Below are 144,179 nucleotides of genomic sequence, written 5' to 3'. Positions count from 1 at the left end.
AATGTATGCATTGTGTGAAGCTATGACAATCAGAACTGATACACATATAAACTCAAACATGATTAAGGTGACTGATAGCACTGTGGACTCCCAAGCATTTTCTGAGTCTTCCAAGCATGTATTGAACAGGTACCATGCAAGTTTACATATGGCATGTTTGTTTCAGAACACAAGTGTCTGGAAATATCTCTGATGATTGTACCAGTACAATATTGATGTAAACAACAAAATAGGCATATGCAAGACTGTGAGGGGCAGCTGTTAGTGTGCCAGTATCCATTCCCCAAATAAGGAGGAGTGCAATGTTCTAAACATTTGAACAGAGAATATGACATTACTCACCAAAAACAATAGATGCTGTCTGATTACTTCTCTTAGAATTTGTATCCATTCACAATCACAGTGTCAGGAACTGCGTTGAATAGTGTATTGAGTAGCTGATGTCATTCCGCTGCCAGTCATGGGGATACACATAGTCACACATGTTAATCAATACTGAATGCACACCCAAAGGCATTTGTCTAACGTGACCAGTGCAGATATCATGACAACCAGACAGTCAATCATCATGGACACCATATTGTAGGAAACTAACATGATTTATTAATACTAAAAATGACTACCTTTCAAAAATCAAAAAACTACACACTAAACACAACCTAACCTATACTAACTAATCTTGACTTATCCCTACAGCTAATTATCCTTATCTAAACTTATCTTATACATGTAAAGCCACACACTAAACATTGGCTGCCCCACCCCATTAAGAGACAATAGATGAGAAGGACAACATGAACTAAAGCTAAACATAGACTAAGTAAAACTATTGCCTACAAAATAATATATTTATTTGCTTTAAAAAATTATTAACGTATAGCCCTGTACATAATCCCCCACCCAACACACCCCAAAAACAAAAAATATATCTAAATCCCAATCCTCACAACTATATCAACTATGTACGAAAACTAACCCACTCTATGCTAGCTTTCCAATGCCTATCAATCTAAAACCCAATACAACTATTTACAATTAAAACTAGGAGAATGGAAGTACTGGGAAGAGGAAAGGGTCTAGAGTCAATGGCTCTTCATCTTCTTTTTGATGTACTTTAATAGTTTATAATTCCTCTCATTTGCCTCCTCCAATTTGGCCAACCTCAACTTTACCTCAACCATGTCCTTGCACATTTTGTCCTCAAATTTGAAGGCAGTGGAAGCTGGTCCTGGCTGTGGCTAGGATGCTGTTGTAGTAGGGGCCGTTGATGTTGAGGGGCAGAACCTGCAGACCCACCCCTGACCTTCTGTTTTGAGTTTCCAGTAGTGTGTGTGCCAGTAGAAGGCTGTTTGCCTGGTCCTTCATGAGGAAAAGCCTGCCATGACCCTGATGTTTTCTCTTGTCTGCATCGCCTGGCCATCCTGCAGTACCCCCTCTAAACCTCACAGATATAACGGAACCTCCCGCCATTTTCAGAAAGGCACACTTCTGTGCTGGAGTCATTGAGGCTACTAAAACATGAGAGGAGCAGGTCATCGAAAACTGCGTTGGGCAGAGGAAGTAAAAACATACAAAGGAAACAGCATCTTCAGATGACACATGTTGTCCACCAGACTTCATAAAACAACGTCAAGCTCAAAGTCTATACTAATCTGCCTCCCAAGCATCTACGATATATTGTTCATGGTACAGGGATAACAGCTATTCAGTGTTGCACACTGTCTGTGCACAAGCTCGTAACATTCCTAAGTGGTAGGTGAACACTCAGCATGCACATCATATATACACAATCATGACAGGTAGATCATATAGACATATATCACAATATCAGAACAAGAGCTGACATCTCAATGTGTACTCAACTAATTGTTGGCCTTCTCAAAAAGCTCCTTGCGGGGCCAGTGTATCACTTCATTTCTGAAGAGTAGTGAAGCACCGGTGCTGCAAGTGTCTCATTGATAAGCCTCTTGGAGACCTCTACACATGGACTTAAATTGTACCATGTCCAGAGTAACTTTGTGCTACCTGTGACACACAGTGCAGTAACGTGCTGTGACAAATATGTTGACAAATATGTTGCCAACCTGCATACATTTCTGAAACCCAGCACTCACACATATCCTGACTGACATCACTGTATTTCTGCACATATTTACCAATTCAAAAGACTTGCAAATCAATTGAAGCACAAATTGGCACCTGTGCATCATTTTGTTGTTTTCCATAACATTAGACATACAGTCAATACCCAAAGCTAGATTGTGATGTCTTCATTGACACACATGCCATTTTTTACATGCCATTGCACACATCATGCTTCCTCACATACAACCCATGATCTACACATTTTACATACAAGCTAACACTTACTGGCTGCATAGGGGTCTTCAAACTGTGAAACCTTACCAATGGTGTAGAATGAAGGTCCACCTGCAAGACATGACAGGAATACATATCTTTGTCCACTTAATAAGCTGATTGACCAACTGGCATCTATAACGTGTCAATTAGAGACATTGGCCCTCATTACAACCCTGGCAGTCTGTGATAAAGTGGCAGTAATACCGCCAACAGGCTGGTGGTAACTACCGCCAAATTATGACCATGGCGGTGAGAACTCAGATAGACAGCCACTTTATCACACTGACCGCCAGGGCGGAAACAACAGCCACCACGGCGGTAGCCACCTACAGTCAGGCAGAAGTCAATGTTCCGCCCACCATATAATGACCCCTGAAACCGCCACCTTTTCCGGGGCAGTACCAACAACATCAAAAGCCTGGCGGAAACAGACCTCAGAAGGGAAAGGACTCACCTTTGGAGATACAGGGAAGAACCACGATGCCATGGGGCCCGAGCTGCAAATATTTCCCGTGATATTTTACATCCTGCTCCACCACGAACACCAACGATGGCGAAGGCGACCACAGTGAGTACAACCACCTAGCACACAGGGGAGAGGGGGAGGAAAAAGAGAGTGACACACACACGCACAACACACACCACCACCCCCAACACCATACACACAATCAGATGCAGTAAGACAACATATTTACCCCGTACCCCCCAGGAATAATGCAAGGACAACAGGAATAGATGAAAGTGAGTGTAAAAATGTAAATACAGTAAAACTACGAACATTCAATCCAAAAGTATATACATATGTACATTACAAGGGACACTGCCCAGTCCTCAATATGCGTGGGCCACAGGGCCACATGACAAAGTCCAAGGCCCCACCTGTCTCCTGCACCAACATGGAGAGAACACTGCAGGGGCATCAGTTGGAAAATAGGCAGGCACCTCAGGGGGACAGGGAATTCGGGGCGCCTCAGCCAGCAGATGGAACAAATCCACTGGTTCTGGAGGGGGCAACATGCCCTGTGTTTGGTACTGGGGAGTGCAAGGTCACAGTCTCTGAAGTGGGTGACTTGCCCACACACATGCTGTGGAGGGGGCAACATGCCCTCTGCTTGGTCCTGGGGAGTGCAAGGCCACAGTCTCTCAAGTGGGTGACTTGCCTACATGCTCTGGCGGGGGCAACATGCCCTGTGCTTGGTCCTGGGGAGTGCAAGGCCACAGTCTCTCAAGTGGGTGACTTGCCCACTGGCTTTGGAGGGAGCATTGTGCCCTGTGCTTCTGATCCTGGGGAGGATGGGGTGAGTGGGTGGCATACCCACTGGTTCTGGAGGGGGCATCGTGCCCTGTGTTTCTGATCCTGGGGAAGATGGGGTGAACAGGTGGCATACCCACTGGTTCTGGAGGGGGCATCATGCCCTGTACTTCTGATCCTGGGGAGTGCAAGGTCACAGTCTCTCAGCTGGGTGTCATGCCCACAGGCTTTGCAGGGGGCAGGCCGCACAACAGTACATGGAGGCAGGACTACAGACCGTCCGCTGGGGGTGATGGCTGCTCAGTAGTGGTAGTGGTGCTGCTGCAGCCACTGGTGGGGGGAAGCTCCAGCCCATCCCCTACAGCCTCAGATGGCTTCCCACTGGTGGTGGTGGTGTTGCTGCTCGTGAGGTGAGGCTCCAGCCCATCCCCTGCAGCTTTGCATGGCTGCCCACTGTTGGTGGTGCTGCTGGTGATGGCGGTTGTGGGAGGAAGCTATAGCCCATCCCCTGCAGCCTTGGACGGCGAGGGCTCTGACTGAGTCCCAGCACCAGACCCCTTGTCCTTCCTGCCTGCTGGTGCAGGCCCCTTGCCCTTCCTGGCAGCAGCAGGGGATTGATCCTTGCCCTTCCCGTCAGCAGCTGGGGATGGCACCTTGCTCTTTCTGGCAGCGCTTGGGGCATGCTCCTTGCCCCTCCTGGCAGCAGCTGGGGATGGCACCTTGCTCTTCCTGGCACAGCTGGGGCAGGCTCCTTGCCCTTCCTGTCAGCAGCTGGGGATGGCACCTTACCCTTCTTTGCAGCACTTGGGGCAGGCTCCTTGCCCTGCCGGGCAACACTTGAGAATGGCACCCCTTCCTTGAGGCTGCCAGGTGCCCTTGATCCTTTACCACCACAAGTGGGTGTGGACACTACTGTGCCCGTGGACTGGGTAGCTGAGGTGCTTGCCTGGGTTTTTGCCACCCTTGCCAGACGTGAAGGACCGGGGGAGGGGTAGGGGAGAGGTTAATGGTGGAGAGGAAATGCTTCTTAGGGACTCTGGGGCGGGAAGGGGGAGAAGGTTTGGGAGTGGAGGAAGAGGGAGTGGTTGTGGGAGGTGTCTGTCTGCTGTGTTTGAGTGCGGGTGCATGGGCTAGATGCTGTTGTGAAGTGGATGGCTGTTGGGTGTCTGAGTGCTTGCATTTGTGTACCTTAGGGAGGGGGGGACAGACACAGTGGGAGAGGACACAGGGGACATGTGCATGGCTGTTGTAGTGGTGTCTGCAAGTGAGGTGTGTGTTATGCTAGGTGCAGTGGTGATGCTGGTAGTGGATGATGGTGTAGTGCATGCAGGTGTGAGTGTAGACGCAACTGGGTGGGAGGTGAAGGAGGAGGAGCAGGAGGAGGGGGACACAGTGGAGGCAATGGATGTTGGTATGTCTGCATCTGGATGGTGTTTGTGTGAGTGGCTATGGGATGATGTGTGGTGCTTGTGTTTGCCATGTCCACTCTTCTGTGTTGTCCTGTGTGCATGCTCGTCTGCCTGTGTGCTTGGGATAGGTTGGGGTTGAGGGGAATGGTATTGGGAAGAGGAAGTTGGAGGGGGGAGGGTGGAAACAGGGACAATGGCTGCCATCAGAGAGGAGGCCATGTCCTGGATTGAACTCTGTTGGGCCGCCAAGCCAGTGTGAATGCCCTCCAGGAATGCATTTGTCTGTTACATTTGGGCCACCAGCCCCTGGATGTCATTCACAATGGTTGACTGCCCTACAGAGATGGATCGCAGGAGGTCAATAGCCTCCTCACTCAGGGCACCAGAACTAACTGGGGCAGTGTCAACACCAGGGCAGTGCGTGCTCTATTGGCGACTAGAATGCAAAAACCCAGCACTCTCAAAACAACGTAATTTATGCATTGTGCTGATATGTTGTTGTTTAACCTTTTGCATTGCAGAGTTCAATCCTGAAGACTTATTTTTAATGTGCTTACAAATGCTGTTCATTTGCAATGTATTGCTGCAGGATTTCAGAGTGTGTTAGGGTGTGGTCCCTTTCCAGGGCCTTCTAGAGACTTTCCCTGCAACATGCCTGGGTGTGGTTGTGGGCTGGGCCAAGACTCTATAAAAAGGAGCCAGCCCAGCTCCAAGTGCTCACTATTCAGAGGTCCTGGTGCAGAGCAGCAGCTACTTCCTGAGCTCCTGTCTCGGTGGCCTATTTGATCTTCCAGACATCTGACTTTCATTCTTCATTTGGAAATCCTTGTGCGGTAAGACGGTGGTTGGGCTGGCCTCCCGACGCCGTTATCGAGAACTCTTATGTTCTTGGGCCTAATTCTTTTATGATTTGACAGAGTACTTTGCGCGTGTGAAATATGCACTTGAGTGTTTGTGACATTTGCAGGGTGACTTGCGAATCGGCAAGACGCGCGATTCGTTTCATGATAATTTAATCTTGTTAATCATTGCACGAAACCATTTCTTGACATTTGCATCGTGGCTTAAGGATCGGCAAGACGCGCAGTTCGTTTTATGGTGTTTTAACTTTGTTGTCCATTGCGCGCTACCATTTCTTGACATTTACATGGGGACTTAAGAATCAGCAAAAGACGCGTGATTCATTTAATTGTATTTTGATCTTGTTATTCATTGTGAGCTGTTATTTCTTGGCATTTACATCGTGGTTTACGAATCGGCAAGACGTGCGATTCGTTTAATGATGATTTTACTTTGATATTCATTGCGTACTACCATTTCTTGGCATTTTACATGGTGACACTCGAATCGGCAAGACGCACGATTCTCTCCCCGAGTTTAATTCATGTTGTTTATTGTATGCCACTATTCTAAGATATTTATCATGTAATATTCGAGTTGACAAGTTATGTGATTTATTTTCCTGAATCCATATTGTGTTATTCATGGTGCACAATCCTTTTATGGTGTTTACTATATATATATATATATATATATAAATCTACAATATGCGCAATTTGTGTTGAAACATTTTAAGAGTACACAGAAGATCAGAGTTTCTAGATGCAATATTGTATGGTCCTAGTATGCATTCTCAAAAAACGGATTAATATGACTGGTTTAAAATTTAGTCAGAATGTTTTTCTGATTCTCATGTAAAGCAAAGTACTTGAATAAGAAAGTTTTCATTTAATCCATCTTGATTCCCTTACAGGTATCCGGCCATCTTGAAACTTAGTCATTTTAAACTTAATTCTTAGATTGTTCATGTTTTCAGAATGACTATGCTTAGAATCATAGTCTAGTATTGATTTCAGGAGATATAATTTTCATATTGTGTGTTCTAACCTTTTTCTTACTACAGGTCTCCTTCCCAGCTGTTTCCCTTCCTAATCCCCTCTTCCCCTCTTGAACTCTCTTAGCTTCTGTGATTTATCTATCAGAGTCCTGGAGCTGTTCAGTGGTGGACGTGTTGGGAACGTGCGCAGACCCCGAGGATCTGGTGACTCTGACAGGCAGGGCCTGAGGTGCCTGGGGTGAAGGAGATGCCCATGCTCCTGGGTGAGCGAGCACGGGCAACTCGATGAGGGGCTGCTGGGAGGGTGTTCTGCTTTCCCACTTATCTCCTATCGGAGCTTACAGAACCTCTCTGGAATGCACTTCTGAGTTTAAAGAAGACATTTATTGTTATTAATTCCCCACCACAAGTTTCTGAGAGACGAAATTAGTAGATTGAAAGCACACGTTTAAAAGTAGTTGCAGCAATGAAAGCAAAATATATCCAAGTACTTCTCAGTTGCAATGTACACAGCAAATAGATGTGATTATATTATAATATAACTGCAAAGCAAAGCAAAGCATAAAAGTCAAATTCATCACAGTATGGGCAAGGCGGTAGGGCCTAAACTCAGCTTCATCTTTCTGGGGTCTGCAAGTTGATGACTCCGGTCAACTGCGAGTAAGAGATTCTCTACCCAAACGGGAGACTGGCAACTGACGTCTAGCTCCAGCCTGAAGTCAAGCAGATTCAAATCTAACTCACTGTAGCCCAGAGTCATCCTTAAAAGCAAACTCAGTGTGAGAGCCGAATAACCTTGGAGAGGGGCCAGTTCTCCTGAGCAAATTCGCTCTCAGACTGGATTGCGAGGTAAACACAAAATCTACGTGCTCCTATCAGCTAAGGTCTGGTGTGAAGAAAACAGCTTGGTCCATCTTGTGGAAAAACACAGCTTGGAAAAACACAGACATCTGTAATGTCTCAACTGCAATGTCTAACCCTACGTCAAAGCCAATAGGCAGCTAACCTAAATATCAAATGTAATGTCTAATGTCATGTCAAAGCCAATAGGCAGCTGAACTGAATACAGAATGTAATGTCTAATGCCATGTCAAAGCCAATAGGCAGCTGAGCTGAATACAAAATGTAATGGCTAATGCCATGTCAAAGCCAATAGGCAGCTGAACTAAATACAAAATGTAATGGCTAATGCCATGTCAAAGCCAATAGGTGGCTAAGCTGAATACAGAATGTAATGGCTAACTCCATGTTAAAGCCAATAGGCAGCTAAACTGAACAAAACATATAGGGGGTCATTACGACCTCGGCGGTCTTGCAAAAAGACCGCCGAGGCCGCGGGAGACAGAATACCGCCATTGCCGGCGGTATTCCTGGCTCCCTATTATGACATTTCCGCTGGGCCAGCAGACGGTAACAGTGTTACCGTCCGCTGGCCCAGCGGAAATGTCACATCAACATTGCTGCCGGCTCGTAATAGAGCCGGGGGCAATGCTGATGTGCAGCGGGTGCAGTAGCACCCGTCGCACATTTCACTGCACGAAATTCGGGCAGTGAAATGCGTGAAGGGGCTATGCCTGGGGGCCCCTGCACTGCCCATGCCAAGTGCATGGGCAGTGCAGGGGCCCCCAGGGGCACCCCAAGTCCCCTTACCGCCAGACTTTCAATGGCGTTGTTTACCGCCGAACAGGCTGGCGGTCGGGGACTCATAATCCCCAGGGCAGCGGTGCTTGCACCGCTGCCCTGGGGATTATGACCGCCAGGCGGAATCCTGGCGGGATATTGGAGGGGCCAGCGGTATGGCGTGGCAATTCCCCACGGTCATAATTGCTGGCAGAACACCGCCAGCCTGTTGGCGGTGTTACCGCCACCTTACCGCCGGCCGCCAGGGTCGTAATGACCCCCATAATGTGCTACTGGTGGACATTGAGCAACTAATATGCGCAGTGGTGAAACACAAAGTCATTGGTCAAACACAATTAATAGCATCACATTCCACCCTATGACCAATGATTTTTTGTTTCACATACTTCTTATTTCAAACAAAAACAAAAAAACATCAACACAAAAAACATTATAAGCAAATCAGATCTGAGTGATAAAAGCAATCACTGTAAAGCAATGGAAGTGGATTAACATATTGATCTCATAACCTTTCACATCAGATACATCTACACAGAAAAGTGTCTCTAAAACAGCAATTTGATGTAGCATGAGTTCTACTCATGTAACGGTGCACAGTCCACCTGAAAGGTTTGCTGGAAGGTAAGTGAAAGTCAGAGCTCCACACGAAAAAAACACAGACAGTTAATTGTTAAGGTTGCTTAGTTCCAGTGGAAGAATGTAATCAAACAAGTTGAACTTGAACTGAAGGCGCCATTTGCGCAAAATGGATCCATGGTGGTTGTACTTTACTCAGTCAGGTTCAGGTTGGGGGTTCGGTCCCTTCCCCGACCCCACACGCACACACCCGAAGGGAGACCACACAGCACACTCAGGGTCATTGGCGAAACGTGGTAGGATCTGCAAAAGAAAAAAGTATGACTTTTCTTGCAAATAACATTTGTCATCTGAAATGTGCCCTTCCTCTTCCTTTCCTTGTTTTATAATCAGCAGGATGTCTTTAGGGCCCTTTGTTATAACTTCTGCAGGTTCTGGAGGGTCACTTGGGGCTTCAACCCACACCTCAGCACTGAGGTTTTTATCTGCTGCACCACAGCTTCCCTTTTCTTGCACTGTCAGAAGGGCTGGGGCAGACTCCTTCTTTATCAAACCTCCATTCACTGCACTTTTGACAAATTGGGCCATTCTGTCTCCAATTTGTATGAAGGAATCAAATTGCTTTCCAGTTTTCAGCATAATTTTAATTTCTCCTTGGTAATCTGCAGCAATCACTCCCCCTAAAACCTGATCAATTTGCCATATCTGTCCTGGTAACTTTCCTCTCCCCAAATGCTCTGTGACTGTTTGTGGGACAGACTTCTCTTGTGCGTGCTGCACAGTTTTTATCAAACCTAGGGGAATGTGCATCTCTCTAATCTCTGCCCACCTGTACGTGGCTTTTTCTCCCAGCTGTCCACATTTCTGGTGCACCCACTTAGCCATCCCCACTAAGTCAGAATTCTGGGTGGACACTTCAGACTCTGAATTTTTCTCTTTAACATCTGCAAGGGAATTGAACCAGTTATGTACAAGCCATGTGGAAAACCAAACGGCTAAACCATTGGCAGTGAACCACGAATCAGTGTAAAAATGACACATCTCAAGCAGCTCTTGCTTTAAAGTCTGACACACATTGTACAACACTGTTCCTTCTCCTGTGCTAGAAAACAACATTTCAGTCAATGAATCATTAGTCAAACAAACATGCTTTTTATCCTCAGGGGACACAAATTCAAATGGTGCACTCAATTTCACTGGTGACTCTTTTACCTGTGGTACTCCCTGCACCCTCTCCACATCCTGAAAAGGAGCTTGTGGCACCTGTTCTTGTAGGGCTGCAGTGACTCTAGCCCTGTCTTGCAGGGGCACTCTTTTCTTCCCCTGTTTCTGATTTACATGTAAATCAGTGTTTCCCTCTTGCACTGCGCAGAAACCTAAAGTCTGAATTATTTCATTTGCCAAATCACAAGCGCGCAGCTGCTTATATTTTGTCCTAGTGACTTTATACCAAAGTGTTAAGATTTCACTCAGATGAGGGCTATACTGTTTCCAAAAATCAAACAAGCAAATGAAACTTGGTGTCTCTTGCTTAGTGCAAACAATAAGAAACTCTAAAATCTTTCGTTTTACTTGTGCATCTGCCATGTAATTAATTTTTCTTTGCAGAAGCGGTCCGTAAATAACATTCTGAGCTCTGTTCTCTGTGTTTTCAGTTAAGGAATGCACTTCAACTGCCAAAAACTGAGGGGTGTTTTGTTTTATGCCTGGTACACACGGAGGCTCAGACTGGCTCACAGCTGTCTTAACCACCTCATTACTGAAATGGGAAAAGACAGATTCTTCTAAAACAGCAGTTTTATAGATTTCAGCATTATCTTGTATTAATGTGTTCTGGCTAATTTGCTCACGTAAATTCTTCTTTTCATGTTCTAACTGCCTACATCTCTCCTGCATTTTTCTGTAAGCAGATAAAAGTATCCAAATCCTTCTGTCAAAAACAAAAGGAACATCATTGCTTTCAAAAGGCCCTTTTTCTAAATATGCTTTATCACAGCAAGAAAACATGTTTCTCACAGCACCATCAGGCAGTTTAACTTCACATGCATTTTCAAACATGGTCTGCCGTGCTTCTGTAATTCTCTAAACAACAAAAAACAATTGCACTTTTAAATTGTGCACTTAGAAATCTACCAATTTGACTCCCAAAACTGACGACTAAGCCATAATGTTCTGCTTTCCCACTTATCTCCTATTGGAGCTTACAGAACCTCTCTGGAATGCACTTCTGAGTTTAAAGAAGACATTTATTGTTATTAATTCCCCACCCACAAGTTCCTGAGAGATGAAATTAGTAGATTGGAAGCACACGTTTAAAAGTAGTCGCAGTAATGAAAGCAAAATATATCCAAGTACTTCTCAGTTGCAATGTACACAGCAAATAGATGTGATTATATTATAATATAACTGCAAAGCAAAGCAAAGCATAAAAGTCACATTCATCACCGTATGGGCAAGGCGGTAGGGCCTAAACTCAGCTTCATCTTTCTGCAGTCTGCAAGATGATGACTCCAGTCAACTGCGCGAAAGAGATTCCCTACCCAAACGGGAGACTGGCAACTGACGTCTAGCTCCAGCCTGAAGTCAAGCAGATTCAAATCTAACTCACTGTAGCCCAGAGTCATCCTTAAAAGCAAACTCAGTGTGAGAGCCGAATAACCTTGGAGATGGGCCAGTTCTCCTGAGCAAATTTGCTCTCAGACTGGATTGCGAGGTAAACACAAAATCTACGTGCTCTTATCAGCTAAGGTCTGGTGTGAAGAAAACAGCTTGGTCCATCTTGTGGAAAACCACAGCTTGGAAAAACACAGACATCTATAATGTCTCAACTACAATTTTTAACCCTACGTTAAAGCCAATAGGCAGCTAACCTAAATATCAAATGTAATGTCTAATGTCATGTCAAAGCCAATAGGCAGCTGAACTGAATACAGAATGTAATGTCTAATGCCATGTTAAAGCCAATAGGCAGCTGAGCTGAATACAAAATGTAATGGCTAATGCCATGTCAAAGCCAATAGGCAGCTAAACTGAACAAAACATATAGGGGGTCATTACAACATTGGCGATAAAAGCCGCTTACCGCCGTGCAGAAGACCGCCAACACACTGCCGTGGCCGTGGAAATCTGCCACAGCTATTATGACACACATCCCAAAATCCGCCAAAATTCAGACACCCACACAAGTCCGCCACACCAAAGGTCAGTGATAAACTGGCGATAACAAAACCTTCACCATCACGCCAACAGAAATACGCCCATGCTATCACGACCCACGAATCCACGCGGCGGTCTTTCAACCGTGGTATTCCATTGGCGGTACACACCGCCGCACTCAAAATACACACACATCTCCAAAACACCACCACATTGGACAATTCGAAATACACACACTTGATACACATACACACACCACTCCCACACAATCAATACTATATAAAACACACACCGACATCACCCACAAACCCCCTACGACCAAAAATTCTGAAAGAAGGCCAGAGAGAGACACCACCATCCACAAACTAGCAGCCACAGGCACTCAACACCATCACCCACACTACTTCCACGCACAAAATACCACACACCACTACATATCACCACACTTATCACCACATACACCACCCCACACATCACCTACACCACCCCATGGCACGGCAAAGACACCCCAGGTTCTCGGAGGAGGAGCTCAGGGTCATGGTGGAGGAAATCGTACGGGTAGAGCCACATCTATTTGGATCACAGGTGCAGCACACCTCCATAGCTAGGAAGATGGAGCTATGGCGAAAAATAGTTGACAGGGTCAACACAGTGGGACAGCACCCAAGAAATCGGTACGACATCAGGAAGAGGTGGAACGACCTACGGGGGAAGGTGCGTTCCGTGGTCTCCAGACACAACATCGCGGTACAGCGGACTGGCGGTGGACCCCCACCTCCTCCCCCACAACTAACAACATGGGAGGAGCAGGTCTTGACTATTATGCATCCTGAGGGTCTCGCAGGAGTCGGTGGTGGAATGGACACTGGTAAGTCAAATCTTAACTATCATATCCCCCACCCTACCTGCATGCTATCACATACCCCCACCTTCTCCCCTCCCCTATCACTCCAACTCCTCACATATGTACTACTAACACAAACCACCCATCCCAACACCAAGCCCTGCATGACACAACAATGCATGGACACCCATCACTAAAGCATGCCCACTGCAAATACCCATAACACCCCCCTCAACCATCATCACACAAGCCCCCACACAGGAATGCTAGCACTGGGGTACACGGTCACCCACCCATTGCACACCATGACACACACAGATGCAATAATCATGCTTTTCCACTCCTGCAGGACCACTACCCAACGTCACCAGACAGGAGGGTCCAGATATCTCTACCCCACCCACAGAAGAGGCCCACAGTGATGACAGCAGCTCTGTCCAACTGGATCTAGATGACCAGCCCGGACCATCATGGGCCTCGGGACAGTCGGTTCCCCACACCCAGTCACAGGCCACCACAGACCTTCCACCCTCTGGTAACACCAGCACAGCACTCACCGAGCGGGCCCATACCTCCGTACCCAGGACACGTCAATCAGCTGTGTGTCCACCACTACAGGGAGCCCAGGATAACCCACCACCCCAACAACAACAGGGACCTGGGGGCAGTGGCAGTGGGCACACGGTCCAGGGGACGGAGGCCCAGGAACACTGGGGAACTGGGAGGGCTGCTGTGCGACAGGGGGCGGACAGGCCTAGGGAACCCACTCTCCACGAGGCCCTCTCCTCCATCATGGGAGCATACCACCACTCCCAGGAGACGATGGCAACGGTCCTGGCCAAGTTTCGGGAGACCCAGCGGCTGCAGGAGGAACAGTATTTGGGGTTCAGGGAGGAACTCAGAATCATCAGCACCGCCCTGGGCACCATCGTAGGGGTGCTGAAGGAGATACTTAACACCAGGAGGGACACTGTGGCACTACAAGGGGCCCCTGACACTAGCATGGATGAAAAACTGCCCACCACCTCCGCCGATGCTAGTGGACAGGACGCCCCACCACAGGACCACCACACCAGCACCCCACCCCCTGCGGACGGAGAACCACCCCGCAAACGGTCCCTGAGATCCAGGAACAAGACAGAGCACGATGCCAAGACCCCCGCCAAGAAATGAGACCACCCTGATTGTCATCCTACTGTCCCACTTTGTAACCCTGTCCATATTGGAACTGCCCCAGCTCCACTTCCTATGCCCATATGGGCAGTGCACCTGTGAGACTAATAGACTGGACTCTGCCATGGACATTCCTCCACCATCACCCCTCACCATTTTACAACCCCCTTCCAATGTTTAGCACTTCAATAAACACCCTTGAAGCACAAAACAATCTGGAGTCAGTCTGTGATTTTGAAAATGTGTATTAGCAATGACAGTGACAAACTCCGTTCTCAAATGTAATGTCAACATACCTATGTCACACATCTCAAGTCCATGAGGAATGTAAGCAGATGACACACGTTGGTAACCACACCTGTGAAACCGTAATGGAAATGTACAACTCAGTTACCATATACTGGTTGAAATCGACAGACAGAATAGAGGTAGAAGTGTGAAAGTACTTGTAGTAGGCAGGAATGTGTTCTCACCTGTGTGTCACTGGAAATATTGCTGGATAACTGAGTCCCTGTTGTCAATGTCTTCTTCCTCTGCTTCCTCCTCATCACTGTCCACAGGCTCCACAGCTGCCACAACACCGTCATCTGGACCATCCTCCTGCAGAAAAGGCACCTGTCGTCGCAAAGCCAGATTGTGAAGCATACAGCAGGCCTGGATGATCTGGCACACCTTCCTTGGTGAGTAGAATAGGGAACCACCTGTCATATGGAGGCACCTGAACCTGGCCTTCAGGAGGCCGAAGGTGCATTCGATCACCCTCCTAGTCCGCCCATGGGCCTCATTGTAGCGTTCCTCTGCCCTGGTCCTGGGATTCCTCACTGGGGTCAGTAGCCATGACAGGTTGGGGTAACCAGAGTCCCCTAATAGCCACACCCGGTGCCTCTGGAGTTGACCCATCACATAACGGATGCTGCTATTCCGCAGGGTGTAGGCGTCATGCACAGAGCCAGGGAACATGGCATTTACCTGGGAGATGCACTGGTCTGCCAAACATACCATCTGTACATTCATGGAATGATAACTCTTCCAGTTCCTGTACACCTGTTCACTCCTGTGGGGGGGGGACCAGAGCTACATGGGTCCCATCAATGGCACCTATGATGTTGGGGATATGTCCAAGGGCATAGAAGTCACCTTTAACTGTAGGCAAATCCTCCACCTGAGGGAAAACGATGTAGCTCCGCATGTGTTTCAGAAGGGCAGACAACACTCTGGACAACACGTTGGAAAACATAGGCTGGTACATCCCTGATGCCATGGCCACTGTTGTTTGAAATGACCACCTGCAAGGAAATGGAGCACTGATAGCACCTGCACTTGAGGGGGGATCCCTGTGGGATGGTGGGTTTCTGACATCAGGTCTGGCTCCAACTGGGTACACAATTCCTGGATTGTGGCACGGTCAAACCTGTAGGTGATGATCAAATGTCGCTCCTCCATTGTCAACAGGTCCACCAGCGGTCGGTACACCGGAGGATTCCACCATCTCCTCACATATCCCAGCGGACGGTGCCTAGGAAGGACAACAGCGACCACAGAGTCAAACAACTCAGAGGTATGTACCCACAGTCTACTGTACATAGAACACCATTCATACACAGAATCTGGCCTGTATTTGTGTTGTGCGACAAGGCCTAGGTCTGTGTGACGCAGTTGTGAATCAGGCCATGTGGGCCCCTGAAATGGCAGCTGCCTGACCTCTAAAGTGGGACAATGGGATGTGAGGTAACTGCGCTGGCATTGTACACCGTCACGGTAGGCGGTCGGAGACCGCGGCGCAATGCTGCATTGGTTAACATTGGACCCTATGGGTCCCAGGAGCCAATGACGATGTACGCCGGCGGTGATGGTACGCACCGCCGCGGACGTGACCGCCGCGGACGTGCCCGCCATTTTCTATCTGTTCAATCACTCGATACCTGATTTTCAACAGGAGAGGATCTACACTGCAAGTGCTGCTATGACCTTGGTCTGGAAGAGACAATGGCTCGTGCGTCTGGAGAAAGGGACCCTGCCTTCACTGCAGAGGAGTTGGAGAAGCTCGTGGACGGGGTCCTCCCCCAGTACACTCTACTCTACGGTCCTCCAGACCAACAGGTAAGTACACAGGGAGCACGTTGTATGGGCTATGCCTGTGTGGAGAGGGCTGGTTGTAAGAAGGAAGGGGGTACAGTTCTGCGTGCATGAAGGACTGTGAATGCATGTGCCACATGGCACGGCTAAGGATGTGGGCCACTCACTTTGACGGTGCAGTTGGTAATGACTTCTCTTCTTCCCCTGTACATTTCATGTAGGTCAGCGCCCACCAGATGAAGGATATTTGGCGTGCCATCGCCAAGGACGTCTGGACCCTGGGGGTCCACCACAGACGGAGCACCCACTGCTGGAAAAGATGGGAGGACATTCGCCGCTGGAGCAAGAAGACGGCGGAGGCTCAGCTGGGGATGGCCTCCCAACGTGGGGGGGTGCCCGTCGAACCATGACCCCCCTGATGTTCCGGATCCTGGCGGTGGCCTACCCTGAGTTTGATGGGCGCTTGAGGGCATCACAGCAGACACAGGGGGGTGAGTACAACAACACTCAGCGGACTTTGCGCGCAGTGAAGGTGTCTGGGTGGGGGAGGAGGGCTGTGGGTTTCCCTAGACCAGGGCGAGTTCCGCAGGCTAGGCCCCTCCGTAATGCAGGCCATATGGCACCCCACCCCACCTCTGTAGAGTGCCAAGTACAGGTATACATGCCCCTGTGTCATCTATGTGTCAACTATAGCCATGTAGGATATATCCCAGGAATTGCATCTGTAGAGCCCAACAGCGCGGCGTAGTGCAGGGGGCTTCTGTGTCTGTATTGTCCGCCAACGGTAGCGGTAAGCCATGCACTCAACCTGTCTTTCTTCTGTCGTCCCCCCCCTTTTTGTGGTCTCCCTGTTCTTGTGTGCATCAGCATCATCAGGCGGAGGTACAGTGGCACCAGAGCACGAGGGAGCTGCATCCCACATGGCCATGGAGGGCCACACCATGGACTCGGAATACACCATTGGGACGGAGTGCGAGGAGAGATTCACGGCGGTCACAGGATCAGCAACCAGCGACACGGACTCGTCCTCCGATTGGAGCTCCCTTGTGGTGGCGGCAAAATCTGTGCCCCCCACTTCTACAGGTACAGCCGCCATCCCCCTTACCAGCACCGCCTTCCCAGCAGCCCCTCAGCCTTCGCCCCGTGCCCGCTCACCCAGGAAGGTGGGCATCACCTTCGCCCCAGGCACCTCAGCCCCTGCCCCTGTCACCTCTGCTGCCCTCAGTGAGGAGGCCAATGACCTCCTAGGTCACTCACTGTTGGGCAGTCTACCATTTTGAATGCCAATCAGGGTGTAGAAAGGGAATTGCAACACACAAATGCATTCCTGGAGGGCATTCATTCTGGTCAGGCTGCCCTTCATCGAACCCTGCAAACTCTGGCCTCAGCACTGATGGCAGCCATTGTCCCTGTGTCTAGCCTCCCCCCTCCAACTTCCTCCACCCAGACCCAATCCCCTGTACCCCAGCCTATCCCAAGCACACCATCAGACCAGCATGCACACACGTCAACACACAAGGAAAGCTCAGGCAAACATAAGCACCACACATCCCACAGGCATTCACGCAAGCATCACACACATACAGACACAGCAACATCCACTGCCTCCACTGAGTCCCCCTCCTCGTCGTCTACCTCCTCTGTCCCAGTGTCGTCTACACTCTCACCTGCATGCACTACCACTACAGCCACTACGTCCCGCACCAGCACACCCACCACCACACCACGCTCACGTGCACTCACCACCACCACTACCATTTACACGTCCCCTGTGTCCTCTCCCAGTGTGTCTGTGACGCCCCCTCCCAAGATACACAAACGCAGGCACACACCCACCCATTAGCCATCCACCCCACGACAGCCTCCAGCGCATGCACCTTCATCCAAAGTCACCAAACGTACACCTCCTACAATCACTACCTCTTCCTCCACTCCCAAATCCCCTCCAGCTACCCGTCCCAGTGTTCCTAAGAAACTTTTCCTGACCAAGCTTGACCTCTTTCCCACCCCCCCCTCCAAATCATAGGTCCCGTACTAGCACCTCAGCCAAAACATCTCCGGGACCAGTGGTGCCTGTTGTTACAGGTATGTGGAGTGCACCGGCCACCAGGCCAGCCAGTATGACATGGAGCCACAGCACAGCCAGTCCCCCCCCCTGTGAAGCACCAGAAGTTGGACAGTGCCCGGCGGGAGAGGGTGAAGACTCCAGCCAGCAAAGCCGCTCACAAGGATCCCGGGGGGAGTGTCGACTCAGCTGTGACTCCTCCCAAGGTGGGGAAGGGGCAGAAGAAATCTCCAAAGTCTGGGAGGAGCAGCACGGCGGAAAAGACCACCATCATCCCCGCTGCCCAGGAGGCCACCGCCAGCCCAATCGTCACTGGCCAGGAGGCCACCGCCAGAGTCAGTGCCCAGAAGGGCAGCCCGATCGTCACTGGCCAGGAGGCCACAGCCAGAGTCTGTGCCCAGGAGGGCAGCCCGATCGTCACTGGCCAGGAGGCCACCGCCAGAGTCAGTGCCCAGGAGGGCAGCCCGATCGTCACTGGCCAGGAGGCCACCGCCAGAGTCAGTGCCCAGGAGGGCAGCCCGATCGTCACTGGTCAGGAGGCCACCGCCAGAGTCTGTGCCCAGGAGGGCAGCCCGATCGTCACTGGCCAGGAGGCCACCGCCAGAGTCAGTGCCCAGGAGGTCACTGCCAGCCATAGCCCAGCTGCCCAGGAGTGCCCCGGCAGCCACAGCCCAGCTGCCCAATGAAGGACCGCCAGACCCAGCCCAGCTGGGCAATGAAGGACCGCCATGGCAAGCTCCACTGAACAGGGCAAGCACCGCTGAACAGGTCAGAAACTGCAAACTCAAGCACCGCAGAACAGGGCAAAGACCGCCATGGCAAGCACCGCTGAACAGGGCAAGCACCGCTGAACAGGGCAAAGACCGCCATGGCAAGCTCCGCTGAACAGGGCAAGCACCGCTGAACAGGTCAGAAACTGCAAACTCAAGCACCGCTGAACAGGGCAAAGACCGCCATGGCAAGCACCGCTGAACAGGGCAAGCACCGCTGAACAGGGCAAAGACCGCCAACGCAAACACCGCTAGCCCATGGGCGGCAGGGGCAGTTACGCAACTGGGACCGTTAGGGGGTGAGTGATGCACTCTGGGCACCAGTCCCCCTCCAGAACCAGTGGAGACATGCATCCACTCCATCTGTCCTTCACAGGATGAAGCACTCTGGGCACCAGTCCCCCTCCAGAACCAGTGGAGACATGCATCCACTCCATCTGTCCTTCACAGGATGAAGCACTCTGGGCACCATTCCCCTCCAGAACCTGGGGAGACTGTTATCCACTTGAGAGACTGTGGCTTTGCACTCCCCAGGATGGTACAGTGGGCAAACCACCCACTGTAGAGACTTGAGAGACTATGGCTTTGCACTCCCCAGGATACATCAATGGGCATGGAGCCCCCTCGTGGATCTGGCGTGGTGCCCTCATTCGGCTGAGGTGCCCCCCCCTTCCCTTCCCCCTGAGGTGCCTGTTGTATTTCTATCTGATGCCCCCGCAGTGTTCTTTCCGTTTTGATGAGGTATCTGGTGTGGGCCTCTCCCATGCATTTTGGGCCCAGTGGTCCACGGACAATGAATGGTGCATTACCTGCACTACTAATTGTGATGTATATTTTGTTGAATGTGTATATATATATATATCTGTATATATTTGGTTACTGTATTTTGATATATTACAATGGTTCCACTCATTTCCTTTTGTCTTTGCATTCTTCCGGGGGGGCTGGGGGTTGTTATTGTAATGTTTGGATATGCATTGTTGTGTTTGTTGTAGTGGGTGAGAGTCGGGGTGGGGGGTGTTTCGTGTGTGTGTCCCTGTCTTTTGCCTCCCCCTCCCCTATGTCGTAGGTGCAGTACTCACCGTTGTCTTCGCCGCCGGCGTTGATGATCGTCGTATAGGAGCAGGAAGACTAGTGCAGGAAGAATATGGAGTTCCGGCTCCATGGTGCCCTCCTTCCTTGTGGAGTGTGTAGAGGTGAGCGTTTTCGCTTTGAAATGGCTGTTTCCGTCGTGTTTTTATCCGCGGTGAATCCGCCCCGGAAAAGGTGGCGGATTGGTAGGTTGTGATACTGTGGGCGGTACATTGTCTCCCGCCTGTCTGTTGGCGGGGACCGCCAAGCTGTTTGACTGTACCGCTGTGGCAGTCGGAGTGTTAAAGTGGCTGTCTTTGTTGGCGGTTTCTGCCACGGTCATAATTGCAATTTTTTTACCGCCGGCCTGTTGGCGGTCTTACCGCCACTTTAACACCGTCCGCCAGGGTTGTAATGACCACCATAATGTGCTACTGGTGGACATTGAGCAACTAATATGCGCAGTGGTGAAACACAAAGTCATTGGTCAAACACAATTAATAGCATCACAGAGGGCAATGCTGGTACAGTGGTGGTGGATGTACCTGTAGCTGGGGTGGTCACAGAAGTGTCCGCCACCACCAGGGAGCTTTCATCGGAGGAGGTGTCTGTCTCCTGTTTCCGCCGTGGTTCTCCCATCGCCCTCTGTCCTACTGGTGCCCTCACCATCGGTGGACTCTGCCTCCCGGGTCCTGTGGGATGCAGCTCGCTCCATTGCCGGTCTCTCTGCTCCTCCGGCAGATGATGCTAATGCATATAAGGACAGGATGACAAAACAAAAAGAGGGGGAGAGACAAAGGATGCACATGGTCAATGGCTGCACCAACACTACCGTTGGCGTACATACCACACTCACACACAGGGAACAGGCCTACGCTCTATGCAATTCACTAACAGTACCTATGCTAGCCTCCAGGGCATGGGGAGGGACACATCCCGTCAACTGCAGCAAACCTGGGACCCACACAGCTCTGTCCAGTAGAGGATACCTACAATCTAATTAGGTGAAATGTCACTTCAAAACTCTGCCCAACATGGGACCTACTCTGTAATGTCAGGTCTGGCCTAGGGGCACCCACTGACACACATCCTCCACCCAGATATAACCCTACCAGGCATAAGTTTTAATGACTGGCACTGTACTCACCCTCTTGTGGCTGCTGTGATGCCCTCAAGCGCTCATCCACCTCAGGATAGCCACCGCCAGCATGCGGGCTATCGGGGGGTCAGGGTTCGATGGGCACCCCTTCCTCGTTGGGAGGCCATCCTCTTCTGTGCCCAGCGTCTCAGGTCCTCCCACCGATTCTGACAGTGGGTGCTCTGCCTGCCGTAGACCCCCAGGGTCCGCACGTCCTTGGTGACGGCATGCCATATACCCTTCTTTTGATGGGCGCTGACCTGCAGAGAAATACACCCAGGGAAAGCCATTAGTTGGACCGTCCTGGCTGTTACCCTTTCTGCCCACCATACCACTTTACATCGCCATTTCCACACATAGGGCCCAGCCCACAATCTGTATGCAGCCCAGGGGACATCCACCAACCCCCCCACACGAGCCCTTCACACACACCACTCCAGTGCGTTCATGCCCCATGCATCGTTCTCAGCAGTGTACTCACCTATTGGTCGGGAGGCGCATGCAGCAGTCCGTACTGGGGTGGGACCCCATCCACCATTCACTCCAACTCCTCTGAGGTGAAGGCAGGGGCCCTTTCCCCAGTCACACACACCATGTTATGTCCCAGACACAGGTCACAGCAGCACATGCAGGGTAGGTCCTCTCCTGTTGAAGGTCAGGTAGCAAGTGAAAGAACAGATAGAAAATGGCAGTGACGTTCGTGGCGGTGCATACCGTCACCGCCGGTGTACATTACCATTGGCCACTGTACCCCATGAGGCCCAATGTTATCCAATAAGGAGTTGCACTGCGGTTCTCGACTGCCTCCCCCAACGGTGCACAACGTCAGGGGAATTACCTCAATTCCACCTGTCCCTCCACACACAACAGGCTGACGCCATTTCAGAATGGGACGGGGGCAGGCCCTGGATTAGAACTGCGTCATAGTTCATAATTGGACATACAAGACAAATGCCACTTATACATTTAATTTTGACATCATGCATTGTACTGTTGTGGCTCCAATGTTCAGTTTGTGACCTGCTCCTCACTCCTTTGTCCCTTAGACTGCAACCGGTGCGGATGAATAGGAGCTGGAGACATACCCCCGTGTACAGACCCCTGGTGGACTTGGCAACAATGGAGGACAGGCACATTATCCCCATCTACAGACTTGACAGGGCCACTATAACGGATCTGTGTGCCCAACTGGAGCCTGACCTGATATCTGCTATCCGTCACCCCACTGGGATTCCCCCTCTTGTGCAAGTTCAATCTGTGCTCCATTTCTTGGCATCTGGCTCTTTCGATGTGACAGTGGGCTTGGCAGCAAGAATGTGACAGCCAATGTTCTCAATAGTGCTGACCATAGTGTTGTCTGCCTGATTAAACACATGTGCAGCTACATTGTTTTTCCACAAGTGGATGATTTGTCCACAGTGAAGGCTGACTTCTATGCAATAGGTACATATCCCCAACATAATTGAGGCAATTGATGGAACACATATTGCATTTGTCCCCTCCCCGACAAAATGAACAGGTATTCCGAAATCGAAAAAGCTATCATTCCATGAATGATCAGATGGTGTGCCTGGTGGCCTAGTACATCTACCATGTCAATGCTAAGTATTCTGGGTTGGTGCATGATGCCTTTATCCTGAGGAATAGCAGCATCCCTAATGTGATGGCCCAACTACAGAGGCACAGAGTGTGGCTAATAGGTGAGCCCTGGTTCCAACCCAGTAGATGTTGGTGTATGGGTATGGTGTAGGCCATATGGGATGGTGTGTGGCTAAATGTTGTCCCTCCATATATGAGGGTGACTCAGGTTACCCCAACCTACCATGGCTACTGACCCCTGTGAGGAATCCCAGGACAAGGGCAGAAGAACATTACAATGAGGCACAGGGGCATACAAGAGGGATTATAGAACGTACCTTTGGCCTCCTGAAGGCCGGGTTTCGGTGCCTCCATCTAACAGGTGGATCCCTGTCTTGCCTTGAGACGCCATGTGCCTTTTCTACAGGAGGAGGAGGCTGGAGATGGGTGTGTGGCAGCAGAGGACTCTGTGGACAGTGAGGATGAGGAGGCAGAGGATGAAGATGAGGACAACAGAACTGCAGTGATCAGTCAATACTTCCAATGCCACACAGGTAGAACAGTGCTACTTCACATATCATTGTCATTATTTTGATTATCTCTGTCACTGGCATGCTGTTATTTCTGACTTCAATGCCCACTCACTGTACCCTTTGGTAACTCATTTTGCATATGTTGGTGCCCCACTATCACTCCTGGTGTGATCACTGCAGCCAACAACAGGTCTTTACAATGTGAACATTACTGTACATTTGTAATGCAATGTTTGTATCTGGTTACACAAATACATACTGAAATCATTTGACATACTCCATACTTGTATTTTTTCAAAGGGTGTTTATTTAAGTGCTAAGGAGTAGTGGGGCAAGTGCATTGGGCTGGGGTGATGATGGAGGAAAGTCCAGGGTATAGTTCCAGTCTATTTGTCGCACAGGTGCATTGTCCTAGGGGGCATAGGAAGGGGAGCAATGGCAGTTCAAGGTAGACAGGATGACAGAGTGGGACACAAGGGTGACATTCAGGAGAGTCTCATTTCCTGGTGGGGGTCTTGGCAATAGTCTCTGGCTTCTGCCTGGATCGCAGGGATGGTTCTCCTTCTGCAGGGGGAAGGGTGCTGGTGGCCTGTTGGTCCTGTGGCGGGGCCTCCTGTCCACTAGCGGCAGCGGAGGTGGAAGGCAGTTCAGATGTCTGGCTAGTGGCAGGGGCCCGCTGTTGTGAGGCTGCCACTCTCATAATGTTGGCCATGTCTGCCAGTATCCCTGGAGTGGAGAACAGGGTGGTGTTGATGGCCTGCAAGTCCTCCCTGATCCCCTGGTACTGTCCCTCCTGCAGCCGCCTGTTCTCCTGCACATTGTCCACGATCTGGCCCAGCGTATCCTGGGAATGTTGGTATGCTCCCAGAATCTCGGTGAGTGCCTCCTGGAGAGTCGGTTCCCTGGGCCTGTCCTCCCACTGGTGCACAGCACTCCTCCCAGTTTCCCTGTTGTCCTGTGGCTTTGTCCCCTGAACTGTGTGCCCACTGCCACTGACCCCAGGTCCCTGATTGTCTTGGGGGCAAGGTATGCCCTGGGGTCCCTGAAGAGGTGTACACACTGCTGATTGACGTGTCCTGGGGACAGAGGTGTGGGTACGCTTGGTGGGTGCTGTGGTGGTGTTTCCTGATGGGGGAAGCTCTTCTCCGGTGAGATTGGCTCGGGTACGTGTGGGGATTTGAATGCAGTGTTATTGTTTCTGTGTGTGACATATTGTGCATCAGTGGGTTGCCCTGTTTGATTGTATTTGCCCTGGCAGCTTTTACTTGTGTAAGTTGGTATGTGGTGGGCTGGCTGATTCTCTCTAGTGTGCATGCTTTGGTGATAGGTGTCCATGCAGGTCTCTGAGTGGTTTCCATGCATTTGTATGGCATGCAGGGCTTGGCATTGAGATGAGTGAGATGTGATGGGGGGTGTGGGAAGTGGTGGAGTGATGGGAGTGAGGGTGAGGGTGGGGGTATGTGATGGCATGCAGGTAGGGGGTGATAGTAGTATAGAGTTGATTTACCAGAGTCCAGTCCTCCTGCTACTCCTGCCAGGGCTTAGGATGCATGATTGCCAAGACTTGCTCCTCCCATGTTGTTAGTTGTGGGGGAGGAATTGGGGATCCACCGCCAGTCTTCTGTACAGCGAGTTGGAGTCTTGCTGCAATGGAACGTACCTTCCCGCGTAGGTTGTTCCAGCTCTTCCTAATGTCACCCCTGGTTCTGGGGTGCTGTCCCACGGCGATGAGCCTGTTCACAATCCTTCGCCATAGCTCCATCTTCCTAGCAATGGATATCTGCTGGACCTGCGCTCCAAATAGCTGTGACTCTACCCTTATGATTTCCTCCACCATGACCCTTAGCTTCTCCTCTAAGAATCGGGGGTGTCTTCGAGGTGCCATGGTTGTTTTGTAAGTAGTGTGGGTGAGGGTGTGTAGGGTGATGTTTTGGGGTGTGTGATGTAAGGTGCGTGGGTGGTGTATAGGCGATGGTAGTGTGTGGGTCTAGTCTTGTCTGTAGCGTGATGTCAGTCTGTTGGCAATAGTTTGTATTCGTAAGGGGTTGTGGGTAGTGTGGGTGTGTGTTTTATAGTGGTGTGGGTGTGTGGGTATGGTGTGTGTATGGGTGTCAGATGTATGTAGTTCGAATTGTCCAATGTGGTGTTGTTTTGTATGTGTGTGTTAGAAATGGAGTCTTTGGTTGACAGTCAGGTTACCCCCTGTTCAAGCAAGGACCCTCACTCTAGTCAGGGTAAAAGAGAATCACCCCCAGCTAACCCCTGCTTACCCTGTTGGTAGTTTGGCAGCGGGGTAGGCTTAACTTCAGAGTGCTAGGTGTAAAGTATTTATACCAACACACACAGTAAATCAATGAAAACACTACAAAATGACACAACACAGGTTTAGAAAAATAGGAAATATTTATCTAAACAAAACAAGACCAAAACAACAAAAATTCACAATACACAAGTCAAGTTATCAATTAAAAAGCAAAAAGAGTATTTAAGTAGTTTTAAACACACACTAACACTGTTAGCGTGAAAATTTACCTTGGGTGCGTCAAAAAATAACCCTGCCTGGGTGAGTGTGCGTCAAAAAGGGCTTGCGATGCGTTGATTTCACTTATGAGCGAGACCTTGCGTTGTTTCTACTTTCGTCGGGTCGGGCACGTCGTTTCTTCTCTCCGCAGGAGAGCGATGCATCAATCCGGTCAGCGGTACTTGTGTTGGAAATCCAGCCGCACGATGATTAAACAACCACGCAGCACGGGTTTCGATCTCAGAATGTCCATCAGCGATGCTGCGTGTTGTTTCTCCAGCTCCGTGCGTTGATTCTTCAGTCGCTTTTCCGGCAAGCGTCAATTTTCAACCACAGAGCCGGCGGTGCGTCGTTTCTTCAGCCGTAGATTGGAGTTGTGTCGATCTTTTCCCGCACGGCGCTCTCGCGTGGATTTGTCACTCTTGGGCTGCCAGCTTCTCCTTTCAGGGGCCCAGGAACTGGATAGGCACCATAGGGCAGAGTAGGAGTCCCTCCAGAGACTCCAGGTGCTGGCAGAGAGAAGTCTTTGCTGTCCCTGAGACTTCAAACAACAGGAAGCAAGCTCTAAATCAAGCCCTTGAAGAGTTCTTCTCAAGATGGAAGGCACACAAAGTACAGTCTTTGCCCTGCTACTCTGGCAGAGGCAGCAACTGAAGGATAGCTCCACAAAGCACAGTCACAGGCAGGGCAGCTCTTCTTCCTCAGCTCTTCAGCTCTTCTACCGGCAGAGGTTCCTCTTGTTTACAGAAGTGTTCTGAAGTCTGTGGTTTTGGGTGCCCTTCTTATACCCAATTTCTCCTTTGAAGTAGGCCTACTTCAAAGCAAAGTCTCTCTTGAATGTGAAATCCTGCCTTGCCCAGGCCAGGCCCCAGACGCTCACCAAGGGTTTGGAGACTGCATTGTGTGAGGACAGGCACATCACTTTCAGGTGTAAGTGACCACTCCTCCGCTCTCTCTTAGCAGATGGCTCATCAGAAAATGCAGACTACACCCCAGCTCCCTTTGTGTCACTGTCTAGTGTGAGGTGCGACCAGCCCAACTGTCAAACTGACCCAGACAGGGAATCCACAAACAGGCAGAGTCACAGAAACGGTATAGGCAAGAAAATGCTCACTTTCTAAAAGTGGCATTTTCAAACACACAATCTCAAAATCAACTTTTCTAAAAGATGTATTTTTAAAATGTGAGCTCAGAGACCCCAAACTCTACATGTCCATCCGCTCCCAAAGGGAATCTACACTTTAATCAGATTTGAAGGTAGCCCCCATGTTAACCTATGAGAGGGACAGGCCTTGCAACAGTGAAAAACGAATTTAGCAATATTTCACTGTCAGGACATATAAAACACATTACTATATGTCCTACCTTAACCATACACTGTGCCCTGCCCTTGGGGCTACCTAGGGCCTACCTTAGGGGTGTCTGACATGTAAGAAAAGGGAAGGTTTAGGCCTGGCAAGTGGGTACACTTGCCAAGTCGAATTTACAGTTAAAACTGCACACACAGACACTGCAATGGCAGGTCTGAGACATGATAACAGAGCTGCGTATGTGGGTGGCACAACCAGTGCTGCAGGCCCACTAGTAGCATTTGATTTACAGGCCCTGGCACCTCTAGTGCACTTTACTAGGGACTTACTAGTAAATCAAATATGCCAATCATGGATAAGCCAATTACATACACATTTTGTAAAGGAGCACTTGCACTTTAGCACTGATTAACAGTGGTAAAGTGCCCAGAGTAACAAAAACAGCTAAATCAGAGTCCAGCACACATCAACAACCTGGGGAACAGAGGCAAAGAGTTAAGGGAGACCACGCCAAGGATGAAAAGTCTAACAGTGTGTGTGTATTTTGAGCACAGCGGTGTGTACCGCCTATGATTTACCGCTGTTGAATGTCCGCGTGGTGATTCGTGGGTCATAATGTGATGGGCGTTGTTCTGTTGGCATAACGGTGTGGGCTAGGATACCACCAGTTTATCACTGACCTTCGGTGTGGCGGACTTGTGTCTGTGGCTGAATAGTGACGGATTGGTGTGTGTCTGTCATAATATGGTGAACGGATATCTGCAGCAGCGGCTGTATGTTGGCAGCAGTCAGCATGGCGGTTAGTGGGATTTACCGCCAATGTCATACTGAGGGCCATATTGTTAGCTCACAAAAACACATCCAGATACAGAATTCACCCAGACGTACATGTCTCAAATACATACATAACAATTTCTAGGGGACAAGAGACTGTCAATTGTCAGAAGCTTAAGACGATGTTAAAAATCTATGTGAAAATGGAGCATCAACTCAGATGTTCCACATTTTGCTTCAGTCCCCAACCACCACCTAACTCCACTATGTGTGTGCCGTATTTGACACACAGTGCACCATGGCATATGTTAGGATACAAGTGTTGTAATCTATGATATTATGTTGGCACTTTGCATGCTTTGCACTATACCTGAAGGCGCCCAACCTGCTAAGTGAGATTAGGCACACTGAAAACAATGAAAGTGTCATTTTACTAACCTGCCTTAGGCGTGCTGTGACGTAAACACCAAAATTGGCGCCGTTGAATCTAGGAGATTTAAATGGTCTATTTTTGTGTGCCTCCTACTGTCCGAAAACACCTCTTGCACTCATCATGCCTGGCACAGGCATTATGTGGCTCCAGGGTTTAATTGTGCCATATTTCCTGCATTGCACAACTTTTGATATATGGTGTGGCAATACTTGCCTCCATCAGCCACATTACCTTATAAATATGTGACACCTAAATTGCATAGGAGCCTCTAAGCCCTTCATACATTTGGGTCCATGTTGTGTCACTCTGCACATACGTGGCTCAAGCAACACACATCCATGGATACCTATAATCCAGCGTCATGTTTGTCATCATTTAAACATTGTAATGCAAATTTCCCCTGTTGCCAAGCCAATGATGGACATGGACAGTTATTCCTGGAAACCATGAACCTTTGCACCATTACACATGTGTGCTTTTTTCACTGCACTTCAACATGTATATGCGATATACAAGGTACAAAGAGAGGAATGTGCAAATTGCCAGCAACTGGAACATTGCTGACCTATCATGAATGCATGTCGGCTGAGACAGAGAACTTGGGTCCAGATGTAGCAAACTTCCAAATTGCGACTTGCAATTTGCGAGTCCCAGCGACTCGCAAATTGCAACTCGCAATTTGGAATGCAGTACGGTGTCTCAGACACCGACTGCGACTCGCTATGGGGTCGCAATGACCCACCTCATGAATATTCATGAGGTGGGTCGCAAATTGCGGCCCCATAGCGAGTCAAGGCATTCGCAAACATGGAGGCCTGCTGTAGTCAGCAGACCTCCGTGTTCGTGACTGCTTTAAAAAGTGTAGCCCGTTTTCCTTAAAGGAAAACGAGCTGCACTTAAAAAAAAAACGAAACCTTTAGTTTCGGTATTTTTTCAGGGCAGGGAGTGGTCCCTTGGACCACTCCCTGCCTGAAAAAATATTTTTGGGTCCATTCACAAAGTGGAAGGGGTCCCATGGGGACCCCTTCCAATTTGCGAGTGGGTTACCATCCACTTCAAGTGGATGGTAACTGCGACTCCATTTGCGACCGCGTACGCGGTCGCAAATGGAATTGCATCCCACTGCGAGTCGCAAATAGGAAGGGAACACCCCTTCCTATTTGCGAGTCGGAAATGCATTTTGCGAGTCGGTCCCGACTCGCAAAATGCATTTCTGCATAGGAAACTCACATTTGCGACTCGCAAACGGCCATTTTTGCCGTTTGCGAGTCGCAAATCGTTTCCTACATCTGGCCCCTGGTGTCCTCACCTTTGTCATGACATGCTAAAGTAATCCTTACGTCCTAATGTCAGGCAAATGCTAAAACGGATGTTGCTATGTTTAAGGGGTACTTACCAACAGTTCCGCTGACCCGAATAACCACATGATCCAGTCGATCCCTTTCACGGGCAAGGAGGTCTGCCCACTGGTGCTTCAATTGGTGGTCAGTGCGCTGGAACGAGAAGATTAGGTGAGCTGGTACAGCACCTTGCCTGAGCGCAGCTTCCGTGCCTCCGTCTGGTCGCCCATTATCACACCGCCACCCTTGGCCACCATCTTAGGAAGGTAGTGACACACAAACCAGATGGACCCACCCAGTGCTTCCTCAGTCGTTCTCTGCGCCCTTCCCTTCTCTGACATGTTGCAGTATCCCTCCACTGCAACCTAAATGCCTAGAAAAAATAATAAAATACTATTCCCCAACTAACCCCAACTACCTCAACAAACGTATCTACCCCTGAGACAAACACCTGATAATACTGACACAATAACAGAACAGAAATGTACAAATACAATGACACAAATTACTAGAAGAACAAGACACAGACAGCACACAGCAGAAAAGACTCCAAATCCACCACTCCTCATACCAGCAGAGGCACCACTGAACCTCTCTCAAGCACAGACTACAAGACTGTTAAGTAAAAGTGAAAGTAAATTCACTTTTTCATGTGTGCAGCAAGGAATTCCTATTACATCACTTTCTGGGTGTATGTGTCATGTTTTCTGATATGCATTCTTTTTTTTAACACATTACAGCCAGGCGTGAATTTTTGTATGAAGGCTGAAAAGACATGATGATTAATTTAGACGCATAGGTGCGCAGCGTCATTTTCGGTATTTGCGATGTTTAAGGAACTACCGTATGTGTCAATTTTTTTGATGCATGACGGACATGCTTGGATTTTCGTATGAAGGCTGGTAAGGCATGACAATTTAGTTTAGATGCGCATGTGCGAGAAGTCATTTTTGGTATTTGTGATGTATGAAGTACTACCAAATGCGTCAAATCTTTTGAAGCATGACGACCATGCGTGGATTTTAGAGGGAAGGATGACAGGGCTTCTAGATTCACATTTCTAGTTACATGTGCTCTGCATCTTCATTATGTGTATGTTAGGGCAACATATGTCTGAGTATTTCACTGTGTATGGATAACATTGGAATGTGTTTCCATATGTTTGTAGGTGTGTGTGTGAGATGCATGGGAGAACTGATACTGTATGCAAATGTGCATGTGTATGAAGACTTTTCCACATACATGTTTCCACATGTGTACAATGTGTGTTATGTGAGTGTACATATGTTATGGAAATCATATTGTAGGTCTAACACATTGTTATGTCAGAATTCCCACTGTTCATCACACAACAAAACATAAGATAGATGGGCCATTTGCAAGACATGTTCATGCATATGATAGCCTTGACAAATGTTTATCTAAGGATGCTGTTGACTAAGGCTGGTTTATGATCTGGTAACCCATAACAATGTAAGTGCAAGTGTGTTCTAAGGGCCAGACACCATGATGCAATGTAATACGTGTAACGTATAGTTACCCATGCATGTGAATTCTTGAAGGTGGTGTGCTGACATGTTTAATGGTTGTTATGTATGTGACATGTTGTAACATGTTTGTGTGTGAAAAGATATGTTTCATGTATGATAAGTAATGCATACTACAGTGATGTGTTTAGGGATATGAAAACTACCAATACTCTATTCCAACATAGATATATGTAGACCATACAGTTGTGTACTCATATCCGTGTTTACTATGTTTCCCTATGTAGAAACATGTGTAATGGTCATATTGGTTTGTAAGTTAAAATTTGACACATACAAATTTTCATATATAAATTGTTCACTTTTGTTGATAAGCAAATAGATAGCACCAAGCCTAGTCGACCTAGGGGGGACATGTGAGCAAAACATTAAGAATCATATGATTAGCACATACACTTGGAATGTACTATGAATCACCCTTGTGTTTCTAGCCAGATTTCCCCTTTTAGCATACAATCTGTATGACAGGCCTGCTCTTCTTAGGCAGTGATAGGAGCCTATTCATCAGTGCTCCAGGTGCACTTTGTATGCCCACACAGGCACATTATTGCACGTATTGACACAGATTGCGGTCAGCTCAGCAACGTTCCCTTTGCACAGGCAGCTGGCCCCTGACTGTGTCAACAGTCAATGTAGCCTCCTAAGGGGTTTGAGTATAGGGATTTGGGGTGGGGAGGGGTTTGCCATCCTTAAGATCAATCATCAGCACTGCAATGCATAGTCTCCTACAGACATACACCTGCACATTTGTGGTCCCATGGCCAACTATGTTTTGTTGATTTTGAGGTTGTTGATGTCAGGCTTTCACTATTATTTACTAGGGACTTACAGCTTATTTGTATTGGACATGTCTCATAATTTGCTATGTTTGGACATGACTTTGAATACATAGATGAGATTGTTCCTATGACGCTTGGTTAAGTCACTGATACATTGTGGATCTGTGCCATATCTGCAGACCCAGGGTACAGATGCTGTCATTTGTCACTTGCTTCTGCCACATTTGTTTGTGCTGGCCAAGCACATAGTTGTAGTTGCTGCCAATGTGAATGGAATATGTACAGACCTACACAATCTCTGTGAATATGTGTCTGGTGTTACATGGAAACATTGTGTTGTACAGTGAGTTTTAGACTATGTGTGTTTCTTCACACACACTGATGGCATATTATGTCAGGTATGCTTCTAGTTCAACATTGCAGACATAATTTATGCAGATTACCCTTAGTCTCGATCTTTGTCATCAAAATTGTCCCTTCATTCATGGAAAGCATACTTAGTCAGGCTTTTTAACATTGTAGATGGGCATAGCTTCTTCTGCAGGCTCTGCTATATTTGCCCTTGCATTTCCAGGCTTTGCAAGATCACATGACTGACCCCCACATTACAGTATATCAGCCATAGCATTTGTGTAGTGTCTGAGTGACCTCCACATATTGGATCTCATAGTGAAGTAAGGGAGTCTCTCAGCTGTCCTTCCACATACTTTAATTGATATGGGCACTCACTCACATCCGCATTCTACAACCTTTGCCACATTCACTATGAGTGTATTTAGAGTGTATGATTACTCATAACAGCTATGAGTAGAGAAGACTATACATACAATTTGGCAAGGGTTTGTGACTTGTTTAGACACTGCTTAACTTACATGTACATTCCAAACTGGATTGAGTGTGTCAGGCCTTGACATTTAGGTGTTTTGGTCCATGTATGTCACTCACTCTTGGTCAAACATGTGAGTGCCACTGTGGAGTATTTTTTAAGTTAGCAATTGTGATATTGACATTCAGAAATAGCTTGGTTACATAGCAGATACAAATCTGCTGTTACTGGTGATTGCTACTCTTTTCCATCCTAGGCTAGACATCGGTACAGCAGTCTGCACATGTATCTCCAGAATTGCTACAGGCATATGTCAACCCAACACACTTGTGTGATATGTTTGTGACAATGTAAATTGTTGGTGCTACAGACTATGCCAACATTTCACCCACACATTAATGTGGTAGTGTATTGTTTTTATTTGTTTTTAGTTTGTGGCTATGTTCCTAAGTTATTAACATCATTTGTGGTGTAGTCATGCTCTCTGTGATGTGGGTGAGTTGAATAGGTATGTGATGGTGAAAAGAAGTACGCCAGGAGAAATCAGAGTTAAAGTGATTTATTTACTAATTTTTATATATTGATCGTTGGTGCACAGTCTCTAAGTGAAAACGTTGTGCACACTTTGGTTTCTTCTGTGTGCTCCAGCAGCAGCGTTTGTTTGTTCCCCATCCTCCTGTTGTGCATCATTGTCCTCATCCTCCTCACAGGGGACATCTACCTGTTCATCCCAGGGGACACTGGTGCATACACAGATGTTGTGCAAAATTGCACAGACAAGTCCTATTTTGCACACCAGGGGTGGTAGCTATAACAGTATTCCTCCAGTTAGATCTAGGCATCTGAACCTGGATTTAAGCATGCCAAATGTCCTCTCCACCACATTCCTGTTCCTTTTGTGTGCTTCATTGTAAGCCTGCTCAGTATCAGTTTGTGGGTTTCCATATGGGGTCATGACCCTTGGCTGTATGCCGTAACTTCGATCCACTGCAATGGAATGTGAGAAAATGTGTCAGACAAGAATATTTGCTAATTGCTATGTGCCATGCCACATATTTGTTTTCAGCAGAACGGTGATTCAGGCTTGCACCAAGTTGTATGTTCCTGTTTGAATGCATGGTTGTATTGGTGAGTGGTGTTGCACTTTCCAGTCATGGGTTGTGCCTCAGGAACCTGGTGATTGTTGATTAGTTCTGGACTGACAGTTCCGCAATGCAGAATATGTGTGGTCTTGTCTATATTTGTCCCTTATTCCCCTAACTTTAGATCTGCAGAAGAGTGATGTTTGCTGATTTTGGACCTATTTTGTGTGTTGTGTGCCATGAGACAGATGTTGCACCCTGTGTGTTGCATGTGAATGCCACCCATTGGCATTGTATTACCTCCCTTGTATAAAGTGTTGTTTTTGTCATGGCTGGCTAGCATGCGTATGTGTATGTGGTTCATATGCTCAGTGTGGCACAGTTGTATGGGTTGTATTGCAATGTATGCAATGAGTTTGCAGATACCTGTGGGACAGGACAGGGCATGAGGTGCTTTCTGCACTGCCCTGCATCACCAGTCCAGCCCTGCAAAGCCCCATGTCTTCTTAATAACATGCATTTCTGGCCTCTACCAGTGCACTGGCAGTAGTTCAGCTGCCACATTCCACTGTTGGCACCCTTGTATCATTGTAGGGAGATGTGGGATTTACATGTATGATTGTTGGTGTGCGGTGAGGTGTCCATTCCTACACATAATTTATCAATGACGGTGATGTTCTATTTCAATGTGTGCTGCACTATGCACCACACCAGGGAAAGGTGAACATGATGAGTATATCAGGTATATTTTGATGATATGTGAATGGTGATGCCACTGCTAGGGTGGCATATATTGTCAGTGCTCCCTCAGGTTTCTACAGCACGGTAAATGTGGGGCAGTACCAATATGTGAGATGTTTGACAGTGGCATGACCAATGCAATACACATAGCTGAGCTATTCCATGCTAAGTGTTATGTGTGAAGGATCTGTATTTTGTGATGAACATGTGGACACACATAGTAGTTTGACCCCAGCTTTTGAATGCAGAGGGGACATTGCTCCACCAGTCCATCATGTACAGTGTCAGTCAGATGGTGCTAAGAACTTGTACATATGGGCATATGTGAGGGTGATGTGCATTGAATGCAGTGTAGTGAAGCATGTGGCATATGTGTTGTTGTCCAAACATCTGTGTTTCCCTGTCCATGTGTGCTTAGTGTAGTGTATGTATTGTTTATTGTATTTTCTGTGGTTTGAAGTGTGTGCTGGCTTACCTACGAATAGGCCATTGCCATATTGTCCATCCTGGAAGCTGAAGATGTAGGCATCATGGACGCTGCCCGGATATTTAGCAAGGATGTTGTTAAATATTCCACAATGGTCCACAGTGGCCTGCACATTAATTAAGTGTGTGTTTCCTGTTTCTGAAGAGGTGGTCCGTTGCAGCAGGAGGGAAAAGCTGGACATGTGTGCAGTCCATTGCACCCAGCACATGTGGGAAACCAGCAATTTGATAGAATCCTTGTTTGGTCTTCTGCTGCAGTTGCTGGGTGTTGGGGAACCAGATGTGGTGGGGTGTGAGAAGGATGGTGGCATCCAGGGCCATAGGAAGGGATGGTTGTGAGATACCACCCACTCTGAAATGATCCAGATGCCAGCATATGGAGGACATCCAGGAGTCCGGTCATGGGTAGTATGATTGTATGACTTTCCACTCTTGCTTTGATGTCAGGAGTAATGTGGTGGAGTAGCCGTACAAAGGACTCCCTCTAGAGACGGTATAGTCTGATGACCTCTTCGTCCCGGAGGCCAAGGATGGATGTATCTGTGTGAAATATTCTCTCCTTTCTGCGCTGCCTTTGTGGCTGCAGTGGTGGTGGTTGAGGTTGCTGTGGTGGTGCCAGTGGCATTTGGCCTCATCACTTTCGTCTTCTCTGGGGGCAAAGCTGTAGCAGTGACAGGTCCATGTTGTCCAGTTGTTCGCCAGGGTTCCTTCTGTGCGTTTTCCTTATGTAGTTGTGGCTGGTTCTCATTTAATGCCTGGTCCGACCGGCGTTAACATTTTTCTGCTAATTTGAACTAGCTTCATTTTTTTGGCATGATCCTAGGAATGCATCGTTTTTCTCTCGGCTTGTAGATTTGGCACTTGCGGGCTAGCATAATTTTTTAGGAGGGAGCGCCTACCTTGCATATCATTGTTGTTAAATGATGCAAGGTGAGGAGGCGCTCCTAAAAAATTACGCTAAATCCGGAAATTTGTTGCAAGACTACTCTAGCGACACTGTCTAATAGTGCTGCTTTTGCGTGAAAAAATGAAGCAAAGGTGGCACAAACATTTCTTAAATTTGGGCCTAAATCTTTTTTCCACTCTGCTCCCCACCTTTATTTCAAAAACCCCAAACCATTTAAAAATAATAAGGAAAAAGAAATCTTTCGTAGTAAAACAAAATACCTAAAACTAGTAGTTCAGGCTCTAGTTCTAAGTAGGATTGATTGTAGGAAAGCTCTTCTAGATGGTCACCCTAAATCCAGCTAGATAGTAAATAATGTATATTTCTTATGTTGGTATTATTAAATAACTTGGAAAAAAATAATTAAAAATTATAAACTGCAAAAAAAATATTCTAATTTACCCAAATAAACCACCTGTAGCATTCCCCACATTTAACTTCCTCCATGAGGGTGCTGATTAACCTCGCTGTCATCAATAGCACCCTGCCTTGGAAATATTTGCATCAGCTGCACGTCGCTTGAGCTCCTGCCACTTATTTTCCGTTTCATTTAAGGATTCGCTATTGCATGTATCCTGCGGGGGAAGGATATGCTATTGCATGTATACTATGGGAGAAGGTTTGAATACAGGTATGGAAAACTTGGATCTAAGACAGCGTTATGAAAATATTTCCTTTCTCTGAGCCTGTTTTGGTGTCTGAGGAATAAACAGATTTCAAATAATTCATGAAAAACATTTTTGTGGCTGCCTGTATTTATATTTGGAAAGCAGGTCGTGGGATTTAATTGACTGCTCAAATTGCCTTTGGAAACGAATTGCCATGATGACTTATTTTAAACTATCTTACAGAGGCCTTCTGTAAATTACAAAAATGTAATTGTTATTGCATGTTTGTCCCCGTTATTTTGGCCATTTCAGTTGATTTTAGCAAGCGCAGGAGTTGAACAAGTAAGCTCTAATAAAACATCGGTTATAGGCCTTTTCCTAACTTCTAAATCTGTAAAACTGTAAATTGAACCTTTTAATAAACATATGCATTTCATTTATAAAATGGAGAATGAATATGATGTACAACAAACAGAATACTTGCAATGTGGGTTGAGTATTCAATTTTTAAAGCGTTTTGAGCATAATTTTAAGATAAAGGCACCAAATCAGTGCACTTACACAAACTACACTAAATACGCCTATTCACATTTAATTATTGTGGTGCTCCCAGAACGGGCACCAATATACGATTGTGCTGGGGGCAGCACATTAACTGTAATAGGGCACACTGTCCCAGTCTGCACCTGGCACCCCCGTTTACCGGGTGTGGCCGGGCACACACAGAGACACTCAGCCTTATATGTAATGTAAGCCCATAGCTCAAACTACATCCTAAGTCCTTTTTATACCACCAACCTGGACACAATGCACCTCCCTCACACAAGTAATGCTCTGGAATAAACTTTGCACCTAATACGGATGACTTCACCGAATGTTGGCCGTCACAGACCTTCCCTTCTACTGAAAGATAATCTAGAGAGCAGTCCACATGTACCTGTAAAAACGAAACAACATCAACTCTCTTCTACATGACTACCATTTGTGTTCAACGGTACAATGCAGCATAGAGACAGACAGTATTTAGGCCATGGTCTATGCTCCTATGGTCACTAATCATAATCATCCCTCCTTCCTTGTCTTACGGGATTGCTCTGCATCCTTCTACACTGTTGACTGTCAAGCCCTGGTGAACATCTTAACCTCACCTTTGGGATTTGACATTACTTTGCTACCTCCACTCAACACTAACTCATTCAGAATGGCCCCTTCACAGCCCAGGGTCCACTAGTAAACTGTGAGTTCAACAACAATCCATTCTTTTCCCTCTAATCGTCTACCTCTAAGGCTCTATATTTGAGAGTCTATTAAGAATATTGATTGATTTAAAGATGGTTTTGCTAGCACAGGTGTCTTAATAAAAATTATTAATGAGTGTTTATGTATTTTGAATAATAAATTGATGTAGAAAATGTAATAACATAGAAAAATAATGCACGCATTTGAAAATGTGATTACGAAGAATGGCCACCAATGTTAACAAAATGTACTAATCAATGAGTAATACTTATGATATATTGAATACATGTTAGACTAATGCAGTAATATGTCATATTGAGAGTTATGAAGTAAGCTTTAGCTTTATTAATTGTAGGCCTTAACTTAGTGAGTGTCTTGGCCTACTTTGCCAGGCCTCAAGTAAAGCTGTATTTCCTAGCGTTTAATAACAATGCTGACCAAGTGAATTCAACTGTGAATCTCTATTGTATTGTTTAAATGTGCTCATAACGGAAGCTTTTCACCTGAACTGACTGCTAAAATATGATGTTCTTGCTCATGCAACATTTTATGTGTAATGTGTGTAAGACTGACTTTCCCAGGGCAAGAACAATGAAGATACTGACTAGAGTAGAAGCTGCAACAATATTGTTACTTGACAAGCCGGATGATGAGGACATCGCAAGACGAACCAATCAACAAGATGAGAACGGAGAAATATTAGAATTCATAGATTTGGGATAGTAGTTTAAATGGACATAGTGTGAACATACGATTAACTGACCAATAGGGAAGTAGGGGATAGTTTAGGTAACTTTAATATAACGACACTGCACAGTAAGAAGACGGGTCATTCGGATATTCTGGCTCATTTCTGCCCATATGTTCCTGACTGAAGGTTATTACTTTCCTGTGCGTCTTTACTAGAGACGTGCTTAACTTTAATGCTTAATGACTTTGCCCTTTTAATTTTTGTCGCCGAAGCCTGATGCTTTGCTGTTTGACTGATGTCCTGAGGACGAAGACTGATTCTGCTTTGTTGATCCACCATGAGGTTAGGTAGAATTCCAAACTGTGATTACCATGCATATTTGCTTTTTCTTTCTAGGTACCAACTGCGCTATTTTGATAGAACCATAGTTAGATGTTTTTCCAAATTTGTGTCATTAAATTGTTTTGCATCAAGCCCAACGTGCTGATGCTAATCTGGCATTAGTTACGGATTCTCACTAATGAATTATGATAACAGGGACGGATGCTTGGTGAATTTCTCCGCTGAACTTCATGTACTTCATTTCATTGACACAGCTGACTCTGCTATTGATTTCCACCATAACTTTAGAATGTGTTGTAGTTCAAGCTTTGATTAGATTGCGTTTCTTCCGTCGCTTTGTACAACTAGTGTTGTTTCTATATGTTTCATCTGATTTTGAGATTAATCTACATGACTTTAGCATTGTTAATATAGGGAAATAAACATTTTACACCTAAACTAAAGGTGAGGTTATTCATCACTGAAAGGTCACGGTGCGTGATAATTACAGACTCCATTGATTATTGATTTATTAATTACTAATGATTATTGATTATTGTGTATTGATTATTGATTATGTACTGGATCTATATTAAGAACATCTTAATTGCGAGTCAAAAGGTTCATCGACCTAGTCACTTCCCCTTATAAATTTACCTATTAAGGTAAGACGCGCTAACAGTTTCACTCACATTTAAACCAGGATGAAAATGTCCTACCTCAATGGGTACCACACAATTATCCAGTTCATGAGTATCTGCAATAGTGATGAAGATGCCCAGGTGCAGTCCTCCCCAGTTTGCCTAATTTCATGGCAAAGGTTTTGGCTTCATCCACTTCTAGTTTGTAGTTGTATTTAATCAGTCCCTGAGTTTGCAGCAAAGTATTATCACTTCTCCAATTGAACTATAGGTGAGTGACTTTTAAAGGGTAATGCCCTGCTCTGCATTTCACAGCAAGTCTTTATTTCTGAAATATATTGTTTCTGGCTTTTCCAGGATTCAGCAAGACACTACAAACAATCTTGTGGAATACTAAAGAAACGTGAGTACAAAGCTGTGAAAGAAATAACGTATTTTTGCCCCCTTTAGGTCACATGATGTGAGCATTAAACCCAGGTCAAATGTTTTAGCCATATAAATAATTTACTATGCACTACTTAGGTGGGTAAGCGAAAGAGGCACACCCATATTGCTTCTTAATAAGCAAAGATGTTCTGCTGGCCACATATTAATTTCTGTTTGTGATAAAAGTACAAGAAGTAGTGTAAGCAAGGAGAAAAGCATGAGACATGACATATTTAGCCATGCATTAGGTAAGAAAATAAAATCTCTGATTAAACTACACCTGCTCTCAGTTCCTGTGCAGCCCTGTGCCATCACAAATACTGTGCATGGGTGTTAGTGGTAGACATCTGTATTTCTAGTTAGTCATGTCTCCTTTATTTCAGTTGTTTTTGTCCATGTCATTGGCTGCACTGCAAGTATTGCTGCATTTCTAGTAGGTTGCGAAGTGACTTCATTTGGGACAGTGATAGTCACCCCACTCTGCATTCCCCAGGATGACTTTCTTCTAGAAACAGTTAATGTCAGTATAGTTACTTGTATGCGTAGACCACAAGCACGCAGTTATTGAGATATTAAGGAGTCCATTTGTGGAAAGCCTTGATTGTGCCAGTGTATACATCCTCCTGAGGGGTTACATGTTATCAGAGGAGCCAACTTCCAAATTTTCTGAATTTGGAGCTGTCCATTAAGGAATGACTTTGAGCATGATGGAGTGGGGCTTTTTGAACCTCAATCTCATGGTAAAAACATCAAAAAATGTCCCCAATTGTTCATATGAACCTTCGATTGTCAACTTGAAGCATTGCAAATGAGGTAAAATCGAAAAAATACATTTCAAATATAGTGAAAACAAAGGGCTTCACGTTGACAATAGGGAGGGTGATATCTCCACCATAAAGGTTTAATTTTACAATTATTAGTCAATTATTAATTTGCAAATTTTTCAATTGTTTAGAAAGTATATTAATACAGCCAGTATATTGAGGTGCTCAGGTATTCTAAATTTCTGTGTTATGAAATGCAAAATAGTAACAAACAATATGTTAAGAATGCAAAATAGCCAACTAATGTGTTCCATAAAGAAACCTACACTATTTAAATTAAAGATAAAAGTGAGTTTAGGATTTCTAAACAGGAAGAGAAGAAGGTAAACCTCAGTAGAAGTTCATAGGAAACAAAAGAGTGTCTAGCCTAAAGTTTTCCACTCAAAGGAAACCGCCAGCAGGAAGGTCTGCTCTCTTCTGAGTCATGGTAGGAGCTGAACTAACTAACTAACTATGGAACACTAATTAAAAGCGCAATCAAAGGTTACAGAACATCAGTATTTCGCTCCCATAGTCCAAGACTGTTGGACTTTTTTGCTTATGCAGGGTCATCCCCAATCTTTTTGCCTCCTGCCTCCTATTTTTTCTGACCTGTTGCTGTTGGCTTTTGAACTCTGAGCACTTTACCACTGCTAACCAGTACTAAAGTGCATATGCTCTCTGTGTAAAATTGTATGTAATTGGTTTATCCATGATTGGCATATTTGATTTATTAGTAAGTCCCTAGTACAGTGCACTAGAGGTGTCCAGGGCCTGTAAATCAAATGCTACTAGTGGGCCTGCAGCACTGGTTGTGCCACCCACATACGTAGCTCTGTAATCATGTCTCAGACCTGCTGTGTCTGTGTGTGCAGTTTTAACTGTAAATTCGACTTTGCAAGTGTACCCACTTGCCAGGCCTAAACCTTCCCTTTTCTTACATGTCAGACACCCCTAAGGTAGGCCCTAGGTAGCCCCAAGGGCAGGGTGCAGTGTATGGTTAAGGTAGGACATATAGGGCCTGATTCTAACTTTGGAGGACGGTGTTAAACCGTCCCAAAAGTGGCGGATATACCACCTACCGTATTACGAGTTCCATAGGATATAATGGACTCGTAATACGGTAGGTGGTATATCCGCCACTTTTGGGACGGTTTAACACCGTCCTTCAAAGTTAGAATCAGGCCCATAGTAATGTGTTTTATGTGTCCTGACAGTGAAATATTGCTAAATTCGCTTTTCACTGTTGTAAGGCCTGTCCCTCTCATAGGTTAACATGGGGACTACCTTTAAATCTGATTAAAGTGTAGATTCCCTTTGGGAGCGGATAGACATGTGGAGTTTGGGGTCTCTGAGCTCACAATTTAAAAATACATCTTTTAGTAAAGTTGATTTTGAGATTGTGTGTTTGAAAATGCCACTTTTAGAAAGTGAGCATTTTCTTGCTTATACCATTTCTGTGACTCTGCCTGTTTGTGGATTCCCTGTCTGGGTCAGTTTGACAGTTGGGCTGGTTGCACCTCACACTAGACAGTGACACAAAGGAGCTGGGGTGTAATCTGCATTTCCTGATAAGCCATCTGTGCTAGGAGGGAGGGGAGGAGTGGTCACTTACACCTGAAAGGGCTGTGCCTGTCCTCACACAATGCAGTCTACGACCCCCTGGTGAGTGTCTGGGGCTTGGCCTGGGCAAGGCAGGATTTCACATTCCAAAGAGACTTTACTTTGAAGTAGTCCTACTTCAACTGAGAAATTGGGTATAAAAAGGGCACCCAAAACCACAGACTTGAGAAACACTTCTGGAACGAAGAGGAACTTCTGCCTGGAGAAGAGCTGATAGCTGAGGAAGAAGTGCTGCCCTGCCTGTGACTGTGCTTTGTGGAGCTTTCCTGCAGTGCTGCTTCTGCCAGAGTAAGAGGGCAAAGACTGGACTTTGTGTGCCTTCCATCTTGTGAAGAAATCTCCAAGGGCTTGAGTTAGAGCTTGCCTCCTGTTGTTTGAAGTCTCAGGGACAGCAAAGACTTCTCTCTGCCAGCACCTGGAGTCTCTGGAGGGACTCCTGCTCTGACAAGTGGTGCCCTATCCAGTCCTGGGGCCCTTGAAAGGAAAGCTGGTGGAAATCCAAGGAAATCGACTTCGGACGACTCCGGACCGCCGCCGCTGCTGAATCCGGTAACGCCGCCTGTACCCGACGCCGCACTCCTTCGCTGGAACGCAACGCTCTTTGCAGGCCAGACGCCGCTGCAGCCCTGCTGAAGTCCGCGACTCCGTGGAAGTCGGCGCACTATGTCGTCACCGATGCCGCTCGAAGTGCACGGATTCAACATTTCGCATAGACGCCGCAATCCCCGACTTCGCGCATCAGCTTGTTTTCACTCTTCACCAAAGGTACTGTACCTGGGGGTCTACACGACTCCGTGTCCGGCGCCGCTGGTGTCGGCTTGTTGGGAACGACTCCGTCACGACGCCGTGTTAACATCTCATCGAAGCATTTTTGTTTCTAAGCGCTATTTTTTAGTTTAATCTCTAAAAATTCATAACTTGACTTGTGTATGTCGGATTTTTGTTGTTTTGGTCTTGTTTTGTTTAGATAAATATTTCCTATTTATCTAAACTGGTGTTGTGTCATTTTGTAGTGTTTTCATTGAGTTACTGTGTGTGTTGGTACAAATACTTTACACCTAGCGCTCTGAAGTTAAGCCTACTGCTCTGCCAAGCTACCAAGGGGGTAAGCAGGGGTTAGCTGAGGGTGATTCTCTTTTACCCTGACTAGAGTGAGGGTCCTTGCTTGAACAGGAGGTAACCTGCCTGTCAACCAAAGACCCCATTTCTAACAAAGACCAATATGATGGTGGCATCTGCCGAGAACCGGTAAACTCCCCAAATTCCTATTCTCATGCAATTAGGTACACACCTGCTTGTCTTTGAGTGCTGGTTCTACATATGCCGGGTAAAGGAGGTTGCTTTCACGGTCTCCCATTCACAGCTGCTGTCAGCTTTATCTTCCCAGGCCTCACTGTCAGTCTAATACATTTTTATTTTTTTTAATAAGATTTTATTAAAGTTTTTAAACATAGCAATAACGTTGATATAGTGATTACTCTACTTAAATAACTGATTCCCCCTCCCTCCCCTCATGCAACTCCGATTGGGTGATATAGTTCACTGTTGATGAGTCTCAGTAGGATTAGCTGCTGGTTTTTTCTTTCGCAGAGCTTTATTGTTCGAGTGCCTTGTTTGAGTCTGTGTTGGTATCCGAGGTATTTACACTTGCTTCTGAGGTAGATGTGTGTGGGGATTTTAGTTTTCCCAGAATTGAGTCCCACTGCGTGGTGTCGTCTCTGGGTCTTTGCTCTCGAAGTGCTTCGCACAGTAGAACTGATCCTTCTGGGTCCGCCCATTTCTCGAATGCGTTTTGCCATCTGGTCATTTGTGGGCCTGTTGGGGACTTCCAGTTTGTGGTGATTTCTCGTCTTGCCAGGATTAAGGCTAGCTCTATAAACTTGTTGGATATTTTAAGGGCTGACGGTCTTGGGAAATCCGCTAGTAGAGCCACTGTTGGAGAGTTATTCAGTGATCTTTCAGTACAAGCTGATATTTTTACAAAGATCCCCTCCCAGAATGCTTTGAGTTGAGGGCAGTTCCAGAGCATGTGTAAGAAGCCTGCTATGGGTTCCGCGCATCTAAGGCATTTTGCGTTATTTGTACCATAGATTTTAAAGATCATTTGTGGGGTTAGATAAGCCCTGTGGAGGATGTATAAATTTATTAATTTGAACCTGTCATTTCTGGATACTGGGTAGACACTTGATATGATCTGGTCCCATTGTGTTTCATCCCAGGTGGTGCCTAGTTCTGTTTGCCACTTGGATTTAAGTTTTACTAATGGTAGGCGTGTGCTAGCTTGTAATGTTTTATATATTCCTGATACCACTCCTTTTTGGTCTCCTATTGAGCAAACAATTTTGCAACTGTTATGGGTGCGGGGTTCGAGAGTCCCTGTTCTCCATGCTTTGTGGGCGATTTTGATGATGGCATTGTGGGTGATAAATAAACCGGGGGCAAAGGCTTTTCTGCATTATTCTTGGCAGTAGTGGGGGTTTTTGGTCAGTGAGATGATCAGCTGGGTATTGTCAGTGTAGGAGATGATGTTTAGTCCGTGGCCCCTGACTATGGATGCGAGAAGGTCTATGTAGAAGTTGAAGAGTGTAGGGCTTAGGGAGGAGCTGTGTGGGACTCCGCAGCTGATTTCCGTAGATGCAGATGTGCACACTCTGGCAAGTTGTGCCAGGCTCAGTAAATATGAACACACCATTGTGCAAGTGTGCTTATACTGGCTAGCTGTGCAAGGCTCAGTATATGGGTGAAAACACCATTGTGCAAGTGTGCACGTATTGGCCAGCTAGGCCAGGCTCAATATATATGAAAACCCCATTGTGCAAGTGTACACAGTTGGGACACAATGGCAGGCTCAGTACCTTATTGAACACCATTGTGCAAGGGCACACACAGTGGCATGCAATGACTGGCTCAGCACATAGTAAAACACTATTGTGCAAGTGCGCACACACTAACCTGCTGCAGCAGGTCCCGTACCCACTGGTTATCACCACTTCCTAACCAGTGGAGGAAGGGCGCGCTCACTGCTACCATGTACATCCCAGGGGGATACTGCCCAGACCCCTAAGACCATTACAAGTGAATTAGCACAGACCCCTAAGGCCATTACAAGTGAATCAGCCCATTCTATGGGAAAGGACGACCACTAAATAGGGAAAACCCACAAGGGGGTTCTTGCCTACTAGGGAATGGCACACCTTGGGGTACCTGCCTGGGGAAGAGTAAGGCCTGCTCAGGGTTGTCCAGGGCATGAAAGATGCCACCCTCAGCTCAGACGTACATGTGTCCACAAAGGCCTGCACTGTCAGTCCTAAGACATGGTTGACAGGCTCTTCCAAGTTGGTGGCACACTTAGCCCAGCGTCTCACTAATAGCCATGGTCGGTCTGCTCTGAGTATGTCCTGTACCTATGTACAGAGCTCTCCTGGATAAAGCACCACAACCATGCTCATGATTGCCCCTTAATGGCATGTGTAGGAAGGGTGTGTACACTTTTTAACTGCAGTACAGTGGTAAAGGGCCAGATGTAGCAAAACGGCTGTCTCAGGATCGCCAAACCGACATGCGCACTTAGAAAACTCCAGGTTTGTTGAGTGGAAAATAGCAGGCATAGGCTTCCACTCCCTGTTGGAGCATAAAACCAGCCCGCTCTGTCCAATGCTGGTGCTTCTCTCATGCTGGATAATACCAGCTTGAGAGCAGTGTCTGGATCGGCGCAGGGAAGTGTGGGAGTCTGTGCATCGGGAGCTGGAATCAGAGAACACAGAGGCGGCGTGTGGCAGGTAATTTTTTATTATTGTCCCCCGAGTTGCCCCACCACTTTTCTCTGCTAGTAGCTGCCACTTTTTTTAAGGCTCTTTTTCTGTATGAAACAAATAATTTGGTTATGGAGTGCTCGTACCAAGATATATATGTTCGCCTGTGAAGCATTAGAATACAAAATATTATTAAGGTGTTCAACAGTGGCACAATATTATCATACTGTTGAGGATAATCGAACTCCAATGTCATATACCTGAACTAGAACATTTCATCTGCCCACATATTCCAGAACGGGTGTTATCAACAACTGCCCATTCACTAGCAGCACCATTTTAGATTAATTACGTGATTCATGTTGATCATCTGTTCCCTCTGCATGTGTCCTGCTGTGCATATTCAGGATATGAAATCAACATCTATTACCTCTCTCAATGCTTGTTGAGACCTGGCAGTAGAGACAGGGCTTTAGGGACCTCAGGAGATTTCCTGACAGATGTTCTGGCCATTCTGATGTGCATAGCACACCTAACATGTAGTTATCAGCTCTTCCCCAACCCTACTGACCTGGCATGCAACTAGGGGCCATATTTACAGAAACGTGATGGAGTGCAGCGCAGCAAGTCACCTTGCTGCACTGCACTGCATCACAGGGAAAGGGCAGGAATGCCTGGTATTTGAAAGAATACAGCACATTCCTGCCTTTTCCCGTAGGCTGGCGCCATTTTGGCAACCTAGCGCCAATGCAGACACTCTTGTGCCATGGTGCAAGGGTGCCTGCAATGCATGCATGATTGTTTTTATGCAGGAAGGGACACCTTGATAGTTTTGATGTACGCTTGCCCTCTCCCTTTCATGCAGTGCAGAGCAGCAAGGTCTCTTGCTGCGTTGTGTGAAATGATAAGTAAAATACAGTGTTCTGTTTGGAGAGGTTGCTAAAATGCAACCGACAGCTCTCAAGTAAAATGCTGTTTGTGCGCTCTTCATGCAATGATAGGCCCTGGGCCATACTCCCGCTCGGGCCCAGTGTTGTTATGACCTCTGTGCAACGGAACCTAGAACTGGACCTAAAGATCATGAGCATGAAGTGTGCCTTAATTAGAAGCCTAAGAATTAGTCTTTCAGCTGTGTTAAGGGTCTCGTTTTTGAAAAGTCTCCAGTGCTGCAGCTGTGTATTCATATGCATAGGTGAGTGTGTGTCTCTGTGTGACTTTATGCGTGTGTGGCTCCATGTGAGTAAACATATGCACATGTTGGTGTATGAGTGTGTGTTTTATCCTACCATGGTATAATGGTGGATATTCTTATAAGTGTGAGGATTTTTGGCATATTGTGATCTTCTGTGGTATGATAGCGCCTACTCTGCCAAAATGTTGGTAATGGGTAGATTGCAGAAATTCTTGGCATAGTTTGGGAAAAAAATCGCATCATGGCACTCATCCAATACAATGCTGTCTGTGGAAATATACTGGTGAATATTAGCATTTTGTGAACATCTTCGGCCTGAGGGTGTTCATCCCTTGTGTAATGCTTGCTTTCTCTTATTATTTGTACTGCTTGGGATATTGCTGACATCTATGGCACGTTGGTGTCCACCCTTGGTAAACTAGCAACCATTATATAATGCTGGTAATTCTTGACTTGTTGTGTGCATCCATAGTGGGCTGATACCCACTGCCCACCCTAAGTATAGTGCTCACCAGAACATAATGGTGGTCATTTGCAATATAATATGGGCCCTCATGATATGATAATGTCCACTTCTAGTGTAATGCTAGCTCTAGTTAACCAACATACTACAAGTTGCTTTGTTCATTTATAAAAAACAAAGGGGGTCATTCCTACCCTGGCGGTCCGAGACCGCCAGGGTAGGGGACGGAGGAAGCACCGCCAACAGGCTGGCGGTGCTTCTGGGGCTATTCTGACCGCGGCGGTAAAGCCGCGGTCAGAAAAGGGAAGCCGGCGGTTTCCCGCCGGCTTCCCGCTGCCCCTGTGAATCCTCCACGGCGGCGCTGCAAGCAGCGCCGCCATGGGGATTCCGACCCCCTTCCCGCCAGCCTGGTTCTGCCGGTTTTCACCGCCAGAACCTGGCTGGCGGGAACGGGTGTCGTGGGGCCCCTGGGGGCCCCTGCAGTGCACATGGCACTGGCATGGGCACTGCAGGGGCCCCCTAACAGGGCCCCACATTGATTTTCAGTGTCTCCTTGGCAGACACTGAAAATCGCGACGGGTGCAACTGCACCCGTCGCACACCAGCAACTCCGCCGGCTCCATTCGGAGCCGGCTTCCTCGTTACTGATGCTTTCCCGCTGGGCGGGCGGGCGGACCGCCAAAGTCTGTTTGAAAATTATTAACATTTTTCCACACATTAAAATCAGGAGTCTTATACTTTGTCATTAGCAAACAAGTTATTTCAGATTTGCCCTCTCTACCAACATCTTAAAAAATAACATATTATATACAAGACTTCTGGTAAGTTATATTAGTTAATACCATGGAACACAGTAAATAACTTGTAAGAAATTGGGTTATTGACTAAGGAGGTGAAATACCTACTCAAGCAACAAACACAGTTCTTGCCAGGGTGAACCAAAAAAGTTACTAGATTAACTTGAGGTTAACCCTCTGGTAGCTTGGCACAAAAGCAGTCAGGCTTAACTTAAAGGCACTGTGTAAAGTATTTATGAAGCACACAAACAGTGTTAAAGTGAAAAGAAAAATCCCAAAATATGTGTTAACACAGAGTACATTTTAATAGATAAAATAAGACCAAAATGACAAAAAAACAATCAGTAGAAACAGCCATTTTCAATTTTAAAGGTTTAGGCCTAAAAGCACAAAGCACCACTCAATGTCATCTGGCTGTGCTAGACACAAGTTGAGACCAACCACAATGGAGTGCAGACCAGATACAGGGACCAGGTGAGTCCAGCTGAAAAAGTTACTTTACCAAAGTCTAGGGCAAAGAGTCCAGAACTTCAGTATTTCTCATTTTCTTGTAGAGGAGTGCGCTCTGACGCCAGCCAAAGAACCAGGATCTGGGGGGGCACCTCTTGGGGATGAGGGACTCACTGTAGTAGATGGCAGTAGGGCTCAGGCAGGTCCAGTTGCAGATCCAGGCAGGTCCAGTTGCAGCCAGACAGCTGGGAAAGTAGCAGGAAGGTCTCTGGAGCTTTTTGTAAACCTGTCTCTCAGAACAAGAAGTCAGTCAACTGACCCTTGTAGGGCAACACTCTGGAAAACAAGGCAAGCCTGAGCCAGCAGAGCAGTACTCTGGAAAACAAGATAGGCCTCAAGCAACAGGGCAGTCCTCTGGGGATCAAAGCAGTAATTTCTCTGTAATGTCTGCAGGTCATGGAACATACTGAAGAGGTGGTCCAGGAGGACCAATATTTAACTCTGGTGCCAGCCTTTGAAATAGGGGTGACATCCTAGGTACCCCCACATCTGATTCTGGATTGTTCTTCCCATCCCTTGCCAAGGGTCCAAGTTGTCTGATGTGACAAAAGCCTAATGTCCTTTTGTGAGTGAGCTGGAGGCAGCTTTTTGAAATGTAAGTGGGGCCGGGAGCAGCTCAGCCCCACCCATTGTGGCAGAATGACCCATCCTGCCAACACATAGCTCCCCTATGTCTCACTGTCTGGGAGGAATACACAAAGAGCAACTGCCAAGGTATTCACAGTCCTGTGTCCCAGGCCACAGAGTGCAGGCACTAAATGGTTAGGACAAGTAAAATCCCAGCTTTCTTATATTGGCATTTTCAGAATTACGTGTTAAGAAGAAAGGTTTAGACTTGGCAAAAAGTTCATTTTACCAGGTTGAATTGGAAGTTTAAATCTGCACTACATGCTGCAACAGTAGGTCAGAGACATGTTTTAAAGGGCAACTATAGTGGGTGGCACAATGAGTATTGCAGGCGCACTAGTAACATTTATTTACAGGCCCAGGGTACCTGTTTTACCACTTTACTAGGGACTTACAAGTAAATTAAGGGGCATATTTAACAATGTGTTGCATAGCCCTTGTGTCACACAAGAGGGGTGCAAGGACAACGCCACACTAAAGTAAGATTTAGCAAGCCACACAAAGCTACCTTGCATGATCCTAAGTGGATTGATAAAGCTGGAGTAACAAAACATTTAGTACCATATACTAGGGACTTATAAATAAATTAAATGTGTCAATCAGGTGTAGACCAATTATGCCATGTTTTAGGGAGAGAGAGCACAAGCATTTTAGCACTGGTTAGCAGTGATAAAATGCACAGTGTCCTAATGCCAACCGAATAAATTTCCGAGAACAGAGGAGGTGAAGGCAAAACATTTGGGGGAAGACCACACCATGGATGTTATATCTACTACTGGTTTTTATTGGCATATTGCAAGCATCTGTGGCATGATGAATTTGAGCCCTGAATAATGCCAGCCAGGGCATAGTAATTTTAAGTATTTTCATACTTTATGCCTTGGCATGATGATGTCCAGCCTCATTAAATATGGGCCTTGGCATTGTTATGGAAATATTTAGGATAATATGGCTATCCATGGATTAATGGAGCCTACTCTGGTAAAAAGCTGGGCATGGTATTAGTGGGGCATATAGCAGGCCAGATGGCACCTCACGTAATTATGCCTCTACCATCATGGTAGTAATTATTGTATTATTGTGGGCATCCAAGGCATAGATATGCCTAGCACGGGTTTTTACAGTGGCCCATGTAGAAAGTGGTAATTCCTAGTGTATTGCATTAATCCATAGTGTGATTGTGGCCAGAACTGATATACTACCGGCCTTGACATAATGCTGGTAATTCTTAGCATATTGTGGACATTTATGGCATGGTGGTGCTCACCTTCAGTATAATGGCGGCTCTAGCACTAGGGTGGTGATTGAGTGGTATCTATCCCTACAAGGCAGAATCCTTTAACGTATGGAAGGACTACACATACTTGTGAATATTTAGTGAAAAATGCCACGCTGATGCTTGGACACAATATTTGTATTTACTACATGAAAAGCTTATATCTCTAGATAAAAGTACCTTTTCATGAATATTACAAGATTTTATTTAGGGTTTTGAATTTATGTTCCCAAAGTGAAATGCTTGTCTTTAATAGCAAGCTGCCTGCATTTTCAGAACATGACAAGCTGATTTTGAGGAAAAATCGTTGCATTTGTAAACATACCTTTAAAGCAGCCAATTCAGTAATAATCATTTATGCTGCGTCAGCATATAGGTCTAGAGTTATCGCTCCCCGGTCCAACCCTATAAGGTCCCCCATAACCAGAGAAGTGACAGAAATGTATGAGGCTGAATCCGATCCCTGGGCACTGAGATTGTGAGATTTTAGCAAGTTTAATTGGAATGGGCAGGATGGAATAAGGAACGGAAGTGAAATGTAAAAGGGAGAAACTGTGCTGCGAAAATGATAGGCCACGTGATGTTGCACTTTCTGAACGAATGACTTTTTGCATTTTTAGGAAAATTGTTGTAAAAAAATCTATCATCCGTTTTCTCAAAAAGTCAATGGGGTAGATAACCTTTTAGTCATCTTAGTCAGTCTAGTTTGCTTTGCACCCCATGAAAGAACTGGAATACTATTTTGTGTGCCCCTGCAGAACATATCATTTTTTAGCAACTTTGAGTCGAAATGATCCTATTAAATATTCTGTTTGGCCCCATCGCTTGAAACAGGTTGGGTAGAGAATTGTCCCTCACAATCATAGAAGAAGCTCGACTTTTTTGTACTGCGGGCCAGGTAAATATGCCCCCACCACGTTCAAATATCTTCAACCATCGAAGGCTGACTCTAGCCTGAAAAAGGATGTGATGTGCCCAGGAAGTACAAATGTTTCTTATCTCTCAGATGGCAAGAGAGAGTGAGATGCTTCTTTCAAGCCAACAAAAGCCCACATTGATAAGAACAAACCCTTTCATGCACTAGATTGGATCTGGAAGATCTTGTCAGTATGAGCTCACCTTTCCAGTACTTTAAACAGCAGTTGCCAGATTACTGATAAGAACGTGTAACTATGTGTACTCGACGGTGTTTTCACTACGGTCACACTTACTGCCATTAAGGGTAAGCACTGAGTTTAAGATTGTTCTGCTCTAATGTAGTACTCCATTGAAGACATGGGTCACTGAGCCCCATTTTGTACCTTCAGGATCATGATATGAACTTGGAGGCATATTTACAAGCCCCGTGCGCAGCCAGTGCGTCTCTTTTTGTGACATACCAGCTGCGCATAGTGCACATCCATACCTACAAGGCCATTCAAAACCACTTTGCGTGGCTTTTTAAGGCCTTGTAGATATGGTGTTAGGCAACACAGTGTAAGTTGCTGTGTTCCCTTACACTGCGTCCGAGAGGCATACCATGGGCGTTGCAGTGAGTGCTCCCACGCAACACCCATGGGTTTGGACACATCCCCAGATTTACTAGAACCTCTAAACCTGGGAAAGTATAAAAAGTGTACACTTCCCCAGGACGGGTGCACAGAGGAGAAATATCTTTATTACTCCTCAGTGTTTGCTTGCCTCTCTGGGTTGTTTTTGTGCAAGAAAGTGTTCCTTCCTGCACAAAAACAATCCTGCCTACAACGCAGACACCCTTGCACCATGGTGCAAGGCTGCCTGTGTTGGCGCTAGGCAGCAATTTGTGTGCCCGTGTGGGGGAAAGGACAAAAATGCACCATATCTTGTAAATACAGTGCATTTATGCCCTTTCCATCTGTGGTGCAGGGCAACGCAGCAAGGTCACACCTCTCTGCTCCACGGGGCATGTAAATATGCCCCTTGGTACCACTTACATATATTCATGTTACTTCCATTGTTTTGCCCTGAAACAGGTCCCAGGATGCTTGTTTCTGGTCCAGGGAGGACCTGACCTGGCAGTTCGGGCAGGACTGTTCCCATGGGGAACAGGGTCAAGACTGATTTGCATATGGCTGGGTCTGAGCTGGAATGGCATGGCAAGCAAAAAAAATGATGGATTAAACTCAGATCTGTGACTGGGGGCGAATGTTTGATTTGTTCTGCATTCCGTCCATCTTCTGTTGTTTTTGAATTTGTTGTCACAAGTGGGAAGGGTATGCCCAGACGTGGGTCCCGTGCTTGCTATGCCACCAGATTCAAGCTATCCCAGGTAATGAAGAGTGATACCCTGAAGCCAGACCCAGGATGCTTGTTTATGGTCCCGGGAGGACCTGGCCTGCCAGGTCGGGCTGGACTTTTCCCATGGGGAACAGGGTCAAGACTGATTTGCATATGGCTGGGTCTGAGCTGGAATGGCATGGCAAGCAAAAAAAAATGATGGATTAAACCCAGATCTGTGACTGGGGGTGAATGTTTGATTTGTTCTGCATTCCGTCCATCTTCTGTTGTTTTTGCATTTGTTGCCCCAAGTGGGAAGGGTATGCCCAGATGTGGGTTCCGTGCTTGCTATGCCACCAGGTTCAAGCTATCCTGGCTGATGAAGGGTGATACCCTGATACCGGTCCCAGGGTGCTTGTTTCTGGTCCAAGGAGGACCTGGCCTGGCAGTTCGGGCTGGACTGTTCCCATGGGGAACAGGGTCAAGACTGATTTGCATATGGCTGGGTCTGAGCTGGAATTGCATGGCAAGCAAAAAAAAACGATGGATTAAACCCAGATCTGTGACTGCGGTTGAATGTTTGATTTGTTCAGCATTCCATCCATCTTCTGTTGTTTTTGCATCCATTTTTTTGTCAGCATAATTATTTTCACTGGCACAAACCAAATTTAAGGCAACAAATATTTCTAAATAATCTCGTCACATTTGATTGTTATCTTCATTTAAATAATTTAGGGCCTGATTCTAACTTTGGAGGATGGTGTTAAACCGTCCCAAAAGTGGCGGATATACCACCTACCGTATTACGAGTCCATTATATCCTATGGAACTCGTAATACGGTAGGTGGTATATCCGCCACTTTTGGGACGGTTTAACACCGTCCTCCAGAGTTAGAATCAGGCCCTTAGTGTCTTAAGCTATACTTTCACGGAACGGCATTCTCAGTTTCCTGTTCTGTATTTGGGAACAATCAGTTTGCTAATGTCTGTGGCATGCCTTGAGTGTTGAGTTTTTTATATGACCTAATTTGAGTCATCGGTTGTAAGTATGGACACTGGCACACATTTTGGGGACCGGCACTTATTTTTCTGCATCAGAGATTTACAGAAATCAAGAGGGGAGAAACAAACAAAATGAAAGATAGTAGACGTGAAAGACGCAAAAAACGTTATGAAGGGAGAAAGCAGGAATCTGATAGAGTGAGCTAAAGGGACAGGTAGCGCATAGTAGTGAATTAAAGAATCATAAGGTGGATCAAAGTCCATGCAACCTTGGTAATGGAGGTGCCAACATTTAAATTGTATGGGACGTGGGCTTCTTACAAGAGCTTTGGGGATAAACTAAAGACGTAACTACGACTAGAAACATCACTACTGCTCTTAAGGAAGTAGCTAAAGTTCCACCTCTTCAAGGAAGTAACACAATTTTTTGGGGAGTTTAAGACTGCTTTATTCGAAGATAAAATGAATTTGAAGATAACATTTAACATAGAGGTACAAAATTTATTACAGAATAAAACTTACTCCAAATGATAATGCAAGAAATTACAGTAGATAAAACATTAACAAACGGTGTGAAATTTTTTTATTAGGTATAAAAGATATGTAATGTATATAAAATGTACCATTATTGAAGCAGCATTTTATATCTTGTATTTTCCAATGAAAGAAGAAAGAGTGTACTAAAAAGAAGATGAGAGAGAAGAGAAAAGAAAAGAAGGAGATTGAAATTCCCTTGCCAGAGATAGTGATTACTTGGATAACATAATAATTATCACATAGATACAAATTGTAAAATGACCAATTAAGTAATATAATTTTGACATAAAATATTATTTCATGGTGGCTGGAAAACAAAATTCTCATTTTGAAACTGAGCTGACTGATGACATAGATATGTAGTGAAAGGAGACCAAAAGGAGTCTTTTGAAAGATGTTGCCTTGTGGAATTAACAGACTCTCTGTCAAGTCTGTGATGATGGCAAAGTAAGTTCCACCATCCATTGAAGGTAACATTAGTGGCATCCTTCCAGTTCACAGTGTTAATTTGGAAATCTAAAGCAATGAGCAAATCAACAAAACAACCTATATTATGGTCGCCAATCCAAATAGGCGATGAACTTCCCAAAAGAATATTGATAACGTCAAAAGGAAAGTCGATATTACATATATGTGCAATTGTATTACATATCCTATGCCAAAAAGAAGCAATGGTTGGACATTGGAAGAATGAATGCAAATAGGTTCCTGGTGTATTAGGGCAAGTCCAACAGAGTTTAGATAGAGTTGGATTATATTAAGAAAAGGAGAGAGTAGTTAAAAAAAAAAAAAAAACCTTTGATAAAAATAGTAGTTCATTTGTGTGGTGCTAGCATTGCAAGATGTATGATGTCAATTTGACCATATACAGTTCCATGTTTGAATGGAAAAAGAACAATGGAGATCTGATTCCTATATAAGCTCTATTTTATGCTTGGGTCAGCCTGAGAGCTGATAGTGAAGATATTTGTACAGATAGGAGGCCTTGGTGAGGGTAGGAGAAGGGAACTGTAAAGGAGTTGAAGTTGGGGTGTCCCGTAATAAGGTATGTATTTGTTGTGTAAGAAAAGTATTGAGAGATTGGTATTTTAACATGTAGGTGGCTGAAAGATTACATTTGGATTGGATGATAGAAGGAGAGAGTGATTGCATGTTATGGAATAATTGTTTGACTTGTATAATTCCTTTATCTATCCACTCTTTCCAGAAGAGAATACAAGTGAATAATTTAATATTTTTATCATGCCAAATGGAAGAGTCCAGAAAAGAATGAAAAGATGATAAATGTTTGGTAAAGAATGGAAAGATGATCGAAATAGAGTGTGTGACAGTAAAAGATGTACATTTTCTGGGAGAATGTGACAAATGAGCTAAAGACTGAAAAGGAAATGGGGAAATCAATGGTTTCCAATCTATACCAGTTCGGCAGGGAAAGGTTGCTAGAAGAATAGATATAAGGTGAGATTTGTTTTAGGGAAAATGAGGAATGATATTGGCGAAGATTAGGAAAATTAAGTCCACCTATTTCTTTAGGATTACATAAGGAGGATAGAGATATACGCGATTTTCGACTGTTCCAAAGGAACTTTACCAACATGTTATTAATTTGTTTAAAGAATTTCAAAGGTATTTTAACCAGTAACATGGACAAATAGAAATGAAGAACCAGGAGCATCATCATCTTAATTGATTCCATACTGTCCCACCAGGAGAGATAAAGGGGGGACTATTTGTCTGATATATTAGAAAATTTTTAAAGAAGAAATTCCATATTAATCTGAACAGTTGTTGTAATGGAAGAAGTATATTTAATACCTAAGCATTTTATAAATTTGGTGTTCCATTTAAAATCAGTCCGTGCAAACATATATTTGGGACAACATTTATTCAGGGGAAGAACTTCAGAGTTACTGAAGTTTAGTTTACAATATACCCAGAAAGATTAGAATAAATGTCTAAAAGATCTGCAAGTGCAGGTAACAATGCCTGTGGGTTGGAAGCATATAAAATGATATTATCTGCATAAGCAGTACATTTAATATGTAGATCTTTATGTACAAAAGGAATGAAAGAAGGAGGATGTCTTAGGGAATGTAAAAGGGTTCCAAAGATAGGACAGACATTCCTGCCTGGTACCTCGATGAAGGGAGAAATAAGAGAATTGAATACTTTCTAAAACAAGTGAAGTTGATGGGGAAGAATAAAGTATATTTATGTATTTTAAGGTTCCAGGACCAAAACCATACCATATAAGGGCTCGCATCATAAAAAACCAATTGAAACGATCAAATGCTTTTTCAGCATCCAAAATAATTGCAGCCAAGGGGGTGGAACTTTTAGAAGCTAAGTGTAAGCTTAATAAAAGTTTAAGTTTGATAAAGCTTGAGAATTGTTAGTGATATATCTGTCTTTAACAAAACCAGTTTATTCTGTGCCAATTATATCGGGAATAATCTGGTAAATGTGAAATGCTAAAATCTTCGCAAATAGTTTTCAATCTAAGTTAATGAAAGAAATATGTTGATAATTGGCACAAAGGGAACAATCTTTGTCTTTTTTGGTAATAAGGCACAGCATTGCTTCAGAAAATGTGCCTTGAGTTCTGTCATTATGAAGAAAGTTATAACATAATGAATGTAAATATGGAAGGAGAATGTGGGAGAAACAGAGACAAAATTCAACTGTAAACCCATCTGGGCCTGGAGCTTTGTCTTTAAGTAGCTTGGTCAAAGCCATTTTAATATTCTGCAAAGATATTTCTTTATCTAAAGAAGAGAAGTCTTGTGATTGATAAGGACGAGGTAGGAGTGAGTCAAAAAAGGAGTGAAGGGCAGCTTTCGCTGGGGAAGATTCGGGTGCATACAGATTACGATAGAAGTCAGAAAAGGGATGTCCTTATCCCGGAAGTAATTGATAGCATGCTATGATGTTTGAAATTTTAGATTTTTGGGATTTCATTTTCAGATAGTTCGCGAGCAGTTTGCCGATTTGTTACGTCCACCATAAAACTCAGAGTTGGTCCTCAAAAGTGTGCCAGAGGTTTCTTCAGTTGATTGTTTATTAAAATCTAGCCTGACTTGAATGAGAAGTTTAAGAGCGTCAATATTATTTGAAGTATAATATTTACGTTCAAGATTCTTAGTAGATGAAAGAAGAAGCCAAAGTCTGTAAGAAATGTTTTCCTATTCTTGGCCACATAATCCATAATAAAGCCTCTAGCCGTGGCCTTAAAAGCATCCAAATGATCTGAAACTGCAGAGTGGAGGTAAGATTAGATTAAACAAATTCTTTAAGCAATCTTTCAAAATGTTCTACAAAAATCTGATCTTTCAAAAAATAATTACTAAAACGCCATCTTCTTGACCTATGAAGTTCGAATATAATTTCTATGTCAATGAATATAGATATGTGGTCAGTAATAATATAGAGCCTATTTCAGCATGCACAAGAGCTGTAATTAAATGGGGTGTGAAAAAGATGTAGTCAATCCTACATTTGAATTTATGAGTGGGGAAAAAAAAGGTGAATTCTAATTTATCTGGATTGGATATTCTCCAAGTATCAATTAATCCTCTAGAGTGAAAGGTATTTTGGAACTTTTTTTGCTTCTTATTAGGGATAAATCTAGTGAGCAATTGCCTATCATTAAAAGGGTCCATGATTTAATTACAGTCACCACCCACTAAAAGGTTATCAGTTGGGCATGAGCTTAGAAGATTTGAGATATGTTCCCAGAATGTTATATCAATGCCTTTGGGGCCATGTCTAATAAGTAAGGAATGGGGGATGTTATTAATGGAAAGGTGTAAAAGAAGCCATCTCCCTTCATCATCCTTTTCCTCTTTCTCTATCTGTAAGGAGAGTGACTTATGAAATAGAATAATGACTCCATTCTTATTGTGATATTCAGGAGAACAGCATACATGACCCACCCACTGCTTCTTTAAGGAATTGAGATCTTTTTCAGATAAATGAGTTTCCTGTAGCATAGCAATCTTACAATTTAATTTAGATAAATGGGAAAGAACCCTCTGCTTCTGGACCGGATTGGGCAGACCTTTCACATTCCAGGATACAAAGCGCATAACATTAACCATATAATAAGACAATAAAGTAAAAATCTTGTAATAGCATCTTTAGTTTTAACAATGATTACATGACAACAAATAGAAAGCCGCTTGGTCATATAATTACAATAGCTGTATGAGACGGTAAGGTAAAGTTCAAAGACATAGGAGAGGAAAGAGAAAGAGATGAGGGAAAGAAGAAGAAAAGAAAGGTGATACAGGTTAGAAAAAATATAGATGGCTATGAGCTGAATATCTTCAACCACAAATAAAAAAGGCATGTCCAATGCAATAACAGTGAAAAAGGGGGCGGGGTAGCGCAAAGAGAAAAGAGATGGGGAGTAACCGGAACCTCACAAGAGAAGGTAAAAAAAGTCACGGAGACATAGGTAACAAGAAATATATAGGGCAGCAGTTGAATTAACACTGTTTAGTGATACAAAACACTTGCAGACAAATGGAAACATAATGGAGACAATGAGTCTGAGACAGAAGACACAAAGGGATCACAAATCTGAGATAGGGGATGAGGAGGGCATGGGAGATCTACAATTGAACAAAAAGAACAGTTTTAGTTAATAAACAGTATTATCAAATCCTCCAGCTATACAATTATATGTATATAAGCTTATAGAGGAAAGCAGATAAACCATAAAAAATTTCCAAGTTTTATTTCTTTACCCTTGCACTGGGAGATTAACTTTCTCAAATCTGCAGGAGAAGCAAAAGAAAAGACCTTTTATTATAAGTCACTTTGAAAAAGCAAGGGTACGCCAGGCCATATCAAGCGTTCAGACACCTTAGATCAAGACAAAAAGAAAGGAATTCCGTGTGTCGAGCTGCAGTAGCACAAGCCACATCCTGTGAAAAGTGAACCCTATGACCAGACCATAACATTTGTTTCCATTGCTTGGCTGCAGATAAAACCATGAGTAGCTCAGTATATTCCAGAAAAAGAGCTATTATGCCTCTTGGTTGTCAGACGAAGATGCTCTAGATGGTTTGGGCCATACACGATGGGCACGTTGTAAATTGAGATCAGTACCATCTTTGAGACCATCAATCTTAGGAATTAGTGTTTTAAGAAAAACAATTATGTCATCACCTTCGCTCCCTCTGGAATGCCATAAATCCTAAGATTATTATGTCTATTGCAATTTTCCAAGTCTTCGGTATGTTGTTTGAGAAGCAAAATTTCTTTAGACATAACATCTATCTTGGTTGCCGCGTCTGGTATATTGCTTATCCTTGTTCAGCCTCTGTTACCCTCGATTCTAGATTAGACTACTTTTCCTCAATCCTTTGAAGCGTAGCATTAGACTTCATTAAAAAGGGCTTCAGGTGTTTTATTTCTTCCATAAGGTCTTCAAGGATCAAAGGCAATGGAGATTTTGTGAAATCACAAAAGTGCAAGCAGCAATAAACTAATACCTGCAAAATTGGAAGTTTTCAGTAATTCAGTTCTTGACTGAAGATGTGGGTTAGTTGTTGGCTAAAAAGATCCTAAAATATGAGAGTGTCATGAGAAAGAACAAAAAGTAGCGACATTGTGCTTCTAAATACAAAATGGCAGCCTTAACTGTTGCGAGTGAGGAAAGCTCATGCAGGGGGAGAAATGTAATAAAACAGGCAAAAGAATGGATTTCAAATACAAATACCTGTTCCCCCCAGTCACTAGAGCATATTGACGCAATGTCCAAAAGCCACCGAAATGTTGATTAGAGCTCTGTGACGACTCTGAGGCTCAACAGGCTGTGGCCATTTTGTAAGTGTCTCGGCCATTCCACTCACAGTCACACCACTTCTGTGAATGAATTTAGCTCTACCTTTATGAGTCCAGCCAGTCTCTCACCCTGGCGCTCATCATTTTGAACCCCTTGAGTTCCAGATACACCCTGGACAGCAACTCTTTCAATATTTGTGCTCACATCTCCCCGCCATGATGCAAGAAAAATTAGACATAGAAGAACAATTTCAAGTGTAGAACTTGGGAGAGTATTGCCACGCTTTTTAAAACTTGAAACTGAAGAAATTACCCTAATCCTTACCGCCTGATCTCTTGAATAGGAATATTTAAGACTGCTGATATCTGGACAGAGTCAATATCCCAGTCATTTAGGGACACGCTAACAGGACCAGAGGGACTACATATCCCAGACTGCTTTGTGGCCCCAAGAGGCGGCCATCTTGTGCATCACCTGCTCCCACTTACCAGATCCAACAAGCGCTATAAAGCGCGAGGGGGCATACCGCAGCGCGGGACCCGCTAACAGGACCAGAGGGACTACATATCCCAGAATGCTTTGTGGCCCCAGGATGCGGCGATCTTGTGCATCACCTGCTCCCACCTGCCCGATCCAACGAGTGCTATAAAACGCGAGGGGGCATACTGCAGCACGGGACGCGCTAACAGGACTAGAAGGACTACATATCCCAGACTGCTTTGTGGCCCCAGGGGGCAGCCATCTTGTGCATCACCTGCTCCCACTAGCCAGATCCAACGAGCGCTATGAAGCGTGAGAGGGCATACCGCAGCGCGGGACGCGCTAACAGGACCAGAGGGACTACATATCCCAGACTGCTTTGTGGCCCCAGGAGGCGCCTTCTTGTGCATCACCTGCTCCAACTTGCCAGATCCAATGAGCATCTGTGCCTGTCCGCGACAGACCGAGGCCGTACAGGGCCACCCCCCCCCTTAGTTTGGCTTTTTGCCTTAGCCACCTCGAATTGTTCCATCCCCCCTTAGCCCTCCCTCATCTATCATCTTAGGCACCTGTCTCGTCCCATTACACTGCCACAGATATGGATAAAAGAAAAGCAATCAAGGGTGGGGTTGGGGCTGGGGGCAAAAAACACAAGAAAAACTTCAAAAAGTCGGGCTGTAACAAAGTACTAGACCGCTTTGATAACTTCCTAGCTGATTGTGGGGAAATATTAACTCCATCACCCGACACCGACCAGCCATTGAGTCCCAAGCCGTGCCCTGCAACCCAATCATTGACTAGCAAGCAGGGAAGCATACCCAATATGTTTAACAAAGCCAGGGTACAGATGAGGACCGAGACTAGCGCAGTGCCCCCCAACCCCACAGATTCAGTCCCCAGCCCCTGTTCCCTTCACGACCCAGCTATAGAGCCCCCTCCATCACCTGTCACTTGTACCAATCGTTTTCATCTGTTATCATGTCCCTCCGATCCACCTACAATTTAGGATCTCGCAGTTTCACCTGCCCAGGCTTTGCAAATATCCAGTCATCCCTCCCTCCCCCAAATGACGACTTGGCAGGTTGCATACAAACACTCAGGACAGAAATAGCAGCTCTTAAGTGCATAATAGGCGACCTCACGGTCACAGTGGGACGTCTCATGGAAGAGAGAGGGAGAACAGCTAGGGAAAGTGCCGCCACCCCAGCCCAGACAAACACTACCACTCTGACTCTACCTGTTCCCACCATGCTCCATCACGTCAAACACCTTTGAAGACCCCCAGGTTCTCTACTTGAGGACCCTGTTCCTAGGACTTTGGTCGGAGCACGCATATTGGGTTCCCGCACACCAGCAGGCATGCAAACTGACTATCCTCCCACCAACCCCGAGAACACAAGTTCCAACTGCACACCCCTCACTTTAGGGGAGGGCCATCACTCTGGTAGTACATATTCTCCCAAGACTACCACTCTCCCTCCCTGGAAAATCTTAATGACCAACGTACCTAGATCTAACTCTCAGGGGGGAGGGAAGGGGAGGATTCCTGATTAACAAAGTCACCCATTGGATTCGTCATAGCAGAGGATGTCTTTCAGTAATTAGGAAAGATATTCTTAGGGCCAGACGACACCAGTCCCAGAGCTCACTGTCCGATTATATCGAGCTCCTCCTAGTAAACGTGCAGCTAGCCTACGACTTAGTAGCCTTAGACCAAAGAACTAACCCCCGGGTGGGTCCATCATTCAGTTTAAACTCGAACCACCCACTTCACTTTGTGTGCCACCCTCCCTAATGGCTCTAGACCAAGACACTGTCTGTTCCATGATTGATTGACCATCCGAGATTGAGGTGCAGGCCCCCCACGTCAGACCTGATAGTGCCATAAGCTCTAACAATTGTGCCCGCACCGATAGTCACCCAGCGGTCATCGCTGACCGGACACACAGGACGGTCTCTACCACTTCCTCCAATGTCACCACACTAGTCACCCCAGATTTCTAGGTAAACCTGCTCCCACTACCCAACTCCCCGACCACCGGCCAGAAAGTAAAGATTGTCTCATGGAATGTGGCAGGCATAAAATCCAAGCTTCCGTTGCCGCACTGGAACCTTTTAATCGACCAATACAACATTTGTATCTTCCAGGAGACCTGGCTAATTGAACCTTCCCATAAACCCGGCTATGCAACCTACCACATACCCGCCGCTCCCAGCAAGGTGGGCCGCCCACCGGGGGTCTCCTAATTTGGGTAAAAATCGCACTACAGTGTGTAGTGAAACTGATACCCACCGACACCCCTGACATCCTTGGTATAAGCCTCAAGGGAACAGGGCCCACTGACATTTTTAACATCTATGCTAGGGGGAGAAGGGGGACCAATCGCTCTGTGACCCTGCAGTCCCTAGAGACCCAACTGGGTGAAAGACCCTCCAAACATGCCCTTATTGTAGCGGGGGACTTTAATACCACCTTTGAACCCCTTGGTCTGGACTATATGGGTGATTTCAGGGAAGAAGATAACATTTGGCACATACCCAGGTTGGAGCTCCCCCCATTAAGAAGTGGCACTCGCCCGCCCTTCAACTTAATGCCCTGACCCTCGGCCAAGGTCTGAGGGCTGCAAATGGAAGAACCAAATAAGATAAGCATGCCACCCACACATTCACCGGTTCACAGGGGAAGAGTTGCATCGACTATATATTGATGGACCTTAGATATTAGCACTTGGTTGATGACATGGTAGTCCGGACATGAGCTGACAGTGACCACAATCCACTTTGTCTTAGTTTAGAGTCACCGTGGGGCAGAGTGCCCCCAGGCACAACCACTACCAAAGTAGTCAAAGTGGTACAGGCTGAGAACAACAGACGGCGACTTAGATGGAACAAGGTGATCCTTAGAGACGACATTCTCTCTTCCATCGATTTGGACCTGACACTTTGTGTATCATTGATATCTACAATGGGAGATGATGTGGGAATCTGTTCCTCCCTCATCGATGTTCACACTGAGTTTTTCCAAAGATTGGGACAGCTCTTATCCCTGCCAGCTGCCCACAATTCCGGCAGTGCTTCTCCCCGCGAGGGGTTAATTGGTACAATCGGGACTGCCGGCTGGCATGAACAAGGCTAATTAGCGCAATGTCGCCCGAGTTAGTTCTCTGCAGAACCAGTACAGACAGACGCAGAACAAGGCCAGGAAGGACTGGCAGGAGGAAAGATGGAGCCTCCTGAGGGCTGCATGTGAACGCAGGGACTCCAGATCTTTTTGGGCCATAATAAGCAAAAGAAACCTACAGGGAGCCCCTGCAATTGGCAATAACATCCTACCCTCAGATTGGTTCCACTATTTCAACTCTCTCTATAATGTTGAAAGCCAACTCGTAACCATCTCAGCCTAACCCCAGCCGAGTACCATCTATGGGGATTGTCTGCTCAACTTGGGAGACATCCGAGAAGCAATTAACAACATAGTTTGACTGAAAGCTGCTGGCCCCGATGGCATCCCTTGAGACCTCTTCCTTTACAGCATTGACAAATGGGCCGAGTACATTCTCCTTCTATCCAATGCAATTGTCAGGGGATCTCCCATTCCTGAGTCCTGGAGGGGTGCCGAGGTAATACCCCTTTACAAGAAAGGTGACAGGTCCCTACCTGCCAACTATAGGCCAATAGCCTTATAGATACAGTACAAAAGGTATTCTGTTGTGCACTACTATAGAAAATCCAAGATTGGATCAATGAGAACGGCATTTTGTCCCCACTTCAGGCTGGCTTTAGGTCCACAACAAGCACCATAGATCAGGTGTTCAGGTTTCTGCTCTTGTATTGGAAGGTCGTAGTGATAGGGAAGGGGAGTCTCTATGTAGCCTTCATAGACCTTAAATCAGCATTCGATCTGGTCCCTAGAGGTAAACTTTGGGAGGTCCTCAAGGAGATGGGTATGCCCCCAGGGCTTCTGACCACAACAATCCAACTACACAAGGCCAACTCTGCAAAAATACGCTGGGGGAACCAGGGCGATCTCACCGATCCGATCCAAGTAGTCAGGGGCGTTCGGCTGGGCTGCGTACTAGCTCCCACTCTTTTTTCCCTTTACTTGAATCAGGTCATCGATCATCTCACCTCACAGCCCTCTGATGCACCAGCCCTAGGCAACAAAAAGATCACAACACTTTTGTTTGCAGATGATACCCTGATAGTATCCAAAACCCTGATGGGCCTCCAATCCTTGTTGAATCGATTCAATGACTTCTGCTCCACGAGAGGCCTAGAAATAAACACCTCTAAAACCAAGTTCATGGTCATGAACCCCCACCTTTTCCTAGGTGGGTCCAAACTAGAACTAGTCATCACCTTTGATTACCTGGGGATCAAACTATCAGACTCAATGTCCTGGAAAGCCCATATCAACTCCACATCATTAAAATTCGGCCAGTTAGTGGGTGTCCTTTTAAGGGAGTACCATGCCTCATCATCACGACCAATAGCTGCTGCTCTCCACATTCATAACATGAAGTCTGTTAGGGCAGCTCTACACAGGGCTGAACTCTGGGGCCTCGAGGATGTAAGGGAACTCACCCGTATAGAGAATATGTTTATGAGAAAACTCTCCTCTCTGCCCCCAAGCATCCCGCTCCTTCCTCTACACATGGATCTGGCCCGCAAACCTCTAGGTACTATAGCTGGTCTTAGGCCGTTGCTGTTCTGGAGGAGAATCATGGCAACTCCTGAACTTTCCCCCTATGCCACCGCGTTTAGGGAAGTTTGCTCTATGGATACCTCCAACAAGATCAGGTGGATCCACTCAGTTAAGTCAGCATTGATTGCCATTGGGATGGGAAACTTGTGGAATTTTCCACACACAGAGCCACCACCGACCAAAGAAAGAGTGAAGTCCTGTTATTGGGAGTGGGTATCCCAGTCCATATCTCACTCGCTCTCACTAGGGCATCTATCTAGCTAGTTTGTGGACTTCAAATCTACCTGGACTGCATTTTAGATCCGACCAATAGGAAGCTCTATATGCAGTTCAGTTTTGGTTCCCTCCCTCTTAATACCTTTACCAGCAGATGGCAAAACAAGGCCCCAAGCAACAACTTATGCCCCTGCTGTTCTGTATCAGGACTCAACTGCCCATGTCTTCTTTGTTTGTCCATCCTGCGCCCATCAACGAAGGATATGGCTCACGCCAACTTGCAAAAGGCTCGGACCCGAGATCATGCTGTGGCCATGAGAATCTTAAAATCAGCCTCCAGTCCGCCCATTGCCATTGCAGTTGCCAAATTTCTCAGGGGAATGTGGCGCACCAGAAGGAAATCTAGCCCCAAGTCTTTGTACTTATACATGTCTATCTTTGTCCCAATAGTGTATCTTGGAACTGTGTTCTGCCATATTCTTTTTATTGTACTGCATTTCGTGCATTATTATTTTTCTTATTTATTTCAACCCAACCTATTTTGTGAATTCTACCCCATTATTTATTGTGGCGCTATGCGACTTATATGGCACTGGATGCTGAAATAATGTTTTATGATGATGGTGTCTCGGCCATTCCCTCCTGGAAGTAACACAATTAACATGATTGTACAGCAAATGTGTCTGAAATGCCATATCCCAACAGCTCTTAACCTGTGGCCTGGGGACACTGGGGGGTCCACGGAGACTACTCCTGGGGTATGTGACTGCAACAAAATTCAATAATAATAATAGATAAATAAAGTGTATATAAATAAAGAAGAAAAATGTCAATCAAAAAATGTAAAACATTCTATAAATGTGATAAGATTTGAAAGTGGAGGTTAAACATTAATTTGGCATCCTCAGATTGATTTGTGGGAGCAGTGCAAGTGCATCCAACAGAATATAGTGTAGGTAACAGTGGCTTCAATTGAATTTAGAAGAACTCAACTTTCACATTTATATTAAATGTAGATATTATTTATATTTGTGAATTAGATAAACAATTTCATCATTTGTGTATGTGTTTAATGAATGCTTGTTTCTGTATTTTGTGTATTGTTTTGCTGTTATAAAATCATCTTAATTGTTTAGACCGGGAACCCTGGCTTCTAGTAATAACTCAGTGGGGGTCCCCAAATTTCAATAATGATTCAATGGGCACCCCGCCCCGGGTTCGCAGAAGTAAAAGGGTTAAGAACCATTGCGCTATTCAATGCAGTGACATATCAACTCAAGACAGCTTCTCTCAATATTTGTGGCTGAGTTATGAAAACAAGGCACAACTCCACTTTGAGACAAGGTACAGGCTCACTGGGAGCACTCAGTACAGATCAGGTACCTGATTCCATAAAAAATCTAATCCGTCAAGCGCATGCACTAGAGAGGGCAGATCATGAAAGAAATAGCAGAGGTGCAAATTGTTGCTCTGCATTTCACTACAAGTGAAAGTAGTCTGCAGGATGGCAGAGACCCTGCAAAAAGGAATCCATCCTGTAAGTCCCATCTCAGGCTTTGTAAAAACCTGAAAACTGCATTTGTACAATTTCACTCAGTTGGATAAAACCAATATCCTGCAGAGGTTTTTCTCATTGTGTGAGCCCTGGTCTTAATGCTCCTAGTTTCTGGCTTTGCCTCTGGGCACTCCTCTTCTCTGAGTCTTGCCCACCATGTGGTGCCACTCCAGTCCTGGACCCTTGGAAGTTGGCTTGAAGGTGCTCAGTCTGTCCAACTGTGGTCAAAGTAGAACTGACACAGTGTGATGCATATCCTCGCATAAGAACCGCTGGGGCATGAAGCATCCCTGATGCAGAACCTTGCAGCACCTCAGAAACGTCATTGTCTGACACATCCTCAATGCAGGATATCACATCTCACCCCCACAGCTCCCTGGAACCGTAGCTGCATGACGCACCCACAACGCAGGACCTCACATTGCAGCTCTGCATCTTCTTGGAACTGTCCCTGCATGACGCATCCTTAACACAGGACCTCGCTTTGCAACCACAAATCCCTGCTGTTAGACGCATGTTCGATATGGGACCTCACATCACCCTGCAACCAGTATTTAAGGTACTTTGTTCAGGGGGCCTACCTTGGTCCCTGTAGCCATTGCTCTATGGCGGTTGGTCTGAACTTTGTCCCGGTCCCGCACGACCAGCTAACTGCAGTTAGTGCATGTACTTTTAGGCACTATTTTGACCTAAAACTTTAAAATGGCATACTGATTGTAATTTTGTTCTTTTGGTCTCAAATAATTTATTAACTTTTACTCTATTTTTCCAAAAATGGTGTGGGATTTTTCTTGTGGTGTGTTTTCATATTATTAGTCTGTGAAGTGCTGCATAAATACTTGACACAATGCCTCGAGGTTAAGCCTGACTGCTTTGTGCCTAGCTAGCAGAGGATTAAGCATATGTTAATTTGGGCTTTGCTTGTGTTTCATTCTGACAAGAATTATGGTTGCTGCTGGTGTGGGGTTTTACCCCCTACTCACTAACCCAATTTCCTACAAAGTATAAATGAGGGGGCATGGCTAAGTGGCATAAGATGGTGGCTGCATTATGAGAGCCCTCCATGCCAGCATTATCCTTTATAATCCTGCTCCCCTTAAACCTACACATTATCCTGGGTCCCCTGGATTTGTTTGTGCCCACAGGTTTAACATGGTGCTCATGGGCTCCACAAGTGGTGAAGGCTGTTTAAAGCTGCAGATGAGGAGATGCCCAGTGTGTGGCCTGACAGTGATGTCCTGTGCATGGCATGGCGAGCAGGTGAGGGCCACCTGGTGTTGTGGTGGTGGGGGCCCTGGATCTGCTACACTATACCGGCTGTGTGGTGACTCTCTCTTGCTTCCCCGCCCAATCTGGGGTGCCTTCAGAGGCCAGCGGAATGTGGCCTCAGACAACACTTGAGGCTGCAGTTGCAGCCCAGAAAAAAGGTGTGCCATGGGTGTCCCTTGAAGAACAAAGAGAGATGCATGTGCGGTGTGGTCAGCGCAGCCGAGGCTTCAAGGAAGAATCAGATGCTGGGCCACAGTGCCTGGAGAACTGTGTCTGTGGTGAATTGCCGGCAGCGATCCAGCCCGGGCAAAGTCTTGTCTCAAGGCCCTGGGGTTCTGGGTGCCACACTGGTGTGGCTAGTTATGCTGCTGAGTCCTGCTGGTCCCCAAGGACTGCCGACCCAGTGATGGTTTGTGCAGTGCTCCCCCCTGGTGAGACAGGATTTTTGGAGCAGCTGGAGAGGCAAAAAGTGAAATGGATAAGGCATGAGGACCCCAAATCAGGGCATATGTTGGAAACTGGAGTGACGTGCCCCTTCCACCTCTTCCTTATTTTCTCTCAATCTTAGGAGGTGCAAGCCTTCTGGAGACTGAGTACATTACACCAGTGAAGCAGTGATGTGGCAGACCTAAAGGACCCTGACTGGCGGAGAGATTGGCCAACAGAAGGAGGGTGGTGAGCACTCAAGAGTCAGTTTGAGAGGAGATTCGCACATGTTAATTGCTCTGCAAGGCTGAATAAAGAGTGAACCTTTCCCTTGCACGTCAACACACAAAATGATCAGACTGGCCAGTAGACACACCATAATAAACTCCTTTACAAACGGTGCTCCCCCTCATTGGTTTACTATACAGACTGAGCTGATTGGTGGTCAGGGCCTGGGGTTCCAATGAGATTTTTTCCCTCACACCTGTGAACACCGGGAGAAGTTAGCGCCATAATAAAGGACAAGACACCTGCATCTTCTAACCAGGTAAAGATTGATAAGTTTGACAAACCAACCTCCTCCTTTCTCGAGTGTGCTGGAGGGGGAGTTTTAGAGGTCACACAGCACGCATTGGAGGAAATGGTCTCTTTCCAAGCCATCAAAGACACCCTCAAAGACCTCAAGGAAAAGATTATTGGGATTGGGGAAATGGTTTACCACCTCCTGCAAGATCTCAGAAATGTATCTGACTCAACAAAAGACGTGGAGCAGAGAATCTCCACCTAGAGGAGGCTATGACCATCTCGATGAAACAGTGGAAAAGACTGAGGGACCTGACAGATCTTGAGAGGCAAAGCTGGTAGGGATGCTGAGGGGGCAGATGGTCCAAAAACTATAAGATTCCTCACTGATTAGTTAAAATCATGGATTCCAGATACTGACTTACCATCATGTTTTGTGCTAGAGAGAGCACACAGGGCACTGACCCAAAAAATACTCTGCTAGGGGCTGCTCAGGCCCATGATCATTAGGATACTTAACTATGCAGACAGGGATAATATATTTTAGATGGTGCGCCAACAACAGGCAATCCACTGTAAGTTCAAAGTAAATCCTATTCCTTTGGGAATCCTGAGTCTGCAGGGAAATGGTTGAGGAGAGGGGCATAACTCACAGAATAGGAGTGAAACCGCTGTCCTGCTAGATAAGTCATTCTGCTTAGCAGGAGCTGACATTGTTGCTGGTCCCTTGGGACAATATTTTCAAATTAATAGGATCACTGGAAGGGTGAGTTTGGATGTTAATAAGTATATGTACCTCCCACTCTGATTGACTCCACCATGACTTACCTGACCAAAGTTATTGCATCAGCCCCAGCTGGAGGAGTTATTGTGTGTGGGATATTTGAACAGCTTAATGCACATACAAAATAATACCAAATATGAGACCAATCCTTGCAAAGCAGGGCCTCTAAAGCAGTGGGTGGATGATGTTTAGAGGGTGAAACACCTGATACATAAAATTATACATATTCTACGTATTACTCACATTCGCACTTTCTCAGAATATAACCTGTTGCAGCCCAAGCTCACCATGGAGGTAATTGGGGAAAAAGGCATCTACCGTCTGTACTGAACATTGTAAAGATCCCTAACTCAGTGGTGACACTAAATGAAAAATGGGAAGCAGACTTGGGGGAATTGGATGAAAAACGTTGGGAAGAAACTCAGAAGGCAGCTAGACAGCTGGTGATCCTGGCCTGCCTAAGGCTCATCAATTTTAAAACTTTCTTAAAGTCTATCCTAGCCTAGATAGATTGTGGAAGATGGGGAAAGACATGTACCCAAACATCCTTGAATGTAAATTGACTCTAGGAAGTTTGTTGTATGTGATTTGGGACTGCTCAGTCATTCACAAATAGTGGGCCAGATCCCTGGATTCACTGGAGGTGGTATCTGGTTTGCCAAATGAGAGACACCAAGATAATAGGAGTGGGATGGTCACCGAGGGCAGAAGCCACAGGAGTTCTTGAGGGGCCCCCTCCTTTTTTGACTGGTTAACAGGGATGGACTATTGCTCCATTGCAAAGAGTAGGTGTACAGGGTGAGGAGGTTGCTCACAGAAGCATACCAAGATGTAGGGACCAGGTGGAATCACTTTAGCATCTGAAGACCTGGTACTCCAGTAACAAATTAGGTCTCATAGATATATGGAACATCTTGGAGGCAGTACTGTACTTGCCTTGTTTGTAGCTCAATAGGATGATCTGTGTTTACTATCAGGATACATGTATACATGATTGCTGTTGTTGCTTTATTTGTCTTTATTTGGATTATGTAAAGTTGAAAACTTAATAAACAGAACTTTTTAAAAAAGTGCTAATGAATAAAAAATGGATAAGCTGAAATCAAATATAATGAACCAGAACTTCTGTAATGACGAAATAGTTTTTCTCCAAGTGCTTTTGTAGGTGGCTATTGATGGGAGCTGTGAACTGCTGCAATTATTCTTGCCTTCTTTAAGCCTGTTTTGCCTTTCTGTTTATTTTCAGTTACACCTAGGCACTATTTAGGTGTCGATCTTGGTGATTTCTGGCTGGTATCCATCCTCCTAGGTGATGCCTGTTATTGGCACAAACAGTTGGTAAATGTGTGTGCAAGAAAAAGTGAGTGAAGGCCTGATTCACAAAGGAGCTTGTGATTCATAAAGTTATGAGTGCAGAGTCTCAGCACTCGGGGTGGAATCTCTGCCCTCAGGATGAAGTCTCCACACTGCAGTGCTCAGTGCAAAGGTTCTACCATGAGTGCAGAGATTCCGGCATGAATGCAGAGATTCTGTCCCGAGTGTGGAGACTCCAGGGTCGTAACTTCACGAGTCGTAAGTCCCTTTGTGAATCGGGCCCTGGGTGTCTGTGTATGTCTGTTTGTGTGAGTTTTCACGTGTCAGTTTATGTGTGCATTTATATGTGAGAGTGTGAACAAGCAGAATGTGATCGTATGTGCTTGTGTGAGTGTTTGCATGTGTGTGATAGAGCTTGCGTATTTGTGTGAGTGGAAGTGAGATAGAATGTGTGTGTGTGTGTGCAAATGTGTGAGTGTGTGTGTATTTGTGCATTTGTTCATGTTTACCCCCACTGATAACTGGACCTATTGTCACATTGTGTGTATGTGTGTATTGGATATGTGGATGTGATGTGTTAGCAGCATAAATCGGCATTCTAGAATTAATTATTGTATACATTAGTGCCCCTCGCGGTCCAACGGTCACAAGAAACTTAAAAGCTGCAGCATAACTAGCTCACATAACGTCATCTGAGTGCCACCATGTATTTTTTTCACCAATTAATTTGGCCATAGTTATAGCGAGAATTTACCTTAAATCATCATGTTGGCTTACACAGAATTAATGCAAACTTGTTTACAAGGAGAAATCATGGTTATCCAGAAACCTGGCCCACATCAAGTCACTTCCACTCAGGGAAAATGAAATGTCCCTTAATACACTCACATCCATTCATAGCAGCCTGGGTGCTACCATTCTGGATTGCGTTGTCTCAGTGTCTCTGGAACTTCAGTTGGCATTGGGGCAACTAAACACGAGCATTTATTCCCAGGGTTTCATTTACCTCAACTATGGACTTGGACAGCAATAAGGGAGATGGAATTAACTGAGCCAGTGAGAATGTCTACCCCTCCTGCTTCTCATGTAGGTCTATAGACTAGACAGCTATGACTTGGTTCCTTGACTGGGGCAGCTGCCACCCTCTGGTCACAGTGTGGGGTTACACTTACATTTAATCTCACCCAGTCAGGTAGGTTTCACTAGGAGTGATGAGTCCCGAGGAGTCCGGTAGATCTGGGTTTCAACTCCTTTTGACCAACATTGAACATTTGATAAATCCACTCAGACAAATGCAAAAGGCAAGATATGTATTGTACACCCTCTGCGTATACTGACTTACCCTGGGAAGTATACGTCAAATCAGCAAGTAACTCAAAATCTTAAGAGGTGGTATGAATTGAGACATGGTTATTTCCATATAATGCAATTCAAACTTCATTTTATGATATTGATCAAGAAGTGTTTTGCAATATCCCATCACTTCTTCAGGCCACACATTCCTTTATTGCACCCAGTACATAAATTAATTTCACTTTCAGCATTAGTCACTTTAGAATAGCTCTTCTAATGTGATGTTTTTAATAAGGTCCACATGCTATTTTATCCATGGTCCCAAGTTTCAAGCATGGCTGGTAAATATAGTCTAAGGGCCTCATTCCGAGACTGGCAGGCAAACCGTTGTCTTTCCAGCCCAGTGGAGAGGAGACCACTGCAGAGCTAGTGGTCGCCCCCCCCGGGCCCATGTGAGGTTTCCATTGGGCTGACTGGCAGAAACCTCTGAGATGAGAGGTTTTCGCTGGTCAGCCCAGTGGAAACCGTGTGGCGTGGAGCCGAGGACAATGTCGTCGCACAGAGGATGTCCCCAGCATCCTCGGAATGTGCACTGTTTGCCGTAGCAGACAAATATGTTTTTTATTGGAATATGTGCTGTTGGGAGTATATTTTCTGAATTGATTTTAATGTAGAAAATATTTTAATATTTACATTGAAAATTAGATTCATATGTGTTTTTAACATTAATGATTTTGATTTTGGTGTATTATTATTTTTTACATTATGTTTCAAAGTTTAGGCATATTAGTGAATATTAATAAAATATATAAATTAATAATAGTGCTAATTATATTATTTTATTATATGTTAAGGTTTCATTATAAATATATAGGTTTTAAACAATTTTCATGCTTATTTTATATATAAAACATATGAGTGAGCATGGAGTACTGATTCTGTATATAAAATGTTTAGTGTCTAGCACTGTGCATAAAATTTTACAGATTGCAGTTGAAATAGTAAATATCACCCTTTTAGTGCTCAAAACCTTCCGCATATAGGTTTAGATTAGGGTGGGAATGGTAAATGTAAAACCTTTAGTGCCTAACGCCTTCTCCAAATTGGTTTAGATTGGAGTGGGAATAGTAAATGTCACCACTTTAGTGTTCAACACTTTCTCCAAATTGGTTTAGATTGGAGTGAAAATAGTAAATGTCACCCCTATAGTGTCCAGCACCTTCCCCATACTGTTTTAGATTGATGTGGGAATAGTAAATGTTACCCCTTTAGTGTCCACCACCTTTCCCAAATTGGTTTAGATTGAGGTTGGAATAGTAAATATCACCCCCTTTAGTGTTCAACACCTTTCCCAAATTGGTTTAGATTGGAAAGGAATAGTAATTTGTTCCCCTTTAGTGTTCATCATCTTCCCCAGATTGGTTTGCATTGGAGTGGGAATAGTAAAAGTTACCTTTTTAGTGTCCAACACCCTCTTCAACATGGTGTGTGGTTATTTAGTTTTTTAATTGTATTTCTATGTAGTAGAGTAGTTTATTTCATTTAATTTGTGTTTTCGGTGTGTAGAATGATAATTTTAAAAGTTGTTAGTTGTATGTTTGTAATGAATAACATTTACACATTTTCATAGAGTAAAAACCTATCTTCCAATTTTCATTTCTTTTTTTAAAGTTTATCTTATGTATATTTTGATATTTTTACACATATTTCTAAAACATTTAATATTAATAATTTAAACACGTTTTAGTACATTTTCATTATTAAGTAAACAATGTGCATCATATTTAAATGATATTGCATATTGTAAATTTTCTAGGTTTTTTCCTATTACTTAAATTTTAAAAACATTTCTTAATACTTTCATATACATATTGTAACATTATTGTAAAATATGTTTTTGCAACATCTGTTGATGTTTCAATGTTTTTTTTACATTTTTTAATGTATTTACTCAACATTTTTTACTTGTTTTCCCATTCATTGCTATGAGGAAGCACATTTATAGTTTCATTTAGCAGGTATTTTGTACTGCTACCGTATATTTTGTAGTCTATTTGTGTCCTTTGTAGTCTGCTTTTGGGGGTTTGTTAATTGGACCAAGTAAGTCCTTCTAAAGTTTTGTATAGGGTTTTGAGGGTAGGTAGGATGTTGACCTATTGACCATCATCAGATATATAATTGTTTGGCTGTAAAGTTTACTTGTATAGATTTATGAATGCAACATTAGGGCTTATCACACATCACACAACACAATGGTAATTTGAAATACTAGGAGTACAGGGCTCTACAATCCACCTATACGAACATTTATATCCTATGTATGGACCACAGATTGTGACAGCAGGCACCCAAATGACTAATTGGGACTCTGACGGACATTTTATCCTGTGAAAAAGGAAGGGATGGTTTTGAATATAGTAAAAAAAATGTATGTGAGCTAGTTACCTGTTCCTCTGGTGAGCCATTGAGCTTATCATACAGGGGAAGGACCTCTTCAACAAGTTTCTCCAGCTCTTCTGGAGAGAAGGCAGGGGCCCTTTCACCTGCTTGGCCTGGCATAATTACTTGGTGGCACACAGCATCTGAAGTGGTGGAGGTGTTGATGGCAGCAGTGCCAGGATGCCACTGAGTTATTTTACAAACCACAGCGTACATGTACTCCATGAAAGTGGCCATCACCATCCATGGACACAGCCATTATGCTGCGAAAGGAACGCTCAACAATGTTAGCCTATGGCTGTGTCCACTTTAATTGGTACTGCCCACCACGAAGTTGACTTCTGCTGGCGGCGGGAGGTTCCTAAAGTCCAATGAACGAGGTTAGGCATCTGCCATTTTGGCAGTTGAAACTACAGGTTTGGTGACTGTTAAATGCATCACAACATCTATTAATGTGTATCAACATCTCCACAGATGTAAATATTCTCCTACACAGTCATCAGTGTAGTGCGTTGCTGGTCCCAGAAGCTATGTAACCGCGGTGCACTGTACCCCGCTGGTGACAGTATTTATGGCGGTCGGAACATACTTTATAATATCAAGGGGCACATACATGTTGTAGACACATGTCTGGACAACCATCAGGATCATAGCTGGACCTTGAGAAGTAGACAGTTTTGATGTGTAATGGGTGTAATGTATTTCTAGTCAGTAATGTTTTATTATATGACTTTGGTCTTATTCATTGGATATGTTGGTCTGGACATAGTGGCTAATGCTCAAAATAATTTTATTCCACAAATAGGTATCCTGGGACATGGAAGATGTGACAACCTCCAGTCTACTGTCCATTTCCAGACCTCCAGACCATGGAAGAATGTGATATAATAAAGCAGCTCTCTCTGAATAGGCAAACAATCCAAACCTATGTTATCAGTTCGAACCAGATCTCATGCCTCAAAACAATAATCCAACATGTATACCACCCATTGGGAGGCTCAAGACAGTATTACACTTCCTGGCCAGAGGGTCATTTCAATTTACAGTGGCTATATCTGGTGGTATGTCATAACCTATGTTCAGTGGTGTTTTAAAAGACGTGCTATCAGCAATGATGAAACACTTTGATAGCTATATCAGGATACCCAGATGTGATGATTTAGCCAATGTGAAGGTTGACTTCTATGGATTTGGTCGCCTCCCGCACGTTGTGGGGGGCCATTGATGGCACCTATATTGCATTGGTGCCACTGCATGCCAGTGAACAAGTCTATTGCAACAGGAAGCACTTTCATTCAATCAACGTGCAAGTTGTCTGCCTGTCAGATCTGTACATTTCAATGCCTGTGCCTGGTTCCCAGGTTCAGCCTGTGATTTCTTTGTTATGTGGAACAGCACCATACTCCAGCTGATATCACAACTGCAACCGGAGAGGGCCTGGCTTTTTGGTAAGTTACATCTGTTGTGATCTTGTGTGTGCAGTGTCAAGTGCAACAATCAGGAAGTGTGTGGCTCATTGTGGCACATATGGCTCATTTCAAAACAGGAGACTCAGCATATCCAAACCGTCCTTGGTGGTTAACACCGCTGAGGAATCCAACTATATCCGCTTCAATGAGGCCCGTGGAAGAACACAGCGGCCAGTTGAGTGGACTTTTGGGATCCTGAAGGCCAGATTTCACTGTTTGGACAAGACTAAGGGAGCCCTCCTCTTCTTACCCGGGAAGGTGTGTCAAATCACTGTGGAGTGCTGTCTGCTCCATAACATCGCCCTGCAAAGGAATATCTCTTACATTCCAGAGGAGGGGGAGCCTGTGGTGCCACCGGCTGAGAGTCTGGAAATGTCAAATGAAGATGATAGAGGTGAAGAGGAAGTAGCTGACTTGCAACAAGGTCTCATCAACAGCTTCTTCTCATGAGTGTAAGTATGTCATGAGATGTAATGTATTTAACTATACAATGAGCTTATGTTGTTGTGATGAAGTGAGGAGTATACTTGTTGGAAAGGTTCGAAAGCTGAAGCTCTGGCAAATACTGGCAAAGTAGGCCTGATGAGGAAGCTTTTGACACCATCACATTTTTTAGATGTTGCTTTGTTTGTGAGAGATTTATTACATGGACTGCATTCTCCAGATGTTTGCTATGTGAATTGTGTCATATATATGGTTTCATACCTATACTCCTTCTGCGTTTTTTCAGGTACCTTCACCATGACATCTTCATTGGGACATTTCTGAGTTGTGACATTGGCAGCTATATGATGCTGTTCGACAGTGGACATAGATTGTTCCTGGGAACATAGGTCACAGACTTTGGATGTACAAGACCTGTGCCAAGACAGCTTGCACAGTGATAGGATGGAAGTGTTGAAAACTCCATTGGACTTGTTCCTTGTCGTGTGGTGGCCCCGATGGCCCTGATGCATCATGTGTGTCATCATCCTATAAGAAAATATGTAGACCAAGGCCGAATTCATGTTAGTTTCCCTTCACTTTGGCTAAACACTCTTTTTGTATGAACTATATGTAGCTGTTGATGTGCTTCATCATTGTAGGCCAAAGTGCCCGTTGGACATCACTGACATTTGTTTGTGTCATACCACCAGATGCACAAGCACTTGATTGTAATGACCCTGTGATCAGAAACTGTTTTCATTTATTATATGATGTTGGATTTCTTTTGTGAGGTAGGTGATATGGCTCCAGGTGATGACATCAACCAATTTCATGTTTGCCTTCCTTCCATGGTCTGGAGGTCTGTAACTGTAAATTTTATCATTTATCCAGTATGCTTCAAATATGTATGATTTACTATGTTTCAGACATATTGACAGCCTATGAGCTGAACAGTGTAATAACATTTCTTCTTTGACAAGACATTTGTATGTATGTGTTTGTGTGGAATGGTTGTAATCCTGAGCTGGAGACTGTGTACATACAACATATCCCTGCATCCCCAAGTTGCTTTTTTCATTGTATGGTTCACATGTTCTTACATATCTACATTGCTAAATGTGAAATTTAAGACAGTAGACAATGAGTTTGTGACTGGTGAATTTATTTCAGTGCTAAGGGTGAAAACTAACTTGTGGGAAAAATAACATAAATAATCAGTGAAGGTGTCAGTCATGGTGATTGAAATCATAGGAGTAGATGCCAAACTATTGGAAGTCCAAAGTTCAGAGTACTCCTCCTATCAGAAATGGAATGGGGTTCAGGATCAGTCCACAGAGTGAATGTGTGAGACACAAAGGAGGATATTAAGGGTGAGGTTTCTTGGTGGCAGTGGTGGTTGTCTTGCCATCCGCACCTCCTGGATTTGTACATCGACTTCCTCACATGCGAGGGCGGGAGGGTTCAGCTGCTGCAGAGGCAGGGGGGGGGTTTGAAGGTAGTTGGTCCTCTGGCAGGGCCTCCCTTCCTGTTTCTGCCACAGATATACTTGGGCTTTATGTAGTTGTGCCACAGGAAGGAGTAAATGCTGCAGTAATAGCCCAGCTCGCAAGTTGTATATATATCCCTCTGCACCCCTGTTTGTGTGGCCATGTTGAAATTATGGTCCTCCGTATGTTGGTTCATGTCCTTTTGCAGCTGCATCATTTCCCGTTGTTCAGTCAGCACCTGGCCCATCAAGCCTTGGGACTCCTGATAGACCCCCAAGGCTTGGCTGATAGTATCCTGGTTGTGAATGGCCACATTGGCCTCACTCTGCCAGCCCACAGCATCCCTGCCACAGACCCTTCCCCCACAAGTCTGTGCCCTCTCCAACTGGGTCCTGGACCCTTAGTGTCAGGATTGTTGATTTGTACCTCAGGTTCCTGGACTGAGAGGGAAAAAATGTGAGCAATTGTACTAGGTACACAGGTTGGATGGCAAGTTGTTGTCTGCAATGTGGATGCAACTGGGGTGGGAGGTGTTGTTGCAGGCACAGTGAGACTCACTGCTGCCATCAGAACAGGCTGCCCAGATGGGCCAGGACCGTAATCCACATCGACTTGTCCAGGAGTGTTGTCATCACTGAGGACTTCACCCAGAGGTGAGTTGGGAGTCTGGTCAGTGGACAATGTCTGGGCAGGTGCTGTGCCAGCTCGACCTGTTAAGAAGTAGAGTACATTGTTATTGGTTAATATGTGTGATCTACATGTGTCACTGTAAGTAGAGAACTTGAACAATCTTGAGTAGTATGTTTGCTGATTGTGTTATGTTACCAGGGTATTGGAGTTGTTGACATGACATGTGTGAAGCTTGCAGAAAATATTAGACTGAAGAAACTCATTAGATGTGCTGATCAGTTGCACTTTAGATGAGGGAATGTACATGTAGAAACAGATAAACTAACACAGTGGAGATGAGACATGTGTATTTGACCATTCCAAGGCCTGGTTGTGTGAGATACAGGTGAACACACAACTTTGTTGTTTATGTAGCAGTAGCCATCATGTGAGCAGTGCTGAGTCAATGTGTTAACTGCCACTACCAATCTGATGAAGCAGCTTAATGCTTTAGGAATACTTGATGTACAAACTTGGTGTCATTCATGTCATCAATAGTTTCATTTTTGGACACCAGGATAAGAGCAAGCTAGGTAGTAAGACGTGTCTCTGAGTTAAGCATGACATGTAGACTGCTCTCTCCCATTTGATTCAACATCTTTTAAGAGATGACACGCAAGTGTATTTGGACAAGTGCAGAAAGGCTTGTTGGTTTGTGGTACGGAAACAGGGCTGCCTGGTACTTGTAGTCATATTACTTGCTGACTCCCCACACTACACAAGTGCTAAACTCCCAGGGGAGGGTACATCTTTTGAGAGATGGCACATAGGTGTATATGGATAAGTGGAAAAAGGCCTGTTGGTTTGAGGTACAGAAACAGGGACTCCTGGTAGTTGTAGGAATGTCACTCTCTGTACCTCCCAACACCTGACAAATGTTTAGTCTACAACCTTGGTTCCACAGTGCAATTAGGTTGGTCTATACATTTACATGTTAACACATATCATGGGTCCTGGGATGATCTTTTGATAATGAAACATCTACAGACCGCATTCCAGTATATGGCATGTAATGGGGATTGATACATGTGATGTTATGTACAGCAATGCACATTAACAAGATTGCATCTCTGCAACTCTGGGTATTGCATTTTTGGGAAGTAGATGAACAACACAGTGGCACAAGGTGAGATGTGAGCATACCAGTAGAAATGTGACAGTTTTGCATTGTAACTGACCAGACCCAACTCCCCCAGCTATTCCTGTCACGCCCTCAGGATGCAGGATGGCCAAGACCTTCTCTTCGCAGAGAAAGAGTTGTACTGGGGCACTTGGAGGACCACCATCAGTCTTCAGGGACTCTATGTGTTGCTTGGAGGCCAGGGATCCCACCTTCACCCTCAGGTCGTTCCACCTCTCCCTAATGTCCTCTTTTGTGTGCAGGGTGGTGCCTACAGCATTTACTCTGTTGACTATCCTTTGCACCCACAGTTGCAGTTTCTTACTGAGAGGAGTATGCTGGACTTGCGCTCCAAACAATTGTGGCTCTACTCTTATGATTTTATCCACCATGCCTCTCAATTAATCTTCAGAAATAAATGGATTTTGGGATGTGACATAGATGTACATCAAAGTGGGTGACAGGGACTTACTTAACAAAAAAGATGATGTAGGGGGTAAAGGGACAAAAGTATGTGAAAGGTGTTAAATGGGATGGTGAAAAAAGGGATGCCTTATTTATCAATGATGTGGAAACCGGTAGGCTCTGGTCTCTTTCTTGCAGTGGAGAGGCAAAGGATCATGGTCTGGAGAGGGGGGTGTATTATAGTGTGATTTGCAGGTGTGTCCACTGGGCCAATGTCTGCCAGCTGTGTAATTTTTTAACGCATTCAATGGGCACTTGTCTGTTGCTTTGCTGAATGTGTACTGCGGCGGCTGAGCGCCGTCAGCTGACTGCTGAAAGGAGACCACCACATCAACTGTGTTTCTGTAATGAGCTTGGCAGTTCCATGCAGCCATGAACGGGACAGACTGTGCACCGCCAAGATTGCAGGTCGCCATACAGCTGGAGGGCAACCATTTGGTTTGGTGGTTTAGGCTGCATACATCGTAATACAGTGGTCTGGAAATTGCTAGAGCAGCGGTCATATTGGGAACCTCACCTTGTTGTTCTGGCGGTCCAAACACCAAACTCATAATCAGGCCATAAGTAATTGCTTTCCTTTCTTTGGATGTTACCTATCTTGTTCTTTCTGTCGTTGTGTCTAAAAGTAGTGAAATAGTATGAATAATTATACTTTTAAAATGTTAATAAATTTTCTATTTACATATAAGATTATGCAATCACTTTTACTATTTACTCTTGCATGTATGTTATTCTTAGGTGTTTCACACTTTTTTGCAGCTTTTCCATTGGGGGCTGTTGTAATGTGTAGCAGGTGTTTTCTGTTGGAAGAATGAAAGAGTGTCATTTTAAATGTTTATTTCTTGGTAGTTTATGAAGGTTGAGGTCATTAGGTTTTATTTCCATCTGTTTTGAGGTGAGTTTCTATTTAATAATAATTTATATATATATTTACTTTTTATGTAATTTTTCTGGTTTGTGATTGATGTTGTTTTTCAGTGAGCTAGCAGTTTTCAAAGTTGTATTTTCTTTCAGTAAGTACATGTAAAGATATAGAAGTTGGAGAGTCTTTTGGTAATTATTTGCTATTTTATCATTTTAATTGTAGTTATAAGTATGTTTTAGTTTAAATATGTTTTACTTACTTTGCAAGGTAGTTGTTGAGATGTATACATTTCTTTTTTTAGGGTCTGGTGAGAGAATCCAGCAGAGTTTCTTCATCTTGCAGCTTTTGTCATTTTAGTACTCTTAAATTGATAAAATGTGTGTCTTTTATGTTGTTGATTTAATTGTTTGTGTGATTTTACTGCTTAGGTTTGTTTATAGTTTGATTTTATTGGTTAGTTTAGTTGTAGTTTCATTTTTTTTTAGTTATGTCCTTTCTTGGTAAACGCTAATATAGATTTTATTATAATGTTTAAAATGTAGTTTGATAGTTTTGAATATTATTTTTTATATATGCATATGCTTATTCATATTTAGATTGTTGTATAATTGCTTGAGGATTATCTAAATATTTTTTGCTTATATTGCTATGCATTCAGTTACATATTTTATTGGGGTGAATTAAAATTATTTTGAGGATGTAATATAACTTGTTTTATTTAAACATGTGTGTATATATTAATTCTTATTCTAATTATTTAAAACGTCGTTTTTTAATGTTTATCAATGATAATGTAATTATTTTGGTGATATTATTGTAATTGCTATTGTGTGAAGCGATATTTTTGGCAAATTTTATGTTTATTTAAAGGTAACAATAGTTTTGATTTTGATATTTGTGTTTTCAATATAAGTAAAAATCAATATTTTAACAATGATACTTGTGTTCTCAATATTTGTGGTTTTAATAATTAAGTATAAAAATGTGATACTTTTGTTCGCTATCTTTATTTTCTGATATTTTTGTGTCCCAATACTGTGTGCATAAATATTATGTCACTGATCCACTGGATGATTCTCACACCATTCATGTGTAGCCAACCCTCTTGCGCATGTTCAGCTCATTAAGCATCTAGAAGCACATCACTCACTCCCTACTCAGTTCATGAACAGTGGTTGCAGCCCTCAACTCCAGATTAATCACTCTGTTGCTGATGTTCTGCAACTTTACAGAATATGAAATAAGGGCCCCAGATAAAGGTCTTTAGAGGTTTAATGAAGTACATAACTTGGCTTGTAGTTCATTGTGATGGTTAACCAGCAGATAGAACAATGGCCCATTCGATTTGGTTATAAAGTGGATGTCTATTTTTTGACATAGCATGTTTATATTAACAGAATGCAAACTATTGATGATATACTACAGATTTCTATTACATTCTCACTCTTGTCAGTTTTGTGGCCGTGAGTTGTTTAACTTCTGAGTCTTTGAGCTCTGCAGAGAGCTTGAAGCATAAAATATGTTTGTGAAGACTGTGTACCCAGACTGTCATTTGAATTGTGTTGAATAGTTAGGAGTAGTTCAAAAATTTAGTTTGCATTTGGATAATGCTGTTGAGACAAAACATCTGACAAAACTTAAATTGGCAATTTCTGTGTAATGTGTAAGTTAATAATGTCTTATGTTGTCAAATATAACAAAATATTGTGAAATCCATCCACAAAAACTTATTTTGGAGCATATGAGGACATAGACACCTAAAAGCATCCCCAGTTGACATCAGATGGTTTATAGGGTGTCCACAAAGGCTGGCTCCCCACTTAAAGCAAATCTGCTGAAACTCGGTGCACCTTCAAGATGCACTTAAACAAACCTTACCACTGTGTTTACGCATTAGCACACTATGATGTTTAAGGTGAAAGGTACCACACACACCAAGCTGGCATTTATCACACTGCTAAATATCCTAACTAATTATCACTTAGGTCCACAAAAATATGAATTTGCGTTCACCAATGTTGCTTAGCTTGATTCACAGAGTCTGAATTGATGTCAAGTTGCAAACTCAAATTGCAAAATTGCACGTAATAATGGCTGAGCCGTATGGTCGAATTCCCATTGCCTTAAGTTTAGAACTACACGCCGGAGCATCAGTGTGATAAATGACACGTGGTTCCTCAAAGGTATTCTCCATTAATTTTCAACCCGATTTACAAACTTATATTTCTCAAAAAAAGATGGGACCCAGTGCATTTGTGTAGTGAAAAATACAAAGACTCCTGCATATTTGCAAGGAGTTTGGGGAAACATTTATCCTTTGGGAAACATATTTCCCTGTAAGGGACAAATGGGGTACATTTGCAACGTATGAATAACCACAAACAAGCTTGATATTCCACTATTGAAAATCCTCTAGTCTAGGAAGAGGCACACACACATAAGTAGACACATTTTATAGATTAAGGTGTGTGTGTATGTTTCAGATTTTTATGAATCTCATAAAAATTGTGAAACTACATCATTAGTGGAGCTATACCAAGAGCAAATGTAGTACTCTTCAATGTAGTTTTTTAAGGAGCTGAACGCAACATGTCAAACAATCTGGTCAATTGAGGACACCAGATTTGCACATACCCCGTTTACTTTGTTTAAATCGTCATGGGAAATAACACATCCGTCTGAAAGCAATGCATCACTTTGCATTGTCACATTCCGGGTGTACAGGAGTGCAACTTCATTGCTTGTGAATGAAGACCTCAAGTTAAAGGATGCCGCCAGCCCCTTTCTGTGGCATAGAAAATGCACAACGTAGTAACTGCCATAAAGACAGGAAGCGTTTGATGGCAATGGAAACTCCTCATTTGTCAAGCAATGGGGGCAACTTTTCTTCCTTTCTTTGTTTCTTTTCTTGCAGAAATGTATTGAAATATGGCACGATGCTAGAGATAAAAAGATATAAATGTCTCGCCAGTGTCACTAGGAAAGCACGGGGGCAGGCTTGAATCTGCCCCGTCTTGTGATGGAAATATTTTTGCATCGTGTACTTGGAGCGACAGATTCTGTAGACTTTGTGTTGTCAACGCACTCATTTATCTTCACTTCATCACTGCATCTCTAATTAGCCATATCAAAACCACCTATCGGGCTTGCCTATGAAGTCATGTTTCATTGGCTGAGCAAAAAATGTCTTTGTCCAAGTCCTGAAAACCGGAACCATCACAAAAGAGAAAATGTCAACACTGGAAACGTGTTTGGGAGCGTCCATCACTAGATAAACTTCACAAACTTTCAGAATTGGTCTGCACGGTAATTTCTTCCTGGAAATATCATCGCAATTTTCAGTTTCGTCCTGTTTCTTTTGAATCAAATAATTATTTATGAACAATCACACCGATAATTAAAAATAATTTCTTCCAGCTCTGTGCAGTGGTTTATTTGTAAAACGGTTACACGTTTTCATCTTGCAAGTGAAGCAAAATGTTTATTCTTAATTACTAGTTACCATGGAAGTATTTAAAAAGGCCGATTGCAAATATGGGTACAGTGGTTCTTTAGTTTATACATTCATGATTCAAAAACGAGGATTGTTATTTATAAGGTTTAGAATGAGAGTTTACCTCTTATCTCTTACCACTACTCAGGCTTTGGAGGCCAAAAAAATTGCTTCCTTTTCAAAGGTTCCTCACTCAATTTCATGGTCACTGTGTGTGGTGGAGGAGAAATTGACCGGGTGCTAATGAACATGATTGCGCAGTTTACTACAGAGACAGGTTTAATCTTTTTTGCATAAAAATAAGCAGCGTGATGGGCGGGTAATACTGATATCCCACAATCCTACAGCGTTATCATGCGCTAGCAGTTCCTGCACAATTTCCCTGACTCTCAGGACTTTGGAGAGGTCAGGTGTGGGCTTATCTGGGCCCCTTGCAAGTGCCATCCCATATTTCGGATGCCTTCAACCTGTACAGTCCATATATCCTTGAAGACCACTACTTCCCTACACATTAAGGGACGGCTCTGGACACTACTGTTGTCAATCATCCTTTTGCCTTGAAAAAGTCCGTGTGGACGAAACACATGTTGGCTGTTTCTGAACATTGATGTGTTTTCTCTCAAACATGAGGATATGACCATCATTGAGCATTGATTGGATCTTTCTCAATATAAAGGATTAAAGAATTTTGTGACTTTCTTCACCGTGGACTTATTATTTGGAGTGCCCTGGTTGTGCTTTTGTTTCTCAATACTGATATTGTGTACCCTTATTTTCCTGAGGCTTGGTCTTTCCCTTTTGAGACTAGTACTCTTCCTCGCCATTTTTGAGGGCAGCCTGGTAATTCGGACTTCTCTCACCTAAGTGACTGCGGCCCACTGAATACCTGGGGTGGTCTGGCACTCTTGTTAATTTGAGCCTCTGATGCTCGTGGTTGAGGCCTAAGTAGAGTATTACATGGGGATGAGGAGGTCTGGGGGTTTGCGTTTGTTTGTTAAGGAAATGTGTGGTGTTGGTTGTTATTTTAGGTCATCGTCTCACTTGATGTATTGCAGCTCGTGTTGGGGAGATTGAAGACTTCTGGGTAGGAAGAGGATTTGGGGTTTTGCTCACGTCTTGCAGCAGGGATGTGGTGCACACTGATCCAGCATATTGGCCATAAGTAAGGAGAGGTTGGAACTGCACAGAAGGGAGGCAGATATGAAGTAGGGCTGATTGTGAATTAGAGGCGGCTACTCTATTGGAATATAAAAGCGGTCAATGGCTATATCAGGAAGTAGAGAATATGGGCCCATATTTACAAGAATGTGGTGCACTAGTCCCAATATGCAACTTTTCTTGCGTCGGACCTGCCCCACCTAACGACACCATGATTGCACCATATTTACTATATGACGCATTATGGCGGTCGTTAAAACAATAACGTCAACATTTTTTATGCTATGGTGGCGCTTTGTTGCACTAGCGTAAACACTTTTGATGCTAGTGCAGCAAAGCACAGAGAAACCCATTGATTAAAATGGGTGTGTCATTTTAATGCCTGCTGTGAGCATGCGTTAAAAATGAGAGAAAAATGGTGCAGTGAAATGTAAATATCACTGCACCATTTTTTTGGGACTCCTTGCGTGGGAATGTTCCCCTTGCATACATTATGACTGATGTATGCATAATGTGGCTCAAAGGGTTGCAAAGTGGAGCAATGCTTACGCTTGCTGTCAGATGTCAGCCAGCCCAGAATATATCTCTTGCATTTATAGGAAGAGCCAATATAGCGGTTCCTGTAAATGTATTGAATGTGCGCTGTGTGTCTTCATCAGCATGAAGGACCCGCAGGATTTTATTTTTTTAAATAAAAAGAGCAATGACTCCCTCATCATGGGAGTTTTCTTCTATGGCGTGGGCGTCACTGAAACGTTTTTACTTTTACATGCCACCACCTTTTGGGTGGCGGTTTATAAAAATTAAAATGGCCATCTGTCCGCCCACCCTACATGGGAAAACTTTTGACAGCCTATACTCTGTTGGGCCATCGGAGCAGTGTGTGTGCAGTGGAGACAGAGTAGACTGCAGTGTCTACATACTGAAGACCCACCTGTCTGTAAATCAGGCGGGGGAGTACTCTATCAACTTTGCGAAATAGTACCCTCTCTGCCAAACTCTAAATCAGGCCCCTAGTGTTTCCACAGTTATCCCAGAGAATGCATTTATAATATATAGACTGGAAGGGAGCATAACACACTGGGAGGACAACCTACCCAGCAAATTGTACAGTGCCTACATCAACCTTCTTGCCTCATTTACTTGCAATTTACAATGTAGACTTCACTGACGGCTTTTTCACGTTCTTTAAGAAGGAGGTGTTGTGCTACTGATTCTGGGCAGTAAGGATGGATTGGAGTGCGTGCCTGATAAGCCACTCTCTACACATTCAATATCAGGAATACGATTGTATGCAACATCTCAGCCAAGAGATTGGCACAAAAAATTAAACAACAGGGCCTAAAAATATGCCTCCATCCCACACAGAAACACTTCACTCAGTCTGCAGCATCTGTTGGCGATCTTGGCCTGCAATAAAAGAAGGGGTGGATCCTCATGCTGTGGAAATGTTAAACATGCAAAAGGCATGTGACAGGACAGACTAGTAGTCTGCAATGGAAACATGCAGGACATTCAGTGTCAGTAATTGTGTGTCATTATTGCATGCACAGCATGTAACTAGGATTAGGAGATTATTGATGGTATCCAGCAGGGCTGTTCCCTCTTCTTTTTGACTATCATGCTGGTAATAGTGACACACATAAGCTTTTTTGAGAAGTTCACAGGCCAGAAAGTTCAGTTGCCAGGACAGCTGCATGTAAAATCTGTTTCAAGATGAGTACTTCTGGATATCCAAAAGCATCAGAATGGAGCGCACACACACCACCATGGTAGCAAAGAACACAAAGGTACAGTTCATAACTTAAATAGCCCTTTCTTTGTTAATGGAACATGAACCCATTCTGTTGTTTTTTGGATTTTCCACTTTGGGATCCTACAGGCAAAATATGGCAATGAGCTAGAGTAAAATGATACCCTGCAGAGAGACTGTTTTTGCCAAGGTACTCACACTATTTGGTGGAAAATTTAAATTTGAACTGCTTTCAGACGAGTTTATTTTTATGGGAAGGGCTCTAAAAAGAGTGAAATATATATACGGTATTGCCCTTAACATATTCTTGTATTACAATGACCGTAATGCAGAGACAAAAGTTTTAATTTCTCGAAGTTGTGAAAGGGTGGTCAGATAATTACATGGTACATAATCAAAAGCAACACTGGAAAAGGGCTATTTATCTCATGACCTGCACCTGTAAGTTATTTAATGGCCTGATGGTGTGTGCACCCTATTTTTTTGTTTTTTGTATTTTGAGATATGTGTAATCAAGTGTTTTTACTTCGATAGACATTTCTCTGCGCTTTTAGGATTAAAAGTACTGATTAATGGCTCTGGCTTCCGATGAGTCTTTAAAGATGAAAGCCCTAAACACAAATATCAAACTTCTTGTAAACTCAAAGAACCTGGAAAGGAAAATCCACATAGGAAAATCCACACAAGACAAGGTTAAAGTAGAAACCATGAAGTTTGATTTGCAATTTAGGAATCATTAGAAAAGTTGGTTCATATTTAAAATAATCAAAAATGCAAATGCATTTAAAACAGTATTGGCAGCGGAAACTGAGCCCTAATCTAGCCAAAAGCCATACCCAAGTATGGTCTAGCACCAAGCAAATAATGTGTCAAATGACAATTTGGCATAAGGGTTATTCAGTAAAAGTAAGAGGAGAAAACATGAAAAATATTTTAAGTGTAAGATTGATAAACAGACTAATGTGGAGTCTGCTCTCTAAGGGGACCAGAAAGGAACCTGGCTCACATCCCAAATGGATCCTTTTTATGTGTTGTTATGGTTTAATTCTGTTTATTAAATTTTGAGAAAAAAAGGTATTGCAAGTCACAATCTGGAATGTATAACAGTGTCAACCACACTGTTTGCGATTCCCAATGGGGTCACAAATTATCTACCTCATCATTCATGAGGTAGATCGCAATTTGCGACCCCATTGGGAATGGTCATACTCACAGGGATGATGGCCTGCTGGGGAGCGCAGAGCACCATGTCTGTGACTACTTTTTAAATAAAGCAGTTTTTTAAAATTTTAAATACAGCCCGTTTCCCTTAAAGGAAAATGGGATGCCTTTCAAACAAAAAAATTTGCACCATTGTGCAAGGTGTCTGCATTGCGGGAATGATTGTGTTTGAGCAGGAAGGGACGCTTACCTGCAAAGAAATAATCATGAGAGGCCTTTTCCTCTTTCTATGTGTGCTTCAGAATGCAGCGCACATAGAATAAGGAAAAAAGTAGGAGAAATAAATGTATTTCCCTTTGTTGCACCTCCCTTATGTCTCCCCTGGGGAGACATAGGCTTTTGATGCATTCCCAGGTTTACAAACCCTTGTAAATCTGGGAATGCATCAAAATCAACAGGCGTTGTGTGGGAACACCCACTGCAACACCCATGGAACGTCTCTTTGACGCAGAGTAAGGCAACCTAGCTGCTTGTGCTGCATGGCCTTACTCCATATCTACAAGGCCATGTAAAGTCGGGCAATGTGGCTTTTCATGGCCTTGTAGATAGAGACCCAGCTTAGGCCAAAAACATTGTTGCACCGGCATTGCAAGCTGCTTGTAAATATGGCCCCATGCCTCTTAGGGATTCAAGGAGATGATTAATGCACAGATCTTCCACTTTACCAGGCTGCAGGTTGAGTAGTGTCTGTGATCCTTCAAGGGGGCAGTAGCAGAGAAACCTGACTGTATTCGACTTTGGACAAGGTGAGATGGAGAACATGAGTAGCTCACTGCCAGTGCCCAAGTTGGAAACAGGCACAAAGGAGACTGTCAAAAAGGTTCTTCACTTTATTACCAACCCTATGCCTCTACGCTGAGGACTGGTGTAAAATAACATAGCCTACAGGAACCAGGTTTGAGAAGGTGGCTCACTCTCTGGTGTAATTCTGGTCCCTATTAAGTAGAGCAGGTCTGTCTTATTTGCATTGAGGTGAGTGGTAGGTTCTTGCTACCATTTCTTCTTTCGACGGGTTGTTTTGATCACAGTTAACTAAAGGCTGTGCTGTAGAAATGGGTTGCTACTTCTCTGACTTCAGATATGGAAAAGCACATGTGGTTAAATGTTCAGGATAACCGAGGATTGAAGGTGGGGAAGGATGCCCTGCTATAGCAGGCAGTGGTTATGTTGATTAGTGATATTATGCACACAATGATGAGCAGTGACAGCAGTGGTGGAAGAGAAAAATAATGGTAGCAGAACAGAATGAGGGAAGGTGCAGGCAGCAGCCTACAGCAAACGAGAGCTAATGACTCATTACCTTCCTCTGAGTATCAGGGCCAGCTATAGCATTGGGAGCGCCCGGTGCAACAGTCTTTGTTGGTGCTTCTCCCTCAGTGGCCTCTTTTTTCAGGCATTCCCTCACTATCACCCTCAAGTGGTGCCAATCACCTCGTCAGGGCAGGGCCCTTTACATCACAAACCTACAGAGACAATGACTCACACGAATGTGTAAATCAATGTATAGAAAATGTTACTTAAGACAATGAAGACTATAAGGTGTAGGAGTCAGCTGTAATCCACACTGGTAAAGAACTATATGTTAAGATTGCTTGGTATTGAGAAGCGAAAGCGCAGATTAATTACGTTTTCATGATGCACAGAAACCAAAGTTGCTGCTCTATGCTGCATGAAAGTAGAAAGCATGACAGCACCATATATACTAAGATAAGGTGCTTTTACTTTCTCTTCTAGTCTCTCTTCTAGTGCTGGTATACTTTAGGCTACCTTGCACAAATGCAAACACCCTTGCACAATAATGCAAGGGTGTTTCCATGATGTCAAACCTAGGTTTTATACTGGATGGGCATCCATAATAAAAACAAATATGTTTCAACAGAGTTTAACACTGTATCACTTTGTATGTGTGCTGTATGGTACAGCATATCTACAAAGGTTAAAAGAAAATAAGTAATTTCTCCACCTTTACACCTGCCTCAAGGATGCATAATTTTCAATGTCAGTCCCATTCTACCAAAATTAAAAGATAGGAATTAGCGTCAAAATCCATGGCACGGTGCACGGGAATGTCCAATTACCACCCATGGTATGCTTCTTGACGTAAAGTAGCGCATAGTGTTACTTTTTGTTACTTTAGGGCATTTCTGATTTGTGTTGTCAAGTAAGTCCCTAAACAGCACTTTACACCAGGTTTGCATCACTTTTGTGATGCAAACCAGACACACTGTGTTAATACATCTACCCCATAAACATAACACGATTGAGGTGTTAAAACTAATAAAATAGTATTGCCATCCAAAAGAACCCTTTTAGCCGCCTAAGAAAAACAAAGGATTGAATAAAACACAACCTCCACTTTCAATTTGCATGCAGCACTTTGCTGGCAGTTCCCAGCTCAATGTGTTATCTTAGAAGGATTGTTACTTATGAACTCCAAGTAACAAAAGGATCTCTGTGACAAAAGCAATAACCCACTGAGCTATCAACATAAAATATAAATCTGTGATTTGCATGTCACATGTGCTTTTCAGCAGGAACATTTATCATCTACACTATTATATCACAAGTCAAAACTTTGACTAGAAAATTGTAGATCTTTCCTTCAAGTGCATTCTAAGAGTTACCATGCCCTTTTAACATCCCCTAAAAAAATGCACAAACAAAGCTTTCTGCATGCTGCTCTTCTCTCAGTTCAGCATGTCATGCAGATGGTGCCCCTTGACCTTGGCGCCTGGTGAGATCGCACCCTTCTTAGCACCTAAAGCTGGCACTGAGCAGCTAAAGCTGGCACTAATCAGCACTTATCAATGTCAAGGTCGCCAATTTAACGCACAAGCCGATACACTCAGGGCTCCCAGAAAACCTGCTGGAAAAACTCCACACCATAGGAGTACAGAAACTAACATGAGGGTATGCGAGGCTAACATTGGAGGTCCCAAACCCCGACTGCAAAGCAAGCTTTTCCTGCATAGCCCCAAGAATAAAGACCATATGCCAGAACCCATGAAAATAATTTCAAAGCTCCTTACCTTCCAAAAACACCCTGAAACGCATTTTACCATAGAATGTTCCGCCCTTGTACCTATGTCCAGTTACACTGACTGCCCCAGAATGCACCTGGACGATGAAGTTTTAAAAATGTTCTCTTGTAGCTGAATTGTTATATTAAAAGCCAACATCCTCCAACTTCTGATTGTATGCTTTGCTCAGATGTTCAGGCTCTGAAAATACTGTTGTTTCGCTGATTTGATTTAATTTTCTGTACCTTTGATTACTGGTTTGTAGTTTCTTAGCGCCAAGTAGCGTACGTGTTCTTTAAAGAATGAAATTAATGTTTGTGCACAAGGACCCAGATTTAAGAAGGCCTAGCATCTCCTTGCGCCACATTAGCATCATTTTATATGACGCTAATCTGTCTCAACAAGGCCAAATTTGCTGTGCCTGATTTACAAAGTGCCGCAATACATGCATTGCACCACTTTGTAACCCCTGGCGCCACATTATGCCTGCGTCAGGCATAATGTATGCAAGGGGGGGCGTTCCCCCATTATGGGGACTGCAAAAATAGCACAGTGCAATCTGTGATTCCACTACACCATTTTTAGGGGCTATTTTGAATGCCTGCACAGAGCAGGGGTTAAAAGTGGGCACACCATTTTTGGCACTAATCCTGCAATGTACTACAAAAGCGTCAAAAATTGTCCCTAACCTGCGCCATGGTGCGCTGTATGTTTAATACAGCTCACACATGGTGACGTTAGGGGGCTCAAAGGGGCACAAGAAAAGTGGCACTGCCTATCTTGCAGCATCACTGTTCTTAAATATGGGCCAAGGTACTTATAACAGTACTCCCGGTGTCGAAAAATTGAACTGCTGAAGGTCAGACATGCCAAATTTGTCCAATACCTGTAAAGCCACTCTGCGCTAATGTTACATCCACTGAATAACTATACTGCACATCTCCAAAGGCCATATTTATGGCCTGGTTTGCGTCACTCTTACACTGTGCAACATGGTGCAAGAGTGACATAAACTTAAATGAGATTTATGAAGCCCCAAGACCACCATAGGTGCCCCTATGCCCCTATTTGGCTTCATATATCTTGAGTTATGTAGCACAGCGCAAATTGCTGCCTTACATTACTCTGTGCCAGGAAGGTGTTTCCACACAACATCCATGAATTCTGATGCTTTCCCAGCTTTACAGGAGCTTGTAAACCTGGGAATGTGCCTAAAAGATACGCCTTTCTTGCAGAGGCATAACAAGGAGAAATATAGTTATTTCTCCTCATTTTCATCTCTTTCTAAGTGTGCTGCATTCTATAGAATACATAGAAAGAGAAAAAGCCTCTCAGGATTGTTTTTGTGCAGGAAGAATCCTGCACTCTTGCACCATTCCTTCATCCAAATCACGATCCTCATTCTTCATATCCTCAGTTCTCTCTTTCCTCACTCAGGAGAAGATTTATTAATATCTGACGCAGTGCAAAGCAGCAGGACAACTTGCTGCGCTGCATCAGATGGAGAGGTCAAGAATGTACCAAATCTTCTAAGATATGACATATTTCTATTCTTTCTCTGGGCTGGTGCACTAGAGGCTACCAAGTGCAAACGTGGGGACCTTGCGCAATGGTGCTAGGGTGCCTACATTGCAGGAAAGATAGTTTTTGTACAGGAAGGAACACCATCCTGCAGAAAAACATCTTTCTCTTTTTTACACCTTGCCTGAGAAGGCGTAGCATTTTTACGCATTCCCAGGTTTACTGTTTGTAAATCTGGTAATGCCCAAAATCCATGGCAGAACCCGCGGGAACACCCACGCGCCATCCCGGGACAGAGTAACGCAAGGCAGCAGTTGCTGCCTTGTGTTACTCCAGATTTTCTATGCCACACAGAGCCATTTTGTGGATCTGCGTGCCATGGTAAATCTCACTTGTGTTGCCCATGCTTCACCTTGCTTGATGCAAGGGCAATGCAAGCCCCTAGTAAATCTAGGCCCTAGTGGTTTCTGTCTGCTCCTACCTTGTCGTTGAATCTCTCCATCATGCAATACCGTGTACTGCCACAGGCTGGTCTGTCATTAACACCAGGAAAAGTGTATGGTTCATGACCTAATGCTATCTTGACACACACAGTCTGACCCAGGCTGGCAACTTGTTCCACTACTAATGCCATTTATGCCTGTGATAACGCGTCCCTTTATGTTAATTTATTACACATTAGGACTCGTTTTAGGCCACTGAATCTTTTGACCAAGTTGAGAGACACCGTAGGACGAGATAGCTAATCAATTTGTCAATCAATATATCAAAAATGTCATCAATATTTATCACAACAATACATTTCACTTTAGTCAAAGTCATTAATCAAATTGATGACGCAACCATGACCTTCCAGCCATGAATAACCACACCAGTTCAATAGAATTTTTATGAATTTATTCCCTATTGATACAATCTACGAGCAGAAGAGTTAATCTCAAAATCAAGAAGCATAATAGTATAGTCACGATATGGCAACAGTGATAAGATTTAATTAATGCAAGAATCACAAACATCAGAACATAGCATGGCGTAAACATAAATCGAGATTAGCAGAGTGTCAAATATGCGTCAGTTCAACAAAGCATAGTCTCAGTCGTTTGTCTATTTGCATCGGTTTCAATGAACACCTGTCCTAACCACTGATTAGCAATCACATGTTGGGCTTCATGCAAAACAATTTAGAACATCAATTTGGAAAACATCTAGCTATGGTCTCTGTCAAAACAAGCAGTTGGTACCTAGAAAGAAAAAGCAAACAGACAAATTACAATTGCATTGTCATAATTACCCTCCAAAGATTAGATCAGCACACAGGTTCAGTGTTCGTCTTCAGGACATCAGTCAATCACCATCAGTCAGGACTTAACTAAAAGGGCATAAAGGGCACTTTCCTCCTAAGGAGGTAAAGTGTAAATGGGCAGTCTAAGGGCAAGGATGGTTTTAATAAAGTCTCAAGTCACCAAACAGAGTGACAGAGTTTCTGGATAAAATCAATAGCATTCTCTACCTAATTTTCCCAACCTTTCTGTGACATGGGTTTTTATCCCCTTTTTGTAGTAAATTCCCCCAAAATTCTATTGGACACTTACTATACCCCACTATCTTTAACCTATCAGAGAATACATTTGGTAATCCCAATTGTCACCCCATATTGTTTTACGGATCGTTGATTGGTCTTCATAATTGATGTCTTCAGAGGTGGCACATCCGGCATTACTTCATATTTTGGCATCTCTTGGCATGTCCTTTGGGTCAGCAGTTTTGTTGTTCACCGGTCTAAGTGACCTTGTATATAACATTAATCTACACTTGTTTCAATATTTTATAACATTCATTTCAGGGCAACAAAGATGTGCCTGGGAACAGATTTAATGTGGTTACATTCGTCTTCCAAGTTTGAAGAAAAAGAACATTTACAGGGTCATGGCCACTTGTGAGTCAGCACACTGGAAAACAGGAAAAATGCATTTAATATGAGAGCCGAGCAGCTAACTGCAGCTCATGCTTACTTAAGGCCTATGAAGAATTTCAATACAGTTTCAACAACATGAACGTTAATATAAGATTAATTGAACATAACATAAACATTTTATTCATCATTATTAGTTGCGTCTACATTGGTGGCCACTCATCGTGGTCACGATTCCAGTACACGTTTAAACAGAATCGTTACTATTATAATTTTCTATGCAGTATCGTCACACATAAATATATAGATATTTTGTTCTAATATAGGTTATATAAACTACGCTCTCTCAGTCCCTCCTCTGATGACGCTCGCCATCACACAAACCTCTCTTTTTTTTTTAACCTTTAATTTTTAATTTTTCACTTTACGCATAATGCGCATTTCAACATCTTGTCCATTGTGTGAGCTTTCCCAAATTTCATTGAACATTTTCTCTCTTTCATTTTCTTCATTTCTCCTGGTTCTTTTTGTCCAATTTCTTTTAATTTTATCATTAATTTTACATGCTCCCCATAATCCTAATAGACAGGCCAGAACAATTAATAGACCCCCTAGTTTTTTGCGAGAACCCCATTCCAAATATTGGTAAACCAGCTTCACACTCTAGCAACTCCTTTTCCAAATTTCTCCCATACTCCAAGTTCCTTCAAATCCTTCAAATCTACACTATCTCTAGTTAGGTTAATAAGCATACCTCTAATCTTTTTGCTATTATCTGGAATGAATGAACAGCAATGATGCTCATTGAGCATCTTGCAGATCCCTCCGCTCTTTGGTAAAAGAATGTCTAAAGCAAGCCGATTTTGAAGAGTCATAGCTCTTTCTGCAGCAAGTTCAGTATCCATCAGGAGTATAGCCCCTGTAAAGTTTGTCAGCATGTTATCCACGATAGTAGACAACTTTTGAAATTTCATGGAATTCAAGATAACCCCCTACTGAAGGGATTATGGCTCCAAATATATCACCAATGACAGCAGCCACTGATTCTCGTTTTTGTCTAGCATGTTGTAATTCAGAAGTTTTAGGTATTTGTTTCAAGTCATCAATCTGGTAAATCTTTGGGAAAACTATCCACAAATAACATGTCCCATACCATCCCTTAGGGAGACGGTAATAAGCATTAAGCCCACAGATGTAATAGATCCCAGGGATCGCTGGATCCTGTCCATTTAACATAAATGTCCATTTACTCTGAAACAAAAACACATGTCTACATTCCCTCGTTCCCACAAACAAATTGTCCTGTTCAGATTTTGGCCTATATATACAAAGCCTGCCTATATGCAATGCATCTATAGCTAATTTGCCTTGCGTTTTGATTGCTGTGTAAGCATAATCGTGTGCATATGTGCGTTTTTCTAACGCTTTTTCTAATCTTTCTTTCAATGCTTTGCGTCTATCATCAGTGTGATCTAAAAAGCTTTTCTCTACAGGAGACAGTAAGCAGGTCAGATTGTTGCGATGTGCATAAGCAGTCCCAAATGTAAGCGTCGGTTCAAAGAAACCTCTAACTATTTTTATATCATGTTCTTTAGCTAGCTTGTTCAAGAATTCAATCACAGGCACAAAGGAAAATACAACATCCAAATTTGAATAAAAGTATTGCACATGCTCTTGATTATAGAATCTGGTTAGTAACAAGCTACAGCTAATCCTGTAGGTTAAAGGAAGGCTATGATAGGTAACCTCTTCTTGCACAGATGAAGGAATCTTAGTACACACATAACAGTTTTTCGCATCCATGGTCTCGACATACTCATTCAGCAAGCGATAGAAGACATTAGTAGAAAGTTCCCCTTTTGAATGAGTCCCCTCATGCAAGTGTCTTGCATCCTGCTCAAACCTCTCCCACGGTGTTAGTGTGGTAGTTTCAGGTTTTGAAGTAGCGTTAATAGTTTTCTTATCTAACCACAGCATTCCCACAATCACTCCCACAATTATTACTGCGCACACAATACCTATTATAAGACTTAACCAACCACACACCTTACTCTTCTTGTTACTACTTCTATCATAAGCCATGTCTGTATAGAATCGAATAGCAGAATAACAATCAACTTGAGGATGATATAAACTTTTCTTCTTTCTCTCTCTTTTGCGTGTATCTACAGCGTTCTCATTTACTCCAGGATCCCTTTGTCAAATCAGGTTAGCAGCTTGTCATAATCAGGTTTCTCAAAGTCAAATCAGGTTATTAGTGTCTCATCCGGTAATTTATAAGTCTCTTCCTTCAGTTTTTTAGTTTTCGATTTTAACAAAAGTCTTAAATTTGAATTAGTTCAGGTGCCGTAGTATTGGCCTGGTACTTCTCGGTCAAAACAGAATGCTAGAAATTCCTGTTGCCATTCAGATGTTGTAGCATTCGCCCATTCAGGACCTGTATACCTTCTATTTGCGACTCTCTTTCTTTTCAATCTACGTTCACCTTGCAGTTCTCCTTCACTTAAATCTTCCACTCGGGATGTATCAATTTCTTCTGTTATTGTTTCATCTGGTATGCTTCTTATCCTTAGAACTGGTTTCTCTGGCCATTTATCACCCTTATGCGTTTTCTTCCGATTTGTCTTTTCAGGACGCTGGACAGCACCCTCCTCTTGTAATATGGTGTTTTGGCTTGATGGACCTGCAACTGGCTCAAGGGATGCCGGAGTATTTTGATCTCTTTCTATTATTTCCCCCTCTTCTTCTTCTTCTTGATCTGTGACGGGTTCAAGTTCTAACCCGTATTCGTCTACTTCTGGGAGAACCTCTCCTTGACTTAGTTCTCCTGCTGCCTCTACTGAGATAGGCACTCTGTCACCTCTCTCGAACTCACTCACTGTTTGAGGGAAAAGGCTCTTCTCAGTGGGTTCTACTGCAATGTCAGTTCCCTCTTGGCTGTTCTCTAGCCCTGAGACTTCTCTTTCTGGAACTGTGGTGCCGGAAACTTCAAGTTCCTCGTCAGTTGGACACGTTACCTTCTTTGTGTGGCTGGCATGTATCCAATTTGGAACGCCTGCACATTTAACAGCAGTAGTTGTCGTCAAGATTACTTGATACGGCCCTTTCCAGCACAGCTCCAAACACGACTTTCTCACGTGCTTCTTGACAACCACACAGTCACCGGCTTGTAGGGTGTGACCTGGATCTCCAATCGGTGGCAATGTGTTAGCTTCTACCTGGTGAGAGAAAGAGCGAATCACATCAGCCAAGCCTTTGCAGTAGTCCAACACCATATCATCTGTGATATTCACTAGAGCATTTGCAGGTACTGCGGGTAACCTCATAGCTCTACCATGAGGATCTCATGGGGTGATAGTCCTGTCTTCTTATCAGGGGTGTTCCTCACTGACATCAGCACTAAGGGCAATGCATCTGGCCATTTCATATTGGTAGCTGCGCACATCTTTGCCATTCTTGATTTCAAGGTACCATTCATTTGCTCTACTAATCCTGATGCTTCAGGGCGGTAGCTACAGTGCAGCTTTTGTTCGATGTCTAGTGCTGCACACAGAAGTTTAATCACCTCATTGTCGAAGTGTATGCCCCTATCTGACTCTATAGAGACCGGAAACCCGAACCTGGGTATTAGCTCCCTAAGTAGCAGCTTTGCAACTGTGAGACTGTCATTTCTACGTGTGGGGTAGGCTTCAATCCAATGACTGAAAACACACACAATCACCAACACGTACTTCAATCCTCCACAAACAGGCATCTCAATGAAGTCCATTTGCATTTTGCTAAATGGACCACCAGCTCTCCCAGTGTGGCTCAAAGTTACCACAGTCCCTTTCTGGGCATTCATCTATTGACAGATGATGCACCTGTGACAGGTAACCTCTGCGCCATGTCTGAACTTAGGGTTAAACCAATCAATTTTGAATGACCTGATCATAGCATCTCTCCCAAGATGAGCCTGTCCGTGATATAACCTTGCAAATTGAGACAGAAGACTGTTTGGCAAAACTAATTTCCCCTCCTCTGATACCCACAAGTCGTCAGCCCTATGTACACATTGCATTCTTTGCCAGGAACGTTTTTCCTCTTTGCTAGCACGACCTTGTAGTGTCTTAAGTTCATCTAGCATATCGACTACCCTTAATGCAAGTTTCAAGCATGTGTCATTTTCAGTTTGTGGTAACAATTCCCACTGATCCTTGAACGATATACAGTTCAACGCGCAAAATCTTGCAACTTGATCTGCATAACCGTTTCCCATGGACACAAAGGGGGTCATTCTGACCTCGGCGGTAAAAGGCGCTTACCGCCGGTCAGAAGACCACCATAACACCACCGCGGCCGCGGAAAGCCGCCACGGTCATTCTGACCCACAACGGCCAAACCTCCAAAAATCCGAACTCCACTGCAGGCCGCCACATCAGCGGGCAGCGATAAACTGGAGATGACCAAACCTCCACCGTCACGCCAACAGAAAAACGCCCATGCCATTACGACCCACGAATCAACGCGGCGGGCTTTCCAACGCGGTATTCCATTGGCGGTACACACCGCCGCGGTCAAAATACACACACAGCACCAAAACACAGGCACATTGGACAATTACAAATACACACACCTGATACACATACACAACCCACTCCCACACAATCAATCAACTATAAAACACACCCCCACATCACCCACAAACCCCTACGACCACAAGTACTGAGAGAAGGAGAGAGAGACACAGCAGACAATCCATAGCAATACACACTGAGGCACACTACACCATCACACACACCACATAGTAGCACAAAGCACCACACACCAACATACTCATCATCACATACACCACCCCACACCTCACCCACACCACCCCATGGCACCCCAAAGGCACCCACGCTTTTCGGACCAAGAACTCCGGGTCATGGTGGAGGAAATCCTAAGAGTGGAACCCCAGCTCTTCGGCTCACAGGTGCAGCACACCAGTATAGCTAGGAAGGCGGAGCTATGGCAGCGGATCGTGGACAGGGTCAACGCGGTGGGACAGCATCCCAGGAATAGGGAGGACATCCACAAACGATGGAACGACCTACGGGGGAAGGTCCGATCGATGGTCTCCAGGCACAACATCGCAGTCCAGAAGACTGGCGGCGGACCCCCACCCACCCCTCCCGAATTTACATCATGGGAGCAAGAGGTCTTCAACATCCTGCATCCTCAGGGCCTCGCAGGAGTAGCCGGAGGAATGGACTCTGGTAAGTCCAATCTCAACTACTAGATCCCCCCCACCCCACCAGCATGCCAACCCACACCCCCACCCTCACCCCCAACCCCCCAGCACACATCCTCCCTGACAATGTCTCACCAGCACAACCCACCCATCCCAACACCAACTCCTGCATGCCAACACAATCCATGGACACCCATCACCCAAGCATGACCACCGCACTTACCCCCCCCCCCACTAACTACCCTCACAACACCTCCCTCAAGGGAATGCCTGCACTGGGGGACGAGGGCACCCATAACACGCACGCTATTGCACACACAGAAACAATAACCAAACTCTCTTACCCCATGCAGGACCCGAACGCCAAAACACCAGCCAGGAGGGTCCAGAAATGTCCATCCCACCCCCGGAACAGGCCCACAGTGAGGACAGCAGCTCTGTCGACACTGAACCTGATGACCAGCCCGGACCATCGGGGACCTCTGGGCAGTCGGTTCCCCTCACCCAGACACAGGCCACACCAGACCCGACCCCCTCTGCCAACACCAGCACAGCTCCCACCCAGCGGGCCCATGCCTCTGTCTCTAGGACACGTCAATCAGCGGTGTGTCTGCCACTACAGGGCACCCAGGCTAACCCAACACCCCAACAACAACAGGGACCTGGGGGCAGTGGGAGCGGGCACACCGTCCAGGAGACAGAGGCCGGGGGAAACCGGGCAGCTCGGAGGGCTGCTGTGTGACAGGGGGGGGAGGAGAGGCCCAGGGAACCCACTCTCCAAGAGGCCCTCACCACCATCATGGGGGCCTACCACCACTCCCAAGAGACGATGGCGACGGTACTGGCCAGGTTCACGGAGATCCAGGCACAGCAGGAGGAACGCTACATGGGGTTCAGGGAGGAGCTGAGAATCATCGGGACCGCAATGGGGACCATCGTCCTGGCCCTCAACAGGATAGAAGACGAGTTGCGGGACCATGTGGCACCACACAGGGCCCCTGTCACTAGCCCGGACCAGGAACAGCCTACCACCTCCGCCGGCGCTAGTGGACAGGAGGCCCCAACACCACGGCAGGCCACCAGAACCCCACCTCCTGCTGAAGAACAACCACCCCGTAAGAGGAGCCTGAGATCCAAAAAAAAGACAGAGTAGGATGTCAAGACCCCCGCCAGCAGGACATACCCCCTGAACTCTTCCCACTGTCCCACATTGCCACCCTGTCCAACCATGAACTGCCTCTGCTCCATCCTTCCACAGGCAAAAGGACAATGCACCTGTGAGACTGAGAACTGGACTCTGCCATGGACATTACTCCACCCCCACCCATCACCCTTATAATCACATGTACCAATATCTAGCCCTGTAAATAAATCACATATTGCACACAAATCAGTTTGGAGTCATGCTGTATTATTAGCAAATGTATTACATATTACTGTTCAATATCTGTTCTGTCAATTAGTGATGACAACATACCAATGTCAATACGCTGTAGTTCATGGGCAAACCAAGCAGAAGTCAGGCACTGCGTCATACAGCACTGAGAAGGGAAGGGAAAATCAAAAATTACCCAAAAATATCTGGTGGGAACTACAGAAAGTACAGATGCAGGAGGCTAGAAGCAATTGTGAAATGGCGTGGGTGATTCTTACCTGGGTGTTACTGGAAATACTGTTGTATCACTCTGTCCCTATTGTCTGTGTCGTCCTCTGAGTCTTCCTCCTCTTCACTCTCCACAGGCTCCACGGCTTCTACAACACCACCATCTGGACCATCCTACTGCAGGAAAGGCACCTGGCGTCGCAAAGCCAGGTTGTGAAGCATACAGCACGCCACGATGATATGGCACACCTTCTTTGGTGAGTACATTAGGGATCCACCTGTCATATGCAGGCACCTAAACCTGGCCTTCAGGAGGCCAAAGGTTCGCTCAATCACCCTCCTAGTACGCCCATGGGCCTCATTGTAGCGTTCCTCTGCCCTTGTCCGGGGATTCCTCACTGGGGTCAGTAGCCACGGCAGGTTGGGGTAACCAGAGTCACCTATTAGCCACACACGTTGTCTCTGTAGCTGCTCCATCACATAGGGGATGCTGCTATTTTGGATCACATACGCGTCATGCACTGACCCTGGGAACTTGGCATTTACATGGGAGATGTACTGGTCAGCCAAACAGACCACCTGGACATTCTTCGAATGATAATTTTTTCTGTTTCGGTACACCTGCTCATCGTCTTTTGGGGGTACCAAAGCCACATGGGTCCCATCAATGGCACCAATGATGTTGGGGATATGTCCGAGGGCATAGAAATCACCCTTCACTGTAGGCAAGTCACCCTCCTCTGGGAAAATGATGTAGCTCCGCATGAGTTTCATCAGGGCAGACAACACTCTGCTCAAAATCTTAGAAAACATAGGCTGAGACATTCCAGATGACATGGCCACTGTGGTCTGGAATGACCCACTGGCCAAAAAATGGAGGACTGACAAAACCTGCACCAGAGGGGGAATCTCTGTGGGTTGGCGGATGGGGGACATCAGGGCTGGCTCCAGCTGGGCACACAGTTCATGGATAGTGGCACGGTCAAGTCTGTATCGAAGTATTATATGGCGTTCTTCCATTGTCGACAGGTCCACCAGCGGTCGGTACACGCGAGGATTCCTCCTTCTCATCGTAAGTCCCAGCGGACGGTGCCTAGGAAGGACAACATGGAGCACAGAGTCAGCCAAACCACAGGTACGTACAGACAGCTTGCACAGTTAAAGAATGGCAATGGGTTGAAAGGCGTGTATGTGTGGCAATGCAAGGCCTAGGCCTGTGTGTCGCAGTCAAAATTAAGCCATGTAGGCCCTTGAAATGGCGGCTGCCTGACCTGTGAAGTGGGACAATGGGATGTGAGGTCAATGCGCTGGCGGGGCACACCGTGGCGGTAGGCGGTCGAAGACCGCGGCGCAAAGCCGCATTGGTTAACATTGAAGCCTATGGGTTTCAGGAGCCAATGACGAAGTGCGCCGGCGGTCGCGGTACACACCGCCGCGGTACGCACCGCCGCGGGCGTGACCGCCATTTTCTATCTGCTTAATCACTCGAGACCTGATCATCCACAGGAGAGGACCTATACTGCAAGTGCTGCTGTGACCTCGGTCTGGAAGATACAATGGCTGCTGCGACTGGGGAAAGGGCCCCTGCCTTCACGTCTGAAGAGTTGGAGAAGCTCGTGGATGGGGTCCTCCCCCAGTATGCGCTACTCTACGGTCCTCCAGACCAACAAGTGAGTACACCGGGTGCACATGGAATGGGCTATGCCTGTGTGGATTGGGGTGGATGTAAGTTGGTGGGGTGGGGGGCGAATGAGGAGTGCAACGCCCGACAGATGAGAGCATGTGCCATATGGCAAAGTTGGTGGGGGGGGCCAATCACATCTAACATGCAGGTCATTCATGATTTCCTCCTTTCCACCCTGTACATGTCAAATAGGTCAGCGCCCATCAGAAGATCGAGATTTGGCGTGCCATCGCCAAGGAAGTCCGGAACTTGGGGGTCCACAACAGACGGGGCACCCACTGCCGCAAGAGGTGGGAGGACATCCGCCGCGGAACAAGGAAGACCGCAGAAACACTGCTGGGGATGGCCTCCCAACCTAGGAGGGGTGCCAGTCGCACCATGACCCCCCTGATGTCCCGGATCCTGGCGGTGGCCTACCCTGAATTGGATGGGCGCTTTAAGACATCACAGCAGACACAAGGGGGTGAGTATCAGCACATTCTCCTATCTTTCTGCGCAGTGGAGGCGTCTGGGTGGGGGAGGAGGGCTGTGGGTGACATTAGGCCAGGGCGCTTTCTGTAGTGTAGTCCTCTCCCTTAGGCATGGCCCTGTGCCCCCGGCCCCCACCTCGGTAGGGTGACAAGTACAGCCATTGAAGGTCCAGCATCTCCTCTGTGCGCGTTTGACGTCTCTTGGCCTGTTGTCTTAGTCAGTAGTACTGAGTAGTGTACCCCGAATGCGCGGCTTAGTGCATTAGGCACCTGTGTCTGTCCTCTCCGCCAACGGTGTTGACATTGCATGCACTCAACCTGGTCTTCTTTTTTCTCCCCCCACCCTTTCTCTTCATCTTCTTGTGCATGTGTGCATTAGCATCATCAGGCGGAGGAGATTTGGCATCGGAGCACGAGGGAGCTGCAGGACACAAGGCCCCGGTGGGCCCAGGAACAGACACCGAGGGCACCAGTGATCCGGAGGGCGAGGGGAGCACCACGACGGGGACCGCTGGTGAGAGCAGCGAAAGCGACACGTCCTCGGATGGGAGCTCCCTAGGGGTGGCAGCAACATCCGTGCCCCCCGCCTCTACAGGTACAGCCGCCACCCAGCGCACCAGCCCCGCCCTCCCAGCAGCCCCTCAGTCTTCGCTCCGTGCCGGTTCGCCCAGGAAGGCGCGCGTCTCCTTCGCCCCAGGCACCTCAGCCCCTGCCCCTGTTGCCCCTGCTGCCCTCAGTGCGGAGCTCATTGACCTGGTAAGGACGCTCATTGTTGGGCAGACGACCCTTTTGAATGCCATCCAGGGTGTGCAAAGGGAGGTGCAACAGAGCAATGCGTACCTGGAGGGCATTCATTCGGGTCAGGCTGCCCATCAACAAGCGTTCACTGCTCTGGCCTCAGCACTGACGGCAGCCATTGTCCCTGTTTCCAGCCTCCCTCTTCTTACTGCCTCCAGCCTTTCTCTGTCTCCTGTTCCTCAGCCTATCCCATCCACACCATCAGACCAGCCTGCACACACCTCAACACCCAAGAGCAGCTCATCCAAACACAAGCACCACAGATCCCACAAACACTCACCCAAGCAACACCCAGATGCAGACATGCCAACAGCCACTGCCACCCCTGTGTCCCCCTCCTCCTCGTCTCCCTCCTCCCTCCCTGTGACGTCTACACTCACACCTGCATGCACCCCAACATCAGCCAGTGCTTCCATCACCACCTCACCCTCCAGGACAGTCCACACTCGTGCAGTCACCACCCCCACTGCCATTTACACGTCCCCTGTGTCCTCTCCCACTGTGTCTGTCACCCCCTCTTCCAAGACACACAAACGCAGGCAGACACCCACCCAACAGCCATCCACCTCACGACAGCCTACAGCACCAGCACCTTCACCCAATGACAGCACACCTGACTCTCCTACAACCACCTCCTCTACCTCCACTTCCATCTCCACTTCTCCTACCCTTTACCTTGGCCCTAAAAAACTTTTCCTGGCTAACCTTAACCTCTTTCTCCCCGATGAGCTCCCCCATCCATCTTCAAAGAGTCCCAAGAGCACCGCAGCCACCACCAGCCCAGCTTCGGGTGTCACTGTTGTGCCTGGGTTCTGGAGCCCACCCTTTGCCAGCAGTGACACATCGATCAGCAGCAAGGACACGTCCAGCCCCCCCCCCCGGCAAGAGGACCCGCAAAAACAAGGGCCGCCGTGCGAGGACCGACAGGGCTGCCCCCAAGGAGCAATGTGCGGCCACTTCACCACCCACACCATCTAGGGGAGGCAAGGGCCCGAGAGCCCCATCAAAGGAGCGGAAGGGCAGCAGGAGCGCGGAGAAGGTGGACCCCACATGCCACATCCCAGCTGGGAAGGAGGACACTAAGGAGGCCAGGAGTCCGTCCCCGAAGGGTCCAGAAATGTCACGGTCCGAGGGCGACTGAGCAGGGAGTCCAGGCCAGGTCTGGCTCCCTTGACCTGCTGGATGAGCACCGCTGAACAGGGCCCGCCGTGGAGATAGGCACCGCTGAACAGGGCCCGCCGTGGAGTAGAGCACCGCTGAACAGGGCCCGCGGTGCAGAAGAGCACCGCTGAACAGGGCCCGCCGTGGAGATAGGCACCGCTGAACAGGGCCCGCCGTGGAGATAGGCACCGCTGAACAGGGCCCGCCGTGGAGTAGAGCACCGCTGAACAGGGCCCGCCGTGAAGTAGAGCACCGCTGAACAGGGCCCGCGGTGCAGAAGAGCACCGCTGAACAGGGCCCGCCGTGGAGATAGGCACCGCTGAACAGGGCCCGCCGTGGAGTAGAGCACCGCTGAACAGGGCCCGCGGTGCAGAAGAGCACCGCTGAACAGGGCCCGCCATGGAGATAGGCACCGCTGAACAGGGCCCGCCGTGGAGTAGAGCACCGCTGAACAGGGCCCGCGGTGCAGAAGAGCACCGCTGAACAGGGCCCGCCGTGGAGATAGGCACCGCTGAACAGGGCCCGCGGTGCAGAAGAGCACCGCTGAACAGGGCCCGCCGTGGAGAAGAGCACCGCTGAACAGGGCCCCGCCGTGGAGAAGAGCACCGCTGAACAGGGCCCCGCCATCTCAAGCACCGCTCCGCTGGGCCCTTCCTCTCAAGCACCGCTCCGCTGGGCCCTTCCTCTCAAGCACCGCTACGCTGGGCCCTTCCTGTCAAGCACCGCTCCGCTGGGCCCTTCCTCTCAAGCACCGCTCCGCTGGGCCCTTCCTCTCAAGCACCGCTCCGCTGGGCACCGCCGTCTCAAGCACCGCTCCGCTGGGCCCTTCCTCTCAAGCACCGCTCCGCTGGGCCCTTCCTCTCAAGCACCGCTCCGCTGGGCACCGCCATCTCAAGCACCGCTCCGCTGGGCACCGCCGTCTCAAGCACCGTTTATGGTTCACTGTGCCCACCATGCCTCCTCCTTGACCAGTGGAGACTGTCATCCACCCAGGATGGTCCAGTGGGCAGCCCACCCACTGTAGAGACATTGAGAGACTGTGGCTTTGCACTCCCCAGGATGGTCCAGTGGGCAGCCCACCCACTGTAGAGACATTGAGAGACTGTGGCTTTGCACTCCCCAGGATGGTCCAGTGGGCAGCCCACTCACTGTAGAGACATTGAGAGACTGTGGTTTGCACTCCCCAGGATGGTCCAGTGGGCAGCCCACCCACTGTAGAGACATTGAGAGACTGTGGCTTTGCACTCCCCAGGATGGTCCAGTGGGCATGGTGGCTCCTCGTGGATCTGGCGTCGTGGACTCATGTGGCTGTGGTGCCCCCCCTTCCCTTCCCCCTGAGGTGCCTGTAGTTTTTACATCTGATGCCCCTGCAGTGTTCTCTCCAAAGGACTCAGGTCTCCTGTGTGGGCTTTGCCCTTATTTCTCAAGACTTTGGCCCACGGACATGCTGAATTCGTAGGATGTGCAGGACTTGGTACTTCAGTTATAAACTGATGTGTATGTCATTAGTTTTGTTGTGAATATCTTTCATGGTTGTACGATAATTTTCTGGAGCTTTTTGGTACATAAATATTTATTCCAAATATGATTATGTCCTAGCATTTTTCAGGGGTGTTTGGGTGGTGTCACTGTGACTTGGTGCTCTGCATTGGTGAGTACATAGTTGGGGGGGGGGGTCGCATATGTTTGTGCCCGTAACCTTTCGTCCTCCCCCTCCCGTGTGTCGTAGGTACAGTACTCACTGTTGTCGTCTGCGCCGGACTTCGTACTCGTGGTAGATGAGAAGGTAGACGAGAGCAGGTAGGATGTTTAATTCGGGTTCCATGCTGTCCTCCTTCCTCCTGGAGTGCGTAGTGGTGAGCGTTTTCCCGTCCGTAGTCTGTTTCCGCCGTGTTTTTATCGGCGGTGCTCCCGTCCCGGAAATGGTGGCGTATTGGTGAGTTGGAATAGTGTGGGCGGTACATTGTCTGCCGCCTGTCTGTTGGCGGTGACCGCCGCGCTGTTTGTTTGTACCGCCGTGGCGGTCGGAGTGTTAAGGTGGCTGTCTGTGTTGGCGGTTCCCGCCAGGCTCAGAATCCCATTTTTTTTACTGCCAGCCTGTTGGCGGGTTGGCCGCCGCTTTAACACCGACCGCCAGGGTTATAATCACCCCCAAAGTCTTGTGATTTGACGTGAGCATTGCATTTCACCACGGCAATTTCAAGAGGTAACTGAATCGCATGTAACAAATCTTAAATTTGTTCACCATTTTTCACCGGAGAACCAGAAGAGGTCATGAAACCTCTCTGTGACCTTAGTTGGCCAAAATCATGTACAATTCCAAACCCATATCTGCTGTCAGTATAGATAGTGACTCTCAGATTCACGGCTGCATGGCATGCCTTGGTAAGGGCGATTAGTTCTGCCACTTGTGCGGAAAACACTTTTTCAAGCCAGGAAGCTTCGATAATACCAGCTATGGTACATACAGCATAACCAGCTCTCGGTGTTCCGACTGAATCTCTCAAACAGGACCCATCGACAAACATGATGCAGTCATTTTCCTTTAATTGTGTATCTTGAATATCAGGTCGTGGTTTGGTACATAATTCCGTTACCTCAAGACAGTCATGCTCAACTTCCTCCTCATTATCAACTTCAGTATTTTCAGCAGGAAGTAGAGTTGCCGGGTTCAATACAGTACACCGTTTCAGAGAAACATTTGGTGACCCTAGTATAATTGTCTCATATTTGGTAAGTCAAGCATTTGTCATGTGGTGAGTCTTGGTTCGAGTTAACAAAATTTCAACTGAATGCGGAACCATTACTGTTAAGGGGTATCCCATCACTATGCCTTTGCATTGCGTAAGGCTCTGACCAACTGCTGCAACTGCACGCAAGCAACCCGGTAAGGCTGCTGCGACAGGGTCCAAGGTAGCTGAAAAATATGCTACAGGGCGATTTGCACCTCCATGGACCTGTGTCAAGACAGACAAAGAACAAGCATCACGCTCATGACAAAACAATAGAAAAGGCTTCGTGTAATCAGGCATACCCAAAGTTGGTGCCCGGCACATGCACTCTCTCAACTCCATGAATGACCCAAGCTCTTCTTTGGACAAGGCTATGGTATACGGCTCATCCTTGATTTCTTTTCCTGTCAGCTTTATTAAAGGTTTTGAGATAATCGAGAAGTTGGGTATCCACTGGCGACAGTAGCCCACCATTCCCAAAAACATTCTGACATCTCTCTTTGTCGTTGGAGGGTTAATTTGCAAAATGGCTGTTATTCTTTCCTTCGATATTCTTCGGGACCCTCTTTCAATCAGATGCCCTAAGTATTTCACCTCTTTCTCACAGTATTGCAGCTTCTTGGGTGACACCTTATGTCCGTTCTTTCCCAAATGATTCAATAAGGCAATTGTGTCATCTTTACAGCTATCCCTTGTTTTGGATGCAATCAGCAAGTCATTGATGTACTACACTAGAGTCGAGTTAAAAGGCAGTACTAAGGATTCCAAATCCTTTTTCAATATCTGGTTAAAGATGGAAGGTGACTCAGAGAACCCTTGGGGAATTCTGCACCAACTGTACACCTTATCCAAGAATTTGAAACTGAACAAAAATTGTCTGTCCTCATGAGGCGGTATCGAAAAGAAAGCTTGTGACAAGTCTATAACGGTGAACCATTCAGCATCACACGGAACCTGGAACATGATCACTGCTGGGTTCGGCACTATGGGGCAACATTTTACCACAATCTCGTTTATTTTTCTCAAATCTTGCACAATTCGAACTTTCCCTCAAGGCTTTTTCAGACCCATTATCAGTGAATTGCATGGGCTACTCAACACCTCTTTCAGAACTCCCTGTTTCACAAAGTCTGCGATTATTTGTGACACTTCGATAAGAACATCTTGTGCCATATGATATTGTGGCACCTGGGGAAACACTGCATTCGGCTTTTCTTGTACTTTAACTGGTTCTACACCTTTTATCAGTACCACTTCCTTTCCTGTCAAATCCCACACTTTCTCTGTCACTGTTCCTTGTAATTCGGCAGGTAGGTCAATCACTAAGCACTGGGAATAATGCAATCAAAGGGTAATCCTCATTTGTAAGTCCTGTCTCTAATTCTGAGAACTGACCTTCGTCTCCTTCATCATCACTGTTTGTTTGCACTTCAATTCCATCATTGGTACATGTAATCAAACATTTTGTTTTGCACAGCAAGTCCCTTCCCAGTAAGGATACCGAACTTGAATCACAGACTACAAACCTATGTAGTCCCTGGAAGTTGCCGATCTCAACTTGCACTGGATCTGTAATCGGGTTTGTCAGATACTGATTTGCTACTCCGACCACTCTTATGGTACGCCCGAAAGTGGTAGTTTCGGAACTTCGGCACGTCTGACTGTAGAGCGTGTAGCTCCGGTATCGACTAGGAATGAAACTTTATAACCCATAACCTTCCCTTCCACATAGGGACCCCTCTGGTCTACCTCTAGGGATGCTGCAAGCCTGCACTCTTCACTGTCCGAGCTGTCATCCGACCACTCCTCATTCATTCCATCTTCACCTCGCAATGGGAATTGCTGTACTGTGTTATTTTGACTTATTATCTGACCTGTGACCTGTTGAGGAAGCATCACCTGTTGCTGTCCCATCGGAGCTATTGGTAATTGCATTTGCTGTCTAGGTACCATGGGAACCTTCTGTTGTACTTGCTGCATTTGTACTGGCTGAACACACGGCATTTGCATCTGCTGCATGGGCTGTACCCCTTGCATCTGTACTGGGTTATTCTGGAAATTAGAATTCTGATTTCTCAGTTTTGGACCTCTTACATTTTGTAAAGTACCGACATTAGTGCTTTGTTGAACAACACCATCCTGCACCACATATGGGCACCCGTTTCCAGTGCCCCACGCCTCCGCACGCGTGACATGGTGACATCTTTTTCACCCCTTGTGCGTCTTTTTGAACCACAATAGTATTCAAATCTGGACCGCGATTCACAAAACCTCGACCTCTTGGTTGCGGCTGAAACACACCATTAATTTGCGGTTGCTGCTGTATCATTTGTTGAACTCCATTCCCCTGTATTCCTGCCTGTGCAGCTCTTATCTGCATCACCATCACCTTTTCTTTTAATTTTTTCTGCTTCAGCTCAATTTCGTCGCTACAGTATTTCACATACTGTAACACCTCATCAATCGGCTTCGCTTGGCAACAAATCAAATGCTTCTTAATCATCTGGCTGACCTCTGGTCTCAGCCCTTCAACAAATCTGAACACAAGATGGTTCATGTCTTTCGGCTAAATAGTTTCAGTACCACTGTAATGTTTGAATGCCTTTAACAACCTCTCATAGTAAGCGTGTGTAGATTCCTTAACCTCTTGCGAGGTCCGGTCGATTTTCTGCCAATCAGTCACCTTAGGCGACACTTTCTGCTTCAAAAACTCAATCATCTTATGATAATATTTCATCACCTCCTCAGAAGGTGCTCCAGTCACCTCATCTCTTGCCGGCTCCTTCATCGACCAGTCAACTCCTCTTTTGCACTCGAGCCACAAATCAGGTGGAACAATGATCTCAAACAGAGTATTCAGGTCATCCCAAAGGCACTTTGCAAATTTCACAAACCTATCTGTTTGTTGGTACCACTCGATCGGCTTCTCTCTCAACCTAGGGTAATCATTAGTAAATGATAGGATGTCTCCTCTGGACCATGGCACATGAACTAAAACACCACCAGCTGTCTCTCTCATAGGTAGTATTTTTACCGATTCTATGTCGGGTGAGGCCTTGGTCTGACTCAACCCTGGACTGTCACCTTTTCCCTTATCTTTTTTCTTTGCCCACCTGCCCTCCCATTTTTCTGGAGCGCCCCAAATTTGTGCACTTTGCAATACTTCTTTTAAATGCGCTTTCATTCCGGCAGACCTCATGTGCTCAAAGTCTTTTGAATCAAAATCTAGTCTGTAACTTCTCTTCAAATGTTTGGTGTTCTCAATATCAATATTGTATTTGTCTGCTAGATTCGCTAATCTCTGATGCACCTTGCCTACTTCTTTAGTAATCTTAGGACACAGGTATCTCAATTCTGCTTCGGTGTATGACTCCAGTCTATTTACCCCCATGGTCCCGTCCACTAATTCAGCAGCTTCCACTCCCAGTCTCACAAAATTCAGGTAGTCTTCTTGCCCTGTCTTTTCTGGTTCTACAGTAGTCACTGTAGTCTTTTGTGAAGCATAGGTTTTTTCCAGCCACTCGTCTAACTGTTGTACTGTAAAACCTTGCAGTGAAATGTTTCCTGCATGCATCAATGGTGACTGTGAAGCATTCGTACTTATTGTTTGCGGAGTTAAACCCCCTAGCCCTGCCTGACGCATTGCTTCCAAGGGTGCTTCTACTGGGCTAAGGTCTATTAAGGACCTCGGCTTCTCAACTGCTTGTTCTCCAGGGGCCATTATCTGGGGAGTTTCCGTGGACCCTCCTCTCGTTGGATCTTGGGTCATTACTCCCTGATCACATACGCCAGATTTACCTTGTGCATATAATGGCACCGGTGGATCGACAGTAATTGGTAACGATATTGCAGCAGGTGTCTGACCCGGTCCCAAACTTCGTGGAGCAGTAACCCCATAGGTCTGTTCCAAAGTACCTGGGATAGGTACTAACGAAGGACCGGCTACTGGGTTGTACCCTGGTATCAGTTGTGGTTGTGGCTGAGACAGTAATTTCGGAGTTGACTCAATCTGCACTAACCTCGATTTTGTATATCTCGGGTCTGGCGGAACAATCAGATTTGTAGTAGTCTCGAGTACTGGGACGTCTGGATAGATTCTCTGTATCTGCAGTGGAGGCTGCAACTGTATCTGCATGTCTGGCGCAGTGGGTACACTGACACCATTCTGTATCGAAGCTGTATCACTAGTCTGTACCGTATCAGTAACTCCCTTCTCCTGCGTCTGGTTCCCAGGACCCACCCTAGTGCTTGGAGAACTGTCGCTCACCGCATAAGGTGGCGGGTGATCATGTAATAATCGGTCCATGACTTCTTCATCGTCTGAATCATCTTCCTCTTCCCAAGGTCTCTTATTTTCTTTAGGCTTGCTAGAATCCTTGTCTGTTTTACAGGAGGCTTTCTTTCCCTGCGTCTTGTCTCCCTGTGTTATTGCTGGGAACAATTTCAGTCCGTCAACAATTCCACGTCTCCACATTTTGTTCTCATTATCCCACCTAGCTTCTGCATAAGACTTTTCTGCCCTTTTTAGTCTTCTCTGGAATCTTTCTTGTCTATGTTTAAGAGCCATCAAGTCCCAAATCGCTAAAGCCTCATACTGAGCTGGCCTCGGAGGTGGTTTTTGTGTACTTAACATTCACCTTAGATTCTCTAGTACCTTTGGATTGATCGTCCCATGTTCTGGAAATGCTAAACATCCCTCTTTCTCTGTTAATTTATGCCACTGTTTCATCCATAAACAAGGCGCAACACCCTTCTCCTCCATAACCATGTAAGCTGGAGTACCCTCAGGCAGTGTAGGCTCTCCATCATTGGCCACAATGTAAACGTCTCCTTTCAGAGCGCTTTTGAATGCTTTGACAAAATTCATTTCTACGTTTCTCTTATTTGTATTTAATCAGAAGGTGACTTGGTTCCCAGGACACTCTTCGCCCACCTTTCTCGACCTATTGCCTTTCACAGATGGCAGCCAATCCGTGCGCAACCTCTCTCGACAACTGACCTATCTCAGCGCGGCACCACTGATGTCACACTCACATACTGCAACTGACAAAGTCTTGCGGCTCGTCCGCCCCTCACTGGATTCACACAAAACTAATGCAAAATTACTGTGAGCACCTTTAACAATAACACAAATCGGCCGGTTTACTACAGGAAGGGCAACACATTCACTTCAGAATTTTACAGAGATTTCACTTGAAGCCTCGGCCGCTACTCTCTCCTTCTCAATTCCCGCATACGCAAGCAGAATTCAACCCGCAAATCCTACTCTCAACTTGTCAATGGTTCGTCCTAGTGCACTTTAGAACTTGCCAAATCTCCATCGAAGGTTTCACACATAAGTTCCGACTTGTCAACCACGCCCGATTGACCTATTAAACCGCAAAGATTACAACATAAACCCAAGTGTCTCCTACACTTGTCAATATACTCCGGAGTCTTAGACCGCAACGGGTCAGTACATAAACAACCAACAACGTGGATAATTTTGAGCACAAAGCGCCACACTCATATGAAGTACGCCGACTTCCCTACTCTCATACTGCGGAGTACGCCTACTCCTACTAAAACGACATTTACCTGACCTAGGTACACACAAACTTCACCAATCATCTGCAAAAAGGCTTAAGCTGAGCAAGCGCGAATCCTATACCACACACATTATGACGCCGAGAACATTCCCAACTCACTTAGGCAGGTTCCGAGATCCCCGGAAAGTCAGGGTGAATTTAGAAACACATCTTATCTCCAATTTGCATTATCACAGAAAAACAATTTAAACAGTGATTCCCCGTCCTAGGGCCCCAAAGGGCCAAACCGTCGCTCTGCTACCAGAACTGATAACGAATCCCTTTATGTTAATTTATTACACATTAGGACTCGTTTTAGGCCAATGAATCTTTTGACCGAGTTGAGAGACACCGTAGGACGAGATAGCTAATCAATATGTCAATCAATATATCAATAATGTCATCAATATTTATCACAACAATACATTTCACTTTAGTCAAAGTCATTAATCAAATTGACGACGCAACCATGACCTTCCAGCCATGAATAACCACACCAGTTTAATAGAATTTTTATGAATTTATTCCCTATTGATTACAATCTACGAGCAGTAGAGTTAATCTCAAAATCAAGAAGCATAATAGTATAGTCACGATATGGCAACTGTGATAAGATTTCTATAATGCAAGAATCACAAACATCAGAACATAGCACAGCGTAAACATAAATCGAGATTAGCAGAGTGTCAAATATGCGTCCCTTCAACAAAGCATAGTCTCAGTCGTTTGTCTATTTGCATCGGTTTCAATGAACACCTGTCCTAACCACTGATTAGCATTCACATGTTGGGCTTCATGCAAAACAATTTAGAACATCAATTTGGAAAACATCTAGCTATGGTCTCTGTCAAAACAAGCAGTTGGTACCTAGAAAGGAAAAGCAAACAGACAAATTACAATTGCATTGTCATAATTACCCTCCAAAGATTAGATCAGCGCACAAGTTCAGTCTTCGTCTTCAGGACATCAGTCAATCGCCATCAGTCAGGACTTAACTAAAAGGGCATAAAGGGCACTTTCCTCCTAAGGAGGTAAAGTGTAAATGGGCAGTCTAAGGACAAGGATGGTTTTAATAAAGTCTCAAGTCACCAAACAGAGTGACAGAGTTTCTGGATAAAATCAATAGCATTCCCTATCTAATTTTCCCGACCTTTCTGTGACATGGGTTTTTATCCCCTTTTCGTAGTACATTCCCCCAAAATTCTATTGGACACTTACTATACCCCACTATCTTTAACCTATCAGAGAATACATTCGGTAATCCCAATTGTCACCCCATATTGTTTTACGGATCGTTGATTGTTCTTCATAATTGACGTCTTCTGAGGTGGCACATCCGGCGTTACTTCATATTTTGGAATCTCTTGGCATGTCCTTTTCGACCGCATCGCCATGCTGAGTTGGTTTAAGACCGCGAATGCAAACCAACTCGCAGTTACCATCCACTTGGTAACTCATTCGCAAAAGGGAAGGGGTCCCAATGGGACCCCTTCCCCTTTGTGAATGCCAAAAAAAACGAAACGAAATGGTTTCGAAAGTTTTTCGTTTTGCAGCTCGTTTTCCTTTAAGGAAAACGGGGTGCAAAAAGAAAAAAAAAACTGCTTTATTTAAAAGCAGTCACAGACATGGTGGTCTACTGTCTCCAGCAGGCCACCATCCCTGTGAGTGCATTGACTCGCAATGGGGTTGCAAACTGCGACCCACCTCATTAATATTCATGAGGTGGGTCTTTGTGACCCCGTAGCGAGTCGCAGAAGGTGTCTGAGACACCTTTCTGCATGCACTTTTGTGAGTTGCAATTTGCGAGTCGCTATGACTCGCAAATTGCAAGTCGCAAAATAATACTTACCTACATCTGGCCCTAAGTGACCTTGTATATAACATTAATCTACACTTGTTTCAATATTTTCTAACATTCATTTCAGGGCACCGAAGATGTGCCTGGGAACGGATTTAATGTGGTTACATTCCTCTTCCAAGTTTGAAGAAAAAGAACATTTACAGGGTCATGGCCCCTTGTGAGTCAGCACACTGGAAAACAGGAAAAATGCATTTAATATGAGAGCCGAGCAGCTAACTGCAGCTCACTCTAACTTAAAGCCTATGAAGAATTTCAATACAGTTTCATCAATATGAACATTAATATAAGCTTAATTGAACATAACATAAACATTTTATTCATCATTATTAGTTGCGTCTACATTGGTGGCCACTCATCGTGGTCACAATTCCATTTCACGTTTAAACAGAATCGTTACTATTATAATTTTCTATGCATTATCATCACACATTAATATATAGATATTTCGTTCTAATCTAGGTTATATAAACTACGCTCTCTCATCTGTGGAGCTCTCCTTAGCACCACACCAATTTAGCAATTTTGCAAGACGTTCGGCAAACTAGTGCAGTCTTTGCATTACTGGCCACCAGCACTGCCAATCCGCAATGACTTCAAATGATAGGAACTTCTCTGCTCATCCTCTTACCTAATGCAATATGAATTTGGTTGTGTGGGCCGCACACACATTCTGTCCCTCCCGAGCTTGATTTACGTGTAACTGATGCTGGATCGTATTTAATAGATCGAACAGTGCTTGTTTTGTTTTTGCAAAGAGAATAGTAAAGTACTACCCTCACAGAAATAAAAGGGCAAAGGATAGAGAGTTTTTCTACATAAAAAATGACAAGCATTGGCAAAGCAAATATGTCTGGTTTTGGCAAGCCATATATATTTATGTATTTTGCAAATAGGCAATCGGTAGTACACATAGCATATGTTTACAAAAATAAAATGTGAGTAAAACTGACTCATCACAAAAATAAAAAAAACATGAGATGAAAGCAAAAATGAAAAATTAAAGCCAAGATGCAAGCCCTTGTGCTGAAGTGGACCACTTATTAGGTGGCTGGACACAGGTGCAAGACCAGAATGCCTATCACTCACAGTGAAGAGAGGTAAAGACTGACTTGGGCCTACCCGCTGCCCATGTTGTAGGCTGTGATTGACGGAAGCAAAATGTGAATGACAGTTCAATAGACCAATGGATGAAGATGGATGGCCGAAAGCTCCTGCACAAATATATATATTGCATGTATTTTTATTATAATTGTTTTTACAACACAAGGCTGACGAGGAAACTAGAAGTTTCTTTAGTACAGACATAAAAATATACAGCTCAGTGTGGTTGATTATTAACTCACGCAACCCACCTAACAGTGCTACAGATAACCACATCACATAGAGAATGCAGCAGATGGCGGATATCACTCTTTCTGCATAACTGCCATGTTCCCCATCTATCAGGAAGACCATATCAGGACGCTGATTGATAGCTAAGGGGCCCGTATGAGCCACCCTTAGACAGGAAGACTCTCAAAGCAAGAAAATGCTGCTACAAATTTCTTTGGATCCAGCATGCACTTCAAGAAAATAGTTTATGTAACTCGGCAGATTTGAATGCAGGTTTGATACACAAAGACGAAATAGTCAATACATCCAACACATTTCCTTCACAGTAAAAACGTTTTCTTTGAAGGATGAATTTCTGGGCATTTTATTTGGTCCTGTCGGGTTGAAAGACAGGTATCAAAGTGATGCTATGTTTGCAATATCATTTGTCATAACAGATAACTATGCATACGTTTCCCATTTTGAGGAACTGCTACTAAGTAAACTGTGTTCAACCTTCCCTCGAAATACATGATTCAAGTTCACAGTGAACATGTGCGTTTGCTTATATTATATTTGTTAATTAAACGTCGTCAGCAGTAGCTTCTGTCTAAAAACCAATGTGAAGTGATGTCTCAATGCAAATAGGACGCTGACTAATGCAGAACAGTCGGAGAAATTCAAAATCATAATTTCAACAAGAGCGCTCTTTTCTGGCCCCTCTAAAGATTTATTCTGGTAATTCTTTTAAGCCATAGCAGTCCCATTTACACATTTAATTGCACACCCAAGGCTCCTCACGTGTACAAAAACAGCAGAGTACAAAAGTACATTTCACGAAAACGGGACTTCTGGAATCAAATTGCACTTGGAAAATCTAGCTGAATGTTGTCTTTCGTCACTTTGCAGTAGAAGGGATGGCATTGATAGATTGGTCGATTTACAAAGAGCTCGGCCCGTAAACATCTAGATACTGGTAAGAGTATTTCATGAAAAATAAGTTGGAGACACTGGTAAAACTGCCCCAGTAGGCGGAGAATAACCGGCCAGTTTAGAAAATGGGAGGACAGCCCCATCATTAAATGGGATGCGGTGGCAGAGATTTCTCAACGCTCTATTCTTACTTTAGTCCAGAGGTTCCATCTCCCTTAAATTTCTCGAGACACCCACATTACCCACAGCTCTTTATGAATATAAATCATTGGCACAAGGCTGACACCAAGACCACTGCGACAACTAGAGCCACACACCACTCACACCCATACACCCCTCAAGCACTCCACATCACACACCCCATTCACATGAACCCAACACACCCTCACTAACACACAACACCCATGGCACCACAAAGGCACCCCTGTTTCACTGAGGAGGAGTTAAGAGTTATGGTGGAGGAAATCGTCAGGGTAGAGACTCAGCTATTTTGAGCACAGTTGCAGCAAATATCAATAGCTAGGAAGATGGAGCTATGGCGGAGAATCATGGACAGGGTCAACGTCGTGTGACAGCACCCAAGAACAAGGGACGACATCAGGAAGAGGTGGAACGACCTACAGGGGAAGGTACATTCCATAGCAGCAAGACACCAGCTCGCTATGCAGAGGATTGGCAATGGACCCCCACCTCCTCCCCTACAACTCACAGCATGGGAGGAGCAAGTCTTGGCAATACTGTATCCTGAGGGCCGGAGTCGGAGGAGGACTGGACTCTGGTAAGTCAACTTTCAACAATTATCACCCCCATACCTGCATGCCATCACCTATCCTCACCCTCTCTTCCATCACTCATCTCCATCCAACACACTCCACCATCACATCACACTAATCCCAATTCCAAGCCCTGCATGCCGTATCAATGCATGGACACCCCTCACAGCCCTGCATGGACATCCATCACTAAAGCATGCACAGCATAGGGAACTAACAATCCCACAATACATCAACATACACAAACCAAGGTGGCAGGGCAACAGCGACGATAGAGGGGAAGCTAGGGATGTACAATATGTCACAGGCATGAAGCATAATACATCACTTACATCCCCGCAGGTGCCCCAGCCCATGTCAGGAGAGAGGAGGTACCACGACAAACCAGTCCCCAAACAGAAGATGCCCCCAGTGATGACAGTAACTCTGGACTTCAGGATCTGGATCAACAACCTGGCCCATCAGGTACCAATGGACAATCGATCACCCCAACCCACTCACAGTCCACCACAGAGCCTCCCCCATCAGTATCCAACACCACAGCACCCACCCAGTGTCCCCACAACTCTGTCCCCAGGACACGTCAATCAGCAGTGTGCCCACCTGCACAGGGACCCCAGGCTACACCTCACACACAAGACAATCAGGGACCTGGGGTCAGTGGCATTGGGCATACGGTTCAGGGGACAGAGGCACAGGCCACCAGGGACACTGGGAGGACTGCTGTGTACCAGGGGAGGACAGGACTAGGGAACCGACTCTCCACGAGGCGCTCTCCAAGATCCTGGGAGCCTACCAACATTCCCAGGATACGATGGGCCAGATCCTAGACAACAAGCAGGAGAACAGGCGGCTGCAGGAGGGACAGTATCAGGGGATCAGGGAGGACTTGCAGGCAATCAACATCACCCTGATCTCCATAGCAGGGGTGCTGGCAGACATGGCCAACATTATGAGGGAGGCAGTGTCACACCAGTGGGCCCCTGCCACTAGCCAGTCATCTGAACAGCCCTCCATTTCCTCTGCCACTAGTGGCCAGGAGGCTCCACCACAGGACGAACAAGCCACCAGCAGCCCCACCCTGCAGAAGGTGAACCACCCCGCAAACGTTCCCTGTGATCCAGACAGAAGCCAGAGACACTTGCCAAGACCACCGCCAGGAAATGAGACTCTCCTGATTGTCCCCCTTGTGTCCCACTCAGTCACCTTGTCCACCTTGAACTGCCATAGCTGCCCTTCCTATGGCCCATGGACAATGCACCTGTGCTACAAACAGACTGGAACAATACCCTGAACTTTCCTCCATCATCACCCCATCCCATTGCCCTTTCCCCTCTCTATATTAGCACTCCAATAAACACCCTTTGATAAAAATTGACTTTGAGTATGTCATGTATTTCAAATATGTATTGATTGAAACAGCTACAACAATTGCAAATTAACTGTACATAGAATGAGCATAGAATTAATGACCTGTAGCTGGCTGTTGTGATCACACCATGAGTATTTGTCAAATCACCAACATCTGCAAATTGAATATCCAGAGGTAACAGTAAGTGGGCAAAGAAGTGGGAACTACCAGCATGCCAATGTCACACAGAATACAACCAAAATCATTGAAATGTAAAGTTGACCTGTCTCACCTGTGTGTCATTGGAAGTACTGACGGATCACAGATGTTCTGTTGTCCACATTCTCACCCTCTGCCTCCTCATCCTCACTGTCCACAGGGTCCACTGCTGCAACAGGGGCATCTCCAGTCTCCTCCTCATGAAGAAAAGGTACATGGCATCTGAGGGCCAGGTTGTGCAACATGCAGCATGCCACTACTATCTGGCAGGCCTTCTTGGGTGAGTAGCACAGGGATCCACCTGTCAGATGGAGGCACCGAAACCTGGCCTTCAGGAGGCCAAAGGTCCTTTCAATTATCCTTCTGGTTCACCCATGTGCCTCATTATAACGTTCTTCTGCCTTTGTCCTGGGATTCCTCACAGGGGTCATAGCAATGATAGGTTTGGGTAACCAGAGTCGCCTGCAAATATTGAGGGACAACATTTAGCCACACACTATCCTATATGGCCAACACCATAGGCAAACACCAACATATACTGGGTGGGAACCAGGACTCACCTATTAGCCACACCCTGTGCCACTGTAGTTGGGATATCACATTTGGGATGCTGCTATTTCTCAGGACAAAGCCATCATGCACCGACCCAGGATACCCTAGCATTGATGTGGGAGATGTACTGGTCTGCCAAGAACACCATCTGCACATTCATAGAGTAGAAACTCTTACGATTCCTGAACACCTGTTCATTCTGGCGGTGGGTGGACAAATGCAATATGTGTTCCATCAATCGCACCAATTATATTGGGGATATGTCCCATTGTATAGAATCCGGCCTTCACAGTGGCCAAATCCTCAACCTAGAGGAATGCAATGTAGCTGCACATGTGTTTTATCAGGGCAAACAACACTCTTGTCAGCACTATTGAGAACATTGGCTGTGACATTCCTGCTGCCAAGCCCACTGTCACTTGGAAAGAACTAGTTGCCAGGAAATGGAGAACTGATAGCACTTGCACAAGAGGGGGGAATCCCAGTGGGGTGACAGATAGCAGATATCAGGTGAGGCTCCAATTGGGCACACAGCTCTGTGATTGTGGCCCTATCCAGTCTATAGGTGAGGATAATGTGCTTGTCCTCCATTGTAGCCAAGTCCACCAGGGGTCTGTACACGGGGGTATGTCTCCATCTCCTTTTCATCTGCAGCGGTAGGTATGTAAGGGACAAAAGAGTGAGGAGGCTGTCACAAACTGAACAATGGAGCCACAACAGCAGTCCGCAATCTGCAAACATGTAATGGGACAGTGTAATTTGTGAAGTATTTGCCTATTTATCCTGTGACGCTGCATTAATCCATAGGCCTGTCCCCCCCCTGAAATGGCTTCTATCTGTCCTGTGTGGAGGGACAGGTGGAAGTGAGGTAATGCCGCAGACGTTGTGCGCCGTGGCGGTAGGCAGTCTAAAACCGCAGTGCAATTCCTCATTGGTTATAATTGGGTCCTATAGGGTGCACTGGTGATCTACGCTGGCAGTGACGGTATGCACCGCTGATTACGTAACTGCCATTTTCTATCATATTCATCACTTGTTTCCTGACCTTGCATAGGAGAGGACCTACACTGCATGTGCTGCTGTGACCTGTGTCTGGAACCTACCATGGCCCGTGTGACCGGGGAAATGGCCCCAGCCTTCACATCTGAGGAGTTGGAGTGACTGGTGGACGGGATCCTACCCCAGTATGGACTGCTGTATAGGCCTCCAGACCAACATGTGAGTACACTGTGGGCACAGTGCATGTGGTATGAATGCATGGAGGTGTGTGTGAAGGCCTCGTGTAAAATGAGTGGGTGGATGGCCTCTTGGCAGTGTATACATTGTTTGCAGGGCTATGTGTGTGCCAATGGTGATGGAAACAGGTATGGTGGGCCATTTGTGTTACTGGCTGGACTGTTTGTCTAATGGTGTTCTCCTGTCTGTATTGCCTCTGCAGGTCAGCACCCATCAAAAGAAGGGTATATTGGGTGTCATCACCAAGGACGTGCTGACCCTGGGGGTCTATGGCAGGTGGAGCACCCACTGTCGGAAATGGTGGGAGGACCTGAGATGCTGGGCATGGAAGACCGCAAAAGCCCAGCTGGGGGTGGCCTCCCAATGAGGAAGGGGTGCCTGTCGGACCCTGACCCCCCGATGGCCCGCATACTGGCAGTGGCCTATCCTGAGCTGTATAGGCGCTTGAGGGCATCACAGCAGCCACAAGGGTGTGAGTACAGTTGCCATCATTGAAGCTCACGGCTGAAGAGGTGGTATCCAGCTGGTGGTTGTGTGTCAGTGGGTGCCCCTAGGCCAGGCCAGACATAGCAGTGTAGGTCCTCTGGTGGCTAAGGGTCTGAAGGGCAAATACTGCTTACCTAGCTTGTTAGTATTCACTACTGGTCAGGGTTGCGTGGGTCCCAGGTGTGGTGCAGTTGGCGGTGTGTACCCCTCCTCATTCCTTGTTGAGTAGCCATTTCACTGGTAGTGCAATGCATAGTGCGTAGGCCTGTTCCCTGTGTGTGAGGGTAGCCCCTCAGCGAGTTGCCCGTGTCCGCTCACCCAGGAGAGTGGGCATCTCCTTCGCCCCAGGAACCTCAGGCCCTGCCCCAGTGAGCCCTGCTGCCCTGAGTGAGGAGGCTATTGACTTCCTGAGATCCATCCGCGTAGGGCAGTCAACCATTGTGAATGCCATCCAGGGGCTTGCAGCCCAGATGCAGCCATCTAATGCATTCCTGGAAGGCATTCACGGTGGATTGGCGGCCTAACAGATCGAGTCAAGCTCTGGCCTCCTCTCTGATGGCAGCCATTGTCCCTGTTTCAACCGTCCCCTCTCCAACTTCAACTTCCCAGTCCCATTCTCCTCAACCCCAACCCATCCGAAGCCCACAGCCAGACAACACCCAAGAGTATCACAGGCAAACACAAGCACCACACTTCATCCCACAGGCACTCACACAAACACCATTCATTTGCAGACAGAAACAACATCCACTATTTCCACTGTCTCCCCCTCCTCCTCCTCCACCTCCCACCCAGTTACGTCCACACTCACACCTGCATGCACTACATCATCACCACTACCAGCATCATCAGCACACCAAGCAGAACACACACATCACTGGCAGACACCTCCATAACATCCATGTACACGTCCCCTGTGTCCTCTCCCACCGTGTCTGTCCCCCCTCCTAAAGAACACAAACGCAAGCACTCAGACACCCAACAGCCATCCACCTCACAATAGCATACAGCCCATGCACCTGCACCCAAATCCAGCAGACAAACACCTCCAACAACCACTCCCTCATCCTCCACTCCCATTAATCCTCCCTCTTCCCGCCCCAATGTCCCTAAAAAGCTTTTCCTTTCCCAGATTGACCTCTTTCCTATCCCTCCACCCCCCCATCCTGCACGTATGGGCAGGGTAGCAAGGACTCAGCCAAGCACCTCAGCCAGACAGTCCATGGGCCCAATGGTAGCAACACCTACTCGTGGTGGAAAGGATTCCAGGCCACAAATACTGAAGGGGAAGGAGCCTGCACCAGCCACAAAGGAGGAGAAGGAGCCTGCACCATCCACAAAGAAGGGGAAGGAGCCTGCACCAGCCACATAGAAGGGGAAGGAGTCTGCACCAGCCACAAAGAAGGGGAAGGAGCCTGCACCAATCACAAAGAAGGGGAAGCACCAGTCACAAAGAAGGGGAAGGAGCCTGCACCAGCCACAAAGAAGGGGAAGGAGCCTGCAGCGGCAGGTGTCACGGAGCCCCCACCACCAGCTGTGGTTGTGCAGCCATCAGAGAGTACAGGGGCTGAGCAGGAGCCTCCCACAACAACCACCACAGTGCAGCCATCGGAGGGTGCAGGGGCTGAGCAGGAGCCTCCCACAACCACCACCACAGTGCAGCCACAGCAGGGTGCAGGGGCTGAGCAGGGGCCTCCCACAACCACCACCACAGTGCAGCCATTGGAGGGTGCAGGGGCTGAGCAGGAGCCTCCCACAAACACCACCACAGTGCAGCCATCGGAGGGAGCAGAGGCTGAGCAGGAGCCTCCCACAACAACCACCACAGTGCAGCTGTCACCGCCGGAGGACACCATATAGTCCAGCCTCCAAGGGCTGCTGTGCGGCCTGCCCCCTCCAGAACCAGTGGGGTATCCACCCACTCGAAAGACTGTGGCCTTGCACTCCCCAGGACCAAGCACAGGGCATGCTGCCCCTCCAGAACCAGTGGGCAAGTCACCCACTCCAGAGACTGTAGCCTTGCACTCCCCAGGACCAGACACAGGGCATATTGTCCCCTCCAGAACCAGTGGGCTTGTTTCCACATCTGGCTGAGGTGCCCCTCCACCCCTGCCTGAGGTGCCTGCCTATTTGCCAACTGATGACTCTGCAGTGTTCTCTCCGTATTGGGGCAGGAATTGAGTGTGGCCTTGGACTTTGCCCTGTGGCCATGTGGGACCTGTGAACTATGGAATGGGCAGTGTCCCTTTTTTATACACGTGTACAGATCTGTTTAATGTGTAAATAAGATTGTTGAATTTATTGTTGGACTGATTACAATAATTTTCGTAAATTCCTGTTGCCTTTGCATTATTCTGCAGATTTTCGTGGTCAAACTGTTTTTGTAATGCATCTGGTTGTGTGTATGGTGAGTGTGTGTGTCGGGTGTCTGTTGTGTGGGTTTTTATGTCACTCTCTTTTTCCCCCCTCCCCCCTTGTGTGCTAGGCAGCTGTACTCACCGTCATTGTCTTTGCTGGCATTGGTGTTCCAGGTAGAGCATAACATGGAAGATCATCGGGAAAACTTGCAGTTCTGGTTCCATGGCGGCGTGGTCCTTCCCTGTGTCTCCAATGGTGAGTCCTTTAACTTTTGTGCTCTGTTTCTGCCAGGCTTTTGATGGCATTGGTACCGCCCCAGAAAATGTGGCGGTTTGGAGGGTCATAATATGGTGGGCGGTACTTTGTCTTCCGTCTGGCTGTAGGTGGCCTGTTGTTTCCGCCCTGGAGGTCGGTGTGGTACATTGGATATATCACCGCCAGGTCATAATTTGGCAGTAGTTATCGCCAGCCTGTTGGTGGTATTGCCGCCACTTTATCACCAACTGCCAGGGTCGTAAATAGGGCCTAAGTGATTTGCCCAGATACTGAGCCAACACCAAGACTCCAACATGGTTGCCCAGTTTCAAAGTTGGCAGATCTGACCACACACTCTATCTCTCCTGTTGCTTTTCCTTTCATGTTTTTTTTATCACTCACTTTCCTTACCCAGGCTCTCCGCTCCTCTATTATATTGCATTATTTTTGCTGTCTGCAACATATTTTTTCTTCGACTTTTCTATACCATACTCACTTCTTGCTTATCTGCATTTCTCAAATGTATTTTACTAGTAGTATCTTTATGACTGTGGAGTCGCCGCACTTAAAATGTGCAGAGACTCCACAGTCTTAAATGTACTACTAGTTCAAGATCCTAGTTAGTAGCAAACAATTATAAATTTACACAAAAGTGTAAGTTTACACTTGTACATCAAGCCGTATATATTTTTTTCTAGAAAGGCTTCTTGTTTCACAAAAACATGTGATGGGTGTTTTTAACACTTTACATTTTTAAATTGTTGTAGCACATCACAGAATTAAAGGTCAAGCATTAACCCTTGATGTAAAATGGGAGAAAGAGAAACCTATCTATCAGTGAATTCCATATTTTAAAACAGGAAAGTCACCATGCATTCTTTTTCTTTAACATAACATGAGCGAACACCTTGAAATAAATCATATTGAAACATGCACTGTACAAAACACTTCTTGTAGATGTTGGAATATAGGTGGTCATTACAACCCTGGCGGACGGTGTTAAAGCTGCGGAAATACCGCAAACAGGCTGCGGACAAAAAAAGGGAATTATGACCCAGCCACTTTAACACTCCGACCGCCACGGCGGTACAGACAAACAGCACATCGGTTACCGCCAACAGACAGGCGGGAGACAATGTACCGCCCACACTATTACAACCCGACAATCCGCCACCTTTTAAGGGGCGGATTCACCGTGGATAAAAACACGGCGGAAACAGCTTTTGCTATGGGAAAACGCTCACCTGAACACATCCCACGAGGAACGACGACTCCATGGACCCGGAAATACAAATACTCCCTGCCCTTATCTTTCTGCTCCTCTACGAACAACAGCTACGTAGGCGCAGAAGACACCAGTGAGTACTGCACCTACGACACAGGGGAGGGGGGAGGCAAAAGTTAGGAGAACACCCACCAAACACCCCCAGCCCCGCATATCACAACATACACACCAATGCATTCACAAAAACCACAAGAACAACCCACAATCCCCCCGGAAGAATGAAAACACAATGCAAAATTCGGTCAAACATTATAATGTGTCAATATACATGTCATACAAAAATATACTAATATATATTAGAAAATCACTCATAATTATATACAATATGAGAAGTAGTGCAGATATGTACACAACAATGTCCGTGCACCAACAGTCCAAAAATGCATGGCCGAGGTCCACAAACGACACCTGACCACAATCGGAGAGAACACTGCCGGGGCATCAGATAGAAATACTACAGGCACCTCAGGGGGAAAGGAAGGGGGGGCACCTCAGCCAGATGAATGCGAAGCCAGATCCGCGACGGGGCACCATGCCCATTGATGTATCCTGGGGAGTGCAAAGCCACAGTCTCTCAAGTCTCTACAGTGGGTGGTTTGCCCACTGTGCCATCCTGGGGAGTGCAAAGCCACAGTCTCTCAAGTCTCACAAGTGGGTGGTTTGCCCACTGTGCCATCCTGGGGAGTGCAAAGCCACAGTCTCTCGAGTCTCTACAGTGGGTGGTTTGCCCACTGTGCCATCCTGGGGAGTGCAAAGCCAGTCTCTCAAGTCTCACAAGTGGGTGGTTTGCCCACTGTGCCATCCTGGGGAGTGCAAAGCCACAGTCTCTCAAGTAGATGCAGTTCTCTACTGGTACTGGGTGTGACTGGTGCCCATACTGGATGAGTCTCCATGTGAAAGTTCCTGTCCTGTCACTGTCCCAGCTGCACATGGGATAAGGATGCCTGATGTGGCGGTCCATTCCTTCCTACATGGTGCCTGCCCTGTTCAGCGGTCTTCACCATGGCGGTCTTTGCCCTGTTCAGCGGTGCTTTGCCATAGTGGTCTTTGCCCTGTTCAGCGGTGCTTTGCCATAGCGGTCTTTGCCCTGTTCAGTGGTGCTTTGCCATAGCGGTCTTTGCCCTGTTCAGTGGTCTTCACCATGGCGGTCTTTGCCCTGTTCAGCGGTGCTTTGCCATAGCGGTCTTTGCCCTGTTCAGCGGTGCTTTGCCATAGCGGTCTTTGCCCTGTTCAGCGGTCTTCACCATGGCGGTCTTTGCCCTGTTCAGCGGTGCTTTGCCATAGCGGTCTTTGCCCTGTTCAGCGGTCTTCACCATGGCGGTCTTTGCCCTGTTCAGCGGTGCTTTGCCATAGCGGTCTTTGCCCTGTTCAGCAGTCTTCACCATAGCGGTCTTTGCCCTGTTCAGCGATGCTTTGCCATAGCGGTCTTTGCCCTGTTCAGCAGTCTTCACCATGGCGGTCTTTGCCCTGTTCAGCGGTCTTCACCATAGCGGTCTTTGCCCTGTTCAGTGGTGCTTTGCCATAGCGGTCTTTGCCCTGTTCAGCGGTCTTCACCATAGCAGTCTTTGCCCTGTTCAGCGGTCTTCACCATAGCGGTCTTTGCCCTGTTCAGCGGTGCTTTGCCATGGCGGTTCTGGTACGGACATTGGTGTGTTGCATGACGATCTCTACACTGGGCATTGGTGTGTGGCATGACGTTCCATCATTGCCCAACGGGGCTGTGGCAGCCGGGGCCCTCCTGGGCTATGACTGTGGCGGTGGTCTCTGGACCAGTGACGATACTTGGGCCCTCCTGGGCTGTGACTCTGGTGGAGGTCTCTGGACCAGTGACAATACTTGGGCCCTCCTGGGCTGTGACTGTGGCGGTGGTCTCTGGACCAGTGACGATACTTGGGCCCTCCTGGGCTGTGAATCTGGCGGTGGTCTCTGGACCAGTGACGACACTTGGGCCCTCCTGGGCTGTGACTGTGGCGGTGGTCTCTGGACCAGTGACGATACTTGGGCCCTTCTGGGCTGTGACTCTGGTGGTGGTCTCTGGACCAGTGACGATACTTGGGTCCTCCTGGGCTGTGACTGTGGCGTTGGTCTCTGGACCAGTGACAATACTTGGGCCCTCCTGGGCTGTGACTCTGGCGGTGGTCTCTGGACCAGTGACGATACTTGGGCCCTCCTGGGCTGTGACTGTGGCGGTGGTCTCTGGACCAGTGACGATACTTGGGCCCTCCTGGGCTGTGACTCTGGTGGTGGTCTCTGGACCAGTGACGATACTAGGGCCCTCCTGGGCTGTGACTCTGGCGGTGGTCTCTGGACCACTGACGACAGTGATGGCGGTTGTGTCTGGACCGCCGGAAATTATGGCGCACTTCTCTGCCGTGACACTCACAACAGGCTGGCAAGACTTCCTCTGGACCTTCCCCACCTTTGGTGGAGTCACAGCTGACTCTCCAATCCCCTCCGAACCCAGGTCAGTTTTTGTCCCACCAGGAGTCTTAACACGGTCCCGTGGTCCACTCTCCAATTTTAGAGCCTTTACAGGGGGTGGGCTGCCAGTGCCTTGGCTCCGGGTCCTACTGCCTGCCCTAGTGGCCGGTGCACTCCATAATCCCTGAACACGCACCACTGGTATTGGAGGCTTCTTGGCTGAGGCGCTATGACGGGACTGATGAATTGGAGGGAGGTGGGGGCAAAAAGGTCCATTTTACACAGGGACAGTTTCTGACAAACACTGGGATGGGTAGCTGGAGGGGGTCTGGGAGTGGAGGAAGAGGAGGTGGTTGTAGGAGGTGTTACTTTAGCTGTTTTGGGTGCAGGTACAGGAGGCTGTCGTGAGGTGGACGACTGTTGGGTGAGTGATTGCCGGTGTTTGGGTACTTTGGGAGGGGGCGTCACAGACACACTGGGAGAGGACACAGGGGACGTGTAAATGGCAGTGGAGGTGGTGAGTGCATGTGAGTGGCTTGTGGTGCTGGGTGTCCTGGTGCGATTCCTGGTGTCTGTAGATGTGGTGCATGCAGGTGTGTGTGTAGACGAGACTGGGAGGGAGGAGGGAGAAGAGAAGGAGGGGGACACAGTGGAGACAGTGGATGTTGCTGTGTCTGTATGGGTGTGATGCTTGTGTGAGTGCCTGTGGGATGTGTGGTGCCTATGTTTGCTTGAGCTACTTTTGGGTGTTGACTTGTGTGCATGCTGGTCTGTAGGTGTGCTTGGGATGGGCTGGGGTACAGGGGACTGGGTCTGGGTGGAGGAAGTTGGAGGGGGGAGGATGGACACAGGGACAATGGCTGCCATCAGTGCTGAGGCCAGAGATTGCAGGGTTCGCTGAAGGACAGCCTGACCAGAATGAATGCCCTCCAGGAATGCATTACCGTGTTGTAACTCTCGTTCTACACCCTGGATGGCATTCACAATGGTAGACTGCCAAACAGTGAGTGACCTGAGGAGGTCAATGGCCTCCTCACTGAGGGCAGCAGGGGTGACAGGGGCAGGGCCTGAGGTGCCTGGGGCGAAGGTGATGCCCACCCTGCTGGGTGAGCGGGCACGGGGCGAACGCTGAGGGGCTGCTGGGAGGGTGGTGCTGGTAGGGGAGGTGGTGGCTGTACCTGTAGAAGTGGTGCGCACAGATGGTGCCGCCACCACAGGGGAGCTCCCATCGGCAGACGAGTCAGTGTCGCTGCTTGGTGATCCGGTGGCCGACGTGAAGCTCCCCTCGCCCTCCATCCCACTGGTGCATTCAGAGTCCGTGGTGTGGCCCTCCATGGCCATGTGGGATGCAGCTCCCTCGTGCTCCGGTGCCACTGTACCTCCGCCTGTTGATGCTGATGTACAAAAGGACAGGGAGAGCAGGAAAAGGGGGGGAGACAGAAGAACGAGAGTTTTAGTGCATGGTATTCCGCTACCGTTGGCGGACAAGACAGACGCAGCAGCCCCCTGCATTACGCCGTGCTCCTGCACTCTGCACACACAATTTCTGGGTTCTGGCCTACATGGCAATGGTGGACATCTGCGCACATGGATGCCACAGGGGCAAATATACCTCGATTTGGCACTCTGCTGAGGTGGGGTTGTGTGCCACATGGCCTACATAACGGAGGGGCCTTGCCTACCTAACTCGCCCTGGACTAGGGACACCCACAGCCCACCTCCCCCACCCAGACACCTCCACTGCATGCAAAGTCCGCAGAATGAGGTTGTACTCACCCCCTTGTGTCTGCTGTGATGTCCTCAAGCGCCCATCCAACTCCGGGTAGGCCACCGCCAGGATCCGGAACATCAGGGGGGTCATGGTGCGACGGGCACCCCTCCCACGTTGGGAGGCCATCCCCAGCTGAGCCTCCGCTGTCTTCTTGCTGCAGCGGCGAATGTCCTCCCATCTCTTACGGCAGTGGGTGCCCCGTCTGTGGTGGGCCCCCAGGGTCCGGACCTCCTTGGCGATGGCACGCCAGATGTCCCTCTTCTGGTGGGCGCTGACCTACATGACATGCACAAGGGAAGAGGAACAGTCATTACCAACTGCACCGTCGTTGTGAGTGGCCCCCTCCCTACTCTGGCCATGTGGCCCATTCATTTGCATGCATTAATGTTCAATCAACTCTGCCCCCTTCCCTCTTCCACCCAGCCCTCTCCACCCAGGCCTAGCCCATACAAAACGTGCTCCCTGTGTTCTAACCTGTTGGTCTGGAGGACGTAGAGTAGCGTGTACTGGGGGAGGACCCCATCCACAAGTTTCTCCAACTCCTGTGCAGTGAAGGCAGGGGCCCTTTCCCCAGACGCAGCGGCCATCATCGCTTCCAGACCAAGGTCACAGCAGCACTAGCAGTGTAGGTCCTCTCCTGTCGAAGGTCAGGTATCTAGTGATTGAACAGTTAGAAAATGGCGGTGACGTCCGCGGCGGTGACGTCCGCGGCGGTGCGCATCATAACTGCTGGTGCACCTGTTCATTGGCTCCTGGGACCCATAGGGTCCACTGTTAACCAATGCAGCATTGTGCCGCGGTCTACGACCGCCTACCGCGACGGTGTGCAACGCCAGCGCAGTTACCCCACAATCCCATTGTCCCAGTTTAGAGGTCAGGCAGCCGCCATTTCAGGGGCCCACATGCCTTCATTTACTACTGCGTCACACATAGCTAGGCCTACACTCAACACACATACAGGAAGGGGTTTGTGAGTGGTGTAGTCTTATGTGTAACTGTGGGTACATACCTGTAGGAATAGTGACTGGTTCTTCGCTGTTGTCCTTCGTAGGCACCGTCAGCTGGGACATATGAGAAGATGGCGGAATCCTCCGGTGTACCGACCACTGGTGGACCTGTTGACAATGGAAGAAAGACATATCATCGTCACCTACCGGTTTGACCGTGCCACTATCCAGGAACTATGTACCCAGTTGGAGCCAGACCTGATGTCACCGATCCGCCATCCGACTGGAATCCCCGCTGACGTGCAGGTGCTGTCAGTGCTCCATTTCCTTGCAAGTGGGTCTTTTCAGACAACAGTGGCCATGTCATCAGGGATGTCCCAGCCTATGTTTTCAAACGTGCTGTCCAGAGTGTTGTCTGCCCTGCTGAAACACGTAAGGAGATACATCATTTTCCCTCAGGTGGAGGATTTGCCTACAGTGAAGGGTGACTTTTATGCCCTTGGACATATCCCCAACGTCATGGGTGCCATTGATGGGACCCATGTAGCTCTGGTCCCCCCCGCAGGAGTGAACAGGTGTACAGGAACAGGAAGAGTTATCATTCCATGAATGTCGAGATGGTCTGTTTGGCAGACCAGTACATCTCGCAGGTAAATGCTATGTTCCCTGGCTCAGTGCATGACGCCTACATCCTGCAGAATAGTAGCATCCCTGATATGATGGGTCAACTCCAGAGGCACCGGGTATGGCTATTGGGGGACTCTGATTACCCCAACCTGTCCTGGCTATTGACCCCAGTGAGGAATCCCAGGACCTGGGCAGAGGAACGGTACAATGATGCCCATGGGCGGACTAGGAGAGTGATCGAACGCACCTTCGGACTCCTGAAGGCCAGGTTTAGGTGCCTCCATATGACAGGTGGATCCCTATTCTACTCACCGAAAAAGGTGTGCGACATCATCATCGCCTGCTCCATGCTCCATAATTTGGCTTTGCGACGCCAGGTGCCTTTTCTGCAGGAGGATGATCCAGATGACGGTGTTGTAGCAGCTGTGGAGTCTGTGGAGCCTGTGGACAGTGATGAGGATGAAGCTGAGGAAGAAGAAAATGACAACAGGGAGTCAGTCATACAGCAATATTTCCAGTGACACACAGGTGAGAACATTTTCAGATTTAACATTACATTCACTGTCACACGTCTACCTCTATCCTGTTTGTCTATTTCAATCACAATTTGTTAACTGAGTTGCACCCTTCCATTACGGTTTCACAGGTGTGGTAACCTACGTGTCAACTATTTGCATCCTTCAAGGGCTTGTGATGTGTGACATAGGTATGTTAGCCTTACAATGGTACAGCCATTATGACACTGTCATTGATAATACAAAGTACAAAATCATAGACTGACTCCAGATTGTTTTGTGTTTCAAGGGTGTTTATTTAAGTGCTAATTATTGGAGGGGGTGGTAAAATGGAGAGGGGGGATGGTGGAGGAATGTCCATGGCAGAGTCCAGTCTATTAGTCTCACAGGGGCACTGCCCATCTGGGCATAGGAAGTGGAGCTGGGGCAGTTCAATTATGGACAGGGTAACAAAGTGGGACAGTGGGAGGACAATGAGGGTGGTCTCATTTCTTGGCGGGGTCTTGCCATTTTGCTCTGTCCTGGTCCTGGCTCTCAGGGACCGCTTGCGTGGTGGTTGTCCGTCTGCAGGGGGTGGGGTGCTGGTGTGTTGGTCCTGTGGCGGGCGTCCTGTCCACTAGCGCTGGCGGAGGTGGTGGGCAGTTCATCGTCCTGGCTAGTGTCAGGAGCCCCTTGGAGTGCCACGGTGTCCCTCAAGGTCTTCTATATGTCCTTCAGCACCCCTACGATGGTGCCCAGGGCGGAGCTGATGGTTCTGAGCTCCTCCCTGAGCCCCAAATACAGTTCGTCCTGCAGCCGCAGGGTATCCTTCAACTTGTCCAGGACCGTGGCCATCGTCTCCTTGGAGTGGTGGTACACTCCCATGATGGAGGAGAGGGCCTCGTGGAGAGTTGGTTTCCTTGGCCTGTCCTCCCCCTGTCGCACAGCAGCCCTCCCAGTTCCCCTGTGTTCCTGGGCCTCCGTCCCCTGGACCGTGTGCCCACTACCACTGCCCCCAGGTCCCTGTTGTTGTTGGGAGGGTGGGTTACCCTGGGTGCCCTGTAGTGGTGGACACACCGCTGATTGACCTGTCCTGGGTAGGGAGGTTTGGGCCCGCTGGGTGGGTGCTGTGCTGGTGTTACCAGAGGGTGGAAGGTCGGTGTTGGGCTGTGCCTGTGCAAGGGGAACCGACTGTCCTGAGGCCCACAATGGTCCGGGCTGGTCATCAAGATCCAGTAGGGCAGAGCTGCTCTCGTCACTGTGGGCCTCTTCTGGGGGTGGAGTGGTGTTGTCTGGACCCTCTGGTGTGGTGACGGTCCTTCGTGTTCCTGCAGGGGCATAAGATCATGATTATTGCATGTGTGTGTGTAATGGTATGCAATGGGTGGCTGTGCGTGAACCCCAGTGCAAGCATTCCTGTGTGGGGGCTTGTGTGATGATGGTTGGGGGGGTGTTCTGGGTATGTGCAGTGAGCATGCTTTGGTGAGGGGTGACCATGCTTAGTTGTGTCATGCAGGGCTTGGTGTTGGGATGTGTGGTTTGTGTTATGGGTACATTAGTGATGAGTTGTAGTGATAGGGGAGGGTGTGAGGGTGGGGGTGTGTGATAGCATGCAGGTAGGGTGGGGGATCTGATAGTTGAGATTTTACTTACCAGTGTCCCATCCTCCACCGACTCCTCCGAGGCCCTCAGGATGCAGGATGGTCAAGACTTGCTCCTCCTATGTTGTTAGTTGTGGGGGAGGAGGTGGGGGTCTGCCGCCAGTCCGCTGTACCGCGATATTGTGCCTGGAGACCGTGGAACGCACCTTCCCCCGTAGGTCGTTCCACCTCTTCCTGATGTCCTCCCGATTTCTTGGGTGCTGTCCCACAGCGTTGAACCTGTCAACTATTCTGCGCCATAACTCCATCTTTCTGGCTATTGATGTGTGCTGTACCTGTGAGCCAAATAGCTGTGGCTCTACCCGTACGATTTCCTCCACCATGACCCTGAGCTCCTCCTCGGAGAAGCGGGGGTGTCTTTGGCGTGCCATGGGGTGGTGTGTGTGATGATGAGTGTGGTGAGTGTAGTGGTGTGTGGTGTTTTGTGCGTGGAAGTTGTGTGGGTGATGGTGTTGTGTGCCTCTGTGTGATGCGGTTGTCAATTGCTGTGCTGTCTCTCTGGCCTTCTTTCAGAATTTGTGGTCGTAGGGGTTTGTGGGTGATGTGGGTGTGTGTTTTATATTGTGTTGGGTGTGTGGGAGTGTTGTTTGTATGTGTATCAGGTGTGTGTATTTTGAATTGTCCAATGTGGCAGTGTTTTGTAGATGTGTGTGTATTTTGAGCGCGGCGGTGTGTACCGCCAATGGAATACCGCGGTTGAAAGACCGCCGCGTGGATTCGTGGGTCGTAATAGCATGGGCGTGTTTCTGTTGGCAGGGAGGTGGAGGATTTGTTTCCGCCAGTTTATCACTGACCTTTGGTGTGGCGGTGTTGTGTGGGTGTCTGACTTTCGGCGGATTCCGAGATGTGTGTCATAATAGCTGTGGCGGTCTACCGCGGCCGCGGCGGTGTATTGGCTGTCTTCTGCACGGCGGTAAGCGACTTTTACCACCAATGTTGTAATGACCACCATAGTTTCCAGACTGGATCATGCCTCTCGCAGAGAAGGAATTAACTATAATTTCAAGAAATTCTTTTAACTACACCTTGCAACCTGTTAGCTCTGAGTCATATGACATCTGCAAGATAGAGCAGTTTAGACTCAAAGACAAAAACAAGTCTCTTCTTTCTGGATTTCTTGTGTATCACTCTCCTAGTTCCCTTACTCAGTATATCGAGATTTGGGATCAAGTCCTTGAACCATTTATTGCAAGCCCTAATTTTACCATCCTGGTTGTTAGAAATGGGGTCTCTAGTTAGCAGTCACTTTGCACTCTATCTAAGCAGGGGCCCTCACTCTAGTCAGGGCAATGGAGATACACACTTTAGATAACCCCTGCTTACCTCCTTGGTAGCTTGGCACAAACAGTCAGGCTTATCTCAAAGGCAATGTATAAAGTATTTGTACCAACACACACAGCAATACAGTGAAGACACTACAAAATGGACACCACACCAGTTTAAAAAAATAGGCAATATTTATCTAAGTCAAACAAGACCAAAACGACAAAAATCCAACATACATAAGTAAAGTTATGAATTTTCAAAAGAATAGATTCTTACTCTATAGAAAACAATGGATATGTTGTTTTTACACAAAGTATCTGGTTTGTGTAAAAAATTAAGCCGCATGGACGAGCGTGCGTTGAAAAAGTCAGCGATGCGTTGATTCCTTACTCACAAGTGAAGCCGTGCGACGTTTCTTCTCTGGTCAGGTAGGTGATGAGTCGTTTTTCTCTCCCACAAGAGAGCGATGTGCCGAATTCCGGACAGGGCACCTTGGATCTGCGCAGGTTCACGATGAGGTTGACGCCCAGCGATGTTGCGTGAGAAATCTGGCCGCACGGTGATGGAAAACCGCACTGTGTGGGGTTTGAGTCGTGATCAGCAGCTGCAAATGGGTGTTGCATTGTTTCTCCAGCTGAGATGCAGGTGATGCATCAATTTACCAGCTACGATGCAGGTGGTGTGTTGATTTTAGCCGCAAGGTAGTGGCACGTCATTTTTACAGTCGCATTGCAGGTGGTGCATACAATTTTCCCAGCATGACTTCCTGTGCGTGGATTTCAGTCCTTGTTCTACCAGCTTCACCTTTGAAGGGCTCAGGGCCTGGATAGGTCATCACTTGGCAGGGCAGGGGTCAAAACAGGAGGCAAGCTGAGTCTAAGCCCTTGGACATTCTTCATAAGAAGGAATATACTACAAAGTAGAGTCTTTGTCCTCTTTCAGGCAGAAGCAGCAAGTGCAAGCCAACCCAGCAAAGCACAGTCACAGGCCAAAGGGCAGTGGTCCTCCTCCAGCTCTTCAGCTCTTCTCCTTCGTATACACCTTTCAGCCTTTGTAGTACGCAAACTTCAAAGGAAAGTCTCTGTTGTTCATAAGATCCTGGTTTGCCTAGGCCTGGCTCCAAACTCACACCAGGGGGTTGGAGACTGCATTGTGTGAAGGCAGGCATAGTCCATTCAGGTGTGGCAAGCTGGTACACTTGTCAGGTTGAATTGGCAGTTCAAAACTGCACACACAGACGCTGCAGTGGCAGGTCTGAGCCATGTTTACAGGGCTACTCAGGTGGGTGGTACAACAAATGCTGCAGGTCCACTAGTAGCATTTGATTTGCATGGCCTGGGCACCTCTAGTGCACTTTACTAGGGACTTACCCACAGTCTTACAGCATGTTCCTGATATTGTAACTACTTTTCTGGAAAGAGTCTACAGCCAGATCCTCATTACGGGATTATTCCCCCAACTCTGCAAGGAGGCTATTGTCATTCCCCTCAAAAAGAAGAAAAAGGCGGAGTCAGATGACCTGAAAAATTAGCACCCTATCTCACTCCTTCCTACACCAGCTAAAATCTTATAAAAAAGTACATTAACCAGACTTTGGACAAATGTGTTCCCACTCTGGACCTTCTTAGCACCGCACAGAATGGTTTCCATAGTGTTCACAGTACTGAATCAGTCCTGGTTCCATCTGCTTTTAGGTGGACCAGGGTGGCACTGCCATACTGGTCATTCTGGATGCGACATTATCATTAGATTCGGTATCCCCATCCTCCTTGGTGCAAAGATTGCACAAGGCTGGGGTAAGGGATACTGCGCTGGCTTTATTGGACTTCTTTCTTACCAACAGAACCCAGATAGTCAGCTGCAGCAACGTTAGGGCACAACCTTTTAAGCTCACCCTGTGTGGTGCCACAGGGTTCTTCGCGCAGCTTCGCCCTGTTCAGTCTCTATGTGGACCCACTAGCAACACTGGTGCGCTCATTTGGTTTCCAGGTCTTGTCTTATGCAGATGACACCCAGATTATTGATTGGATATCTGATGACATTATAGTGGAAGAGAAATTCAAACTCTGTATGATGGATATCTGTATCTGGATGAAGGAGAACTGTCTGAAATTGAATGTGGAAAAGATAGAGTTCCTGGTCATTGGGGCTCAGCACTCTCTGTGGTCAGAGCTGTGTGCCCAGAAATATGTGGCCCCCAACCTTCTCAAATTGTCTCCACTAAAAGCCTAGGAATCAACTTCGACAACACACTCACCTTTGATACTCAGGTCAATAGGACCATAAGTACTTGTCTCTACAATATCAAATTTATAAATCCTAAATACACATAAAAATGCAATTTAATTCCTTATAGGAACCTAGGCAACATACAAGGCACATGTGTCAACTGCCTTGTGTGTTGGTTTACAACGTCATTTCACTCACAGCAGTGTTGGGGAGGCTCTTCTTATAAATGTCACTCAATGTAGTGAGACAATCTAACGAAATGGTGCATGTACTCACAGCACTCGTGCTCCTTCACTAGTCCGGTCAAATCCCACCACGGGCCAACAGCCAGCCCATATGAAACCTGACCTGCACTGGGACTCACCTCCTTGCTGTATCACAGGCTCTGGAATAATCAGGCGAGAGCCAAAGCCAGTCTTCAGCATGTATCGTTCAGCAACGAGGGGTTAGTCTTCAAGGCACTAAGATGTGAGGCCAGTGCTGTGCCAACGGCAGTGCAGTTGGGAATGGATGCACCATATGGCTGTCAAAGCCCAGCTCACCTGAGTCCTTGTTCAGTTCTGATGGAGGTTGAAGACAATCCGACCCCACCCTGAAACTGCTTGTTCCAGCACACTAGTTTTTAAAACAGTGCACTAAGAACAGAAGCTCAAGGGAAGGGGGGAAGTGGATAAAATAAAATAAAGAGACAACACCGTTCTTGTGTTTCCACTGTTGAAGTGCTGCACAAATCTGCGGCCCTTTCTGACTTCTGTAGAAACAGGTGCCTAATGAAACATAAACAAAGAACAGATAAGTACAACCTATTCCTAAATGGGTTCCTGACTATCCCTTTATTTATTAGAAATTCTCTTCTAAAAGTACCTCTTGGATCCTGGTCTCTAGTTTCCAGGTTTGGAATGTGTTACTACTCTGGGATGTGCTTTCTATTGCTGTAAAGCTTCTAAAACATTAAACAAATACCGTTATCAGAATTACCAATATCTAACATTCATCTTAATATAACTAAAGCCTAAACTCCCAATAGCAGACTCACTTTTCCCATATTTCCAGAATCTATTATAAAACAAATACTGTACTTTTACATCAAAATACAGCATGTAATTTGTGTAAGTCCTTGATTTACTGTTTGTCTTGCTGTTAATGGTTTTCACTGTTCAATTCTTAAAAGTTCCATAAAAAAAAATGTTTGCTTCACAAAGTTCCGCAAAGTATTCTTGTAACAAAGAGTTTGAATCACAATGTTCGTGGAAGGTATCTTGTTTCAAATTGTCTATACACGAATCCAGAAATTGTTGTCAAAGTTCTTTCAGGTAATAAAAAGTTTTGCACTTACTTGTTGCTGGCAAGAGATACTGATCAGTCTAACCTTGTCTTCTTTCTCTTTTGCAGGTTGTTTGTAGGAGAGAGGCTGAGGCAAGGAGGAACCGGAAACCGGAGGAAGGAAGAGCCAGCAGCTGCACCCATTGAAGCCAATGAAAGTCTGTAGAGAGCAGGAGTGCCAGCGCCGAGGGATCTGGTCTCAGGTAAGCGGGAGGTAGACGAGCACAAGCACTGGGTGAGGCTCGGGGGCTGCCTTTTATAGACAGGGCTGGGTGTGGTTCGAAGAGCTGGGTGTGGTTTGAAGGGCTGGGTGTGGTCCTCACATGCTGCACATGTTCTTGAAAGGTGTGCAGAGCTGGGTGTGGTTTGAAGAGCTAGGTGTGGTCCTCACATGCTGCACATGTTCTTGAAAGGTGTGCAGAGTTTCAGTTATTATACAAATGAGTTGAATTAACACATGGCCTAGGGAGGAGTGTTTTAAAGAAGCCTTGGTAAGAGCAAGGCCCAATGTGTAAACAAAACATCACATTAAACAACATACACAGAAGCCTAAGGGGGGGGGAATTTGAGATAACAAGAAAGGCTTTCAATAGTAAGTTTAAAAGGGAGCTATTACAGAACCCACTAATGCAGTGAGAGGGGACATGCTCTTTGCTGTGCACAAACCCTAACAGTTGCCCCCCTCAAAGGCCCTCCTACAGGACGGGGTTTTCCTGGATTTTTTAAATAAAACCGTCTAATCAGCTGTGGGGCATGTACATATGATGCTGGTTCCCATGAATTTTCAGATTCATCATATCCTTTCCATTCTACTAAATAAAACAGACGTCCACTAATTCTTTTTGAGTCTTTTATGCTTTTCACTTCATATTCTAGATTTCCCTTAATTGGTATGGGTGGAAGTGGTGGTTCAGGTCGGGTTTTTGGGTTGTACGGCTTAAGCAAGGACACATGGAATGTAGTATGTACTGGATATTCTTTTGGTAAATCTAATTTTACTGTTACTGGGTTTACTATGGCAGTTATACTAAAGGGTCCAATGAAACGTGGTTGCAGCTTTCGGGATCCCTCTATGTTTAGGTTCTTTGTGGAGAGCCATACCTTGTCACCAATTTTATACATTGGGGCCTCAGATCTGTGTTTGTCGGCTTGTCTTTTCATGCTTTCCTTGTACTTTAATAAATGTTTCCTGGCTTTGTCTTGTATGTCACCTAACCTCGTTATTCTATCCGTTACTGTAGGTAACAGGGAATCTTCTAACAAAATGGGTATAGCTCTTGGATGATACCCCTGCAAGAAATAGAATGGTGAGCAAAGTAGAGCTGAATGCTCAGTATTATTATAAACAAACTCCGCTACAGGGAGAGCTTCCAACCATTCACTAGAATAATCAGCCAATAAACAACGTAGCGTTTGCAGTAAGGTTTGGTTCAGTTGTTCAGTCTGTCCATCTGTCTCTGGGTGGAAAGCAGTGGATAATGCCACATCTATTTTCAGTTTTTCACATAATTTTTTCCAAAATCTAGAGTTGAACTGGCTCCCTCGGTCTGACACCACTTTGCTTGGCAAACCATGTAAACGCACAATTTCCCTTATAAAAATATCGGCAAATTCGGTAATGGTACAAAATGTGCCATTTTAGATAAAAAATCCACTATAACCAACACTGTTGTGAAAGATTTTACAGGTGGTAAACCTACAATAAAGTCTACGCTCACAGTGTGCCAAGGTTGTTTGGGTGTTGGCATTGGTATTAACAAGCCGTCAGGGGCCTTATGAGAAGATTTATGTCTTGCACAAATTGGACAGGTAGTGACAAATTGTTAACGTCCTTTCTTATAGTGTCCCACCAAAAGTGTTTTTGCACATTTTCCAGGGTTTTTACCCAACCAGGATGACCTGCCAACGGTGAGGCGTGATGCCACATTATCACCTGTGTTTGTAATTCAGAGGTGGGCACTAACAGCATGTTGTCGTGATACAATAAACCTTGTTGTATTGTGTTATGGGAATCCTTTAACCAATCCTGAGATGCTATTTTCATGTGTGCATTATATAGATCTGTGATGAAATCCTTCTGTTGTACTGGTGCCAAAAACTTTTGGGGAGGAATAATGGGTTCTCCTATTTTATCTTGTTTCATGTCTGAGGTACGTCCGTATCTAGATAACACATCAGATTGAATTTGTTGTGCACCTGGTCTATAGGTTATTACAAAGTCAAATGTGCTCAAATAAATTAACCAGCGCATCTGACGTGGTGTTAGTGCTTTAAGTGATCCAAAAAACTGTAGGTTCCTATGGTCAGAAAAGATTGTAACTGGGTACTTGGCTCCCATTAAATGGTGCCTCCATTCTGAAAAGGCTACTTTGATAGCTAGTAGTTCCCTTTCAGCCACAGTGTAATTTTGTTCAGCTGGTAATAACTTTTTGGAATAGAAGGCTATAGGATGTAACTGGCCATCTACTGCATCTCGTTGAGAGAGAACTCCTCCTAAAGCTACTTGTGAAGCATCCGCTTCAACAAAAAAGGGCAAGTCAGGATCAGGATGTTTCAGAATTGGGGCTGAAGTGAATTTTTGTTTTAGGAGTTGAAAGGCGTGTGCCGCCTCATCAGTCCAAAGAAATTGTTGCCCTTTCCACAACAAGGTAGTTATTGGGGCCGCAATGTCTGCAAAATGTGCAATAAACCTCCTATAAAAATTGGCGAAACCCAGAAATTTCTGAATATCTTTTACAGAGGATGGTTCTGGCCAATCAGCAATAGCACTGATTTTCTTTACATCCATAGTTATTCCTTGAGGTGACAGGCAGTATCCTAAAAAGTCCACCTTGCTGACATTAAAAGTACACTTTTCTAACTTATCAAAAAGATGATTTTCTTTTAACTTTGATAATACTGCACGAACATGTTGGGTATGTTCTTCTGAGTTCTTAGAATAAATGAGGATGTCGTCTATGTATACTATGACACAAACGTCCAGGAATTCGTGTAGGACCTCATTTATAAAGAACTGAAAGGCCGCAGGGGCATTACATAACCCAAAGGGCATTACTGTGTACTCAAATAAACCAAACTTTGTCTTGAAAGCTGTCTTCCACTCATCCCCCTCTTTTACTCGGACCAGGTGGTAAGCTCCCCGCAGATCTAGTTTAGTGTATACAGTAGAATGTCTTAATTGATCCAACAACACAGGTATTAGGGGAAGAGGA

This window comes from Pleurodeles waltl, chromosome 1_2 (genome assembly GCF_031143425.1).
Source record: "Pleurodeles waltl isolate 20211129_DDA chromosome 1_2, aPleWal1.hap1.20221129, whole genome shotgun sequence".
Lineage (NCBI taxonomy): Eukaryota > Metazoa > Chordata > Amphibia > Caudata > Salamandridae > Pleurodeles > Pleurodeles waltl.
Note: the sequence above shows the minus strand (reverse complement) of the source record.